We start from the raw sequence: 121,896 nt of genomic DNA on the forward strand, positions 1-121,896 counted from the left end.
GACCTCGCCAGTTCAGTCTTCAGCACTTGCTCAGGACAGCCGACACACTACATAAATCTTCAACTCCTGATCCTTCTGCCTCCATCTTCCAGCTGCTGGGGTGCCAGGCGTGTGCCATACGAATGGTCCTGTGCCTGTGGGTCACAGCCTTCCAGGGGAGCTCTGAGCACTGCCAGCTGAGCTCAGCCCCTAGTCCAGTGACAACTGCAGGGAGCTTCCAGTGTTTGAGGGTCCAGTCAGGCATGGCAGAGCCACTCAGTTCATGGCTGCCCAGAAAGGGGTGTGCAGGAAGGAGCAGAGCCACCTAGATGGTGCCACCTAGACAGAGCTTGGTGACATTACTAGAAACAAGGAGCAGGCCACTTATCACCCAGAGGCTGTGCACTTGAGGACACCTCTGATACTGAAGTTCACTAGGGCAGATTGGGAATGCAGCTTTTTACTTTTTTTTTTTTTTTTTTTTTGACTTTTAGGATTTCTCTGTGTAGACCAGGGTGGCCTTGAACTCACAGAGATCCACTTGCCTCTGCCTCCCAAGTGCTGGGATTAAAGACATATGCCACCAGGCTTACGTTAAATGCACTCTCAGCAGGAGGCAGGTGGATCACTGTGCAGTTGAGGCCAACCAGATCTGCACAGAAAACACCTGTCTCAAAAAAAAAAAATTGTTACTTTAGTGTGCTCATGTGGGGCCTGATGCTGAGCCCTGGGCCTGGGGCTATGCGCCCACTCCCCTGACTGAACTCTGCTGCTGTGGACTTACTGGCTGTGCTGTCTACATTGACCTCAAACTGATCATCCTCCTGCCTCAGCCCCCCAAGAAGCTGGATATCTATTTTCTCTTAGTCTGTGTGGTCACTGTCCAGCACCCTGCAGTGGTTGCTGCTCCAGTAACTGACCAAGTCTTCTGAAGAGATGGGGTTTCACCTGGCCAAAGACGGCAGACTTTATCTAAAGGGCCAGTGACCCTGGGCCAGATCGTGGGCGCACAGAAGAAATGGCTGCGCAGTGATAGACATGAGACCATATCCGCCTTTGTCAAACCCAGGCCTAGGGCTGGTGGGCTGAGTAGCCATCTCCTCCATAGGTCTTCCTCCCAGCAGGCTTTACCTTATCCTCTCTCTTTGGATCACTCCTTCCCCTCCGTTTGCTCCTCCCTCCCTCCACTGTCTGATTGCACACTGGAAACACCACCCGGGGCCCCAACCTGGACCCCGAGTGGACACCAGGGGGCGCGAGGCCAGGCTGACAGCTCAGGGCGCCAGGGAATGGAGGCTGCGGCCCGGGAGGGGAAGGGCCTGACAGATGCGAAGGAAGGAAAGGAAGGAAAGAGAGTAGAGGCTTGGCCATGGATGGCAAAGTGCTTTCACTGTGCCCCAGGAAGATGAGGCGGGAGGATATCGACATTAAGGCCAGCCTGGGCAACCTGGTGAGACTGTCTGAAATGGGGGCGGGGAAGCAAGAGCGGCACTTGTGGAGCGGGCGAAATGGCCCCACGGGGAAAGCGCTTCTCTCACAAGCCTGAGAACCTGAGTTCGATTCCCAGAACCCTGGTAAAAAAGATGCTCTTGAAGGCACATCTCTGTAATCCCAACACGGGGTGCGGAGGCAGGAGGATGCCCAGGCTTGCTGGTGTTCAGGTTGAGCAAGAGATCCTGTGCGCGCGCGCGCGAGGGCTTGGGGAGGCTTCCAGGGTCTCGCGTCCTTCTGTCGGGGTGTGCCTTTCCTGCTTTGCGCGTCCCCGAGGCTGCAGCGTCGCCTCCTGCCTCTCCCTTGCCCCTGCCCAGGTCTGCCAGGATGGGCGAGTGTGTGAATGCGGTCACACCTCGCCTGACAGCTGTGTGAGGCGCCAGATTTCCTGGGGTTCCCAGCCTGGCGCTAAAGGCGGAGCCCACACGGGTCATCTTCCCCGGGTCTCGCGAGAAAAGCCTCCCCAGGCGGCTTTGGAGTGGGAAGAGTTAACAGCAAGGAATGACCAATCAAAGGGGAGCTGGCGGTGGGGGACATGGCTCATTGTAGAACAGCTGCAGACCCCCTCAATCCCACCTTATCCCCAAAAACAGAATGAAAGAAAAACTGTGGGTGCTGGACGTATCCTGCAAGAGCAACCTCCCTGAGGCTGATGGGACATGTTGTGGAGATGCACAAGGACCTGGCGTTTTGGGCTCAGACCAGGGTCACCCAGGTCATTCTTTGCCAACCCTTGTAATGGGAGAGCAAAACTGCAGAGGCCAGAAAAGGGAGCTGGGGTGACCCCTTCCTCCAACTAAAGTCTCGCCTTCTAATGTGTCAGTCATCTTAAACTGGAAGTTATTGGTAGACTCACCCACTGGTGATTGCCGAATCCTCTGGCCAGCTCTGAGCACTCAGTTTTGAGTATGGGAGCACAGGCTAGCCTCTGGAGTGCTGGGATCCAGGCGGGAAGTACTCTTTTACACTGCCGCAATGTTCCTTTGGGGGAACATTCCTGTCTAGACTGATTCAGACTTAGGGCTCTACTGCAAACTATTTTATTGTGTCGAACACCCTGATACAAAGCAATGGAGGGGCTGTACTTCCTGTTACAGCCCATCGTGAAGGGAGTCAGGCCAGTAGCTCAAGCAGGAGCCTGGAGGCAGGAACTGAAGCTGTGGCAGTGGGGAGTGCCCCGGGGGTGGAATAGCCCACAGTGAGCAGTCATCAGTCAAGAAAGTGCCCACAGACACGTCCACAGGACAGCTTGGTGGACGCCTCTTCTTTGAGGTCACTTCCCAGGTTTGTGTCATGTTGACAAAAAGCTAAGCTCACACATTGGAGAGGTATGTATAAATGATTCACACACGCACACATGCATGTTCACACACATGCACACACATGCAATGCACATGGTCACATGCACACACACGCAGGTGGACACACACATGCACACGGTCACATGCGCACACGCACTCTCCCACACACGCACACATGCATGTGCACACACATGCACATGGTCACATGCACAGACAGATGTACACGTTCACAAGTTTCCTCCTGATAGAGCACACTAGGGAAACTCTCATCTGTCCTGACTTCATAGACAGGAATAAAACTGAGTCGTGTAGCAGATTCAGGCGGCTGTCAGCACACAGCTGTAATGGAGCTGCCTGGGAGTCCGAAGCACTGAATCTTGAGTCCAGGACAGCATTAGCAGCAGCACCCAGTCAGCGGCAGGTGCGATAGATCCATTGTACGTTCCACTGACTCTGATGCGTGCAGGCACACACTAATATATATATATTTTAAAACGTCTGATACTTTTGTTAGCATTCTCAAACCCCAGAAACCTGAACATGACTCAAAGACTGAATGTCACACGGGCTCGTGGGGTAGACAAAGCACCCTTGGAGCATGTGAATGTCCGTGTGGGCTCACGGGAGGAGAGCTGTTGCTAGCTCTCCAGGCACAGGCTTGATCTTTATAGTTTTAGCCAACGGCTGCGTCTCATGTGCACATGCTACAGTGCACACAAGGAGGTCAGAGGACACAGAGCTGCAGTAGATGGATCTAAGTGAGAGGTGGGGCAGTGGCAGGCTGGAACTGACCTGGCTTGACCCCCAGCCACAGGAAAATGCTCAAACTGGCCATGTCTGAGGTCCGAGGCTGCAGGGTTACGCACTGGGGATGAAGGGGCACTTAGCTTTCCAGGTGTCCCCTGGCCGATGGGATAGGAGAAACTGGTGGCTCAGTAGTCCTGGGACTAGTCAGGCAGACTGTCCCTGAATGGAAGGTTGAAACGGAGTCCAGGCTAGGGAGTCGCAAGTCTCTAAAAACTATCTTATGGGGGCGGGGTAGCTCTTGTGTAGTGCTGGATTCCGTCACTAGAACATCCTGAATAAGTTAATGAATGACGTGTGGTATGAATGGATGGACCAGAGTGGCTGTGTGACCTCCAAAGCAACTCCAACCCTCTCAGTGCCATTGTTTGTAAAATGAGGCTCAATATTAAATATTACCTCACGGCCTTGGAAGGGCTCTGCAATGAGCCCTGCACACAGCAGGTAGTCAATAAATGCTGCTCCTTCCTTTCATCTCTCCCTCCCTCCTTCCCTCCTTCCCTCCTTCCCTCCTTCCCTCCTTCCCTCCTTCCCTCCTTCCCTCCCTCCCTCCCTCCCTCCCTCCCTCCCTCCCTCCCTCCCTCCCTCCCTCCCTCCCTCCCTCCCTCCCTCCCTCCCTCCCTCCCTCCCTCCCTCCCTCCCTCCCTCCCTCCCTCCCTCCCTCCCTCCCAAGGAGCCTGCAGGTGCAGAGAAGTAGGAGCCGCTCCTGTCACTTTAAACAGTGTGTTAGCCGGCGGGTGAGTGGCGCGGCTCAGCCAACCAGCGCAGGGCTTGTGAAGCTCCACGGGGCGGGGCTCCTCCAGACCACACCTATGGGCGGGGCCAGAGGCGCGCTCCGCAGCGCGAGGGGAGGGCGGGCCGCGGGTCTGGAGCGCGCAGGTGGCGGCGGCTCGGGGTGAGTGTCCCCCGGGCGCGGGGCGCGGGACGCGGGCGCAGCCTTAATCCTGATCTGACCCCAAAGCAGATGCCCTCTGTAGAAGGCGGGGCGCCGCTCCATTGGTGTCCTCCTCAATCCAGAATTGGGAAGCGGGGACCCCGAGGACCCCCAGATCCCTCCTCTGGGTCTTTATCCCTCAGCTCCCAGACCCTGAGGTGGGGGCCACCTCCCTCCCTGCCCATGTGGTCCCCATTCTCACCTCCCTCCCATTGCACCCGCCTGGAGCTTGGCAGATAGGTGGGGGCTCTGCAGGGCCAGTGCGTGGGGCCGCGGGGAAACTGGGGTCCGCTCCCTGACGAGCGGGGCCTGGAGAGGCCTGGAGCCCGCACCGGGGACTCCCGCGCTCTGAGAGAGGCGGCCTGCATCTGCTCCCAGGAACAGAACTATTCGAGGTGACTGAGGATGGGGTGCGGAGGAGGTTGGGGGCGGTAGCCCCTCTGCTTGTCTGCTGGCAACATCGCGGGACTTGTTTCATGGTGACCTTGGGCAAGTGACAGCACCTTCTTGACCCTCAGTCTCCTCTTTGGAATGTAGAGGTTGAAGAGACTGTCTCAGATTCCCAATACGTACACCCCATTTTCGCCAGATGGGGATCCCAGTCTTTGGCCGAAGGTTGGGAGAGACTCGGTTTTCGGCCCTTTAAAATGGGTTGAGCCTGGCAGGGTCTTTCCTGTCCTGGGGAGACTGAGCCAGAAGGAAGATCTGCAGCTTGTGGCCAGCCTGGGCTACATAGCCAGATTCTGTCTCATAAAAAAAAAAGCATAAACGAAAACAAACCATGACATTGATTGATGGGTACAGTTTGGCCTTCCCAGAGGAAGCTAGGGCCAGGAGAGGATAGTTCCCACATGATCATAAGACAGGACCCGCCTGCAATCAAGACCTGGCCTCCATCACCCCAGTCCCACCGGTGTGGCTGCCTGAGTCACACTTGACCCACATACCATCACCTACACCAGGGCCCAGCCGGTTCCTGGGTCAGGTCCCAGGTGGGAGGCCAGGCACTTAACCCCAGTCCCTTGCAGGACAGTGAGGTGAGCCCTAGACAGGAAGCCTGACACCCCCAAATTGGTGTACTCCAACTGGTTGAGCCTTCTGTGAAATGAGCTGAAACCCCGTGGGAAGATCAGAGGTGCCAGTAGGAGGGAGCGCGCTGTAAACACCCTCTCCTGGTGATATTAATTATGATATTGCACTCACTAAATGGGGTCACAGCTGATGAGAAAATGGATGTCTTTGAAGGGTGTGACCAGAATCACTGGCAGTATGGACTGGAGTACACAGTGGTGCTCAATGTGTGTTCATTGGATGAAATGACAGCCAAAGGCTGGTATGGGGCCCTCAGCTCCACATGGAGTGCTGGCTGAAGTCTGGGGACACAGAGGGGGCAAGGGCTGTGGGCCCTGCCAGCCCACATCCAAAATCCAGAGTGCCAGCTCTGACCCAACCATGCCTGCCCTCTGTACCCAGGCTGCTGTTCGCACACCCAGGCCCCGGGTTTTGGGGAATTGGTGGGTGGGGGATGGGGACTGCTGTGTGATGCTGAGCAAATGTCTGTCAATCTCTGGGCCTCCTTCTGATGTTGCAGAGGCCAGGCAGCCCTGGGTTACATTAGGAAAACTGTCTTAGGTTCACAATATTTTTAGGAGTTTTGGAAGTGGTTTAGCTTCTTTTCAAATCACATTGGTAAAAAACAAAACTACCCCAAGAACATGGGGATGGGGGCACTGTATTCAGAATTTACGTTTTGAAGCCAGGCGTGGGGAGAGGAGAATCAGGAATTGTCTTCCATCTTCATCTGCTACATAGTGAATTTAAGGCCAGCCTGGGCTACATGAGACCTTGTCTAAAACAAACTTTATCTGTTGATCCTGAAGTCATTATAGAGAATGCTTGAGTTTCCTTGTCTGAGGGAGAGGCTTCATACATCTTCAAGTCTCAGTTTCCCCTCTTGGTTACCCTGACCTCCTTGGGCCAAGGTAGGGGCTCTAATTAGTGTGTCTCTGGGAATAATCATGTCGCCCCCACCTGCTCTCCCAGCCCCACCCTCCCGCGCTGCTGTGGCTGTGGGGAGGTCCCAGGGGTGCTGGGCGGGGAAGTGACGGTTGGGTGGCAAGCAGGGCGGGCCAGGCTTCCTGTCCTCCTCCAGACACAGGGGCCTCCACGCAGGGCTGGCGGAAGTGTCGGGGCCTGTAGCCTCCTGGTGTTTACCCTCTGCCCCAGGGGCCCTGGCCTTACCCCCCCCCCCCACGGTGCCCATCGGTGAGTTTGACTGTGCCGCCCATCTTTGTCACCTCAGAACAGGACAGGAAGGTGTCCCACATGTGGGCTCAGGTCTGGGGGCAGCAATAGCTGTCACTTCTAGGCCAGGTGGCAGCATCAGGGCCCATCCTGGGTACCGCCTCCTGCCACCCAGGTCAGCCTTTCAAGGGTTACTGGGTGGAGTTCTGGGCAGCCAGGTGGGCAGTTGTGGCCATGAGAGGTGGTGTCTGACATGGGTTGGGATGGCTGGTGGCGTGAGTCGATGTGTGTGGAGTTCGGGACAGCAGGTGTGACTCCTCAGGGGCTTGCATGTGGCGGAGGGGAGATGGGGGAACTCTGGTGACATTGATGACTTCCGGGACCAGAACCCATTACCCAAGAGCCTCTTCAACCTGACAAGTTTATCTAGCCTAACGCAGATGGCCACCACCTCCCCTGTGGCTCCCAGGCTTGTACGGGTGAGGGCCTGGCCGCAGGGGTGGCCGTGTTGCCACGCAGGTGGCAGGTGTAGGGAACTGGGTCCCCGTCGTTCAGCACATTTTAGGGATTCAGATAGGCTGGCTGGATCCCACAGGCACCAGGACACAGGAGGAAGGTGGTGTGGAGGCTCCAGGCTGTTGCTGCAGTGCTTGGGAGACCGAGGCAGGAGGATAGACATGAGCTCAAGGGCAGCCAGGGTTATAAAGTGAGATCCTGCTTCAAGAGTCCAGTGAAACAAAAGACAAGCCACAGTCTGGCCGTCTGGGGCTTTCCTCCCTGCAAAGGGCCTTCTGGAAGCCTTGCCCAAGCAGGGGTGGGAGGGCAGACGCCTGTCCCTGGAAAACTCCTATGCGTGCTCTAGGGCCTCAGGAGGAATATGCTGCCATGTCCCTCCCAGTGTTCCATCTTTCACGCTGCGCTGGGGGAACCTGCCATGTACAGTGACATGCAGCTTGAGTCCCTGAACTCTAGAGGCTGAGTCAGGAGGATCCATAGTTCCAGGCCAGGTTGGGCTACGGAACAAAAAACAAAGCACAGCTAACTTTTAGTGTTAGGTAAACTGAGGCTCAGGACTGAGTGGGTCCTCTCCCAGTGGGGCTAGGCCAGTGGGGCTAGGGCAGTCTGATCCTGTGGTCAGCTGGCCCCGTCTAGTCTTGCTGGGCCTCCTGGGCCTGGGCTGTCACCAAGCAGCTCATCAACTATGGATGAGAGCACCAGCTCCCGTGACAGCCCAGCCTTGCTGTGCCAAGGACTCTGCACACCCCTCTGTGCCGTGACCTGAAGTCTCCAACAAAGCCGTTCCTGGCTTTTCTGTCTCCTACAGATGGAGAAACTGAGGCACAGAGCTGAGTGACTTGGAGCCAGGTGAATGGTGGCTTCCGAGGGGTGGTTGAGACCCATGGAGCTCCTGACCTGGGTGGGGGAAACTGTCCACGACACTCTGGGGACCCAGTACATCATGCTGACTCCCCACTGCTCCAGACATGAAACCCACTGTCCCTTCCTGTCGTTTGACCTTGGCAAGTAACTTCCCCTCTTGGGAAGTGACTCAGTTTCCCTACATCTGAAACGAACTAGACCAGTTCTGTCTAGAATTCAGCTCATTCACTACCACTCTGGTCCTTGCTCACAAACGTCTACCCATCTTTAAAACCCCTCCCACCACAGCCCCTCCATCCTAGCCCCATACGACTGAGACCTAAGTGTCCTGTTACCCTGGGCCACAGGGCCCAGGCTGGGGCATCTCTGGCGGCCTGACCTGCTCCTGCCTTCGGCTTCACTTCCTTAGTCCTCCCTGCAACAGGGAGGGAGGGTGGAATTTCCCTGTTCAAGCCCTTGTTAGCTATGACTCAGACCCTCAAACTCACCTCTCTTTTCAGACAGATACTAGACGGAGGCCAGCAGGATGTCATATTTTGGGGAGCATTTTTGGGTAAGACCTGCTGCTACTTCTGCTTCCTTCTCATTTTCAGTGCTCTTATTTTGGCAAAGGCTCCCAAAGGGCTGTAGGGACTTTTATGGTCAAGGTGGAACTGGACAGCTGGAAGTAGAATTTAAACATGCAGACAAAGGTGCCTTGACCTCAGCGAGGAACACAAACTGTAACACTGAGCATCAAGTCTGAGAACAATGCAAAGCTGGGTGTGGAGTACATACCTGAGATTGCAGACCTAGGGAGGCTGAGGCAGGAGAATGGCCAGTCTGGGCTACACAGTAACGTGTTTCCACAAATGGCATGTTCCAAAGCCTGCCTCACTAGCTCCTGGGACCAAACTGAACTTCCCAGATCTGGGCAAGCCATCCAGGGAAATTCCAAATTCCATGCCTTTTTTTTTTTTAATCTTGGAATTTTTTTTGGGGGGGGGGAGATTGACCCCCCCCCAATTTCTGCCCTCTTCGCCACCTAGGCCTGCTGCAAATGGGGTCTAGGCTGTCACAGAGCCAGATCGTGCGGCTCAGCCCATCTCAGGGCTCCCCATAACCCTGTTTGCAGTAGCCCTGAAGGCCGGTTTCTAGGATGTGCAAAATCTATTACAACCACAAGAAACACCCTGAGTCCATTTCAAAGGTGTGACACTTGGTGGCACTCAAGGACCAACGTCCCTTCCGGGTTGGTTGGGTAGGGAACTGGGGAGCCACCGAGGATGCAGGAGCAGCCCCAGAATGGGAGCCTGGAGTCTAGGAGGCATCAGGCTGAAAGGTCCCTTCCTCCCCAGTAGGCCCACAGCTTGCAAAGTGGTAGCTGGTTGCTAAGCAACCGGTTGCCCCTAGCAACAAGCCCCATTCCCTCCCATTCTCCCTCCCCAGCTGGGACTCCTCTTACTAGACTCTGCTTTCTTAAAGGGCCGGCTGTCCCTTGCCACCTGCAAGTCTCTCCCATGGCCTCTGAATGGCTGTGTGACCCCCCCCCCCCCGAGGTGTTGCTCTCTGGGCTGTCATTAGAACCCCTGGACTACAGCGGCAGTCCAGAAGACACCCACATTTGGGAGCAGTGGCAGTAACTCCTACGGGATTGCCAGTGTTTCATATTCCATGTGGTGTGAAAATGGGGGAAGAAGTCAATGAGCGAGGAGAGAATAGAAGCCACCCCAACCTCCCTCCCATACACACCCCAAGATAGAACAGCTGCGAGGGCTCAGCCCTGAGTCAGGGTCCTACTGGCTCAGAGGTTCTCCTTGGGAAGGGGCTGGTAAACCAGCCTCCATTTTCTCAGGAGGTTTTGCAAATGAATGAGAATTTTGTCTTCTGGGACACGGATGTGTGGCTGAGATATCAGACTCCTTTTCTTCTAATTCCCTGCTAGGGATGAAGCCCAGTGCTTCAAATATAATAGGCAAAGGCTCCACTCCTGAGCCACGCCCCCATCCCTTCACTCGGGAGTCTAGGCAGGGGCTCCCTCCTGAACCACGCCCCAATGCTTGGGGGTGCCCAGTTCCTTTGAGACCAGTTAGGGTCACAAGCCTAGAGAGCACTGGGAAGCCATGGCAGATGCATGGGCACTAGAGGGGTATGAAGCGGTGAAGTGTTCTTTGGCTGTCACCCAGAGGTTCTGATCAGAGACACAGGCTCTGGACATCTCTCCTCAGACCCTCGGCTGTCTGCCCACTTTGCTAAGGCAGACAGTGCTGAGGGCTTGCCAGGTCTGGGAAAATGGCCAGTGGTTGACTCTGTGTTAGCCCCAGATAATGGCCTAGGCGGCAGTGCCTGGTGCAGCCTCACCCGAGGATCCCAGCAGCAGCAGGTGGGCTCAGTGGGAGCTGTGTGGAGACCTCGCTATTACCCAGAAGGCCTTTGTGTCCAGCAGAGTACCAGACACATCTTGCCCATAAAGTCGTTGTGTGGCAGTTGCTGCCCATTGCCACCATTTGTCGTATCAGAGAGCTAGGGCTCAGCATGGTGCAGCCACCACCCGAAGTAGCCGGCGCACTTCAGTTGGAAGAGATAATATAATCTTCTGGTGGGGTGGAGGCCGGAGCTCTGAGCAGCCATGGGGCTGTGGAATGTGGGGAAGCTGCTGGGGCCAGGAGGAAGCTGAGCTGAGGTGAGGAAGCAGGAACATATTAAGGACTGTTGTGGTGTTGGCCGCTGAGAACCATGGGTCTGGGTGGGGCATGGAGGCGGTGGCAGGGACATTCGGATGTAAGGCTTACCTGGGTTTGTCCTGCTGACTTGGTTGGAAAAGTACTTGCATCACAAATAGCAGGATCTGAGTTCAAGGCCCCAGCAGCCATGTAAAAAGCTGGCACGGCAGGACAGGTAACAGTGCAGGGAGGCAGAGGCAGGCAGAGGGCTATAGAGGAAGACCCATGATGTCGACCTCTGGGCACATAAAGGGACACTCAGAAGGAGATGATGGAGCCCTAAAAATGCAGTGAAAGTCCCAGGCTTCCCTCTGGCCAGGGGAGAAGTGCATCCCGCCTATCCAGTTAGGTCTCACCTCCCCGCCCTCCGCAAAAGATCTGTCTCTGTTGCTAGGCAACCTGGATGCCCCTTTCTGCCTTCTACATCTCTTTCATCCCTTACAGGGTGACAAAAACCATGGCTTTGAGGTCCTCTACCATTGTGTGAAGCAGGGCCCTGTGGCCACCAAGGAACTGGCTGATTTCATTAGGGAAAGGTGAGGCGCAGGACATGCCCACCCCAGGGCTCCGCCTACCCCAGGGCTCGTCCACCCTGGGATATGCCTACCAGGGCTCTGGTTCACAAGGTTTTTACTGGGATTCAAGGAAGGATCCAGGGTGCAGATTTCCTGGGTCTCCAGGAATCAGATGACCTAGACACCTCAAGGTCTCCAATCCATTGGAACCATTTCTGCCTCAAGCCACTTTGTTTATTTTTATTTTATTTTCTATTTTGAATTTACCCGTGTGGAGGGGTTGGTGCTCATTCCATGACACATGTGACGGCAGAGGACAGCTTGGTGAAGCTGGTTCTCTCCTTTCACCACGTGGGATTTGGAGACTGAACTCAGGTAGATCTTAGACTTGGCTGCAAGCCCTGTACCCACTGGGCCGTCTCACTGGCCAGCATGCACCTTTTAAACCGTGTTCCAGGGGTCTGATACCCCCTCTACTGAAAATAAGATCACTTACTCTTGGGAGGGGGTTAAAATCCTGAGTCCTGGCATCAGAAGTGGAAACATGCGTGATGCAGTCATGATGGTGTACCCGCATAACCAGCACTAGGGCGAGCTGAGGCAAAGCTACCACGAGTTTGAGGCCCGCCTAGGCCACATATACAGACCATTAAAAAAAAAAAAACCTAAAATTAAAAAGATTACTTAAGGAAAAACAAAATTATCCAATCAGTTTTCAAAACTTTGTTTTGAGAGCAAGGTGTAGGGATGGAGGGAAACTGAGGCAGAGAAAGGCCTGTCTCAGGGTACTTGAATCTGCCTGTCTTTTCCCTTTCTCCGATCCAGGGCCAGCATCGAAGAGACATACTCGAAGGCCATGGCCAAGCTGTCCAAGCTCGCCAGCAATGGTACCCCGATGGGGTGAGTGCAGCTGGGTGTGTTTGGGGGAACCCTGGTTAAGGCAACCCGGGACCTGAAGGACTCAACTTCTGCCGAGTTCCATATCAGCAATGACAGCTGTGTTGTGTGAGGGCCCCGGGGGTATTAGATACTCTGGACTCTTTCTGTCCCCAGGACCTTCGCCCCGCTCTGGGAGGTCTTCCGTGTGTCCTCGGACAAGCTGGCACTGTGCCACCTGGAGCTGACACGGAAACTTCACGACCTCCTCAAGGACGTGCTGCGCTATGGCGAGGAGCAGCTCAAGGCCCACAAGAAGGTAGAAGCTGCCTTGGCAGGCATGCAGGGGCCCTGGGGCACTCAGGACCCGAGATGGGCCTGTCCACCCACTTGCAGCTTAAGGGTGTGTGTGGATGAAACTGGGAAAGCATGCGTAGGCACCCTGCCCCCGCCCCTCATTGGGGGAGCCTAGGCAGAAGCTCCACCCCTGAGCCACGCCCCCGCCCCTCCCTGGGGGAGCCTGGGCAGAGGCTCCACCCCATAGCCACGCCCCAGCCCCTCACTGGGGGATTCTAGGCTGTCACTCCACCCCCTGAGCCACGCCCCCAGCCCCTCACTGGGGATCCCAGGCTGTCACTCCACCCCTGAGCCAAAGCCCTTCCCTGCTTTTCCCTACCTACAGTGCAAGGAGGAAGTTCTGGGCACTGTGGATGCAGTGCAGGTGTTGGCCAGCGTAGGTCAGCTCTTGCCAAAGTCTCGGGAGAATTACCTGAGCCGCTGCATGGATGTGGAGCGACTGCGCAGAGAGAACACCAGCCAGAAGGAGATGGACAAGGTTTGTTGGCCTCCTGACCAGAGAGAGACAGCATGTCCCAAAGCGCTGGGCACTAAACTGAGGCCATCTCCCCTTGATTTCAGAAGATGGCTTGGCAGGGTGGTAAAGCCGCCTGATGGTCCTCATGGCGACTCACACGGTCCTCTTTATGACTCCCAGGCAGAAACCAAAAGCAAGAAGGCAGCCGACAGCCTGCGACGCTCTGTGGATAAGTACAACTCTGCCCGGGCTGACTTTGAGACCAAGATGCTAGACTCGGCCTTGGTGAGATCCTCGCCCTGTGACCCTGTGGTGGCTGGTCCCCACACTCCCTGCAGGGGTGCCCTGTCCTCAATCCCAGGGACCCGAGGCAGGAGGATCAGGAATTCAAAGTCATTCTGGGCTATATATCAAATATATCACCAGCTTTGGCATTCTGAGAAAAAGAAGAAATTTTCAGTTAAACAGATTTACTTATGGATTTGTTGTTGGAATTGAAGTTAAAGTATCCTCAAAATATATAGGTTGGTTTAATTTAGCAATTTTTTCTATGATGCAGTGTCTGTCAGCAGTGTTTGCCCTTCCTTTGCTCATCAGCATTCAAAGAATTCAAAGTCAACCAAACACCATGCACGATCCAGACACCCGAGTATTTTCCCCTTGTATAATGTGTATTCTTTTTGTATTACTTTATTCTCTCTTTAAAGACTATTATTTTTAAACTATTTATTTTTGAAAATTTGCATCTAAGCTTGTTCGGAGGTCTTTTTCAGTCTGGGCCTGGCTTTTTGTGTGGGTATCTGGCTGCATGAGCTCCGTCGGCTCCCTGTCTAGGCGTTCCCCGTAGCACATGCGCTGCGGGCTACCTCTGCCCCCTTACGATGGGTTCTGGGCAGAGGCTGTTTGCCTTTCCAGAGGGCAATGGCCCCTGAGAGCAGGGTCAGTGCTCCAGCACTGGGAAGCTGGTGGTCCGTGCTTTGGCAGGCGTTTCTATCTAGTCTCTCATCAGGTAGACCGTCAGCTGCTCTACCCATGAATATATGTGTTGGGTGTCAAATATAGCGGGTCTTTCTTGTAAGACGTTCTTTGGACCACCAGTCCCCAAATAATGACATGGAGACTTATTAATTATGAAGGCTTGGCCTTGGCTTAGGTATCGGCGAATCAGGTCAACCCGTGTCTATTAATCTATGTCCATCATGTGGCTTTTTACCTCTCCTCTCTTCTGTATGTGCTACTTTCTCCATGTCTCGCTGATAAATCCTGCCTTTCTTCACCCAAAGTTCCTCTCTCTGCTCAGAAGTCCCGCCTGTCCTCTCCTGCCTAGCTATTGGCCATTCAGCTTTTTATTAAGCCAATCAGGTGCCCGATAGACATATCTTTATCAGTGCAAACAAATATCCTGCAACATGGGTTTGCTACTGCCGGGGCATCAGGCATGGCTGAATCCAGGCGGTCCAATGGCGTTAATAGGATGTCGTCTCTGCGGTTGGTCTTTGGTTCTAGGGACCTCACTTCTAGGCTGGCAGAGGACACACTGGGGTGTTTGTGTGTATACAAAGAGTAGCTGCGTCTCTGATCCAGCGGAACCATTTTTTTTTTTTTTTTGAGACAGGTCTCACTATGTAGACTAGCTAGTCTCGAACTCAGAGATCCTCCTGTCTCTTCCAGTGCTGGGATCAAAGGCAGGCACATAGGGGCGGGGAGGTTGGGGGCAGCGGTGCGCTTTAAACTTACCCCAAAAATCCGAATGCAGAGTCTCACGCTTCCCTAAGCCTATCAGAGCTGGAAGCGGGACTGATCTGATTGGTCAGCCTGGGTCACATGCCCTTCCCATCTCAGCGCTTTCAGGCCATGGAGGAGGCCCACCTGCAGCACATGAAGGCCTTGCTGGGCTCCTATGCACACTCCGTGGAGGACACCCACGTGCAGATCGGGCAGGTGAGGATAGGCCTCGCCCTCCCGTCCCGCCCACCGAGGGCCCACTCCTCATGCCCTGCCCCCTACCAGGTGCACGAAGAATTTAAGCAGAACGTGGAAAATGTGACAGTGGACATGCTTCTCAGGAAGTTTGCAGAGAGCAAGGGCACCGGCCACGAGAAGCCTGGTGAGTGACAGCGGGGCCTCCCTGACCATTGGTTTCTTCTTTGGAAATGGACTGGTGGCAGTTCTATGTCCCCTAGCCCACATAGAGAAGGCATCTGATCTCACATAGTCCCAAAGGCGTCATGAGAGCGCTGCTGGAAAGCTCGGCGGTTTCTCCAGGATGAGAGCCCAAGGGATAGGCGGGCTTGGGTCCTTTGCTCACTGTTGGCACTGAGACTATAGTTGCATGTCTCTGAGCGCTTCCTCATCACTGAAGTGGAAATCACAATCCCCTAAATGGTGGCAGGCTGTGTCCCCAGACCCAGGTGACCAGGAAAGCCTTCCTCCTTGCCGGCTTGCCGTCCAGCCTGCCCGCATCTGCCACGCCTAGGTTCCCCTCACACCATCCATGGCCCCCATTGTGGAGCCCGGTGTCCTGGTATCCCTGCCACGTTGCTTCTGCCTCTCAGATGCCTTTTTTAATTTTTTTTTGCCCCAGGGCCTCTGGACTTTGATGCCTACAGCACAGCTGCCCTGCAGGAAGGCAAGTACGTCTGGGCCTGGATGCCCAGGCTAGATCAGGGGTATGGGAAGGGGCTCTGAATAGAAAGGGGGAGAACCTTCCAGAGGTTAGCATGTCCACCCTGTGTCTACAGCAATGAAACGCCTCCGAGGAGCCAAGGCCTTCCGTCTTCCAGGACTGAGCCGGAGGGAGCCGCGTGCCTCTGTGTGAGAAAGTGCTCCACCTTGGTCCAGGCTAGACCAAAATTCTGCCTCTTGCTCCAGCTAGCATAGAAGTTCCCTATGGCACTCTCCCTATGGCAGACCAGCCCAGGATCACTTCAGCCTGGGCTAGCCCAGAAAGACCTCTGTCCCAGGCTAGTCCAACAGAGCCACTCCCCAACCCCAAACTAGTCTGGAATTCTTCCTTTCACCCAGGTGGGCCAGAAGCTGCTTGGCCCATTGTAACGTAGGTTGGACATGATCCCTTCCTTTACCAAGGCTAGCTCCTCATCTGCTCTGTTGTTAGAGGCTGTCTCTGACAACTCCCTCTAGATACCCCCACATATTCTCTCTCTCTCTCTCTCTCTTATTTTCTGAGACAAGGTTTCTCAGTGGCTATAGAGCCTGTCCTGGAACTCTCTTTGTAGACCAGGTTGGCTTCGAACTCACAGGGATCTGCCTGTCTCTGCCTCCCGAGTGCTGGGATTAAAGGCATGCACCACCGCTGCCCGGCTTCACAAACTCAAAGAAGCCCCAGGGTCCCAGCCTGTGGGCTAGCTTGGGGCAATATGGTGGGCATCGCTTCTGCTGGCACCAGCCACTCACCCCTGTTCCTTTGTTCCCAGTGACTTCCTGGAGTCTGATTCCGGGGTAAGTTCTGTGGAGGAGGGGCAGAGGGTGGGCAGGGCTTGATCTTCAAGGCCTGAGGAGGCCAGAGGGGCCCAGGGTGGGGCTCAGAGTCCGGTCTGGTCTCTGTGATCCCCACCGTGAGGGACTGAAAGCTCTACCGTGGCTCAGTTTCCCTTGGGATTTACCTACATCCTGGAATATATTCTGGTGGGAGTTGAGGGATCAAGACAAAGGGTCTTAAGGGACCTGACTCTGCCTCCCCAGGTGCCTCCAGAGGTAGACGAGGAAGGCTTCACTGTGCGCCCTGATGTCTCTCACAACAATATCCTGTCTGTGACTGTGTCCCCCTGGGGAGAGCCAGGCCCAGGCCCTTGTCCTGTGTTAGGGGGGTGAGAGTCGGGCAGTGGGGATGTGTCTCTTTAACTCAGCACGGGAGGCAGAAACTGCTGAATCTTGGAGTGTGAGCCCAGTCAGTAAGTTCCAGGCCAGCCTGGGCTATGTAGAGAGATCCTGTTTCAGAATAAAGATGGACAGACAAGACAAGGTGGGCTTTTATGGTGGAATACCCAGGAGGGCTTCCTGGAGGAAGGGCATTAGTGTTGGACTGTAGTGGCTGTCTAGAAGCTCCCCGGGTAGTTTCCTGATCATAGGCCTCTGGGTGGAAAGTGTGGTCAGATTCAAGACTGGCTCCTTGACAGAGGCTCACCCACGGCCGAGCCCCCGCGATTTTCCTCTAGTGACTCTGATTTTGATGACGAGGAGCCTAGAAAGTTCTATGTTCACATCAAGCCTGCCCCACCCCGCACGGCGGCCTGCAGCTCTGAGGCTGCAGCTGCCCAGCTCAGGGCCACAGCCGGCAGCCTCATCCTTCCGCCAGGACCAGGGGTGAGTTGGGCAACTGGGACGGTGAGGGGCACTGGAGCCAGCAGGCTGCAGCTGGGCCTCAAGTTAGTTGGTTTCTCCCTTTTTCCTCAGGGCACCATGAAACGTCACTCTTCAAGTGAGTAGCCCAGCCTGTCTGGGGTTAGAAGGTGCCCTTGGAGGGGAAGCAGGCCTGGATGCCTGGGAATGGGATTGCTCACCCTCGGGCTCCTCCTCCACCAAACAGCTTCACTGTGGGACTAACCACAAGGTGCATGGGCAGCTGGGGGCAGAACTAGAACCCCAAGCTGCTGTCCCCTCTGTCCATGCTTGCCACCTTGGGCCTCTGTCTGACAAATGCCAGCAGTGGTCCTGGTGTGACAGAAGCTCAAGGCCCTGTCTGTCCTAGGGGACACTTCTGGGAAGCCACAGAGACCTCAGTCAGCCCCACGGACCGGCAGGTGGGTCTCGCGGGGACATGACTGTGCAGGCAGATGGGCCCCCCCTCCCGCTTCCTCACTATGAGGCTATTGGACACTTATGAGGCACCTGCTGTCTGCTTGTGTTGTGTTGGGCCTGGGAGGCCTGTGGACACTCTAGGGGCTTTAATTGTGGATGAAGCTGGCATGTCACCCAGCGCTCAGGAGCCTGGGCAGAGTAAGACCCTGCCTCACCAAACATGGGGTCAAAATGCTTCAAAGTCTGGTCTTAGCATGGTGATGCAGGCTGCGCTGGGTGGGTGATGCAGGCTGGGTGAGCTGAAAGACTGGGAAGGCCTCAGGTGCCAGACTCGGCCCTGCCCCTGTCGCTGTCCCCAGCTGTGCTGAGAGGCCGCTGGCCTCGGAGGAGCCACTGACCAAGAGCCTCTTTGGGCCGCCGCTGGAGTCAGCCTTTGACCACGAGGACTTCACGGGTAGAGGGAGAGCTGGACAGGGCCCCACAGTGGGTGGGCCATTGGTTGGAGGGGCATGGCTATGGGCTTGTGGACGGTATACTAATGTGGGAGGTGACATCTGGATGTGGGCGTGGACTATGCTGACCACGCCCTTGACCCTGCCCCTTCCTAGGCTCCAGCAGCCTGGGCTTCACATCCAGCCCATCCCCTTTCTCTTCCTCGTCCCCTGAGAATGTGGAGGACTCAGGCCTGGACTCTCCATCGCATGCTGCCCCCGACCCATCCCCTGAGTCCTGGGTCCCCCGGCCGGGCACCCCGCAGAGCCCACCCACCTGCAGGATGCAACACCCAGAGGGCAGGGGCCCGATTCCCCGTGCACCCTCGCCAGGCCCGTGGGGGCCAGAGGCAGGCACAGGTGAGCCCAGCGGGTGTCCCTGGAAGACTGGGTGCCAGGTGGAGGCCTTTCTAGGTGGGACCATCTGATGGTCAAGCAAAGGCCCTGTGTCAGGAAGGTGGGTGTCGACTTGGCCATGTGTGGTGCTGGAGTCTCCTCTCGGCCACGAGGCTGGGGGTGTGCTGCAGGAGTCAGCGGCTGGAAGGATGGGTGGACCTAAGACATCTGTGAACTCGAGTTTGAAGGGGGCGTGGCTGAACCCTGTGTCCACTGCTGAATGCAGATGTCATCAAAATGGGCATCTAGCCCACTCAGGCAGGCTACAGGGAAAACACCCAACCTAGAGCCTAAGTAGCTGGAGGGTGGGACGGGGAGAGAGCAGTGAGGCTCTCATAACTGCCACCTGAGGTGGTCACACTGGCGGGCAGCTGGTATCCACGGGGAAGAATCTGGTTCTTGGCGGAGCTAAGCGGATGTGACACCAGAGTGACGGAGGCCTAGGTGTGGTTTACCCACCTCTTGAGTCGCCAGCAACGACACACTCCTGTCCTTCTGCAGCCTGGGCTCTTCTTACCCAGAAGTCCTCAGCTCATTGTTTCTTAAGGGCTAACGCCCCCAGCTCCGGCTGGAGACAGCCCTGCACTGTCCTCATCCTAGACTCCACGCTGCCTGCTGACTCCGCCCCCAGGGAGGGCCTGGCTGCACCACCCAGGAGACCTCGGTCCCGAAAAGTGTCCTGCCCGCTCACTAGGAGCAACGGTGACCTGGTGGGTGGCATGGTGAGGCGGTTTCTGTCGGGAAGGGGCCGCCCCTGTAGGCAGCTCTGGGCAGCTCACAGCCCTGATCCTCTCGTTCCCTGCAGTGCCGATCCCTGAGCCCCTCCCCTCTGGGATCTTCTGCCCCCAGCATCGCCCATGATCGGCCTGGCTTCTCCACTCAGATGGCGCATGGTTTGTAGGGACAGCTCCCCTTAGGGCCTTGGGGCCTCTTTTCTGGGATGCTGGTTAAGTGGGTGAGGCTTGTCCTGCTGACCCCCATCTTCCCGCAGGTATCTCCCGTGGCCCCAGCCCAGTGGTCCTGGGGTCCCAGGACACCCTGCCTGTGGCTACAGCCTTCACTGAGTATGTCCATGCCTATTTCCGTGGCCACAGCCCCAGGTACACTGTCACGGGGTTAACCTGAGGGCATTTGATTGAGGCTAGGGAACCCTGAGGTTCCTCTAAGGAGGCCATGAATATTGAGCTGAAGGGCATTGGGGGTGAACTAGGGACTTTGAAGCAGGCTTGCCATTCCTGTGGTTGACAAAAGGAGACCTTAATTAAACCACAGAGAAGAGGGACTATTAGACCCTAAACCCAAGCTAGGGTTGCTCAAAACACGAGTTATTCTTGTTTGAGATTTCTGGTGGTCCAGGAGAAAAAGGACCTAGGGGAGATACTTTTCTTAGTCCAGACTGTGTGTGGTGATGGTGGGGGGTTCACCCTGCCAGGCGGGGATGGGAGAGAAAGAAATTGGGGAGAGGGTGCTGGGAACAATTAGAGCTTCATTGGAGATTTGGGTGCCAGGGGAACCAAGAGAGTGGGAAACGCAGAGCCCGGATCCCACATCCCGTGTTTCCTCGGCTCCCCAGCTGCCTGGCTCGAATCACTGGGGAATTGACCATGACCTTTCCAGCGGGCATTGTGCGAGTGTTCAGTGGGACCCCACCCCCACCCGTCCTCAGCTTCAGGCTCGTGCACACGGCGCCGGTGGAACACTTTCAGCCCAACGCTGACTTGATCTTCAGGTGCCCTGCATGGGTGGTGGGAGAAGTTGCCAGGGGCTCAGGGTCTTAAAATGCCTACAGTGCCTCCTGCCCTTTGCTCTGTGATGTGAGGCGGGTGACTTTCCCTCTCCCACCCACGGCAGCTCAGACTGGAGTAGGAGAGCATTTATTGAAGAATGAGGATGTTCTGTCCCCATTTCTGCAGTGACCCCTCCCAGAGTGACCCAGAGACGAAAGACTTCTGGCTGAACATGACGGCGCTGACAGAGGCCCTGCAACACCAGGCGGAGCAGAACCCCACCGCCTCCTACTACAACCTGGTGCTGCTGCGTTACCAGGTGGGGTGCTGGGGCGGGGCGGGACGGGATGCATGAATTCTGCAAGTGAGCGAGGGGTTTCTGGTGTCTGTGCGCTCTTCTGTTCCCTGCTGGCCGCACGGAATACTGCATGTGGTCCTAGTGGTTGCATATTGCTTGCACTGGACTAGGTGGAATCCTTGTGTGTGTGTGGGGGGGGGCGGGACGTGGCAATGTCGCCCAGCCACCTCTGTCTTATCTTTAAGTTCTCTCGGCCTGGGCCTGAGTCAGTGCCCCTGCAAATGAGCGCCCACTGGCAGTGCGGGCCCACGCTCACGCGGGTCACGGTGGAGTACAGCTACCGTGCGGGCGCCACCACGGTGTCCACGCCGCTAACAAATGTCCAAATCCTGCTACCTGTGGGAGAGCCGGTGACCAGCGTGCGTCTGCAGCCTGCTGCCAGCTGGTGAGCCACCCAGTCCCGCTGTGAAAACAGGCCAACAAACAAAGGATTTCAGAGCCCTGGGGTAGCTGTGCCACTGTAGCTCATGGACGGGTGGGGAAACGGAGGCTCCGCTGGACAGTAAGTAGGTTAACAGGTCCCACACAGGTGACTCGGCTGCTCACCCATCTTCCCTTGCTACCAGGAGCACAGAGGAAAAGAGGTTCACGTGGAAGCTTCCAGATGTGTGTGAGGCAGGAGGTGAGTCACAGCTACGATGAGGGCTGCTGCGTGGGAGAAATCATGGGTAGGCAGCACTTGTTAAAATTGGGGATACTCTGGCACATGGGACCTGAAGAATCCCTGAGCAGGGTTCTCGGGACAGGGTGGGCAGTGCTAAGGGCCTGTGGCAGGAGCGCTTCCTGACCCCAGGCCCCGCAGGCTCCGGCCGCCTGTCCGCTAGCTGGCAGCCGCAGTCAGGGCCCAGTACCCCCAGCCCCGTGGCCGCGCAGTTCACCAGTGAGGGTGCCACGCTGTCCGGTCTGGACCTGGAGTTGCTGGGCGGCGGCTATCGCATGTCCCTGGTGAAGCGGAGATTCGCCACAGGTAGCTGCAGGGCAGGGCTGGGCTCCCAGGCCAAGTGCAGAGGAGCCCACGCAAGGAACCCACGCCAGGCCCCTGCTCTGTCCCCACAGGGATGTACCTCACCAGTTGCTAAGGTGCTCCGGGACCTCCTGCCCTCCCGCCTACTTCTGCTCCCCCAGCTCAGGCTGGGCTCCAGACTGAGTCAAGACTCCTCCCTCCTCCATTCCAAGCAGGCCCGGACCTTTTAGTATTCTTTAAATAAACACTTTTCTAACAAAATAAAAAGGAATCCATGTTCCTGTTCTGTCTTCCAAAGCCAGACCAGGAAGGGAAGGTAATGGTACCCATAATGCATTTCATCTCCAGGGCAACGTGCTCTGACTCCCCACACTAAAGGGAGGGAGAAGTAGGTGAACCCCTAGAGCAGCGGTTCTCAATCTTCCTGTCGCTGCGACTCTTATATACAGTTCCTCATGCTGTGGTGACCCCAACCATAAAAGCATTTTTGTTGTTACTTCATAACTATACTTTTGCTTATTGTAAATCTTAATGTAAATTATCTGATACGTGACCCCCGTGAAAGGGTCATTCAACACCCTCCACCCCCCAAAGAATTTGTGGTCCACTAGTTCAGAGTCACTGCTCTAGAGAGTTCTGTGGGATACATAGGAGTTCACAAGCTAGAGAAGGGCTGGCACACCGGGAGATGCGGGCTTGGTGAGGAATCCACCAATCAATCCAGGCTACCACAGGGCTGGAAGCTTGGGCTGCAGAGAAGGCTCTCCAACTAAAAGGTCCAGACTGTGTTCCCAGCACCCCTGCGCCCTCTTCTGGCCTCTAAGCGCATCGCACTCACATGGATGTAGGCACACTGATACAGGAATTAAATAGAATTAATTAATCTTAACAAAGAAAGCAGCTCTTGGAAGCTCAAGTGTAGTGATAGTTCATTTGTATTTTAATAAATAAAGCTTACCTGAGGATCAGAGAGTAAAACAGCTGCGCTGGTCAGCCTTACAGACCAGGCAATGGAGACACACACCTTTAATCCCAGTAGCCACAATAGTTGCCATAGAAACCGCATGGTGCATGCCTTTAATCTCAGTGCTGCACGCCTTTAATCCCAAAACTAGAGAGGATTGTAAAATTGGAGAGACAGTTCTCAATCATTCTCATTCTGAGATTCCTGAAGGCAGGATTGCCGTTTCGGACTGAGGTACAGTAAGAGTCAGTGACTGGCTATTTTGCTTTTCTGACCTTCAAGTTGAACCCCAATTTCTAGCTCTGGTTTTTATTAATCATGCTACATTTGGCACCTAACGTTTGGGATACAAATTCACGAAAAAAAGCCATTTGCCTAAGGCTTTTTAGCCACCTGCCCAGGCCAGAGCCACTTGCACCTGGGTTCAGGAGAACTCCCATTCTCGTGCCCACCTGCCTGTTTGCAGCTTTCTGTGGCATCCACGACTTGCTGCCATCAGGAATCTCTCACTTGCTGCCAGCCCCGCATTCAGCTCGCACACAGCTTACCCTGGCTTCCCTTGCCTCAGGCGGCCTGTGAACACACACTGCAGGGCTACATTGACCAGCATCTCTTTAACAAAAATCCGTCCAGAGGCCAGGCGGTGGTGGAGCACGCCTTTAATCCCAGTACTCGGGAGGCAGAAGCAGGCGAATCTCTGTCAATCCGAGGTCATCCTGGACTACAAGAGCTAGTTCCAGACTAGTTATGAGCCCTCTCTTGTGTAGGCAGCATTGGTTTGGGGGTATTTTTTCTTCCAGGTTGGTGTTATTGCAGTTCAAATGCAATTCGAAAGTTATTTTTTTAAGGTGACCTAGCAGTGGGCGTGGCCACGTGCCCACACTATGGTGGCTGACTCAATGTAGACCCCTAACTTAATAAATAATGAGGAACCATTAAAAAAAGAGAGAGAGAGCGAGTTCCAGGACAGACTCCAACGCTACAGAGAAAGCCTGTCTTAAAAAACCAAAAATAAAATAAAATAAAACAAAAAATTCATTCAGTTTGGTTTTGAGTTCTGCTTAGAAAACCCACAGGTTATTCACATTGGAATAAGTAAGCCCAGAGTGTCAGCGTCTCTGGACTGTTTTAGTGGTATAACTGCGACACCTGCTGGCCCACATAATTGTTACACCTTAAAGTTCTCGTCTGAACCAGGATTTTAACAGAGGTAAGTCATCTGATAATGGCAGATAATATCATCCAGGAATTTAATAACCTTTGCATTTCTAATATGAAGAGAACTCTAAAAGAAGTACATGGCCTACCTAGGATGTGTACATTCTTAGCCATAACTCCTATTAGTTTGATAATTCATATTATATTCTTAAAGAAATGGTTTGATAACAGCATCAAGAATGAGAAGCTTTTAAAAATAATTTATTTTAACTTTATTTTATGTGCATTGGTGTAAAGGTGTCAGCTTCCAGGGAGCTGAAGCTACAGGCAGTTGTGAGCTGCCATGTGCGTGCTGGGAATTGAACCCGGGTCCTCTGGAAGAGCAGCCAGTGCTCTTAACCATTGAGTCATCTCTCCAGCCCAAGAATGAGAAACTTTTAGAAATGATAAAGACTTTACAGACTAGTAATGAGAAGTTGGCTGAAAGGTTTCATACCATTGAAAATGGTAACTATAATGTGTCAGGCAAAAGTCACTCCATGGCAACCTTACAGAATTGTACTGAGAGATTATCTGAAAGGATTCATACTGTTGAAATTGGCCATTAAATCTGTTAAAAAGTTATGACACACCAGCAGATAGAACATTTCTTCTGGAAGACAATCTACTTGCCATCCAAACAATTTCCAAGGATGAGAAGATATCATTAATGGAAAGACTGAAAGACTTGGAATCACATGTACATGATGAGAACCAGAAATTAATTGATTTGATGAAATCATTAGAACTATTCACAGGTGAAGGACTTCAGAATAAAAGACAGTGATACATAGATTTGAAACCATTGAAGAACTTCTCAGACCTGATAAACAGGGAGAAGAGATACAGACAAAAGACAAGAGTAAAGACTCAACATCCCCAGTTCCTCTCAGAGTCAGAGATGACTTACCAAGAGTTTTTGATACTTATCCTTATGATTATGAAAAGCCAACAAATAGTAAATACCCAAATGATATAGAGAATGTAATGGGAACCTTTATGTGTGAAAGATCTAAAAGATATCAAGGAAGCAGGAGCACCTTACGGCATGCAGTCACCACATGTGAGGGGGATGGTGAAGACATGGGCTCCCAGCAGTAAGGTTACTCCACATGATTGGCTTCAATTAATCCCAACAGTTCTTGCAGATGGTCTGCAGTTACAGTGGAAGTGCTATTGGAGAGGAAGCTAAAGTCTTAGAACAGCAAGGAAGGATCAAAGGATCAGAGGGTTCACAAGTTCAAGTTCTTGCAAGGGCTGTTATGTTAATCCACAGAGTCAAACTATTTACAATGAACACACCCTGTCCCTATGTCATACAGCATCCTTAAATGCTTGGGACAGGGTTCAGGAACCAGGAAGAAGAGTAGAATCATATACTAAGGTTAAACAAGGCCCAAGAGAAACCTTTAGTGACCTTCTACAAAGATTAACTAACGCTGTACAAATAGGGGTAATGGATCCAGAAGCTAGATGAGTACTTATTGAATCTCTGACTTTTTGAAAATGCCAACTTAGAATGCAAAAAGATACCTGGGCCTTTAAAGGTCAGATCAGCACCAATGGATGAATGGATCCTGCATACAATGAATATTGAGATATTTGACTATAATACTGAGACTTGGGTAGGGGAAGCAATTTCCAATGGTGTGAGGAGACATCAAAATGCCAAATGTTTTAATTGTGGTAGAATAGGACATCTGAGAAGGGATTGTAGGCAAGACATTCCTAGAAATAGTGTTTCCTCTGGAAATGACAAAAATAGAAGTTTTTAATCTTCTGGATTATGTAGGAGGTGTGGCAAAGACCAACACTGGACCAATGAATGATCAACAAGAGACAAACAAGGCAACCCATTACCATTGGGAAACCCCTCGAGGGACCTCTCACAAGTTCTCAGGACAAAAGGGGTCCAATTATTCATAGTCACTGTGGAGAACATGTCTCACCAGAAAAATTAGAAAATTCATTGCCTATTGTAAAAAATCATACTGCTCTTGATGATAGAATAACCATGGAGGATAAATAAAAAATTCCAGTAGAAAATAGAAAATATACACTTTTGCAGACTTCTATTAATAATCAAAGTCCAAAGCTGAGAGTATGAGTAAATAACATTATAATTGAAGAATTATTAGACACAGGTGCAGATGTGACTATCATTACTCCAGAATCTTGGCATCCAGATTGGCCTCTTCAGCAGGCAGGTGTTCGGTTCCTAGGAACTGGAGCCCTATCTCAAGTGAAACAAAACACAAGATGGGCTGAATGCACAGGGCCAGACGGACAGAGAGGAAGGCTGAGGACACACACATGTGGCTAACATAACAGTGAATCTATGGGTTCATGGTCTATTGCAGCAATGGAATACCCATCTGCAGTCTCAGAAATAGAACACAAACCAATTCATGTTTCTGGGAATGATATTATAAGATACTATATAAAACAATCACTGACTGTGAAAAAACAGAGAATAACAACTAGCGACCTCTCAGAGGTACCAAAAATCCTAGCTTTAAAATGGTTGACAGACAGACCTGTCTGGATTAAGCAATGTCCTTTAACAGAAGACAAACTGCAGGCTTCAGAACAGCTGGTACAGGAGCCACTAGACCTCACCATATTGAAAAATCAACCAGCCCTTGGAATTCTCGTGTATTTGTTGTTAAAAAGAAATCTGGAAAATGGAGAATTGTAACAGATCTAAGAGCTGTCAACAAGGTTATCCAACCTTTGGTCCTTCTACAATATGTAATTCCTCTGCCTTCCCTATTGCCTAAATGATGGCCTCCTATAGGTATTGATTTAAAAGATTGTTTCTTCACTATACCTTTACAAGAAAAGGACAGAGAAAAATTTGCCTTCACAGTGCCTACTAATAATAATTCTTAACCTAATAAAAGATATCAATAGATGATTCTTCCAAGGTAATGTTAAATAGCCCTACCCCGTACCAATATTTTGTATGTCAACCATTGGAAGTGATACACAAGCAATTTCCTGAATCTATAATTTGCCATTACGAGGATGATATTTTGCTATCTGATTCAAATGTAGATACTTTTGAAAGAATGTTTGAATAAGTAAAGAAAGCTTAGCCTTATTGGGGATTACAAATTGCTCATGAAAAAATACAAAGGAAATTCTATCAATTATTTAGGTTATAAAACAGATTTACAGAAAGTTAGACCACAAAACATGCAAATCATGAGAGAGAGATTGGTTGCAGAAACTTAATTGACTTCCACAGACTGCTAGGGGGCATTTCCAACCTGTGACCACTATAGGAATAAAACCTGAGGGCTGATTAATTTAAACAAAACATTAGATGATGACAGGAACTTAAATAGTTCCAGGGAATTATCAGCTGAAGCTAAGAGAGAATTGGTTTGATTGAAGAGAAATTACAGGAGGCATGTGTGGATCATGTGGATCCAAATCTTAACCTCATTCTGGTCATATTACTCTCTACATATTTCCTTACAGGAATTTTAATGAGGGGGAAATATTATCTTAAATGGATCTTTCTTTACCACATATGTCATGTAAAAAATTGAAAACTTATGTGGAAAAAGTCTCTGAGTTAATTATAAAAGGAAAATCGAGACTTTGTCAGTTTTCAGGTATAGACCCAACAGAAGTTGTAGCACTTTTAAATATGATAAAATTGACCAATTATGGGAAGAAAGTGAACCCTGGCAAAGAGTTTGTGGTAATGCTTTGGGAGCAACAATTATTCCAAAAGCGAGAGAATTTGACTTATAAAGAGAACTAGCCGAATCCTTCACTGCATTGTATGGGTCACACCAATAACTGGAGCCCCTACATTCTCTATTGAAGCAAATAAGTCAGGAAAGGCAGGTTACAAATCAGAAAATTTAAGTAAAGTGGATCAAAACCTTAAGGTTCTGTCCAAAAATCAGTATTTTATGTTGTTCTCATGGTGCTAAGGAATATTTTTGGTTTTTGGTTTTTGGTTTTTCGAGACAGGGCTTTTTTTTTTCTGTGGCTTTGGAGCCTGGCCTGGAACTAGCTCTTGTAGACCAGGCTGGCCTGGAACTCATAAAGATCCGCCTGCCTCTGCCTCCCGAGTGCTGGGATTAAAGGTGTGCACCACCACCACCCAGCTGGTGCTAAGGGATTTTAAAGATAATCTCAATATAGTCACTGATTCCCAATATGCAGAAAGAGTTGTCTTACTTATTGAAACCACTGAATTTATACCAGATAACACAGAATTGACTTCATTATTTATTCAGGTTCAAGACATAATCAGGAATAGGCTTCGTCCCATATACATAACACACATCCAATCCCATATGGGTCTGCCAGGCCCTCTAGAATAAGGTAATGCAGAGATTGATTGATTATTGATTGGAAGTGTGCTGAAGGCCTCAGAATTTCATAAAAACATATTTTCAATAGCAAAGGTTTTTTAAAAAGATGTTTCCCTTATGTGACAACAAGTCAAGGAAATTATAAGGAAATCTCCTACTTGTTCTTTGTACAACTAAACTCTATTACCTGAAGGAAGTAACCCAAAGGGTACTCAGAGATAAGAAATCTGGCAGATGAATGTGTTCCAGTTTGTAGAATTTGGAAAATTAAAATATATACACCACACCATTGACAACTACTCAGGTGGGCACCTGCTTTGAGTTTAGAAAGGCTGATTCAATAATGCCCCAGCATATGTCTCTAAGAAAATGAAAGTTTTTCATTTACTATAATATAACGCATTTACAGGTATTCCAAACAATCCTACAGGTCAGGCTGTTATAGAAAGATCAAATTGAACTATAAAGAATATGTTAAATAAACAAAAAAGAATGACAAATACCCCCAAAATAGATTGTATAATGCTTTATTAACCTTGAATTTTTAACCTTAATGAGAAAGGAGCAACAACTGCAGAGAGACATTGGATAGTAGAAGAAATTTCTGAATTAAATCAGCCAGTGTACTTCAGGCATATGTTGACCTCAGAATGAAAACCAGGAGATGTTCTATGTTGGGTAAGGGGTTTCCCTTTTGTCTCACAGGAGAAGAAAAACTATGGATACCATCACAATTAATAAAGATTAAGTTTGAAAAGGAGAAACCTCTTGATAAAGAGAAATGTCAGCTCACCCACAGAAGTAACAATCTTTCAGGTTATAAGGAAACCTCACAAGGGTTGGGGCAAGGTTCTGCTCTTGTCTTTGCAGGAAAACAGAAAATATTCATCTTCAAGAAGTCAAGAGATCTTGGACATCTAGATGCGCAAAGAAGAAAAAATAGTTATCCAGAAATAATCACCAAGCCAAAAAAAATCTGACTTATGATACCAATATTCTCTGCAGGGTAAAATTTCATTACCTAAGCATATATGTTTCCTCATTTCTCAATATAATGGTAGGTTCAACTCACTTAAAAATCAAAACTGAATGGGAAGTACACTTGAACGTATTGGCACTGGAGACCACTTCCTAAATAGAACTCCAGCAGCAGAGACTCTGAGAGAAACAATTAATAAATGGGACTTCCTGAAACTGAAAAGCTTCTGTAAAGCAAAGGATATGGTCAACAAGACAAAATGAAAGCCTACAGAATGGGAAAAGATCTTCACCAACCCCACATCAGACAGAGATCTGATCTTCAAAATATACAAAGAACTCAAGAAATTGGACACCAAAAGACCACATAATCCAATAAAAAAAATGGAGTACAGACCTAAACAGAGAACTCTCAACAGAGGAATCTAAAATGGCTGAAGGACACTTAAGGAAATGTTCAACATCCTTAGTTGTCAGAGAAATTCAAATCAAAACAACTCTGAGATTCCACCTTACACCTGTAAGAATGGCCAAGATCAAAAACACTGATGACAATTTATGCTGGAGAGGTTGTGGGGAAAAGGGAACACTTCTGCATTGCTGGTGGGAATGCAAGCTGGTACAGCCCCTTTGGAAGTCAAACTTTCCATTTTGATATGAATAATGTTTAAGTTTTCCACAATAAACAGTAAATTTTCCTACAGTAATCTCTGAAGTCTCCAGGAAGAAGATGGGGCCCCCAAGCAACGATTCCACCTGGATAGTAAGATGCAATTCAGCTGATAGCACTACTTTAAGATCAACTTTGTACTGCAAACTGTTCAGAATAATTTCCAGGTGGATAGCTGAGAAGATCCAGCCCATGTAGCCAGGGCTTGAGACAAGCCCTGCACTTTCTCATTACGCATAGATGGGACAAAAATGATATACTACCTCTCCCAGGACTTGACAATTAATCCAAAAATTTTTTTAGTATCCCTTAAAGGTACTGCCACACCCAGACATCAGAAAGTAATTTTTTAGAGGTTTATTTATTTATTTATTTAGGTTTATTTATTTACTATGTACACAACATTCTGCCTCCATGTATGCCTACAAACCAGAAGAGGGCACCAGATCTTATTACAGATGGTTGTGAGCCACCATGTGGTTGCTGGGAATTGAATTCAGGACCTTTGGAGTTGCTGCCAGTGCTCTTCTGAGCCATCTCTCCAGCCCCAGAAAGTAAATTTAAGAATATGACACCTGAGGAGCAAATCCAGTCCCGGAAGCCAACCCAGTCCTGGGACACTGGCGGATCAGGACTGAGCTAGTGACCAGATCCAGAGTCAGTGATCTCCACTGAACAGGTACAGGGGAGTAACTGCTGAGTGAGTGAACCCGAGCCAGAGACTGCTGAGAGTCTGGACATGAATCTGGGACCTTCAAGGGAGTAGACCTAAGCCAGGATCCCAGTGGGTGTGAGCATGAGTCTAGGATCTCTGAGGAACTCGGCCTGAGCCAGGACCTCTGTGTGTCTGGGCATTGGTCTGGGACATCAAAGGGAATAGACAGGAACCTGGAACCTCTGCGGGTTGAGCATGAATCTGGGATCTCTGAGGGACTAAGCAGGAGCACCCAAGCCTGAGACCACAGAGGCAATAGACCAGAGCCAGAAACCTTTCCAGGGCCAACTCCAACCCAGGAACTTCTGCAGGAGGGAATCCAGACCAGGATTTACAGATACAGGTCAAAGCCATAAATGTAAGCCACATTTGCCCCGAGGCAAGGAACTCCACCTCAGCAACAAATTCCACAGGAGTGACTCAAAAGGACCTGAGGAAATAAACTTCCCGGGGAGCAGAAGCCAGGAGCAAATCCAGTTCTGGGAGCCAACCCAATCCCAGGACACTGGAGGATTGGGATTGAGCCACTGACCTAACCCTGAGTCAGGGATCTACACCAGAACAGGTCCAACTCCAAGCCAGGAACTTCTGCAGGAGGGGATCCAGATCAGGATTTACAGAAACAGGGTAAAGCTGGCAACCTAGGCCAAAGTAAACCTGAGACAGCAAACTCCAAGGGAGCAGAGCAAGGCACAGGAGCACTGAGCTATCTCCAGGAACAGGAATAACCAACGGGGTAACTAGAACTGTGACACTGTTCCACGAGGAACAACCATCTGAGCTTTAGATTCACTGGCACCTAGAAGATTATTCAATAGAATCTCAGACAGCACCAACCACACCTATTAGAGGAAAAGATAAGTAGAAAAGGTAAGATCACATGCAACACCACAAAGAGCAACACAATACCAGTAAAACCTAAAGACCCTACAACAGCAAGACCTGAACAACCAAATACGGATGAACCAGAAGAAAATGACCTAAAAAATACCTTCAAGAGAATGTTTGAAATTCTTAAAGATGAAATGAGAAATTTCCTTAAAGAAATTGAGGAAAAGACAAACAAAAAATTGGAAGATATCAGCAAATCACTTAAAGAAAACCAAGAGAAAGATCAAACATATAAAAGAAACTATTCAGGACTTAAAAAAAGAAATAGAAACAATAAAGAAAACACATATCGAAGAAATTATACAAACAGAAATCATGAGAAAAAGATCAGGAACCACAAACGCAAGCATGAACAGCAGAATACAAGAGATGAAAGAGAGAATCTCAAGCACTGAAGATACAATAGAGGAAATAGACTCATCAGTTAAAGAAAATATTAAATCTAACAAAAGCTTAACCCAAAATATCCAGGAAAAATGGGACACCATGAAAAGGCCAAATCTTAGAATAATAGATATAGAAGAGGAGAAGAAGTTCAACTCAAAGGCACAGAAAATTTATTTAACCAAATCATAGAAGAAAACTTTCCCTGCCTAAAGAAAGATATGCCTATGAAGATACAAAAAGCTTACAGAATACCAAATAGACTGGATCCAAAAAAAGTCCTCTTACCACATAATAATCAAAACACTAAATATACAGAGTAAAGAAAGACTATTAAGAGCTTCAAAGGAAAAAGGCCAAGAAACATAAAGGTAGACCTATCAGAATTACACCTGACTTCTCATTGGAGACAATGAAAGCCAGAAGGTCATGGTCAAGCATTATGCAGACATTAAGAGACCATGGATGCCTGGTCAGACTACTATACCCAGGAAAACTATCAATCACCATAGAAGGACAAAACAAGATATTCCATGACAAATCTAGATTTCACCAATATCTAGCAACAAACCCAGCCCTACACAAAATACTAGAAGGAAAACTCCAACCCAAGGAAGATGGCTACACCAACAAAAACATAGACAATTGATAATCTCATAACAGCAAATCCTAAAGAACAAAAATGCACAAATTAGTATCACCAGCGATGAAAACTAAATTAACAGGAGATATTAACTGCTGGTCATTAATCACCCTTAATGTAAATGGATTCAACTCACCTATAAAAGGGTACAGGCTAACAGACTGGATATAAAAACAGAATCCATCCTTCTTCTGCATACAAGAAACACATCTCAATCTCAAAGACAGACATCGTCTCAGAATAAAGGGTTGGGAGGAAAAAATATACCAATCAAATGGACCTAAAAAACAACAAGCGAGTGTAGCTATCCTAATATCTAACAAAATAGACTTCAAGCTAAAATCAGTCAAAAGAGACAAAGAAGGTCATTTCATATTAGTCACAGGAAAACTCCATCAGGAGGAAATCTCAATACTGAACATCTATGCCCCAAATACAAGGGTACCCTCATATGTCAAAGAAACACTTCTAAAGCTTAAATCATACATTAAACCCCACACACTAATAGTGGGAGACTTCAACACTCCACTTTCACCACTGAACAGGTCAATCAGACAAAAAATGAACAGAGAAATAAGAGAACTAACAGATGTTATGACTCAACTTAACAGACATCTATAAAATATCCATACAAACAGAAAAGAATATGCCTTTTTCTCAGCTCCTCAAGAACCTTCTCAAAAATTGACCACATACTTGGTAACAAAACAAAACAAACCTCAAGAAATACAAAAAAATTGGAATAAACCAATGTACCTTATCAGATCACCATGGTTTAAAACTAGAAGTCAACAGCAATACTAATTCCAGAAAGCCCACAAACACATGGAAATTAAATAGTGCTCACCTGAATCATCAATGGGTCAAGGAAGAAATAAAGGGAGAAATTAAAGACTTCCTAAATTTCAATGAAAATGAGAACACAACATATCCAAATTTATGGGACACAATGAAAGCAGTGTTAAGAGGAAAGTTAATAGCACTAAACGCCTACATACCCACACATGAGGGCCTGCTTGTTGGGTTTTCTGTCCTGTACAGTTCCCACAGTCATTAGGTCCCAAAGAAAATCACACAGAAGTCACAATAAGTTATAACTGATTGGCATATTAGCTCAAGCTTCTTGTTAACTCTTATAACTTATGTTAACCCTATATTCTTATATATGTTAACCACATGGCTCAGTATCTTTTTCAGCGGGACAGGTCACATCTTCCTTCTTCAGTATCTGGGCAGGACTGGGGAGTAATGGGCTTCCTCCTTCCCAGAATTCTCCTGTTTTCATTGACTCGCCTCTACTTTCTGCCTAGTGGTCCCGTCAATACTTCCTGCCTGGCTACTGGCCAATCAGCATTTATTTAAAGCATAATTGACAGAATACAGAATTGTCCGCCATCACGACACTAGTGAATTAACAGAACATTTGAAAACTTTAGAACAAAAAGAAGCAAACTCACCCAAGAGAACTAGATGGTAGGAAATAATCAAAGTGAGAGCTGAAATAAACAAAATAGAAACAAAGAAAACAATATAAAGAATCAATGAGACAAAGAACTTGTTCTTTGAGAAAATCAACAAAATAGACAAACCTTTATTCAAACTAACCAAAAGACAGAGAGAATATCCAAATTAACAAAATCAGAAATGAAAAGGGGAACATAACAACAGACATGGAGAAAATACAGAGAATCATCAAGTCATATTTCAAAAACCTGTACTCCACAAAATTGGAAAACTTAAAGGAAAGGGACAACAATCTGGATAAATAGCACTTACCAAAATTAAATCAAGACCAGATAAGCAAATTAAACAGACCTATAACTGCTGAAGATATAGAAACAGTCATCAAAAGTCTCCCAACCAAAAAAAGCCCAGGACCAGATGGTTTCAGCTCAGAATTCTACAAGACTTTCAAAGAACTAATACCAATACTCCTCAAATTATTCCACACAATAGAAACAGAAGGAACACTGCCAAACTCTTTTTATGAGGCTACAATTACCCTGATACCCAAACCACAGAAAGACATTACAAGAAAGAGAATTACAGACCAATCTTACTCATGAACATTGATACAAAAATACTAAATAAAATACTGGCAAATTGAAGTCGAGAACACATCAGGACCATCATCCAAAATGATCAAGTCGGCTTCATCCCACAGATGCAGAGATGGTTCAACATACAAAAATCTGTCAAAATAATCCACCATATAAACAAGCTGAAAAATAAAAACCACATAATCATCTCATTAGATGCCGAAAAACCTTTGACAAAATACAATATCCCTTCATGATAAAGGTCTTGGAGAGGGCAGGGATACAAGGAACATACCTAAACATAATTAAGGCAATATGCAGTAAGCCAACAGCCAACATCAAACTAAATGGAGAGAAACTCCCAGCGATTCCACTGAAATCAGGAACAAGACAAGGTTGTTCACTCTCTCCATATCTATTCAATATAATTCTTGAGGTCCTAGCTAGAGCAATAAGACACAAAAAGGAGATCAAGGGGATACAAATTGGAAAAGAAGAAGTCAAACTCTAACTGTTTGCTGATGATATGATAGTTTACATAAGTGATCCCAAAAATTTTACCAAGGAACTTCTGCAACTCATAAACACTTTCAGCAATGTAGCAGGATACAAGATTAACTCAAAAAAATCAGCAGCCCTCCTGTACACAGAGGATAAAAGGGCTGGAGAAGAAATCAGAGATCCAACACCCTTCACAACAGCCACAAGTAGCATCAAATATCTCGGAGTAACTCTAACCAAACAATTGGAAGACTTGTATGACAAGAACTTTAAATCTTTGAAGAGAGAAATTGAAAAAGACACCAGAAAGTGGAAAGATCTCTCATGCTCTTGGGTAGGCAGAATTAACATAGAAAAAAATGGCAATCTTAACAAAAGCAATTTACAGAGTCAATTGAATGCCCATCAAAATCCCAGCCAAATTCTTCAAAGAACTCGAAAGAACAGCAGCAAATGTCATATGGAAAAGCAAAAAACCCAGGATAGCCCAAACAATCCTGTACAATAAAAGAACTTCTGGAGGCATCACAGTCCCTGACTTCAAACTCTACTACAGAGCTACAGTACTGAAAACAACCTGGTATTGGCATAAGGACAGACAGGAGGACCAATGGAACCGAATAGAAGACCCGGACATCAATCCTGGCATCTTCAAACACCTGATTTTTGACAAGGAAGCAGAAAATATGAAATGGAAAAAAGAAAGATTTAGCTAGCATAACTGGATATCAACATGTAGAAGAATGAAAATAGACTCATATCTATGACCATGCACAAAACTTAAGTCCAAATGGATCAAAGTCCTCAACATAAAGCCAGCCACACTGAACCTTATAGAAGACAAAGTAGGAAGTACACCTGTGCGTTGGCACAGGGAGCCACAGACACTGAGAGAAACAATGGGACCTCATGGAACTGAAAAGCTCTGTAAAGCAAAGGACACGGTCAACAAGACAAAACAACAACCTACAGAATGGGAAAAGATCTTCACTAACCCCACATCAGACAGAGGTCTGATTTCCAAATTATACAAAGAACTCAAGAAATTGGACACCAAAAGAACACATAATCCAATTAAAAATGTAGTACAGACCTAAACAGAGAACTCTCAACAGAGGAATCTAAAATGACTGAAAGACACTTAAGGAAATGTTCAACATCCTTAGTTATCAGAGAAATGCAAATCAAAACAACTCTGAGATTCCATCTTACACCTACAAGAATGACCAAGATCAAAAACACTGATGATAACTTATGCTGGAGAAGTTGTGGGGAAAAGGGAACATTTCTGCATTGCTGGTGGGAATGCAAGCTGGTACAACCCCTTTGGATGTCAGTGTGACGATTTCTCAGAAAATTAGGAAACAACCTTCCTCAAGACCCAATAATACCACTTTTGGGTATATCCAAAGGATGCTCAATTGTGCCACAAGGACGTGAGCTCAACTATGCAGCTTTGTTTGTCATAGCCAGAACCTGGAAACAGCCTAAATGTCCCTTGATCGAAGAATGAATAAGAAAAATGTGGTATATTTACACAATGGAGTACTACACAACAGAAGAAAATAACGACAGCTTGAATTTTGCAGGAAAATGGATGGAGCTAGAAAATACCATTTTGAGTGAGGTAACCCAGACCCAGAAAGACAATTATCACAAGTACTCACTCATAGGTGGTTTTTAAACATAAGGCAAAGAAAGCCAGCCTACAAACCACAATCTCAGAGAACTTAGACAACAATGCAGACACTAAGAGAGATTTACATAGATCTAATCTACATGGGAAGTAGAAAGTAGAAAAAGACAAGATCTCCTGAGTAAATTGGGAGCATGGGGACCTTGGGGGAGGGTTGAATGGGGGGAGGGGAGAGGCAGGGAGGGGATCAGAGAAAATTGTAGAGCTCAATAAATATCAGTAAAAAAAAGAAAAAAAGAATATGACACCTACATTACCAAGAGTTGGGGTGGGTGGTTTTTGTTTGTTCAATGGATTATGGGCTATTTGTCCTTTTTTAGGTGAGTAGTTACAAGTTATTATTGATAATGGTCAGGTAAAAACTAATTAAAGGAAATTAAGATTCAAGGTCCTTATTTTAAAAAGAAAAGAAAGAGTATAGATATGATAAGATTAATTTTTTAGAGTATGCTGCATATATATTTCTACTCTTGTTCAAAGTATTGTACCCATACAACTCATTTAACAATGTAATGCCAATTTTTATTCCTTGAAAGTTATTATTACCAACTGTTTAGGGTAATAAAGAAATACAGGCTAGTAATTAGTCACCTATCATAATTGAGCTTGCAATATATTAGGTATGTTTTCAAGGTCAAACAAAGATAGATTTTTAGAAAGACAGATCATCTTCAAACACTTCAGAGATCTACAGAATATGGCATTTAAGATGTTTTAATAACATTGGCTCCTTTTTATTACAATGAGGCATGTCTGGCAGCATCGATCTACTTCAAAGAAAAAATGCCACATAGAGTTTTGCTTTCTTTGTGGCAAAAGGGAGCCACTGAGCAAGAAAATGTCCTTACCTCAACGGCTAGCAGTAAGCTGTCCTAACTGGACAAGCAGGACACAAAACAAAGTGACTGCCAGACATTGTCAAGACAAGGAGGGACAGTCCTTAGAATATCCTGCTTCACAGAAAAGTCTGTCAGATATGCTAGGCCTGTGGGCCTAAGATGTGTGCCCCAGCACTGCCGAGGAACTTTGGGTGACTGTCTAGGCAGTCAGCTATTTTTGTCATTTCTCACATTTTTTTGGAAGTTGCTTGCTTGTACTTCCTGCTTACTAAATTAATATTATTTCCTTATTGGGTCTCTGAGGGAGGTGAAGATTTGTTATAGCTATAGTTTGCCAGACACAGAAATCAAGTTATGATAGAAAGTAAATTAGATATAAGTCTTTGGATTCACCCAGATAAGATAAATATGGAGTATTTTCTCTGAATTTATCAGAGAATAATTTATTTTAACTGACTAGACATTGTTAATGTATTTATTGCCTGTATAGATTGTATACAGTCATTGTATTTATTGTATATACTTTTCTTTTATTAGTTATAGCTTTCTTTTTTATTTTAGGCAAAAAGGGGAAATGTAGTGATATTTAATTTGTATTTTAATAAGTAAACCTTGCCTAAAGATCAGAGAATCAGCCTTACAGACAGGGCAGTGGTGACACACACCTTTAATCCCAGTTGCCAAGCTAGTTTGCCATAGAAACCAGGCAGTAGTGGTGCACGCCTTTAATCTCAGCCCTAGAGAGGAATATAAAATGGGAGGAGACAGCTCTCACACACAGTCTCATTCTGAGGATTCCTGGAGGCAGGATGGCCATTTCGGACTGAGGTTGAGGTAAGAGCCAGTGGCTGGTTGTTTTGTTTTTCTGACCTTCAGGTTGAACCCCAATTTCTGTCTCTGGGTTTTTATTAATCACGCTACACCTAAAGGCCAGGAGATTGGCTGTCTGCCACAGGTTGGTCAGGATCTGTGGGAAGGCTGTGCATGTGACAAACGCGGAAGGGAAGAGTGCATGGGATCCAAGTCAGGAGTGTCTCTGAGGATCCTTGACCAAGCCTGGACCTCAGATCCAGAACCTAGAAGCTGGGAGTGTGGCTCAGAGGTGAAGTTACAGCCTAGAATCCTCCAATGAGGGGTTGGGGCACGAGTCAGGGGTGGATCCCCAGCTTAGAATCCCCAGTGTGGGACTGGGGGAGTGGCTTAGGTTGAAGACCCTGCCTAGAATCCCCAGTGAGGGCCTGGGGGCGTGGCTTAGGGTGGATCTTGGCGTAGAATCCTCCAGTGAGGAGCTGGGGGTGTGGCTCAGAGGTGGAGCCTCTATCTAGACTTCTCCAGTGAGGAGCTGGGAGCAGGACTGAGGGTTGGAGTCCCTGCCTAGTTGGTGTGGGAAGTCCTTCTGTCTATGTGTTGCTTTTGTTGGTTAATGAATGAAATCTGTTTCCGCCAGCTGCTTAGCAGAATGGGGCAAGGTGGGAGTTCCAAGCAGGTAAAGGAGGAGAGAGTAGGCAGAGTCAAGGAGAAGTCATGTAGCCCCATTGGAGACAGTCTCCTGATGGAACTTTACCCACACAGCAACGTGACTATACACGGATCAATAGAAATGGGTTGATTTAAGGTATAAGAGTTAGGGGCTGGAGAGATGGCTCAGTGGTTAAGAGCACTGGCTGCTCTTCCAGAGGTCCTGAGTTCAATTCTCAGCAACCACGTGGTGGCTCACAGCCATCTATAGTGAGGTCTGGTGCCCTCTTCTGGCCTGCAGGCACACATGGAAGGAATATTATGTACATAATAAATAAATAAATCTTTTTTTTTAAAGATATGAGTTAGCCAGAAATACTCTTAAGCTATTGGTCAAACAGTGCTGCAAATAATATAGTTTCTGTGTGATTATTTCATGGTCTGGGCAGCCAGGAACAAACAAGTGGCCTCCACCTAGTGTTATAAACAAGAAAAGGTAGGCTTTGGTCTGAAACCCTTTGGTTCTCTGACCTTCCCTTCCCATTGTTGTCTGCTGAGAGGGTCTGGGTTTCTGAGTTCTGTCCTGTAAACTGTTCATACCTCAGAAGTCTGTTTGTTGCACCTCCTCCCCTGCCCCTGGAAAGTGGGATCCAGCAGGTGCCACAAGACTGGTCTGTTCTCCCTTCTCACGTGTGCATGTAGATTGGTGGCTGGTCCCTGTTTTCGACCTCTGCAGGTGCTACGTGGCAGTTACCGTCAGCATCCCAGCATATGGTTGATCTGCCCTTGCCTCCCTGCCCATCTGATAAGTGCTGAGAACACGGCACCTCCTGGTAGCTTGAATTTGCTTTCCTTGGGGTACAGGAAGGTAGGGCACCTTTAAAAACACAAGAGGCCTTTTTCTCAGACCTGACTTCCTTCACCCGGCCTCCCAGAGCCCTGGGGAGACAGGTACTTATCTTAGGAGGGTGCGTCTAGGGAGCAGGGCAGGGCCCTGGGTGGGGCGTCATTACCTGTTTATGGTGTCGTGGTCACTTGCACCTGAGTGATTCCAAAACCTCAACTATGCAGAGAGTGACCATTTGAAAGGGAGTGGGTGGCTGAGCCACTGGCATTCCGTCAGGTGCCAGGGGACGGGTTCTCAAGTGCATGGAACTGAAGGGCAGAAAATAAACCTTTCCCAGGGCAATGGTGCAGCAGCGCTTGGCACTGCTGGCCCCTGGCAGCTCCACCTCGTGTATTTCTAGAGCATTACTTCCCCACCAAAACCACCCCCTGGCAGCCCCTGATCAGCTCCTTGTCTGTGGATTTCCCCGCCTGTGAATTTCTTGTGAGCCCTTTACACACAGTTGGAACATCTATGTTGGCTGCTGTCACTCAGCAACATGTCTCCTTACGAGGCTTTATTCCCTCCACTCAGGGAGGGGTCACTGTGTCATGCGACCCTTGATGCTGTAACTGTCTTCTGCATACTGGTCCAGGAGGATTCAGGTTTTAAGTTTATGGACTTAATTCCTCTCCCTCAGCAGGCTCCTAGGACCCCAAACTCAAGAGTTAGGACCTGGGGCTGGAGAGATGGCTCAGAGGTTAAGAGCACTGACTGCTCTTCCAGAGGTCCTGAGTTCAATTCCCAGCAACCAAATGGTGGCTCACAACCGTCTGTAATGAGATCCGGCACCCTCTTCTGGCATGCGGGCATATATGCAGGCAGAATGTTGTATACATAATAAATAAATAAATCGTTTTTTTTTTTTTTTTTAAAAAAAAAAAGAGTTAGGACCTACAGGTTTTGTGGGTAACTCCGGAGGAGGGGAATAGGTTACATGATTCTAGTATTTAAGAGTCAGAGGGGGCCGGGCCATACTGGCGCACTCCTTTAATCCCAGCACTAGGGAGGTGCAGGCAGATCTCTGCCGAGTTCAAGGTCAGCCTGGTCTGCAAGAACTAGTTTCAGGACAGGCTCCAAAGCTACAGAGAAACCCTGTCTCGAGGGGGGAAAAAAAGAGTCAGAGGGCCTATCAACAGGTTTTAGGGTTCTGGGGTCTCTCTTTCCAGTGGAATGTCTTCATGCAGCGGTGGCTGAGCTGTGGATGGGGGCTGCAGATGGAGAGTGCAAGCCAGATGTGACTTTTACAGCGCAGCGCTGGGGAGCCCTTGCTCCCTCACAGTGGGGTGAGTGAAGGGAAAGGGAGGCCCTAAGCGAAGGAGGAGCGGTACCACAGAACCGGTGGGAGGATGGATGAGGACGGGAAAGGTCACCGCGGAGTACAGGACCGGGAGGGGAGGGTCAAGGAGTCCGGAGGGGGCCGCGGAAACGGCGCGAGGGGAACTTCCCCCTTGGTCAGTAGGCAGCTGGTGAGACTGGAGAAAGGAGCCCACACGGAGGGCGGGAAGGAGGCGGAAGGAGGAGAGAAGCCAAGAGCCAGGGCGGGGCGGTCGGTCAGGTGAAAACCATTCTTCCTCCCCGGGCTGTCCCGAGCTGGCTCCCACGGTGAGTGCGGCGGGAGTCCTGGGGGCCGCGGGGGATTGGGGTCTCCGGCGGCCCCGACAAGACTTTCTGCGCGCCCTTGACCGCGAGCTACTGACCGCTCCGGCCCAGGGGCCCCGGGGATGAGCCATATTCCAGGGTCAGGAGCCAGCGCTTCTCGCCAATTCGTGTCCGCATAGCCCAGCGGCTCTGACCCTGACTCGGTTTCCCGTTTGTGTTTGTGATGTTTCCAGGTGTTCGGAATCTTTGTCCTCACGCCGACACCGGGGAAGCTCGGATGAGGAGCCTTAGATCTCCAAGCCTCAGTTTCCCCCTATTGGCATGAAGCTTGCGGTGAAGGTGATCTGCGATGCGCGGTGGCCACTAAGTGGGTAGTCGTCTATCACCATAGTTAAAGTAAGAGAGTTCGTGCTAGCCAAGCTTCGGAGGCTTTGAGGGTAATTTACCTTCTTTTCTCTTCCTTTATTCCTTTCCTTTCTGAGACTGGCTTTGAACGTTCAACCTTCCTTTCTGGACCCCCAGTTTCACTTCTTCACCTTGACCTGTTGTTGTCAGGAGAGGAAGGTGTGGCTGCAGGAAGACACTAGTTGGTCTCCACCTGGCTCCAGTGTTTGTGCAGCCAGGCCCAGGGCGGATCCCCTCGCTCAGGAGTGGTACTTCCCGCCTCAGGGCTTAGGCTGTGCGGACCCTGGGGGGCCTCCGGGGACTACTCTGTGTCCATAAGTCCGGAGTTTCACAGGCCCCACTCTCGGCTGGGAGTCCAGCTCAGTGCCTCCTCTGGCGGGAAACTAACTCGGTCGATTCCAGTGGTGACCGACCCCCTCTGAGCTCGGCCCATGTATTTGCTTGACTCTTGATTACTTGGCTCTTTTGTCTGTGACATTTATCTCTGAGAAAATCAAAGTGATTATTGTAATCCTGATGTAAATGTCACCGGAGGAAGTCTATCGCCTGGATGGGACCCACCTGGAGGGGTGGGGACTCAGGGAGACCCTACATGGGACCCCAGATGGGAGCTGTGAGGCTGCTGTGAGGCCGAGCCCTGCTTCCTGAAAGGGGCGAGGATCCCTCTCCTCCCCAGCCTCAGTTTCCCCGTCTGGACTGATGGTCTGGGATCCTGGCTCATTTCCTTCCCTGGCCCGGAAGAGGGAAGCAGCGCCCTTCCGTGAATCATGCGGGTGGCTCGCGGAAGCTGGGATGCGACGTGCAGCGCTGGGGCAACCTGGTCATCATGTGGACCTGGGGCGAGGCTTTCCATAGCTTTATCTTTATAGAAATTCTCTTTTTGTTTATAAAAGTTAGACCCCGCTCCTTGTAAAGAGAAGCTTACCAACGTTAAGGGAAGGCAAATTGGTACAATCCCGAGAGGAACCTCACTGGGGTCAGGGCTGGTACAGCCCGCCCTGCCCAGCCTGGTGCGGGGTGGCCGCGGGCAAATGTCTGTCAGCTGGAAACCCAGGCTGACCACTGGACCCAGATGGGGGCCTTCCCGAAGCTCCAACGTACTCTACAGCCCGCAGTCTGTGGGAGCATATCCAAGAGCTTTCTGAGAGTATCCGCAGAGGTCCAGACATTCATCCCAAAGAAGTTCTCAGATCCTCCGTGTGTCACCCTCTGCAGCTCCACGGCCTCATACATAGTGACATAGTGATATTTTATTTGGGCTTTAGTAAAAATAGTTTGCCTAAAGATTAGAGTGCAGAGCTAAGCCGCTAGAATTCCTGGACTCAAGGGCACCCTTGACTACCAGAGAGTGTCAGGGTAAGGAGAGAAACAGTTCACATCTTTGATTCCAGTACTTGAAAAGACACTCCTTTGACCCCAGCACTAATTGGAACCTGAGGCCGGAGTTCAGTGCAGTCTCAGGGGCACTCTGAGGTTTGGTGGGGAGCACTGCGGTCTACAGTCACATCTACAGATTGATCGCCCTGTGTTGTCTGAGCTCTCTATTGGCTGATGCTTTGCTTGTCTGATTTTCAACTTGAACCCCAATATCTGTCTCTGGGTTTTTATTATTCATGCTACACTCATAGGCTTCTCTGTGTAGCCCTGGCTGTCCTGGCACTCGCTCTGTGGACCAGGCTGGCCTTGAAATCCACCTATCTCTGCCTCCCCCTAGGACTGAAGGTGCTGAGATTAAAGGTTTGCTCCTCCAATGCAGTAGGGGAAGGGCAGAGAGTGAATCCTGTGCCTCAGTAGCAAATGCTACTGAGGGGTCCCACCCCTAAGCCCCGCCCCAGCCCCTCACTGGGGATCCTAGGCAGGGGCCCCAGCCCCTCACTGGGGGATCCTAGGCGTTCTCTGCAGCCTGCTCCTTCTTTTCCCTCCTGGCCTCTCTGGCCCCTCCTCTCCTGCTGCTACTTGATGCTGTTTCTGTTTCAATTTCCGCATAGATGCGGCAGTCACTACAGGGAACGCTGGTTCCTCAGTGCCCCCACCCCCACCCCTCACCTCTGTTGGTGGGAACAGAACTCAACACTGCTCTGGGCTCCAGGCCTGGGGACGGAGGGTGTTTCGGACTCGGGAGTCCCCACAGTCACCCCTGGGAGAGGCTCCTGGGCCCTGACCAGTGAAATAAGTAACTCTGCTGCGAGGGGAAGAAAGGGACCAGAACCGCCGGAATTCCTGCGACTTTCTGTGACCTCAGGCTTCTGATACTCTGTCCCACTTCAGCGCCTTGCTGGTGGTGGGCAACAGCATGCGCGCACAGTGCTTCACCCAGGCACCCAGATCCCTTACTGGGGTTTGTGTCCCACAGGGTCCTTCAAGCCCCAGATGCCACCTCAAGGCTCCCTTGCCTTGAGCCCGCCCGCCCCCCTCCCACCCCTCCACGTGCAGGTCGGTTTCCTTCTAGGTCCTCAGATTTGGTGACAAGCCCCTTTGCCCGCTGAGTTCTCTCCAAGCCACTCTCTCTCCTCACAGGTTTAACCTCAGGCCAGGGTGGGAGGATCTCTCTGTAAGTTCAAGGCTAGCCTGGGCTACACTGTGAGCTGCTGTCAATGCAGATGTGTCCTCAGGGCCTTTGGGGGTGACAGGTGACCCTGGTTCTGTTCCCAGTGCACTCACACAGAGCTGCTAAATCACTCTCTCCCACCCCCAACTTTTTTCCTCACCCTAAAGGAGGGCCCAGCCAAGCTCTGTCACCCTCACCTCCCTCTGTGTCCTCTGGGCTGTGTCTGCCTCACCTCTGTGTGACCCCACATCATCCTGTGCCCTCAGCTCAGTGTCCCTGCTGCCCCAACCCTTGGCTCTGCGGGACCCCACATTCAGGCAGTAGGATCACCACACTTTGCTGCTGTCAGGGACTCTGAGACTGAACCAGGTTGTGTCCCTTTGTGGTTTGTCTGTGGTCTGCCCTGTTGAACTCTTGTGCATCTTTCAAAGCCTCAGCCTCGATGTCTCAGTCCCATTTACTAGGTCGCTGCCTTCTCTCTGTGGGACCCTGGATGTCAGGGTCTTGTCCAGGATTGAGGTGTATCAGGCTTCCGGGCTGTCCTGGAAGTCATCATGTAGACCAGGCTCACCTTGAACTCATGGAGATCCTCCTGCCCCTGCCTCTCTAGTGCTAGGATTAAAGGTGTGCACCACCATGCACTCCTGGCATGTTTGAGTTTTTAACAGGAGTTTGGGTGGCTTGGCAAAAATCTGAAGATCTCGTTCATGTTAACCGAGGTCTAGCTTAGGCGCTGATGGAAGTTTATCCTGGGCAGGAGGAATCTCTTTCCTGACTCTGACTGAAGCTGCTCAAATTTCAGGAGAAGCCTGAGAGCCCCATGTGTATCCATTAGGCGAATGAATGAATGAACTAATGACGGACTTCAAACCCACAGGAGTCCTAGGGCAGGGTCTGGCTGCTGTGCAGGAACCTGTCCCTCAAGATCAGCGGAATGGCAGCTAACAAAACCTCCCTGTGCAAATCAATAGCAGTCGCGCAGGTTACAGTCCTGAGGCCTATGGCACTTTTTCTGGGGTCCATCTTGTTTGACTTGGAGGTTCAGAGAGGTCAAACCACTGTGTCAAAATCACACAGCAGAACCCATGGCACAGAGCCAGAAGCCAGCCTGGTCCAGGCAGTAGCAGGTGGGGTTGCTTGAAACCTACAATCTCAAGGACATTTGTCAAACCCTACATTGTTCAACAGTCATTCAACAAAGGCTTGTTGCTGGAAATGCTTTGTGCAGGTGTCCCCTCTAAATGTGCAGGCACCAAGGTCTGGGCACAAAGCCAGGGTGTGTGGGCCTGTTCAGTGAAGGAGGAAGTCCCGCAGTGAGTCTTCTCTGCTCATGAAAGACAACCGTGCTCTGGGTTCCCAGGCGAGGGGCTTGTAGGCTGAGCCCTGCGGTCTGTCAACCCAGCACTCAGGACGCAAGGGTAGGTGGACAGCTCAAGGCCATCCTCAGCTACACAGCCAGTTTGAGGACAGCCTGGGCTACACAACTCTGTGTCAGTGGGGAATAAAGTTTCCTGAAATCAAGACCATGTGAGCTGGGGTTCTGATGGATTTGCAAGAGTTTACCACAAACATCAAATGCTTTCTGCCTTGGCTTCTTGCCCATCTCATGCTGGGCAGGGCCAGGGCCCAATGCACAAAGGGACAGGGACCGGCAGTGCCAGGGGACAGAAGGGGCAATGAAGAATGCCTGGGACACGAATCATTCAAAATGGGGATGAAGGCTCCGTGAGGACCTGGTCTGAGTCCAATGACAATCAATATTGGTGGGGGAGGGCGAGGAGGACTGAGCGTTCGTGTCTGTCCAACCTGGGTACACAGCTCCCATGACCTTGCTCTAGGCCTACCGACGCCATGCGGACGCCCCGGCCGCGCCTCGACGTGATCCTCGTCCTGGCCATGGCTTCCATCTCACTGCTGCTCCTGTCTCACGTGTCACCGCCCGGCTGCCCCGCACTGGAGAGGCCCGCGGAGCCCCAGGAGTTCGCCACGTGGGCCCCGAACCCTCCGCGCGCGGCCTCCGCCCCGTGCCTGGCCAACCTGTCGATGGCGGAGCACCCGGACTTCAGCGCGCTGCCCGCGCACGTGCGCGACTTCCTGCTGTACCGACACTGCCGCGACTTTGCGCTGCTGCGGGAGCCGCCGGCCGCCAAGTGCGCGCGGCCAGTGTTCCTGCTGCTCGCCATTAAGTCGTCACCCGCCAACTATGGTCGCCGCCAGGTGCTGCGCCGCACGTGGGCGCAGGAGCGGCAGGTACACGGGGCGCCGCTGCGCCGCCTCTTCCTCGTGGGCAGCGATCGCGACCCTCGAGAGGCCCGTAAGTTCAGCCGGCTGCTGGAGCTGGAGGCGCGGGCGTACGGTGACATCGTGCAGTGGGACTTCCACGACTCCTTCTTCAACCTCACGCTTAAGCAGGTGGGCGAAGGAAGTGGGGTTCTGCAGTATGCACAAGAGGCCCACGCAGGGAAGGGGGAAGGCCTGAGCGACGGGGCCTGGGAAACCCCGCTAGCCCGCGTGTCCCCCACTCCACCCGCAGGTCCTCTTCCTGGAGTGGCAGCGGACTCGCTGCCCCGACGCCAGCTTTGTTCTCAATGGGGACGATGACGTCTTTGCGAACACGGACAACATGGTCACCTACCTGCAGGGCCGTGACCCGGACCGCCACCTCTTCGTGGGTCACCTGATCCAGAACGTGGGCCCTATTCGCTCGCCCTGGAGCAAGTACTTCGTGCCCAAGCTGGTGACCGCTGACGAGAGCTACCCGCCGTACTGCGGCGGCGGCGGCTTCCTGCTGTCGCGCTTCACCGCGGCCGCGCTGTTTCGCGCCGCGCGCGACCTCCCCATCTTCCCCATCGACGATGTGTTCCTGGGCATGTGTCTGCAGCAGCAGGGCCTGGCGCCCGCTTCGCACGACGGGGTGCGCACGGCGGGGGTGCACGCCCCTAGTCCCCGCCTGTCCTCCTTCGACCCCTGCTTCTACCGGGGGCTGCTCCTCGTGCATCGCTTCCTGCCCTTCGAGACGCTGCTGATGTGGGACGCGCTGAGCCAGCCCCAGCTCTCCTGCGGCAAGCAGAGCGCGGTCTCCTGAGACACTGGGGTGGTCAGCATTCCCCCCACCCCGCCCCGGTTCCTGTCCCCACCCTCGAGCGGTGTCAGGGCAGGTCTGAGGAGCCGGTAAGCTTCAAAACCCTCTCGGTACTGCTCACCGTGACAGGCTCTGGGTTGAACAAGTGTGAACTAAGGAGAATTGCTGCGGCCACGGCCCAACTCGGAGCTCCTGGTGTCAGGTTCCGGCCTTGCCCCGAGCCTCTGCCTCCGCAGGTCCCCAACGAAGTGAGGCAGGGGAGCGAGAAGGATTTTGACTTGGCCGCAGTGGTGTTCCCCAAGGATTCGGGGAATAGGGATAAGAGTGGTCCTGTGTCCCACAGACGGGTGACGGGAAATAAAGTCTGTGGAAGGCTGAAGGTGATGCTTTACAGTGCGGGGCACAGAACACGGGGCTTGACCCCTTTTCGTTTTATCAATTCAGAATTATTGTTTCATTGAGTATGCCACGCCGTGGGTGGACAAAGGGTCTACCCCTGGGGCTTGAACTCAGATCTTCAGGCTTGGTGGCAAGCGCCTCTACTCTCACCAGTCCCCGTTTTAATCTTTTTTAAAGCACTATTCACGTTCTAATGCTATCTGCTATACGCTCTCTTTTACCTTTAATATTTTATTAACCTACAAAATCGAGCGTTCATTGTGACATCTTCACTTCTCAAGTCCCCCTTGGTCCCCTGCTCCCCTTCCCCATCCATTCTTGTTTTGTTTTGTTTTGTTTTCCCCAAAAGTGGGTTTTCCCGGTGTGAGTTGTTGCTGCAACAGTGGAGTCCTAGTCAACGGAGGACACCGAACTCTGCACACACAGCCCGGGGTGGGCTGGTGGGCGGGGCAAACCCGCCTAACTTCCCCATGCAGCAAGCCTGTTTCCCCAGTGTGTCCTGGTGTCACCTCAGGTCTTTGTGTGACTGCAGCGCAGCCACAACCCACCGCTGCCCCCCACCCCCGTGTGGCTTTTCCCAGACAAAATGTGTGAAGTTGCTTTTTTATTTAGATTATCGGGGACACAAGGGGTAGTGGGGGACGACACAGGGCGTGTTGGAGGCTCCTCCTGGGGCAGGACGTGTGACCCTCCTTTTTCGGGATCTAATAATAACTGGTACTCCTCCGAGGCAAACCCGGGCTCTTGCATTCACTCGGGCCCTGGAGGTATGGAGCATCCTGACGGAGGTGGGGGGCAATCAAGGACCCATCGCCTGAGTCCAGGACCCCCTCAGGTGGGACAGAGGTGCCCCAGGTCTTGCTGTGTGCAGCCAGTGAGACAGCAGCGGTGCGCAGGGTTCGTGGCCGTACTGCGGCGGTGGCGCTGAGGAGCCTGGGGAGGAAGCTGCGGGCCGGGGTCGAGCCTGGGGTCCTGCGCGTCAGCCTCAAGCACATGCAGGAGCTGCCGCTGCTCCAGCCACCGTAGCAACTCCCCTGCAGTCCGAACAGGAGTCGGTTTAAGTCACTCCAGACACCCAGCACGCGTTTATTATGTGTCCAGTGAAAAGGGAGCGCATACAGAGCGCCTGCTGAACACTCCGTACTCGCAGCTGCTGCCCACACTCACCTCCCAACTGTGTGTCCCAATAAACCTCCTGTGAGCCTCAGTTTCTGGGCCTGGAAGGCTGGGGTCCCTAGAGATGCTTTCAGGACTGGGATCCCCCGTAGCTCACTGGGGAGTACCCCCAGCGTCTGAAAGGAGCCACTGAGAGCTATGCACAGGAACCAAGGGGTGTCTCTCCTCTGGGGCTGGAGGAGTCCTCCTCAAATCCCCCAGGGAGGGCCATAGGCCAGTGATTCTTGCGCTGGGAACGCCAAGGCAAGAAGATTCTTGTGAGTTCGAGGTCACTTTATGTTGTGTAGTGAGCATCTGTCTTTAAAAAGCATTTAGTCAGCCTTTAATCCCAGCACTTGGGAGGCAGAGGCAGGTGGATCTCTGTGAGTTCGAGGTCAGCCTAGTCTACAAGAACAAGTTCCAGGACAGGCTCCAAAGCCACAGAGAAACCCTGTCTCGGAAAAAAAAAAGAAAGAAAGAAAGAAAGAAAAAAAAAAGCAATTAGTCAGGTGGTGATGACTTAAGCCACACACCCAAGCAGGCAAGCCTAAGGTGAGGAGTTCAAGGTCATCCTCGAGTACTTCGTGAGTTTGAATCCCGCCTGGACTATATGAGACCCCCGTCCCGAAAACTCCAAAAATGGAACAGTTAAATTTAAAAAAAATGAATTAACTTCAGTCCCCTGTTATGGGGGCGACACCGTGAGGGATCTTCCCCTCCCGGTTATCTGTGCATGTCGGCCCCGCCCCGCCCAGCCCCCCACTCACGGTCGCGGGCGTCTACTGGCTGAGTAACTTCGGGGGACCAGCGCGGGCTCCCACACACCCGCACCAGTGCTCGCACCAGGTTGTGGCCGCAGAGTTTGGCGCGCACCTCGTGGGGCTGTGGGGCTCGCAGTGCGAGCTCCAGAGCCGGGAACGGCAGCAGCAGCAGCAGCAGCAGCGGCAGTGTGCACATGATGGCTGGAGGCGGCTCGCGTGGACGCCCCTTATAGTGACTTCGCGCCGCCCACGGGCCTTGGTGGGAACACCGCGTACAGCACGGAGAAGGTCGAGGCTCTTATTTCATGGCCAGGGGCCGTGTGTCCAGCCAGGGACCCTGAAGTCTCTCTCCCAAGTGCCAGGACCTCCCATTATTTTTAAACAAGCCAATGCCCCTCTTGCTGTAAGGGTAGTGCCCACGTATCTTGCTGGCACTGGGAAAGCTGAAGCAGGAGAATTACTATGAATTAGAAGAAGTTTGGGCTGTGAAGGAGATGTGAGGAAGTATTTATGATTTGGTTTTGTCAAGGAGGGAAACTGAGGCTGGGAGAGGGGAGCCTAGAACCCTAACGACCCTCCCCCCTGTTTCCCTACCACGGGAGCTCTTGTGGGGGACTGCGGGCACGGTTCTGGGGTGCGCAGTTCTGGCCCCGCCCTTCTCGGGCCTTGGCCTCTACCGGTCCCTTGCCAGAACCAGTCAGCCAAGGACCGCAGCTGGGCAGAAGGGGAGAAGGTGTCCTTGGGTCTAGCCAAGGCCTCTCCTCCAGCTGTTCCTCCCCTCAGAACCCCACAGTTGGCCCCCAAGTCTGAACCACACGCCATAAGTCAGCTCTCCAACACTCCTAATTCCAGTTATAAACCATTTTTTTTCTACTGAATTCATTTATTCATTCACCAAACAGTTCCGGAGCCCAACCTGTAAGGAGTCTCACTGAACCCACAGGGCAGGGGAGATCGATACAGGCACTTCTGCAGACTGCAGGCGGAAGGGGCGGGTGAGTTTCTGGCCCAGGTGGAGCAGTACTAGGATCTGGTGTATGGAGTTCTGTAGGAGGCGGCTGTGCCAGGAAAGTATTTCCAGAGGTGACAATTGCGCAGAGCCCGGGCTCACATAATTTAACATCTCTATTCTGAAAGGAAAGGTTGGAAGAGGGTAGGAGCAGGGAAGAGCAACCCTTAAAGGGTGGGGCCCAGGGGCGGACAGCTCCCTGCTGATGCTCACCCCGGCTGCTACCCGGGGTTTCCACGCCAGAGCGTGTCCAGCTGTGGACTCAGGATGCTGAAGGTCGGCCGGTCCTGCGGGCTGGGCGCCCAGCACAGCTGCATGAGCTCCTGAACCTGCGGGTGCAGAGGGAGGAAGGGGCTGGAGCTGATGCCCCACAACTCTCCATGGCTCCCTGTGGATCTGGGACAGAAACTAAGTCTTCTGTCTGAAGACAGGGTCTCAGTAACCTTGACTGGCCTCAGACTCGTGGCAATTCTCCTGCCTCAGCCTCCAGACTGCTGGGGTGACAGGCACGGCCACAGCTTGCCCACCTTTGCTTCTGTTTACCACGTAAAGGCACCACGCCCACCTCATGGCCATGTCTCTTACTGGGAATGACTTCTCCCACCTTCTCCAATGGTCACGGTTCACGCTTGGGAGAGACCTTGAATCATCTTTTAAGGCGCCTTAGAACACTGTAGTTCAGTAGTGGGGCACTTGCCTAGAGCATGTGAGGCCCTGGCTTCAATTTTCAACATTGCAAAAAAAAAAGTAAATAATGAAAGAAATAAATAAAATATGGATTTGGGAGGGGTCGTGGTGGTGCACGAATTTGGCTTCTCCGTATAGGGGAGACTGAGGCAGGGAGATGTCATCAAGTTCTGGGCCACAGAGGCTGCACAGCGAGATCTTGTCTCAACCAAGGTAAAACGGAAGCCTCGCAGCAGAGCCTCCCTCATCCTGTTAAGCAGGGGCATTCCCATTCTGCATATGGGTAAACTGAGGATCTGCAAAGCACCTGTCACTAACCACACAGGGACAGGGAGGACAACTTGGGGCCAGGATCCCCGCTGTTAATCAAGAATGGAAACAGGGGTCAGGCAGTGGTGGCACACGCTTTTAACCCCAGCACTTGGGAGGCAGAAACGGCCGATCTCTGCGAGTTCGAGGCCAGCCTGGACTACAGAGCAAGTTCCAGAACACTCAAGGCCGTTACACTGTTACACAGAGAAACCCTGTCTTGACAAATAAAAAAAGAAAGAAAGAAAAGAAAGAAAGGAAGGAAGAAAGAAAGAAGGGAAACTAGGAAACCAAGTCTGCCTCCCTCACCTCAGTGGGGCAGGCAGGAGGCCGTGGGAGGCGGCGGCCCTCTGCCAGCAGCTCTAGGAGACGGCACAGCGCAAGCCCATCGCGATCTGGCCCCATCATGCGCAAGAATTCCTGTAGGAAGAAGGGCTGGGCGTCAGGGGAAGGGGCTGGGGGTCAGGGGGAGGGGCTGGGGTTAGGAGGAAGGGCTGGGAGTCAGGGGAAGGGGCTGGGAGTCAGGAGGAAGGCTGGAGTCAAGGGGAGGGTTGAGTGTCAAGCGGAGGGCTGTACTAACGGGTGGACTGGGGGTCAGGAAGAGGGCTGAGGGTCAGGAGGGAGGGGCTGGGAGTCAGGAGGGAGGGCTGAGAGTCAGGGGGAGGGCTGAGCGTCAGGGGTAGGGTCTGGTGGGTCAGGAGGGAGGGACTTGTGGGTCAGGGGGAGGGGCTGTGGGTCAGGAGGAGGGCTGGGAGTCAGGAGGGAGGACTGTGGGTCAGGGGGAGGGACTGGGGGTCAGGAGAGAGGGGCTGGGGGTCAGGAAGAGGGCTGAGAGTCAGGAGGGAGGGGTTGGGGTCAGGAGGAGGGCTGGGAGTCAGGGGGAGGGCTGAGGGTCAGGAGGGAGGGGTTTGGAGTCAGGGGGAGGGGCGCGGTGGAGCGGGTGACGCACGGCCGAAGGGCTGCAGCTCTTGTCGCTAAAGGTGAAGAGCTCATACAGCACCACACCGAAGCTCCACACGTCAGACTGGCAGGAGAAGATGTTGTCAGACAAGGATTCTGGGGCGTACCTGCGTGCGGGACAGGTGCGAGGTTAGTTCACGTGTTGGGGCGTGGTCACTGAAGGAATGGGCGTGGCCTCGGTGGGGCGTGGTCAGGCGCCTCCGTAGTGGCACCGCCCGTAGGAGCCGACTCAAGAGACTCCCGGGCACTAAGGGATAAGAGGGGAGCCTGTGGGCGTGGCCTGTGGGGATAGGGCGGGGCTTGGGACTGGTGAGCTTTATATGATGGGCATCCAGGTATAAGTTGCGTGAGGGGAGGAACCAGACAAACAGAAAGGAGAGGCGGACCCGCGGAGTATGAAAAGCCGGGCCGTGGGGAGAGGCGGGGCTAGCCTAGACACGGCCGAAGGGGCGGGGCGAGGGTGGGATCGGGAACTGGAGTCAGAACGAAGAGGGGCGTGGCTACTATGGCTGCCACCCCTCTGCTGCGTGCATCTATGGGGCGGGGCTTCGTTGCTGTGGGCGGGGCCTCGGAGGACAGCACTAGCAAAAAGGAGGTGGGCTTGGGCGGAGTCTCGGTGGGCGCGGCGCCTGGGGCAGGGTCTCGCACCAGAAGATGGGGCTCTGGCCTGGTTCGCGGACCACGTAGTAGTCCTTTCCGAGCGGCAGCAGCTTAGCGAGGCCGAAATCCGCGATCTTCACATGCGCCTCGCTTTCCACCAGGATATTTCGCGCAGCCAGGTCGCGGTGCACGCAGCGCCGCGCGCCCAGGTACTCCATGCCCTGCAAGGGGCCGTGAGAGCCCATGGTCCCGGGATCCGGGACCCTTGCTAACTCTCGAACCCCAGCGCCAGGGTCTCCGACCCCAGGGCCCTCGATTCCCAACCTCCGCGCTGACCGTACCTTGCAGATCTGCCAGGCGAACAACAGCAGGCGGCCGGAGTGCAGGCGCGTGCGGTGGCGCTGCAGGAAGTCCCGCAGGCAACCGCTGGGCAGGTACTCCATCACCAACCGCAGGCTCTGGCGACCTGCGGACAGCGACAATAGCCCTCGCGCACCTTCTACCGCGTGTGTTGGTTCGTTCAAGCCTCAACTATGTAAACTGAGGTTCAGGGGAGTCGCACGACACTGCTCAACGGGGCCGGATGGGAGGGAAGAGAGGCAGGTTTCGAACCGCTCACCTGGTCCGTAGCTGACTCCCCGGTACTTGACGATGAAGTCGCTGTGCAGCGCCTTGAGGATCTGAATCTCCCGCTGGAAGTCCCTCTCCTGGTCTGGCCCGCTGTGCTGTAACTGCTTCACTGCTACCAGGGGTCCTGTATTGTCCCCCAGAGGGTCATAGCGGCACAGTTCCACGTTGCCAAAGTTGCCCTGTGAGAGGATGAGGGGTCATCTGGCTCATCTGGGGCTGAGGCCTGCATGCCCCACCCACCACACCCCGCCCACCCACGCTCGCCGCTCTGCCCATTCACCTTGCCCAACAGAGAGATGTATTTAAGGTGCCTCTCCTCAAAGATGGTGGGGTCCTGGCAGGCATAGAGCTGGGCGCCACTGCACAGCTCATCTCGGGGACTCAGGCTACCGGGTGTCGGGTCTGAGAGGAGCTCATAATCTGGGAGTCACATGTGTAAGTGTAAGCTTTCTCTGCCTTACACCGAAATGACTTGCTGTGTGAACTCCACCTGAACATTGCCCTCTCTGTGCACTATAGCCAGCCCGTGGGTACCACGTAGGGAGTGGAAACCATCACTGTCCAGACAAGGCACTCTCTGTGGGACTCTAGTGTTATAAACAAATGGGCCCCAGTGGGAACAGAGTCACGGAGTGAGGACAGCCTGTGACCCCAGATACCCTCAGATGAGAACATCGTGTCGACAAAACTTTAAGATTAATAAAATAAAACCAAATCCCAGCACCCCAGAAGGTGAGGCCGCGAGCACTCTAGTTTGAGAGGCTACCTTGTGAAACAAATGCATATCGAATCTTGAGCCAAGGGGCCTGTTTGTTGCTGCAGCAGTCTTTGATGGCGCTGACTGTTGGAGCCAGCAGCTTCCTTGTGTACAGTAGGGGACCTTTCCCGCTGCTCCCGGGACCCTCTACTCCCTGGGGACCCTTCCCTCCCCTCCCCTGGGACCTGCCCATCTCCGCCCTCCCCCCCACTCCCAGCTTCCGGGACCCTCCTCCTTCCCACCACCCGACCACCACCCCGCACCTGACGTAATGAGGCCATTGAGGTCCCTGAGGATGGCACGGAAGGAGGGCCGCTGGCCCGGGTCGTAGGCCATGCACTGCGCGATGAGTCCCGCCAGCTCCGTCCACTTGAGGGCCGGCAGCTGCCCCCGGTCTTCGTAGAATTTCAGCTTCTGGGGGACAGGGGAGGGAGACTCCCATCACGTGGCCTTATCTTGCCCTCCCTCCCCACCCAACCTCGCCCGCACCCTCCCCCCCACCCCGGCTCACAGCTCAGAGGCCGCCCCGACCTTGGCGGGCTCCAGCGAGGTGATGTGCACGGGTCCCCCACTGAACACTTCCCACGCGGTGGCGCCGAAGCCCCACTTGTCGGCCTCTAAGCCGAGAGTCCGGGTTTCCTGCAGACACTCGGGGGCCACCCAAGGGATCCTGTCGGTGAGCACTGGAGGACGAGCAATGGGTGATTACCTTCCGGACACGCCCACCTGTGCACACCCTGTGCGACTGCGCCTGTCTGCAGACTCAGGAGGCTAGCCTGCACTCACTTTCTAGGCTCAGCACTGTGGGGCTGACGCCAGGGTCACTCAGCTTGATGAAGGGAGGACTCCCATCAGCCCCCTCTCGAGCCAGGAGCACCTTCCGCGCTGAGACGTTGCCATGAGGGAGGCCTTTGTCCTCCTAAGTATTACAGACCAAGGGAAGTGTGGGTTAGAGGTTGGTGAATGAATACTGTCCGACAAACTCCTCTGCATCCTTCAAAACCTAGCTGCCGGGATAGAATAGACTCTGGCAGCTCCTGTGGGCTCCTGGCATCTTGTAGCCCTAGTCCTGTTATACTGACTTACCGTGCCCCTCCCTCCCTTTATGTTCCCGGGGCTTACTGCCCCAAGCCTGCTCAAGACCTCAAGACCTCTCTCTCTCTCTCTCTCTCTCTCTGGAAATCTGTAGACCAGCCTGGTCTCGAACTCACAGAGAGCCTCCTACCTCTGCCTACAAAGTGCTGGGATTAAAGGTGTGTGCCACCACTGCCTGCCTTCTTGATGAACTCTTACTCAACTTTCTAACCCCCCAAAAAGTCTAAGGTTCCCTGTTTTTGAAAAGACTCTCCCCAGCGTGGCCTCATCACTCTCTACTCCCCTTGACATCCGTGGGTGCACAGTTCTCACCCTTGATGCTCTCAGTCCTCTGAGCCGACCATGTCCTGGTCCCTCACCCTGAACCGTCCGCTCTTTCTTCCTTACTGAGCTCCTTCCCACACCACAGAGCCCATTTTCATTTCCCTGTCCTCGGAGGAAGCCTCCCCTATGAACACAGGGAACACTAACCAAATAGTTGAGGGCATAGGCCAACTGCTTGACCACCTGCAGCTTCCAGCTGGCCGGCACCACATGACCACGCTTGCGCAGGTACATATCAATTGCTCCTAGATAGACAAATTCCTGCACCATGATGCCTGGCAACAGGGAGAACAGGGTTGGCAGCTTGGCTAAGTACAGTGCTTAGCCGGCTCTGGCCTCTGCTCTTAGCACAGGCTCAACTGAAGGGATTATAACAGAGGTTCAGAGAGGGTGTGTCAGAGGCGCAATGTTGCACAGCGATTAGCTAGCAAGGTAGAAATGGAACCAAGTCTGTGGGTGTGGGTCTGGGGTGTGAGGTAGGTGAGTTTGGGGTGTGTAAGAGGCATCATGAAGGTCAGGAGTGGGTGGGTGAGGGGCCAGGGCTGGGGTGCAGGGTGAGGCTCACTGTCTCCAGCCATGCAGACGCCATGCAGCAGCACGAGGTGCGGGTAGGACACTTGGCTCATCAAGCTGGCGGCCTCTAGGAAGGACTGGAGGGAAAGCAGAAGATGCATGGATTCCCCCGCATCTGGTCCCAGTATGAGGCTCACCACTCTGATGAGATGCGCCTAGAGTGTGTTGGAAGTCTCTCGGGATGTGATGTGCTTGGGGAAGAGCTGAGATCTCACTCTTCCTTGGTCCTGCCCTGCAGATCTCATGCCCTATCAGTAACCCTCAGGACCTCTGCTTGGCGGAGCGTGGCTGCTCTCGGTTTTGGTTTGATGGACTCTCTATGTCCCTCTGGCCTTGGACTTCTAAGTCCCAGTGATCTTCCTGCTTCAGCGTCCCCCCAAGTGCTGGGACAACAGGACCGGCTCCATGCAACTCTGCATGCATGGCCTTCTGTTCTGGTTCCCGCCGCACCTCCATGCAGTTCCGGTGTCTGGCGTCCATGACCTTCAGGAGGACTTCCGTCTCGTGTGTCTCGCCATCCACGGCCTCCCGCCGGCGGCCGCGGTAGATCTTCGTGAAAGAGCCATGGCCCAGGTTCTCGTGCTGAGCGGAAGACGCCGAGGCGGCGACAGTTGACAGTGGCTCCCAGGTCCCCCAGAGAAAGGCCCGGTGATCCACACCCACTTCAGGCCCCAAGGATCCTCACCCACTCCAGGCTGTCCGCAGGAATCGTGTGGAAGCTCAGCTGCATCAGTGTGCAGCGGGACGGGGTGCTGCTCGGGGCTGGGGAAGGGGTGCAGCCCCTTCTTACCACGATCAAATTGGACTTTTCTAGGGGGCAGAAGCAAGAAAGCAGAGGTCAGAGGCCAAGGTTCCCAAGAGTCCCCCTCCCCTGCCTGAGGAACCCCCAGAATTCGCTCCTGAGAAGCAACCTGAAAGGGCTGGTTTGTGAGCAGAAGGGTCGAGGCCACAGTTATCCTGTGTGAACCAGGGCAGCGTTGTCGGGTGGGGAGACATGTCCCAGCAGGGGCTTTGTCTCAGCGACATCCACCCACAGAAAGAAGCGAGGGTGGCGGTAAACAGAACTGACTTTGCACAAAGTCAGATTGGGCCACACCTGAAGACTGCACCAAAAATAGATGGCAGATTCTTTCCTATCCTCCATTCCCCAATTTCAGTCCCAGCCAAGAACTGCTAGGATTGGTGGGGAGGAAGACCGGCTCACCCTTGGGTCTGGGGGTGCAGCAGGATGTGAGGTTCAGGGCGGCACCATCTACATGCAGGCCAGAATGCCAGCAGGCTGCAAGGAGCTCCCGGAGGCTTCGGTGAGGCTGGCTGAGGCCGACCAGGGAGAAGGCCCCGGTGGGGTCCCGGCGGATGAGGCAGCCCTTGTAGTCTGGGCCAAGGGGCGTCTGGGAAGGGAAACTGGACCTGATGCAGGGATGGGGAAGGAAGCAGAGCCCCCAGCCCATGCTGCCTCCAAGCCTCTGTAGACGCTCTTCTAGGTACTGTAAATTTGTGTGTTCCCTGAGTTTTTATTTTGTTTTGTTTTGTTTTCCCCTGAGCTTTTTTGAGTTTTAAAATTTACATTTATTTCTGTGAGTTTCCGTGGAGATGCATTGTGCACACATGGTGGTCAGAGGGCAATTTATGTGGGTCAGTCCTGTCCTTCCATCATGTGAGTGCCTGGGATTAAACTCGCATCTTCAGGCTTGGTGGGAAATACCTTTTCCCCTTGAGACAACTGCCCCAAGTCCATCCTCACATTTTTTTGATGCACAGTCTCTCTATGTAGCCCAGGCTGGCCTGTAAACTTGATCCTCCTGTCTCAGCCTCTTAAATTCTAGGATTATAGTTCAGTACTCTTCAAGAAAAAAATGAATATTCCTGATAGTGTCCCAACTCAGATGTCACCTCCTCCAGGAAGCCATCCTGTCACCAGCAGCGAACCAACCTGGACGCAGGCAGTGAGAAGAAAGCTGTCATAGTCCTGAGGGCTGCGGCGGAGAATGTAGGAGCCCGGGAGGGAGCCAGCGGTCTTCAGTTTGTGCACAGCAAAGTCTGACCTAGGCCAAGACAGAGGCAGGTCAGACTGGGACCATTCCCTGTCGCCCAGTCACGCCCCCAGGGGTGTCCTCACCACTGTCCAGGACCCTCCGCGACCCCACTGTGACCCCAGGCTGCCCACTCCTCACGTGATGGGTCCGTGGCACATCTCTGCCACCTCTTCCAACAGCCTTGGCGGTGCTACCTCCTTGCAGAAGAAATGCCTGGAGTCGCAGGTCAGGCGGAAGTAACCATCTACGAGGGCCACGAAGGACAGCGCCTCGGGCAGCCCCGGGAATTCTGCTTCCTGCGCGGGAGAACTCTTCAGCAACGAACTGAGCCCCCACGCCACCCGCACTGCTCCCAGGGTCAGCACCAGAGCAGCGGGTCCCAAGACCCACCAGGATGTGGCTGTCCATCCTGGTAACGGTGACCAGCCGATGCTCGCCTGCCGGACCCACGCGTGGGGCCTGCTTGATGCTGACGTCCACGATTTCGGGAAAGTCACAGAAGGTCTGGAAAAGCTGAGGAAGAAAGGACGGAGCGAGGCCGGGGGATTACATCCCTGAGCATTCAGTGCCTCAGTGAGCCTGCAGCCCTGATCCAGACCTACCATGTCTTCTTTTCTCTCCTTCCCACGCCCTGGGCCTAGAACTAGCTACCCTCCGACCCAATCCGAACTACCCCCTCTGTTTGACCCCGCCCCCGCACAGCCCCGCCCTGACGACCCTACCCAACAACCGGCCAGTGGTGATAACCAGGCCTAGGGTCCCTCCCCTAATTAGCTCCGCCCTGAAGTCCAGTCCCTGGTAGCCCTGCCCACTGAGCCGCCTCCAACTAACCCCGCCCCGTGGTGTTGCCATTCCCGCCCCCAAATTAGCCCCGCCTACTGACTAGCCCCGCTCCTTGATTGGTGCAGGCGGTCCCGCCCCAACTGTCCCCTCGCTGGATTGGTTCCCCCTGATTGGCCCTGCCCCACTCCGGTCTCTAACTGCTCCCCTGATTGGTCCCGTCCCTGGCCGGCTTCTTTACTGACCGCCCCGCCTCCTAAGGCCCTGACCGCAGCACCTCTTGGTCCCCAGGGCTCCAGGCGACGCCGCTGCCCCCAGCTATGCGCAGGAGCCCTGGTCCCTCCTGGGTTCCCGGGAGCCCCACGCGGAAGGTCTCGGCGGCGGCCGCCGGGTGCAGCCGCTCCAGGTCCAGGATGTACTTGGCCATGAGCGAGTAGCGGTCGGCCTGGCAGGCGACCACGCGGCGCAGCGCCTGGAGCACCGTCCTGCGGATGCGCCTTCGTGTCACGAAGCTCAGACCCTGGATCAGGTCGCGCAGGCCGGGTGGCAGGCAGGCCTTGTAGCTGTGGGGTGGGAGCACGCGGGGTCTCAGGGTGGGGAGAGGTGCCCGAAGGACACGAGACCGACATCGGGGACCTTTCGGCAGAAGCGGACTGAGGGAGAGTCTGCAGGAGTCAGCTTTGGAAAATGAGGTAGGTGTAGAAGTTTGGTAAGGGAAAACGATAGAACCCCAGGTCCGCAGCCAATTGAGACCAGGGAGCGATGGCCCGGGAGCTGCGTCACTGGGCAGGCCCAGGTCCTCACCTGACGGTCTTCAGCAGCTCGCCTGGCCGCTGGGCCTGCTCACTGGCCATCTGTGCCAGGTCCAGCACGGCCAGGCTCAGACACTCTCCCTGCTCCTTCAGGCTGAGACCCATTGGGAGGCGTCCACTCACCAGGTCACTGCGGTGCTGAGGTCGGACACAGGCGGACAGCCAGGTGAGGTCCTGCCCAGTCTGACCTGGGAGGTTGTTGCTTTGGGGTCCCCATCCCTGGGTTGAGCCTTCCCCACCGAAGACTACCAACCTGGGCAAAGAGGTGTTCTAAAACGTGTAAGTCGAGTATGGCGCTGGTCAGATCTTTGCGCAGCCCAAAGCGATGACATGTCTTCAGCCCAAACCAGTCAGGGAAATAAAACCTGTGAATTCAGAATGGGGTGGCACACTCAGCTCTGGCTTCACAGAGCCCAAGTTGTCATTGATGGGCTGTGTGGACTACAGCCCACCCTCTCTGGTCTTAGCCTCTACTGTGGACTGAATAGTAACACCACCCTTCCGGGGAATGGAGGGGCTCACTTCCTACCGGAGCCTGTAGACCAAGACTTGAGTGTCCACGTCCTCCACAGAGAAGATGTGGCTTGGGGGGAACCAGCGAGACAAGTCCTCGGTGGCCAGAGCGAAGAGCGGGTGATACACAGGCAGGATTCCTGAAGGGATGGGCCCACGAGCTCAGTCACCTGTGCAGCAACCCAGGCTGAGCCCATGACCCTCCCTTACCAAACTTCTCCTCAGCCCTCAGGGCCCCAGCACCCAGGCTGACCACTCCTTTTCTCAATAGATGTCTAGGAACCTACTCACCACAGACCTTGGCTGCCCGCACACACAGATCCTCTGCCAAGTAGTCCCCAAAAGAGAATGACAGTCGCTGGGGAGGCCCAGATCCCCGCGGAGGAAGGAGGACATGCAGGGATCCCGCCTCTGAGGACGAGAGGCTGCAAGAACGCTGAGGGATCAGAGGCGTCTCCTCACTTGGAGGTGCCATGAGTACAACCTGGAGATCAGAGGGGGACTGAGCACGCGGGCTGGGGACCAGGTGTCTTCTGGTTCTGTGTGAACTCACACCCCTCTGCATGTCTCTGCACCCAGAGCAGACATCTCCAACATCCTCCCTCCACATCCCATCCTAGCCAGGCAGGCCAATACCCCAGGCAGATACAGAAATAGGTCTGAGCAGAAAGCAGGAAGCAGAAGGGGTTTGGAGGGATGGGACAGCTTTCATTCCCTGTAGGTCTTCTGGTCACATGACCAGCTGAGCTGCCTCTGCTGTGATGGTCTGTGGCCTGTTGTCTCCCCAGCCCTTCCTGGTCTCTGTTCACCTCCACATCCAGCCGGCACTTTGTGGGTCTCTTAGCGCCTAACAGTGGGGGAGGTTCCTAGCCAGCCCTCAGAGTTGGTGCTAGCAAGGGGCGGGACTTGAGCCCCACAGGCCTACCACCTCAGGACTGGGAAAGGCGCTTGCCATCAAGCCTAAAGACAGATAGGAGTTCCATCTGCAAAGCCACATAGTGGAGAGGGCAGTTTGACGACAGGTCGCTCTGACCTCTGCATGTGCATCCTCCCATAAAGCAACAAAAGTAGGCATGGTGACTCACACTCACCACCACAAAAGTCCAGTGGTGGAGGCAGAACACTAGAAGGCCAAGGCCAGCCTGGGCTGCAAGAGACGGGGTTTAAACAGACAAACAACAACAGAAATATGTAAGTAAATAAATAGATTAAGAAAACAAGGCTGAGTGGCCTAGAGCACTGAGGACCTGCATTCAGTCCCCAGCAACCATGGTGGTGCTCAATCATCTCCTGCGCCGGTGGACACAGCGCCCCTTCTGGCCTTCGCAGGCATTGCACTCGTGAAGCTCATGTTCACCCGGCTGTGGGGCCCAGCACTCAGAAGGCAGAGGCAGGCGGATCTCTGTAAATTTCGAACCAGCCTAATCTACAAAGCGAGTTCCAGGACAGCTGGGGCTACACACTGAGACACCGTCTCAACAAATAAACACCCAAAACAAAACACATAAAAATAAAGTAAATAAAAATAAACAAAACTAATGCCAGGCACAGTGGTCCCATGCGAGCACTTGGGAGGCAGAGGCAGGCGGATCTCTGTGAGTTTGAGGTCAGCGCATTTTTAGCGCAGTCAGTGCTTCATAGATAGACACTGTCTCAAATAAAGAAAATAGAGAAAACCTATTACCGTTTGTGGTGCTACACTCGATGTTCCAGGTTCAAAGTCAGATTCGTCTCAAGAAACAAATAAGAGCGGGCAAGATGGCTTAGCAGGTAGAGATTTGCCCCAAGCCTGAAACCCCCAGGAGGAAGAAAAGAACCCACTACAGCAAGGTGTCCTCTGGCTTCCAAAGTGCGCCATAGCAATACACTCACACAGAATAAAATTATTAAAGATGTTATTTAAGTATATAAACATAAAATCATTGTTATTTCCCTCAACTCTTGTTGCTCCTGGGGAGGCTGCAGGAGGATTGCTACGAGTTTGGGGGCTACATAGTGACCAGGCCAATAAGGCTACAGAGGGAGAGCCAGTATCAAAATACAAAATGAAAGAAATAAAACAACAAAGCGGATACAAGTCCTAAAGGAGTATGAGCTTTTACCGAAGGAAAGTTCGGGCCCTTTTCCTCCCGCGCCGCGGACCGGAGAGTGGGGGGCAGGGAGGCCGCAGCGCATGCGCGCTGCTGCCGTCGCCCTGTGTGGTGTCCTCCGCTGCGTCCCGCTTCCGCGCCCCCAGTGCCCAGTGCCCGCTCCCCGAGCTCCTACCTGCAGCTGCGCCGAGGTGGCGGCAGCCAGGCTGTGACAGGAAAGTCCCCGCTCCTTCCTGTGAGGCCTCTGAGCTTCCTGGCCGCCTCATTTACCGAAAGTCAGGACGCCCTGGGGGCGGGGCGGGGTTGGAGCCTAGAAACCTGTGAAGCTGAGGCCACCCTACTGGGGTAGGAGCCTGGTGACAAGTAGACAAAACAGGAAGGGAGGGGGTTGCTGGGGACGTGAGTGTACAGAGGGAGCCCTTTCGAGGCTGTTGTCACGCGTGTCCTTGGAGCCACTTGGGGCCTGCCCGGGCCGGGACCTGCTGTACATTTCAGGCTTTGGTTTCCACTCCACCCCCAACCTTTAACCTCCTAAAGGACACTGAGCAATGCTCAAAAAACACAGGGGGGAAAACCCAAAACCTCTGAACCACCCAGTCCTGATGAGCTAAGAGGAGTCTTCTCTTGGGGACCCCACCCCCGTGCTGGGCGTGCACACACTTCCTCTGAAAACCTCGCCTTCTATTGATGCTCAAAACTACAGCTATGGGAGCCTGCACGGCTGAGCCACACAGCTCGAGTTCGAACCGTGGAACTCAGACTCAGCCTGGGGGTTTCTGGAAAGAAGTCCTCAGGCCACAGCAGGTGATGGTGGGAGCCCTTCCTCCATCCCTGGCTCTCCTGACAGCCTCAGGCTCCTTAGCAGGTTCCAGACTGGCTTGAGCCCGGCCTCCGTTTACCCATCTGTTGCCAGTGTGGCTGCAGCATGGGTGGAACCGCGCTGCTCTGTGCAGAGGAGTCGGTTCCCCTGAAGAACCCAAAGTTATTTTCTCAGAGGTCTCTCTCCGAGCCTCAGACCCGCGCACCCGCAGTTCCTGGAACACCATGCAGAGCGGTCCAGTAAGCCTCTTGGGCTGCCAATACCAAAATGGCCAGGAGAAGATTAAGTGAGGAAACAAACTTCAGGAATGAAAACAGGAAGAGACAGCCAGTGTGATATGCAGGATGAGGCAGAGGATCGACAGAGGAAATCAAGATGCGCCATAGCTCACTGGAGGGGCCCTACCTATAATGCCTCTGGAGGAGCTGGGGGCGTGGCTCAGGGGGTGGAGCTCTGCCTAGGATCCCCAGTGAGGGACTGGGGGCCTTGACGCAGCGGCCCCGCTTGCACAGTGTCATCCCATATCCAAACTCTCCTGACAATGCCTCAGTTCACCCACCTGCAGAAGAGAGAGTGGAACAAAGAATGGGTCTTATGGCTTTGCGACAGCTCATTTGAATTCCATCCTAGAAACCGAGAAATCCTAAGACCTCCAGTTCTTGTTTTGCTGTTGTTTTGTTTCTCCGAGACAGGGTATCTCTGGGTGTTGCCCTGACTGTCGTGGAATTTGCTGTATACCAGGCACGGCTGGCCTCAGATGCACAAAGATGCACACTCTGCATCCCGAGTGTTAGGATTAAAGATGTGCGCCACCACCCGACTTCATTTTTAAATTTTTAGATAGATATCAGTGGTAAATAAGGCCACTTCAGGCTGGAGTGTGGGGGTCCCACAGCGACTCGATTCCCAACTTGACTTTGTTGGACTAGAAGTCCAAACATCAGGGAGGAGTTGCTCCAGACACCACTCGCATAACCTCAACTGATGCAAAAGCAACAGGATTTTTATTCTGTCATGACATTGCCCTTCAGGTTCGGGATATGAAGGACATCGGATAGCTGTTACAGTCCATCTTTTAAAGCAAAAAGCCACAGACCCGAGGGGGGAAATCCAACTTATTGGACTGGCTTATTTAAAAGGTCACTAGCAGTGATTGGTCTATTCCAGGGCAGGAGAACAGCTGCGTGGTCAGGTGAGATAGGGGGAACATCTGTGGGCCATCCTGGCCTTGTTCTAGTGACTAAATCAAACATCAGGAACTGAGTCAACATCTGTGGATTGTCTTTGCCTCAATTCCCAGAATGGAGTTATGTTTGAAGATTATTCACAAGGACACAGGAGGATGAGCAGTCCAGCATGAGTGTGTGTGTGGGGGGGGTGACTGTCCCGTTTCTAAATGCTAAGAGGCTTCAGAAAATGTCTTTAGAGCTGAGAGGTCTCAGAAATGCATTTAGAGTCTTTCAACTTAAGGTCAGAGAGTTCAAACTTGTCAAGGCCAAATAACAGGATGTTTGACTGAGGCATGGTTACTAGATGTTTTGAGTATTAAGGAGGTGATTGTGCTTGTTTTTCCTTGAGCCATGGTAAAGAAGCCTTTTGCCCTTCCCTTTTACTTTGGGAATACAAGGTCTGTGAGAAATAACTTGGGGCTGCTGCGGTCTCGACAGGCTGACTGGTCCCACAGGAGTCCCCGCTGTTCCTGTGGGGTCCCCATTGCTCCCTCATTTCTCAGAAATGTTAATTCCCTTAATTTCCTTCTTCTTGCTTCTTGCAAATGCAGTTGTTTTGTATGCTTTGAACTTTTTGTAAGGAAATGCAACAGTTGCTCTTTTTCCTTTCTTAAAAAATATTTTATTTATTTTTAAGACAGTATGACTCTGTACCCTAAACTAGTCTGAAACTTACCATGTGGACCACACTTGGCTCAGAGTTGCAGCAATCCTCCTGCCTCAGTCTCCTGAGTGCTGGGATTTCACATATGTGCCACTATGCCTGCCAATGGCAGCTTAGGTGTCTTCTTCACGTCCTATATGTGTGTGTGTAGGCCAGAGGAGGATATACTCTGTCTTGCTGGGTCACTCACTGTCCACCTCCTTCTCTGGAGACAGGGTCTCTTGCTCCCTGTAGCTATGCTGGTAGCCAGCAAGACCTGTGTCCACCCACTACAGCACTGCGTTCATACAACTTTTTCACTTGGTAACCAGGATGGAATCCCAGGTACTTTCGCTTGCACAAGTGCTCGACTGTGAGCCATGCCCCGAGTCCTTCAATGGAGGATTCTAGGCAGGAGCTCCTCCCCTGGGCCACGCCCCCAGCCCCTCACTGGGGGATTCTAGGCAGGGGCCCCACTCTGAGCCACGCCCCCAGCCCCTCTGGGGATTCTAGGCAGGGGCTCCACCCCTGGGCCACTCCCCCAGCCCCTCACTGGGGGATTCTAAGCAGGGCTTCCACCCCTGAGCCACGCCCCCAGCCCTTCACTGGGGATCCTAGGCAGGGGCTCCACCCCTGAGCCACTTCCCCAGCCCCTCATGGATGCAATTCTCCAGTGCTGGTCTGACCTCAGGGAGCTGCAGAGGGAAGGGTTCCTGCGGTTCCAGTGAACCCCAGGTCTGTCAGACACTGCAACAACAGCAGTAACAAGAACAAGAAATGGATGACCTGAGTATGAAGAACAGCACCCAAGGTTGTCTTCTGGGTTTACGTGCAGAGGTATGTATATACATACTAATATACGCACACAGACACACACACTTGGGGACACACACAAGCTAACAAGCACATATACTCACTCACACATATACACATGCACACACAGACATGTAGGACACATATACACATGCACACACATATAGGACCCAGGGCAGCTTGAGCCCAAGACAGGCTCTAAATACCAACAGGAATGTAGGCCTGAATCTCGGTTTACCCTAAGGCAATACCTTGTTCCAAGGAAAACCACAAATGGAGACCATCCATGCTCCTCCCAGAAACAGACCATCCAAAGGAAATTCTTAATGTTCTAACTACTGTAAATAGAACCACTTGATGCCCCTTAGCCCAGTACACACCCACCCCCTTTTGCCAGGACACTTCTAGACAATGTCAGTCAATCAGGGTCCTGAGCCTTAAAAATTCCTCTTTTATAAAAACCCCAGCCAACTGTGCTCAGGGCTCTCTAGTCACACCAATACATTGGGCACATGGAGAGTCTGAGTTCAAAAATTGTATAATAATAAAGGACTCGGTTTCCTTGTTGTTTTTTGGGGAACTCCGTGGATCTGGGTATATCATTTGGGTGCTGGTCCTGGATCCCTCAAGCCCACTGGGACGACCACCCATAGGTCTTCAGCCTCAACTGGCCGGTAGATTTTCTGTGTTTTGTTTCATGTCTTGTTGTAGTAAGGAAGTGAGCCGCTTATTTGTCCCGGCTGCCCAGAACTGAAATAATCTCACAGAAACTGTACTAATTAAATCACTGCTTGGCCCATTAGCTCTAGCTTCTTATTGGCTAATTCTTACATCTTAATTTAACCCATTTTTATTCATCTATATATCACCATGAGGTCATGGCATACCAGCAAAGTTTCAGCACATCTATCTCTGGCGGCAGGTGGATCCATGGCGTCCCTCTGACTCTGCCTCCTTTCTCCCAGCATGCCATTTAGTTTTCCCTGCCTAGTTCTGTTCCCCTACAGCTCTGCTATAGGCCCAAATGGTGCGGGAGAATTATCTGTATTCTGTCAATCATGTATTTTAATAAAACGCTGATTGGCCAGGCAGGAAGTATAGGCGGGTCAACCAGACAGGAAGTAGAGGCGGAGTAATGAGAATAGGATAAGGCTAGGGAGGAGAAAGGTTCCTCAGCCACTCCTGCGCAAACCTCCGAAGAGGCAGCATGTAACATGTCCAGCTGAGAAAGGTACGGAGCCATTATGGCTAACATAAATGAGAATAATGGGTTAATATAAGTTATAAGAGTTAACAAGAAGCCTGACCTAATGGACCAATCAGTTTATAATCTTATGGAGTCTTGTGCGTGATTTTCTTTGGGACTTGCCGGCTGTGGAGTACTAGGTGGGACAGATACCCCAACAAGCCAGCCCCCTCATGTTACACCCAAAGAAGTTCCTTTATTAATCAATGAAAGCAACACATAGACAGAAGGACCTCCTATATCATTTCCCCTTTTCTGTTTAAACAAAAAGGAAGGCTTTAACATATCAAAACTACATATAACAAAACAGTTATCAAGCAAGAACTACAGTTACAATATTTATTATCTACTTTATCTTTTATCATAACTAAGGAAAACTATAATTATAACTATCTATTCTTCAACTCCATCAAAGACTCCAGAAGGATATAATATTACCTAAATAAACAGGAAGTACATTTTAAGAAACTTCCAAAACTCTAGAATTAACAGAGACATCTCACTGCCTGGACAGTTACCCAAAGTTTTTCTGTACTATTGGGGCATCCATCTTCAGCCTACAGGCCCATAGTATCTGGCAGACTTTTCCACAAAGCAGGAAATTTTAAAGACAGTTCCACCTATATTTTGTCACTTTGTTTGTCAGTCCCTTTCTTCTGTGTCCTGCAGAATGTCTCACAGACTCTTTCATGAAGCAGGAACCCCAAAGGATCATCTCACGTTTAGGCAAGTTCAGCAGTCATTTCTCTGTGGGTTCTGCATATTCAGTTCATAAGGAACCTCTTCTATGCCCATATTCCTCTTGAAGTAGATTGGTGCTGCCAGGAGCAGATGTGTCTCATTGTCATGAAAAGTTCTAAGTTCTTAAAACACTTTAAATGTCATATTCTGAAGGTCTCTGAAAGATTTGAAGGATACCTATCCAACTGAACTACATTTCTGTACATCTACAAAATCGAACCTACATGACTACCTTGACTACCTATTAACCTATATTTTTAAATTTTACATTACATTTTTATTATTTTATTTTATTTCTTTATAAATTCTTTCAGATAATTTTTTCTTTGTTTCTTTCTTTCTTTCTTTTTTCTTTTTTGGTTTTCTGAGACAGGGTTTCTCTAGAACTAGCTTTGGAGCCTGTCCTGGAACAAGCTCTTGTAGACCAGGCTGGCCTCAAACTCACAGAGATCCGCCTGCCTCTGCCTCTCGAGTGCTGGGATTAAAGGCGTGCGCCGCCACCACCCGGCTTACATTACATTTTTAAATGAACTATACAAACACAATATCTTAATCAAAGACATATACATATACAGTATAACAAAATTTGCCTTAAATTTGTATCAATAAACCAAGATCCATACCAAAGCAAATTATTCATCTCTATAGCATATCCCCCTTTAAATGTAATGTAAACACACAATTATAAACAATATTTGGGAATATGGGCACAGTTTTGTCCAAACTTCTTCCTGCTGTTTATTGGGTGGAGTATTTTCTTTGTGGGTGTGTTTACAGCAACCTTTCAGGGGATCTTGTTCCATCAAACCATATTGGTCTAGAAGCAATTCACAGGTTCTTATTTTCTTATTTAGTTTTTCCCGCCTCGCTCTGTTCCTACAGCTCTGCTATAGGCCCAAAGAAGTTTCTTTATTAACCAATGAAATCAGCACATAGACAGAGGGACCTCCTACACCATTCGGAGGGATGGTATAGGAGGTACAGTCTATGAGGATGTGTAGAAAGATCACAGGTTGGGTGCTTGGGGAGACGCCCCCAGGGCCCTTCTGTGTGAGAGTGGATCTCTCTGGTTTCTGTAGACAGATGTGGGTGGCTCCCAGCATCTCAGTTTCAGTTCTGCCTCTGGGATCCAGAAGGACTCTTTACTTGTTCATTGTCCTGTGTCTGTGCTTTTGTCCTGACTTAGACTATGCTGACGATATGAAACAGACTAAGAGTACCCCTACTTCCCTAACTTGGATTCTGGACCATTTTCAGGACTTCAGAAACAGGGCAAAGAAAAACCGGAAACTAAAAGGGTAAACTTATCATGTTTTGTAAGACTGAATGGCCAGCGTTTGGAACCCGGTGGCCAATAGAGGGAACCTTTGACCCATATATCATTTCTAGGGCAAAAGACTTGGGCACTGGGACCAGATTCCTTACATCCACCCTCCCCTTGGTTAAACCCTTTATCTCCGCAGGGCTGAGAGGCAGGACCATCTTTGTCTTCCAGGAAGACAAGAGGACCCTAAGCCTTCTGCCCCTGTACTACAAGGTGGTACAGAGAATGGACTCCTTTTCTGACCCCTTCCCTTACTGACCGCCTCTCCCAACTGATCAGGTGGCCAGGAGGGGGTCCCAGGGAGGCTCAAGGAATTTAGGAGACCCACCTTCACCAGGGGGCGGGCACAATCAGAATTGCCCTGTGTGGCCGGCTCAGTTGCTCTTCCTCTGAGGGCATTCAGCCCATGGGATGATGAGGGCAGTGAACAGATACAGTGTTGACCTTTAGCCAGTCATGATCTCTATAACTGGAAAAACAACAACCCCAGTTTCTCACAGACACTCCAAGGGCCCTTGTTAACCTTGTAGATTTTGTTGTTTTCACTCACCAGCCCACTTTGGAAGATTGCAAACAGACGTTACAGGTCCTGTTTACCAGGGGAGGAAGAGAGAATTCTGACAGAGACCAGAACATCAGTCCCAGGACCTGATGGTGACCAAGGCTTCCCCCTGACCCACCCTAACTGGAATTTCAACTTGGCAGAAGGTAAGGAAAGATAAGGTAAGGTATACTACCAAGTTCTGATGAGTGTTCTCTGTGCGGTCGCTTGTCAGCCTTGACAATATGGTTAAAGTCAGTATGTACTACAAAAATGACAGAATCTCCATCTGCTTTCTTAGAACAGATTATGGAGTCTTTTAGGGCATCCTCCCCTATGTATCCTGAGACCAAGGAGAATAGGCCAGCCATGGTTATGGCCTTTTTTAATTAGGTGCAAATTACAGAAGAGAGATGAGCTTGCAGTTAAGAGCATCCAGCTGTTAGCAGTCGCTTAGAAAGTGTGCAATAACGGAGAGACTCCGGAAGATAAACAGAGGAGGCCATTGCTGCAGAAAACACAAAGCAGACTTGAAACATAGCATCCAGCGCAGGAGACTCAGATGAAAAGAAGCACAACTGAGACGCCCACCCAGAGCCCAGTGAGGACCCCCACTCACGGGAGCTCTCGGCTGCAGAAGGGTCAATGTGCTTATCGCAAGGGAATGGGACACTGGGTTAGAAAATGCCTCCGAAAGTCCAAATATAAGGGCCAGGACTTGGGATACGACTCCTGCCATGTGCTGGTTGCAGAACCAGGCAACCACAGTGACTAGGGGAGGTGGGGTCCAGACCCCCTCCCCAAGCCCAGGGTAACTCTCAGAGTGGAGAAGAAACTTACAGATTTTGTGGTAGATACTGGAACTCAACATTTGATATTGACCAAACTCCAAGGGAACCTCTCTCAAAAAATATCTTAGGTGTAGGGAGCCACAGGTATGAGCCAATATTCATGGACTACCTGAAGAACAGTAGACCTCGGCATGGACTGGGTTTCCCACTCATTCCTGGTCATACCTACTGCCCCTAACTCTTATTAGGAAGAGACTTACTCACTAAGGTTGGCACTCAGATCACATTTAATAAAGATGGAGTCTCAATTACAAATCAGGAGGGACAGCTGATTGAGGGTGAATATTGACTATACCAGGAGCTGCCCCCTGTCCCTCAGGACATGGCCACATGGCTTGCCCAGTATCCAGAGGCATTTGCAGAAACGGGGGAGTGGGCTTGGTGAACTCACTGAACTCCAGCCTGGTGTTCCCGCCTGGGTGCAGCAATACCCCATGTCCTGGGAGGTGACGAAGGGAATCACCCCTCACATCAGGTGCCTCATGGAACTAGAAATTCTGGCTCCTTGCCAGTCAGCCTGGAATACTCCCTTGCTCCCCATTAAAAACCAGCCCATGCAGGACCTTAGGGAGGCCAGTCATAGGGTTATGGACGTTCATCCCTCCGTGCCAAATCCATACACACTTTCTCCCACCTGGGCCTGGTGCATGGTACTAGATTTTAAAGATGCTTTCTTGGAGAAATCCTCTAACAAGAATCAGTTACAACTCTTCCCGGGACCTCATACCCATCTCTAGAATTTGAGGTGCAGGGTTTATTTCTGGCCAACCAAGACGCCAGCTGAGAGAGATCAGTTTTTATGTCTGCCTTGCACACAAGACCGAGAAGTCCTGGCTCCGGTAATGTGGGGGAGCCAAGTCTTCTGTGCATCTTGGAAATGTGTGAGTACTGGACCTATCTGGTAAGTGATGATCTGATCACTATCTGCCGAGGTAGATGTGATGTGGGTTGTGGGTCCTATGGAAGACGGAAATGTAACCCTCTCAGGAATTTACTGATCAAGGAAAACAGATTCTGATTGAGGAATGAACTACTGGTAAAACCTGCAATATTCAAATCTATGATGGACCTTGGACCTTATCTTAGACCAGTCCCAGGGGCCCTCTTCACTATTAGATTAGAGATTCAGATAAACCCCCAGTGGCAACAGCACACAACCCAGTCCTGTTACCTCGAGAGGTTCCAGTCACCAGACCCCCGGGAGGGGGTTGGACACTAGAAGTCCACTTGGGAACTACCCCTCAGGGCCAGGATTCTTCATATAGTCTAAAACCTTCCCAATTTTCCAGAATGCTGACTTTATCTAAATGCACAACCACTTGCTATGTTGGTATTGCAATAGCTGGTGATTAAACCTCGGTCTCCCCAAAATCCTGCCCTTGGGGGGATAAAAGAAAAGATTTCACTACAGCAGCTGACAGGTACGGGTACCTGTATGGTGCCCCTTGGAAGGCGAGTCCTAGCAGGTCTATGTAACCAGACCATCACTATACAAAATGACACCCTCAGCCAGGTGGTGGTGGCACACACCTTTAATCGCAGCACTTCAATCCCAGGGAGGCAGAGGCAGGTGGATCTCTGTGAGTTCAAGGCCAACCTGGTCTACAAGAGCTAGTTCCAGGAGAGGCTCCAAAGTTACAGAGAAACCCTATCTTGAAAAATCAAAATAAATAAATAAATAAATAAATAAATAAATAAATAAATAAAATAATGACACCCTCTATTTGGTATCTGCTGGATGGTGGGCTTGCACGTCAGGGCTCACTCCCTGCATCCATGGGACAGCCCTTAACACAGGACAAGATTTTTGTGTGATGGCTCAATTGTTTCTCAACATAAAATGCTATACAGAGGTCCAAATGGAACTGGCCTTTCCCCTGTTCCTGCCAGGGAAAAGTGGACTGTAGGGGCAACAGCTGTCTTGCTCTCTTTCCTGGTAGGACTGGCCACGACGGGAGCAATGGGGGTGGGCACCTCAGCCTTAATCCTCCAGGACAGAAACCACCAGGCGCTACAGCCAGCCATCCATTCGGATCTCAAAAACATAGAACAGTCTATACTCAAGCTAGAGACTTCTTTATATTCCTTGGCTGAGGTTGCCTTACAGAATCAAGAGGTTTGGACTTCCTCTGCTGCCCTGGGGGGGGAGAATGGACCTCCTCTGCTGCCCTGGGGGAGGGAATGGACCTCCTCTGCTGCCCTGGGGGGGGGAATGGACCTCCTCTGCTGCCCTGGGGGGGGGGAGAATGGACCTCCTCTGCTGCCCTGGGGGAGGGAATGGACCTCCTCTGCTGCCCTAGGGGGGGAATGGACCTCCTCTGCTGCCCTGGGGGGGGGGGAGAATGGACCTCCTCTGCTGCCCTGGGGGGAGAATGGACCTCCTCTGCTGCCCTGGGGGAGGGAATGGACCTCCTCTGCTGCCCTAGGGGGGGAATGGACCTCCTCTGCTGCCCTGGGGGGGGGGAGAATGGACCTCCTCTGCTGCCCTGGGGGGGGGGAATGGACCTCCTCTGCTGCCCTGGGGGAGGGAATGGACCTCCTCTGCTGCCCTAGGGGGGGAATGAACCTCCTCTGCTGCCCTGGGGGAGGGAATGGACCTCCTCTGCTGCCCTAGGGGGGGAATGAACCTCCTCTGCTGCCCTGGGGGGGGAATGGACCTCCTCTGCTGCCCTGGGGGGGGATGAACCTCCTCTGCTGCCCTGGGGGGGGGAAATGGACCTCCTCTGCTGCCCTGGGGGGGGGGAAATGGACCTCCTCTGCTGCCCTGGGGGGGGGGAAATGGACCTCCTCTGCTGCCCTGGGGGGGTTGTTTCTATGTCAATCACTCCACGGTAATTAGAGATACAAATGCCCTCTGGTTAACAACCTTACCCTGAGCTCTAGCAGCCCCAAATGCTCCTGCTCCTACTACTTACTCCCAGCCCTGCCTCTCAACAGACCCATGACTGAGTTCTGTCATTGGTACTTGTGAGGGGGGAAATGTAGGACCCAGGACAGCTTGGCAGCTGCCAAGACAGGCTCTAAATACCAATAGGAATGTAGGCCTGAATCTCAGTTTATCCAGAGACAATACCTGGTTCCAAGAAAAACCACAAACTGAGACCACCCACCCTCTACCCAAAAACAGACCATCCAAAGGCAATTTCTAACATTCCAAACACTGTAAATAGGATCACTTGATGTCCCTTAGCCCAGTACACACCCATTCCCTTTTCACCAGGGCACCCCTAGACAATGTCAGTTCAATCAGGGGTCCTGAGCCTTAAAAATCCCTCTTTTATTATAAAAACTCCATCCCAAATGGTGCTCAGGGCTCTCTGGTCACAATAGCACATTGGGCACATGGAGAGTCTGAGTTCGTGAGCTTCTGTAGGATGTGTAGGAAGAAAGGCTCTTTGCTTTTATATACAGGACTCGGTCTCCTTATTGGTTTTGGGGGGATTCCATGAATCTAAGTATAACAACACACAGGCACACGCACACGCACACACACAAAGACACACTTGAGTGTGCACATATGCTCAGACTCACACATGCTCACTCACACTGACACACAGAGCACACACTCATACACAAACAGAGACAGTCACACACTTACATACACCAGCTCAGTGAGCAGAAGCACTTCCTGGAGTCCACATCCTGGAAAGAGAGAAACAGCTCTGGAATGCTGACCTCTGACCTCCACGTGTTGCGTGCTGTACTACCCGTGAGGCTCACTCCCACACACATAAATAAATGTAATTTTTTAAAATTTGGATTTATTTTATCTTATGTGCTTGAGTGTTTAGCCTGCATGTATTTCTGTTACAAAATGGGTGGAGATACTTGCAGGTGGCGGAGTACTTGCCTCACATATGGGAGGTCCTGAGTTCAAGTGTCAGCTCCAGCATAAAACAAAACCTGAAACAAATATGACAGTACTAGGAAACCAGGGACGGCTCCCTGGGGCACTGGAGACTGGGAACTGAAGAACAAATAGGAGTTCTGTAACCCAGGAGAATGTAAAACAAGAGCACAGGTTAGGTTGCTCAGAGAGGGAAATAGAAACGTGGAGACCTAGATAGGCGGCAACAGGGAAGGAGAGACTGGGCCCTGTTGGGCAGACAGGACCGGCCTGGGCCCGCCCTGCGTCCCGGCTCTTTAAGGCGTCCGGCCCGGCTCCGCCCTGTCACGCGTCTCCAGCTCCGCCCACGTCACAGCGTCTGCGCGCGTCAGGCGCTGTCCGCGCCCCCGGTGCTGAAGCGACATGGCCGGTGGCTGGGCCCCGGCTTGAGCCCCGAGCCCCGCGCTGCGCCCGCCGCGCTCTGGACGCCGGAGTCATGTCTCTGCTGTGCGTCGGAGGTAGGAGCTGCGTGGACGCGGGCAAAGTGACTGGTCCGTCCGTGTGGTCGCGCCGAGCCGGGCTGCACCGCGGCAGGGACCCCCGGTGCGCGCCGCAGGGCACGCTCGGATCAGCTCTGGGGGTCCTGCCTGCCGCACACTGGCGTGAATGCGGGGCTTGGGCGCCGGTGTAGACGCTGTGTAGACGCTGGTAGGGGCGGGGAAATCGGGCGGCTCTGGGGTGCGGGGTGTGGGGGCAGTGGGCCCGATCTGGGCGTTTGGACACCTCCTCTGGTCCCCACTGTCCACCACTCAGCGCAGCGGGATCCGCGGAAGCGCCTGGTGCCCTTTCGCCTCACTCCTATGACTGGAGGGAGGGTAGGAGACTGGGGGGGGGACAGCTATTTTGGGGCCAAAACGCCATCTGCACTGAGGCCCACGCCCAGGCCCACGCTCCATGTTTGGTGAGGGGAGGCCGGGAACCACCCGAGAGGTGTGACCCCTGCACCTCTTGAAGCCTCGGGTGGGGCCAGGAGCAGCCCCAGGGTAGCTCTGTTGCTGAAGAGCTAGGGCGGCGGAGAAGCCAGATAGGGGTGCATGCCGACACAGTTGTGAGCTCAGGGTCTTTGGGGTGAGAGTAGGTCCCCCCGCGTCGCTTCCCCTTCCCACCTCCTGGAGGCTGTGTGGAGCGGAGGGCGAATCTTCTACCGCCACAAATCTCAGGCTGCCGGAGACCTTGGGCGGCGGGAGTGCGGATTTGAGATCCGCGGCTGCGTGGCCCGGGCTGGTCCCGCCCCTCTGCCCCTCCCCCTACTTCCCAACCCCCTCCTCTCGCCTTCCATTCACAAACCCGGCCCCGCCCTCCCGCGTCCCGCGGCGCACAGCTCTAGTTGGATGGACGCGGGTGTTCTTAAAGGCGCAGGAACCCTTTTCTGTGCCCTGGTGCTGAGAAGGCCTCCTACCGCTCAGGCCTCCAGGCCTGGGAAGTAAGTGGAGCCGGATGTGAAGGGGACCCTCTGGGCAGCTCCCACAGACCCAGCCAGAAATGAAGGTGGACCCCTTTCTCGGCAACTCCCTGTATCCCGCATCCTCCCATCCTGCCTAGAGTGGGGGGGGGCATCACCCCTACTCTGACGCAAACCGGAGGTTCGGCTGCGGGGGTGGAGAGCGGGCAGCGTCAGAGAGGAGGCTTCCAGAAACACAGGCCTGGGGCGACATTTGTATGGGATTCCCCAACTCCCTGGGTGAAGGGCAGGGCTGTAGGGGGAGGTAAGCCCGCTGGGAGGTGCGGGTGGGGCCTTGAGGGGGCCTGAGTTTGGTCAAAGCTTCACAATATTGGGAACACCTTCTGGCCAGCCAGGGTCCCATGACAGTCCGTCCCCACATGTTTTTTAGCTAGGTCCCGAACCTCTTAAGACTCCTTGGGAGCTGTATGGCTAAGTCAGGCATATGGGGGCTCCAGTCTCCCCGCAATGGAAACTTCCGTGTTGCAGACACAGATCTGGACTGTCCACACATATGCTAATGAGTGTTAGGATATGCACATACACGGGCTGGAGCTGAGGCTCAGTGGGTGCAGTGCTTGCAGCATTCACAAAGGCCTGATCATCATACCCAGCACCACGTAAACCAGTCCTGATGGCACATGCCTATTAGGACTTGGGAGGCAGAGGCAGGGGGTCAGGAGTTTGAGGTCATTCTCATCTACATCTGAGGGCAGCCTGGGCTACATGAGTCCTGGCACACACGCGAGAATAAAATATAGTAAGGAAGGTCCCCTCCCATCCCAACACAGGCATATACTTGACCACACCTCCCACCTCCCAAAGCACACTTGTTCACAGGCAGATGGGCCAAGCAGTCTGTGGACCTGTGATTTCACCTGACTTTGCAAGAAGCCATATATATATATTTGTGTGTGTGTGTGTGTGTGTGTGTGTAGGTCAAAAGAAGAATTATTTTTGGAAGTCTGCTCTCTTCCATCATTCGGGTTCCAGGGTCATCAGGCTTGGCTGCAATCATCATTGCCTCCCTCTTTGTTTGTTGAAATCAGATGAATCTCTTATTGAAACTCAGCTCACTGATTGGCCCCACAGACTCCAAGGTTCACTTGAACCTGCCATCCCCGCTGGCTCTTTGCCAGGGTCCTGGGGATTGAAACTCAGGTCTTATTTAGTTCTTGCATAGCAGTCTCTTTACATGCACCCACGAGCTAGCTCCCCAGCTCCTTCCTCCAGTTTTCCTTTAAAAATGAAAAAGATACATTTTAGCCAGGCACAATGTCCCACAACTTTAATCCCAGAACTTGGGAGGCAGAGGCAAGTGATCTGTGTGAATTCAAAACCAACCTGGTCTACAGAGTGAGTTCCAGGTCCACCAGAGCTACATAGTGAGACCCTGTCTCAAAAAAACCAAAGCCAATAACAAACAAACAAGCAAAAAACAGAGAGAGAGAGAGAGAGAGAGAGAGGAAGCATTCTTAATGGCTGAACTCCCTCTAATGCACCGTGACACTACCATTTGTTCCGAAAGCTGGGCCTCCTGTAGCCCAGGCTGGCCCTCACTATGTAGCAGAGACTGTCTTTGAATTCCTGATTGTCCCGCCTTAATCTCTGAAGTTCTAGGATGACAAGTGTATATCCTAAAGTTTCCATAACTATTTCATGAATAAGGTGAGCAGAAGAGGGGGTACAGGCATGAATGTGTGGGGGTGAATTTGCCTTGAATCCTGAGTAGTACTGGAGTCGAACCTGTCTATCCATCATAGCAATCTCCCCTAGCCTCACAGATGAAGAAGACTGAGTCCCAGAGAGGTCCATTACACAGCCACACAGGAGGGAGGAGCTGAGGACTCCCTGGCTGGCTGTGAACTGGGGAGAAAGGTTGGGTCAGAGTCCTTCTGTGAGGTCCTTGACCTTCTTCCTCCTTTCCCAGAATCCTTTGCAAAATTCTGTCCCTAGCTGCCTCACCTCTGTGTGCGATAGCATCCAACAACAGGGGCCTCCCCGCAGCGACTGTCCCTGCTTGCCCCCATCTGCTTCAGGATGCAATGGGTGACAGTCCTGTGCCCAGTCAGCAGCCAGCGTCTCTACTGCTGTCGTGCACAGCTGATGGTCTTGCTTAGTAAGCCCTGTGGCCTTCCAGAAGCTTACCTAGTGGCCCTGGGTTCCCCACCCTGCCCCAGTGAACCTGGACAAGTCTCCCCAGGACAGTTGTTGCTTTTAGTCAGAACTGAGCATCTGAGGCTGCCCGCAGGAAGTAAAAATAGTGCCAGTGACAAGAGACCCGAGTGAGGGGCAGGGACCTGAATCCCCAGGGCCTGCCCAGGTCTCCCGGGTTATAAATAGCTGGGCAGCCGAGGTGCTTCGGCAGCTGACCCCAGCAGTGCTAAGATGGTGGCAGTATGTGACTCTGTGACTCCAGCCATGGGTGAGGGGGATACTGCAAATAGAGTTGTTGCTTTAGCCTGCTCCACCTTCCACTCCCCAAATCTGGGTCCTCCAGACTCCCTTTTCCTACCCCCAGACACCCACCCCTGCCCCGCAGACACCCTCCCCTTTCTCCCAGACACCCTCCCCCTCCCCAGAAACCCTCCCCCTTTCCCAGACACCCTCCTATCTCCCCCAGACACCCTCCCCCTTCCTCAGACACCCTCCCCTCTCCCCAGACACCCTCCCCCTTCCCCAGACACCCTCCCCTTCCCCAGATACCCTCCCCCTTCCCCAGACACCCTCCCTTCTCCCCAAACACCCTCTTCCCTCCCCAGACACCCTCTCCAGAAACCCTCCCTCTCCCCCCAGACACCTTCCCCCTTTTTTAGACACCCTCCCCCCTCCCCTCTCCCCAGGCACTCTCCCCCCCTCCCCAGACACCCTCCCCTCTCCCCAGACACCCTTCCTCTCCCCCCAGACACCCTTTCCATCCCTCAGACTCTATTTCCCGCCTAGGAACCCCCACAGTAGGCTCCAGACCTCACCCCTAACCACTCTCCTCCAGGCTCCTCCCCCACCCTGGCTCTCCCCCCACTTCAATCCCCTTCCCTCTTCAGACTCCCTGCCCATGTCCTGGGTCTCCTGGGTGTTGTCAGAGCCCCAAGCATTCAGCCAACACAGGTGTGGGGGGGACCCCAACAGCCTTTATCCTCCAGCCACAGAGGCCACAGTACAGGGGCCAAGGATCATGGAGGAAGAAGGGAACATGGAGCAGGAGAGAAGAGAGAGGACCAGGTAGGAGGCAGGGGAGACATCAGCTGGAGAAAGTGAGCTGAGGATAGTCTCAGGGAGCTCACTCACAGCCACTGGTCACACAGCACAGGGAGGCTATGCAGCAGCTCCTCCATCTGGCCTGAATCTCTGTTCCCTTCCCCCGTGCCCAGTCCCTCTCCATTCATGCTGCACAGTCCCAAGTGTGCTGGATACAGTATCAAATTTGTTGGTATTTACAAACTCAGTTTTTCAGCAGGTGCTTGGTGATAGCACAGGAGTTTACATGGGACCACAAGGTCTGGAATGGGAGGTGTGTGATGCTATCTTTTACGTAAAAAATGGCCATGTGAACAATATCGTCTCTCATGGAGTGTCCACAGTGCCACCAGGAACCAGCTGTGTTGATGGCTTCTGGGAACAAGGGCTGGTGGGACCTGGGAAGACGGGAGAGCTTGTCCCTGCTTTGGGTTTGCTCAGGACCTGTACATTGTCTACACACATCTCAGAAGGGAAGGAAAGGGCAGCTGGAGAGAGACAGGGAGGGATGGGTCGTCTGTTCATGGGCTCTGCCTCCACCGGGCTTTGGAGTATTGAGTGTCAAACTCAAGGTGACAACTAAGTCAGGACCTCTGACCCTGCAGGTCACAGGGAATGTTCCAGAACCCCATATGTCCATGTCATCCTGCAAGGCCTCTTAGGGAAGGTCCAGTTTTATTGGGGTTGGAGGGAAGGAGTCACAGGGAGCCTGAGGGAAGGGGAGGGTTGTGCCCATGGGCCAGACACCTCCTGCTCTATCTGATGGCCTTTTCCCTCTCTCTCTCTCTCCTCCTCTCCTTCTTCCTCTTTCACCACCTCCTCCTTCCCCCTCCTCTTCCCTTTCCTCTTTCTCTTCTCCCACCTCTCCCTCCTCCTCCACCTTTCCCACCTCTCCCTCCTCCTCTCCTTCCTCCTCTCCTTTCTCTTCTCTCACCTCTCCCTCCTCCTCCCCTTCCTCCTCTCCCACCTCTCCCTCCTTCTCTCCCTCCTCCTCTCCTTCTTCCTCTCTCTCCTCCTCTCCCCTCTCCCTCCTCCTCTCCGCCTGACACCTCTTTTTAACCTCCTGCCTACCTCTCTCTCCTATATCTCTCTTGCTTCCCTGTATCTCTCTATCCCTGTCTTCATCTCTGCATGACTCTCTCTCCCTCTCCTTCCCACACCCTCCTCCCCGCACCCTCTTGCTCACTCTTATCTCTTCACAGTCAAAAAAGCCAAGTTTGACGGTGCCCAAGGTAAGTGTCCTGTCCTGGCTGTCCTTCACTGTCCCCATCCCCTGTCTTTCTGTCTTTTCTTGTCTGGTCTCCTGGGCCTGAGGAGGGACTTTGGCACCTGTTGCCATGCAGAGGGCAGGTTCATCCCAGGCGTGAGCTTTTTCCCCAACCAGGCCAGCAATCCTCCTGGGGAGGGACGCAGGGTGAGGGAGTACCTGAGATACAAGTGGAGCCCAAGGCCTGAACACCGCCTACCCCAAACTCCAATTTGAGCTTTGTCTGTCCTTTTATATTTTAAGACAGGGTCTCACTGAGCTGGCTTGCTTAGCTTGGGACTGTAGCTGAGGCTGGCCTTCAACTGGTTATCTTCCTGCAAGGACTGTCAGTCCCTCCTGGGTCTCAGTCTCCCCAGTTGAAAACCAAACCCCTTAGACTTGGCCTCCATTTTCCCAATGTAAGAATAGATGGTATCTGGAGGTTCTGGGACCCGGACTTCCTAGTCCACCACTGGGGTGAGGTGAGCACGCGGACCCGAGAGGGGACAGCCGGCCATTGTCCCACTCTCTGCTGCAGAGAAGTTCAACACATACGTGACTCTGAAGGTGCAGAACGTGAAGAGCACTACCATCGCTGTGCGAGGCAGCCAGCCCAGCTGGGAGCAGGACTTCATGTTGTGAGTGTGAAGCCCCGCCCTCCTCCCCATCGCATGCTCCACCTGCCCTCTTCTGGGCGGTTCACCGAAGGCTCCACCCACATCTTACCCACTACAAAGCCCCGCCCACAGGCCAGTTCAGACATGGCTCCGCCCACCACACCTATTGCAGAGGCCCCAGTCCCCGTCCCTTCTCCCCACCCCCACCACTAGAGACCCCTATAACTACTGCTCCAGGCTGTGCCCACAGCAAACCCACAGGTCACATCTTAGGACGTGCCCGCAGACCTCGCCCAAAACAAACCCCACCTCAGCAGGCCCCGCCTCGCCTCAGGCCTCACCAGAGATCCTACCCCCAGACAGGCTCCCCTAACACGACTGTCCCAGCCCCCACTCAGTGTGGTCATCCCCCCTCCCCCACACTACGCTCCTCTTCCTGCATGAAGCCACGCTCATCGCTCATCGCACTACTCTCTTCCAGTCTGAGAGCCTGTCAACATCAGGCCCCGCCCACCCGCTCACTGCCACATCTTCTGTATTTCTGCTTCCTTCTGCCCTTCTGCCCCATCCCTAGTCCGGTCCCTTTGCCCTCCCTTACGCCCCCCCCCCAGTCTTTTCTCCTCCAGGCAGTGGGAAAGATTATAAACGCTGAAAGCCTCCTCAATGTCACTTACATAAAACTGTCCCTGCTCCCCACTGCCCCAGCAGCTCCCTCACTTCCTTAGATGCCCTCCTCAACTGGCCACCCCTCCAGGACCCCTTCCCTGACCCGCAGCTAAAATACTACCTCCTGGCCCTTCTCCCCACCTCACCATCTCTGCTGTAGGAGCCCATGTGACCTCCGCAGGTACAGGACAGGGGGAGGGTACTCAGCAAATACTTGTTGCTGAATTCCTGCACCCCCAGCCAGCAGGGCCACAGAATCCACTTTACAAAGTGACCTCTTGGTTGGGCTGCTTTATTTATCTTGAAGACAGGATCTCATGCAGCCCAGACTGGCCTAATTGTATGGCTAAAGATGACCCAAAACCCGATCCTCCTGCCTCATCCTCCTGATGTGCACCAATAGATGTGCACCTCCAGATGTGCACCAACACCTGTTCTTTGTCCCATCTTTCCTGATGCCTGGTGACCAGGCTGCGCCCCACTCTGAGATTTTTCATTCTTTTAAATCAACCACGTCCATCATCCTGATTAGGGTCTCTGAGGTGAGTTTCATTTTATGGACGAGGAAAGGAGACCCAGAGAAATCACTCTGGCACAGGGTTGGCCGGCGTGTGGACTCAGGCATGGCCAACCCCAAGTTACACCCTTAGAGGAACTGGCCAGGACCTGCCATGGAGGGGTGTGTCCCTTATTCGCCCAGCATTGTCGGGGCCTCATGACCCGATGAAGGCCAGTAAGACAGGATGGTCTCTGATGCCCCATTTCTTCCCTCCCAGATGCACCTCTGGCTGCCTGTGATAGTCTGAGCTAGATGCTCCTTTCAAAGGCCTCAGTTTCCCTCCGGAGAATGAAACTACTGTGTCACCTCTCTGGGCACTTGGTCTCCTCCCGACTGGCTTCCTACTGCAGTTCTCTGTGTGTGTGTCTTCAGGCCAGTGCCCTGACCTCTCTGAACCTCTCTTCTCCCCTACCCACTCCCCTTCCGTCCCCACCTCCTGTGCACACAGCGAGATCAACCGCCTGGATCTGGGCCTGACGGTGGAGGTGTGGAACAAAGGTCTCATCTGGGACACTATGGTGGGCACTGTGTGGATCCCGCTGCGGACCATTCGCCAATCCAACGAGGTGAATGACAGAAGAGGAAGGAGGGTCTGGCAGAGGCCCAGGACCTTGGGGTCTAAAGAAACTGAGACTTGCCCCCCCCAGTCTCAGTTGGGGTCTCCAGAGTTATCACTGGAGGCTCCCCTTGTGTCTGCATCCCAGCCAAGGATTTAGTCTCAGTTAAGGGTCCAACCTGCTCTTTCCTGGCCTTGAGGGTCTGGGCATCTGTGTCTAGCTTTGCGTGCCTGAACTGTTGGGCTCCTCAGGAGCCAAGCTAGTGACTAGGGCCTCCTGGGATCTCCAGCACCACCCAGGGTAGACCAGGCTTTGACAAGACACTGGAGTCTGTTTGTTTTTTAATCAGGCAATAGATAAGTGAATGAGGGGGGCTAAAGGAGCACCTCTGACATCAAGAACCAGAAACAGCATAGACAGGGACCACAGGTGTGAGAGTATCCTGGTCCCCCAGTGAAGCAGATGGTGTCCTTCACGGATGACAGTCATTGTATGAACAATAAAGAAACGGGTTCAGAGTGGACCTCAGGTGCTTACAGTGCTCATGTCCCAGAATGGTGATGGGGGTCTCGTTCCTGAGGGTGGAATGGTCCCTCACCTGTGAAGTGGCAGGGGACGGGATGAGGAGGTCACCTCAAAAGAGGCTAGTGAGTAGTCATCCCCTTCCTGGGGGTTCTGACTCTAGCCCCGTGCCTTCACTAATGACAGGAGGGTCCAGGAGAGTGGCTGACACTGGACTCTCAGGCCATCATGGCAGACAGCGAGATCTGTGGGACCAAGGACCCCACTTTCCACCGCATCCTCCTAGATGTGCACTTTGAGCTGCCCTTGGGTGAGTCCTCAGGCATGGTCTGACCAGTGTCCATTCACAGGGACTGAGATAGTGGAGGCTGTGTACTTCAGGGTCCTCCCAACCCATGCTGAGCCCCTGCCTTCCTGCCCTCCCCACCCCTGTCCATTCCTGGGGTTCCCCAGGATGCTCCCCACACCACCCAGCCAGGGCCCAAGGGAGAGAGGCCAGGTGTCCCTGGCGTCCAGGACATGGCAGCTTTGCTCGCAGACATCCCCGAGGAAGAGGCGCGATACTGGGCCAAGAAGCTGGAGCAGCTGAACGCCATGCGCGACCAGGATGAGGTGTGTCACTCAACAGCAGCTGTTACCTACTGAGCTTGCCCTGTAGCTGGGTTCCCAACGCTCCAGACCCCAGTGCACAACCTCTCTAAGGACATACAGGGATGTTCTGGAATGCCCCACCCTCCCTGCCAGTTTCAGGCTGGCTCTCGTCTGTGCTCAGTGTCCCAGTCCACAGTGACCCACACAGCGTCCTGGATGGGTGGGGGCGGGAGATGGGCCACTGCCTATTCCTACTTGGCGTCACTCTCTGTCTCCTCATCCAGCTCCATGGGTCTGGTGTAGAGGGCTTGTTGGGGTAAGCCCGTGTCCCTACTGTCCCCTGACACACCGTCCCCTCCCTAGTACTCCTTCCAGGACCAGCCGGACAAGCCGCTGCCCGTGCCCAGCAGCCAGTGTTGTGAGTGCCTCTCTCCCATGGCATGACGGTGGTGACCATCCTGTCTAGAGGTTTGCGCCCTGGGGTCAGGCCAAGGCCACACAGCCGATGGCCACCAGCTTGGCAGAGCAACCCAAGCCTGGTGTGTAGCCAGAAGCCAGAGCCGAGCCACGCATGGAGTCTAGGACTGAGGGATTCCACCACCACATCTGCCACCACTGTCTAGGGACACTTCAGCTCCCGTGTGACCCAGCCTGACCTGAATCCCCCTGCCTCAGCTTTCTGACCTGAATCCCCCTGCCTCAACTTTCTGACATTAACAGGACTATGGCTGTTAATGTCTCCTCCCTCTGGTGGTAGCCTGATCCTGCCCAGGGCTCAAGTCCCTCAGACACCCAGACACATCCAGGATGGGTCCCCATGCATAGAGGTGTCAGTTCCTGTGAGTTTTCTGAGGTCACAGGCCCAGCACCTGGGGGCATCTCATCACCCATGTCCTGGAACAGGCCGCCATGGGGGTAGCCTTATGACCCTACAACCTTTTCTGAGATGTGTAGTGCTAGGGTGTGTGACCCTGCCAATGGGAGGCTGTGTGACTTCAAGCTGCTCACTCACCCTCTCTGAGGAAAAAAAAAAAAAGAAAAAGAAAAAGAAAAGAAAAGAAAAAAGAAAAAAAGAAAAAAAGGAAAAAGAAATTATGTGTACAGAAGACCGAATGCACTAGGGCTGGGGACATGGCTCACTCAGTAGGTAAAGAGTTCGTTACAAATCACAGGACCTGAGCACAGATTCCTGACACCCCTGTCAAAACTGGGCATGGTGCCAGGACATGGAGGCAGGAGGACCCCTTGGAGCTCACCGACCTGCCTGGTTGGGGAGCCCAAGAGTCGATGAAGGACCCCACCCGTCCTCCGCAGTCCCTGTGTTCTGAAAAATCCCTGTGCTGGAGGTGATGTGGGGGCATTGGGAGGCACTGACCTGGAGTGATGATCAGAAGCCGAGGGTAGCCTGCCCCCACCTCAAGGTGCCAGGGCCAGGTGGGGCCTGGGATGCGGGAGATGGCTGGGCTTACCTGTGCCTGTTCTCTCGTAGGTAACTGGAATTACTTTGGCTGGGGAGAGCAGAGTAAGTAACTGACCCCAAGGCCCTCAGGGACCCTGAGGTTCCTTACTACACTGCACAGGGCATTGGGGGCTCTGCAGGGTCAGAGGTGGGGTTTCCAGCTGAGCAAGGCCAGCAGCAGGTGGGGGCCGTGGGAGACAGCTGGGCGCTGGGACCCCCACCTGCTCCCACGGGTAGCCTCACCCCACATCTCAGCCTCTTTCCCTTATTGCCCTGGAAGTGGCCCCATGTCAAATGTGGGAGAGCGAGGCCAGGTGTCAACAGCAGCCAGGCAGAGACCCTGGGTGTGTCTTTTGGGGAACCCCAGTTCCCTAAGCCACATGCACCCTGGGGAAGGAAAACAATCCCTGCCCTTGTTCCTAACACCAGCCCAACACGCATGAGGCCCCCGGTTCTAGCACCAGGTGTCCAAAGCACAGATACTTTTGGTTAAAAGCTAGGTCTGGCAGAATGTGTCACTAGGACACTGGGAAGCTAATGAAGCCCAAAGCAAATGATTCTCTCAAAGCCAAACAGGCTGGAAATGTGTAGGCAGATGCAGGAAATTGGATCGAAAACCATATGTTGGGGCAGGCAAGATGGCGCAGTGGGTAAAGACACTTTGCAGCCAAGGCTGACGACCAGAGTTTGATCCCTGGGACTCATGTTAGAAGGTGAGAACTGGCTCCTGTAATATTCCTCTGGCCTCCACACAGGTGCTGTGTTACCTGTGCCCACAATGAACAGATGCAGTATAATAATTTAATAAAAAACTGGCAAGCAAGCACAGACTCCAACTGAGATGGCTTTCCTGTCCAAAATAGCGTTGTCTATAATAATAATAATAATAATAATAATAATAATAATAATAATAATAATAATAATAATTACTTGGAGGACTTACACAGTTTGAGCTGAGAATATACAACTGGTCTATGAGAGTTTAGGTCAGAGAATGCCCCTTTAGTCAAAGACACAAGCCAGATAACTCGGTGAAGAAAATGGTTGGGCAGCAGGGTAAGTGTGGCCGACTGTCCTGTCGGGGGATGTGTGTCAAAGGGCCACTAGAGGGCGCCCTGCACTAGGAAGTGAGCCTGAGGGGTCCATGTCCAGGCTCTCTGAGATGACACATTTGGGTCCCCAATCCTCCCAGATGGCACAGTTGGGTGTCCGTCCTCCCTGCTCTGCAGCCCTCGCACGGGGTGGGGTAGCAGAGGATGAAGACGCCCAGCCTGGAGGTTGGTTTAGCCCCACTGTGCCCCCTCCTTCCTCCTGCAGATGAGGACCCCGACAGTGCGGTGGATGACCGGGACAGCGACTATCGGAGTGAGACGAGCAACAGCATCCCGCCACCCTACTACACGACATCTCAGCCCAACGCCTCTGTGCACCAGTACTCCGTGCGGCCGCCCCCTCTGGGGTCCCGGGAGTCCTACAGCGACTCCATGCACAGTTATGAGGAGTTCTCAGAGCCTCGGGCTCTCAGGTGGCTGGGGGCTGGGAGTGCACCCGGGGCCTGCCTGGGTCAAGTTGGACCCATCTCACAGAATGTTTTTATTTATATTTGTTTCTTTTGTTTAGTGGTGGGACATGTATTATGGGGTGTGTATATGGGGTGTCAGACAACAACTTTTTGACTCTCTCCTGCTACTTTGTGGGTCCCGGGTCTTGAACTCAGGTTGCCAGACTTTGTGGCAAGCACCTGTACTCACTGAGCCATCTTACTGGTGGTCCCTGGTGCTTTGTTTAACACCAGAGCCTTTATTAAGATGGGGAGGCAGGAGGATCAGGAGTTCACAGCTATTCTAATTACATTGGGAGTTGGAGGCTAGCCTGTCTCATAAAGCCCTGTCTCAAAAAACAAAACAAGCTGGACAGTGGTGGTACACGCCTTTAATCCTAGCATTTAGGCGGCAGGGGAAGGGATCTCTGAGTTCCATGACAGCCAGGGTTACATAGAGAAATCCTGTCTTGAAAAACGAAACAAGGACTAGGTGCCACTTCTTATCCTGTGTGCATGCCCCCTTTTAAAACACTGGCTACGTGAGCTCCTGGCCTTTGCCTCCAAATGCTGCAATAACAGGCTTGTACCACTTGCGGTTTACACTAGGGATGGAAGCCAAGGCCTTGCGCATGTTAACTATGCATGCTAACCAGGCACTACAGGTACTCCACTGCGCATGCTAACCAGGCACTACAGGTACTCCTCTGCGCATGCTAACCAGGCACTACAGGTACTCCACTGCGCATGCTAACCAGGCACTACAGGTACTCCACTGCGCATGCTAACCAGGCATTTCACCAGTCAATCAGCAAGTACCCTATCAGCTCCCTCACATCTCTGGGGGTTGGACGGTGGAACAGGGTGTGCGAACCCCCTAAGCTTGGCTGCGGACAGGCTACGGAGGTTTAAATGGTTTTCTAGAAGCAGGAACGGACAGAATCCATCTGTCTCCTGAGACCAGCCTCCGCCCAGGCCACGCTGCCTGGTGTGGTCAGTGATTGCTGGTGCAGGTGCAGAAGTGGACTGGGTCCTGCTGTGGGGTCAGCGCTCAGTTGGGTCAGGGACATCGGGGAGGGCTTTCTGGAGGACAGCTGGAGTCTCCCTTAAAGTCCAAGTAAAGTTTCCACCAGGGACAAAGAGCAGTGTGACTGGGGGCTGTCGGGTGGGCGGCTCCAGCAGAGAGACCCTGGGTGAATGGACGGAGACAAGGGCCCAAGGGTGGAATGGATCCAGACTCAGACTAGGGGAGGCAGTGGTGAAAAATCTTGGTGCTGCGAAGTCCCACCCTTAGTGCAAGCAGGGGGAGCAAGCCTGAGGTGGACTCCAGCTGGGGGCAGGTCCCCTCTCTGCCTATACCCCCTCCCTGCAGGGCAGTTTGGAACCTCACCCCTAGGGAGAGTGTGCTATCTCCCCTGGGTGATGTCCTGTCCAGTTCTCTCTAGTTTCCAGTTCCGGATGTGTAGCTAACACACCTAAATGACAAACAAGGGTTTCAGGGGTTCCCATATTACAATGCCAGCGCCACTCCTGAGGATAGCAATAGGTTTGTTGAATGACTGAATGAGTGTTAGAAGATTCAGTGATTGGCCATAAGCAGGGACAGGTTATGTCTGGGAGGATCTAGGGCAAACTTAGGAGCTTATAATGGAAGACTGGACATGGCCAGAGTGTCCGGGGCTTTGGGGAAGGGAGTGCACACCGAGGCTGGGACTGTAGAAATGACTGAGTCTGTGCCCAGAAAGTAAAGGTCCATATGTTCTAGTCAAGCCAGCATGCGTACAATAGGTGTTCAGCGTGTGCCAAGCAGGTGTAACACACATACACTCACTAGATGTTTAATACCTGCTAAATGCATGTGTAGGTCAAAAGGGGGGGTGTCTGTGTTCCTGGGGCAGAAAAGAATGAGCCCACAGTAGGTGTTCAGTCCCTGATGAGTGGGTGTGTGGTCCGTGTTCCAGCAGCAAGGCATAGGCATTCAATCAATGCTGACCACAGAGCTGCTGTGGGGCCCACAGATCTTGAGCGGGAGTGAACACGCAGTAAGAACTTGAGCTGTGTTGAGCACACCCTGGGTGAATGGTGTGTGTGCGGGGTTGGCGGTGTGGCCGAGGTCTGACTGCTTTTCCTCAGCCCCACAGGCAGCAGCCGCTATGCATCCTCTGGGGAGCTGAGCCAGGGCAGTTCACAGCTGAGTGAGGACTTCGACCCCGATGAGCGCAGCCTACAAGGCTCGGAGCTGGATGACGAAAGGGACCGCGATTCCTATCACTCCTGCCACAGCTCCGTTAGTTACCACAAGGACTCGCCCCACTGGGACCAGGGTGACGAGGATTTGGAAGATGAGGAGCTGCCCGAGGAGGAGGAGGAGGAGGAGGAAGAAGAAGAAGAGGAGGAGGAGGAGTTAGAGGAGGAGTTAGAGGAGGAGGAGGAGGTGCCCGATGACCTGGCTAGCTATGCCCAGCAGGAAGACACTACTATGACTGAACCCAAAGAATTCAAGCGCATCAGCTTCCCACAATCTGCACCTCAGAAGGATAAAGTCCCAGCTGTGCCCACAGAAGCCGCTGATGTGGCCAAGGGCATCCCCAAGCCGGCCACCCCTGACGAGATGGCAGCTGCAGAACGCACACAGGAAGCTGAGCCCCCCAAGGTTGAAGAGAGGTATCTGGAGGTCTGAGGTACAGGGCACTTGCCAGGCCAGGATGCAGAGAGCTCTGTGGGCCCTGCAGGGCTGCCCAGTGGGTGGGCAGAGTGTGAACAGGAGGTCAAGGTTCCATAGAGCCATTCTGAGCCCCTGTCTGCCTTCCCTGGCTTAGTTTCAGGTCTCGAGAGGATGAAGAGGGCCAGGAAGGGCAAGACGCCATGTCCAGGGCCAAATCTAACTGGCTGCGAGCTTTCAACAAAGTGCGGATGCAGCTGCAGGAGGTGAGTGGCAGGCGCAGCCCATGGATCACCTGTCCATGTCTGCCATGGAGGCCACGCCCACCAAGACCCTCATCACCACACACTAGCATGTCTGTGCTCAACAATATCATGCTCAACAATATCTTGACAGCAGACTTTTGGGAAGGTCACTGCCTGGACTCTCCCGGCCCTGGCCCTGTCTGATCCCCTGGCTCCACACCCTTCTAAACTGGGCTGGAGCATCAGGAAGCCAGATGCTTAGATCCTACGTCATAGTGCAGATATTCCAAACCAGGTTTCTTCTCCATTTAAGAAGAGAATGTAGCTGGGTGGTGGTGGCTCATGCCTTTAATCCCAGCACTTGGGAGGCAGAGGCAGGAGGATCTCTGTGAGTTTGAGGCTAGCCTGATTTACAAAGCAACTTCCAGGATAGTTAGGGCTTTTACCCAGAGAAACCCTGTCTTGAAAAATGAGAGAGAGGGGGGAGAGTGGGAGAGAGAGAGAGAGAGAGAGAGAGAGAGAGAGAGAGAGAGAGAGAGAGAATGTAAAAAATAGATCTGGAGAAATGGCTCAGCAGTTAAGAGCACTGACTGCAGAGGGCCTGGGCACAAGTCTCAGCACCACGTGAAAGCTCACATCTGTCTATGGCTCCAGTTATAAGGGACCCAATGTCCTCTTCTGGCCTCTGTGGACACTAGACACATGTGGTGCACAGACATCCATACACATAAAAATAAACATAATTTTAAGAAGATTAGAGATGTTTAGCTGGATGTGATAGCATAGGACTGTCATCCCAGCATTTGAGGGGCTGAGGCAGGGGGATTGCAGTTCAAGGTCGGGGGGGCTACCTAGTAAAACTCAATCAAAAAATAAAATAAAAAAGAGCCCAACGAGCCTCTATGGGAAAATGACGTCACAAGTTCAGGACTGAGAGGTGATGTTTGATTGACAGGTGCTCTGTATCTTGCAGCCTGCTTTACAGGCTGGAGCCCGGAAAGTCCGGAGGTACAGAGGAGGTGCAGGACTGGCTTTCCTGACTCCTCACCCACGTGACCTGGGAGTAGAGGGGCAACCACATTGACCACTGTCTGTCTGTCTTTCCTGCAGGCACGAGGAGAAGGAGAGATGTCCAAGTCCCTATGGTTCAAAGGCGGGTGAGTAGGGAGAGAGCATCCTGAATATGGGGAAATTTTTGTTTCTTTGGTTTTGGTGTTTGCAAGACAGGGTTTCTCTGTGTAACAGCACTGGATGTTCTTGAACTCACTCTGTAAACCAGGCTAGCCTCAAATTTACAGAGACCTGCCTGCCTCAGCCTGCTGGGTGCTGGGATTAAAGACGTGAGTCACTACACCTAGCTAACTATTATTATTTGAATGGGGTCTCTCTGTGCCTCCTAGGCAGTCCTCCTGCCTCAGCCTTTTGAGTTACTGACTGTTTAATCTTTTTGTGGAAGGGCCTGCCAGTCTATGCCAGCCTACCCTTATGAAAACCGGCAGTCCAAATAATCACCCCCCTAGATGTGGCCTTGAGTACTTCTTCATTTGCCTGGCAACTGAACTCTCAGCCCAGGGGAAGGTCAAGGGTCCTGCCTGCACTCCCCAGCAATAGGCCTGGCTGCTCACTCTCCCTGTGTGTTTTGCAGCCCAGGTGGTGGCCTCATCATCATTGACAGTATGCCGGACATCCGGAAACGGAAGCCCATTCCCCTCGTGAGCGATCTGGTGAGCAGCTCCGTGCTCCTACCCAGTGTGGGACCGTTGAGGCCAGGGACTGCCCAGGCAGTCCTTGGGACTAATGTAGCCTGATTTCCATCCCCATGCTTCCGGGACCCCAGGCTATGGTGAGTGATGGTGAGCTGGGGGTCTCTCCCCAGACAGCGCCCCTCCCCTAGTCCCACGACTCACGGGCGGGAGAGCAGGTGTTTTCATGCTCCAGCTGAGAGTTTTGCTCAATGCTTGGCTGGTGTCTCCCAAGTCCCGCATTCTGGGTGTGTGAAGTTCACTTCCCAGGATTCCCTCTGACACCCGGCCCCTCACTGCGACCTCGCTTGTGCTACTCACATTGCATTCACACACTCACTGGTGACCTTCCCGCCACAGTCACTGGTCCAGTCGCGGAAGGCAGGCATCACCTCCGCCTTGGCTTCCAGCACGTTGAACAACGAGGAGCTGGTGAGTTGGGGGTGGGGTGGGCCCTAGGAGTGCCCCTGTGGCGATAGAGGAGCGGGGCGTGGGACTGGCGTGGGATACCCTAGCCCCACGCGGCCCTCGTTCCCTGCAGAAAAACCACGTTTACAAGAAGACCCTACAAGCCTTAATCTACCCCATCTCCTGCACCACGCCGCACAACTTCGAGGTGTGGACGGCTACCACGCCCACCTACTGCTACGAGTGCGAAGGGCTGCTGTGGGGCATCGCGCGGCAGGGCATGCGCTGCACCGAGTGTGGCGTTAAGTGCCATGAGAAGTGCCAGGACCTGCTCAACGCCGACTGCCTGCAGCGTGAGGGGCGGGGCCGCGTGGGGCGGGCGGGCGGGGCCGGGCTCCACCAGACTACTGCTTGAGCGGCAGGTAGGGGTACTGGAGGTAGGGGGCCAGGCCGGGGTGAGCTGACGGGGAGTGGATAGGCTGCAGCGGGCGACTCGTGAGCGTGGCAAGGCCAGGCAGTTTAGAGGCCTGCAGACAGTGAAACAGGGATGCTACTGGTGTGAGGAGCCAGCGTCAGAGGGCGTGGTTTGGTGGGCGGGACTTAAGCTAGGAGAGGGGCTCCAAGGGCTTATGCGAAGCGGTTCTCAACCTGTGGCTTTAGACCCTTTTTGGGGGTTGCGTATCAGATATCAGATATTTACATTACGACTCATAACAGCAACAAAATAATTTTATGGTTGGTGTCACCACAACATGAGAAACTATTAAAGGGTGTCACAGCTTTAGGAAGATTGAGAACCACTGGGACACAAGAAGAGGGTTTAGGCTTAAGGCTGCAGGAGTGAAGAGGAGCTGAGGCAGTAGAGGGTGCTGGTCTGCGCAGGGGCTTTTGGGTGAGAAAGGCACATCTGCCCTACAACTGTGTCTTAGAGGTGAGGGAATTGAAGGCTGGTCAGCAATGTGTGCACAATCTAACAGGCGGGGCGTTGAGAGGAAGTCTACCCCCCTGACAGGAAGGCTATGCGTGAGTGTGCTCAGGTGGTGACGGGTCAGTGACAGTAGAGGGAGGGAGGACTTGGAGGGAGCGCGACTTGGGTAGGGTGTGGCTTGGAGGGGTGCATCTTAGAGGGGTGTGCCCTCAGTTGGACTCAGACACGGGCAGAGACTTTGTGTAGGTGTGGCGCACTGTGAAGTCAGGGCCCCGGACTCAGTGGATAGGGAATATAGAATATATCATGGGGCGATGCCTTGGGCGAGGCGTAGAGGTGGGCGGAGACTCAAGGGAATTGGCTCTGGGATGGCAGGAGACTTGGGGTAAGTGGCCAGGTCAGAGTAGCCTCAGAGGGCGTGGTTTAGCCAGAAGGAGGGCCTGTGGGGACTGACCTGGATGGAGGGTTGGAGGCGAATAGGTGCATCTGCGTCCTGTCCGCAGGGGCGGCGGAGAAGAGCTCCAAGCACGGTGCGGAAGACCGCACGCAGAACATCATCATGGTGCTGAAGGACCGCATGAAGATCCGCGAGCGAAACAAGCCCGAGATCTTCGAGCTGATCCAGGAGGTCTTCGCCGTCACCAAAAGCGCCCACACACAGCAGATGAAGGCTGTCAAGCAGAGTGTGCTGGACGGCACGTCCAAATGGTCCGCCAAAATCAGCATCACAGGTGCGCATGCACAGACAGCCCCCGGAGAGGTAACCAAGGGTTGCATGGAAGCAGAATACAGAGGGAAGACTCCAGCTTGAGAACCTCAGGGAAGTGTCTTCTAATATTCATACGAAAGTGTCCCCACCTACGGCTCATAAATGGGTGCGTGGGTGGGTAGGGGTGCATGCTTGCCTGGATGTATCTATCTATCAATGGATGGGTAGGTGGATGAGAGGAAGAGGGGTGATAGATGGATGAGCAGGTGAGTGAGTAGGTTGATGCTGGGTGGGTGGTGGAGAGAAGGCTGGGTAGCTGCAGAACTGAACGTGTGGATGAATGACAGAAGAGAGGATGGGTGGGTTGATAGGTGCACACATCAGCTTGTGGGTCTGTGGACCTCTCTAGCAAGACTAGCTGGGCTGTCTCTGTGGCTGGCCCATGTCACAGGTCTCCTGGGCATGTGCTAGTGACTGTTCTTGGCAAGTTCCCCTCTTGAAAGCACATTTGTGTGCTGTGTCTTTCAGTGGTCTGTGCCCAGGGTTTGCAGGCCAAGGACAAGACAGGATCCAGTGATCCCTATGTCACTGTCCAGGTTGGGAAGACCAAGAAAAGGACAAAAACCATCTATGGGAACCTCAACCCGGTGTGGGAAGAGAATTTCCACTTGTGAGTGACTGGCTGGGTCCCCAGCTCCAAACTAGGCTCGCTTCTGGGCCAAGTCATAGGGGCCTCTGAAGTGGGACACAGGGACCTGCCTGACGCCAGCCCTTCAATCTGACTCCCCACACAGCGAGTGCCACAACTCCTCTGACCGGATCAAAGTGCGGGTCTGGGATGAAGACGATGACATCAAATCCCGCGTGAAGCAGAGGTTTAAGAGGGAGTCGGATGACTTCCTAGGGCAGACGATCATTGAGGTGCGGACACTTAGTGGCGAGATGGACGTGTGGTACAATCTGGGTGAGTGAGGGCAGGCTCAGGGGACCTCAGCAGTCAGGGAGGCTGCAGACCAGGTTGCCCTGAAACCTTCTCATGTCCCCCCATACCCACAGACAAGAGAACAGACAAGTCGGCCGTGTCAGGGGCCATTCGACTTCACATCAGTGTGGAAATCAAAGGGGAGGAGAAGGTGGCACCCTACCATGTCCAGTACACCTGTCTGCATGAGGTAAGCCCCCATCTTCCAGTGCCAAGAGACATACAGCTGGCTCCTTCATCACCATGCCTACCACCCTTCCTCCCAGACACACTGTAGTTATTATGCACGTCAGAGGTAGTGCCTCACACGGTTCCCTTCACCTGAGAATCTTCTATGTAAGCATCAAGCCCCATCCAGGGATCCCCGCCTGGCCGCTTGGTTGACTCTCCCCTGGCTTCTGGAGAGCACTCTGTCCCCAGGTGGAGCTGCTCAATAAGTGCTGCCTAATGACTGGAATGAAGAATGAGATCAGTGGACTCGGGGAATGATTGGGGTGTGGCTGAGGATATGGGTAGATTCGAATGGGTAGATGTGGGTGGAGTTGGATGGTCTTTAGAAATAAGGTGGGTGTTTGGGAGGATTTGGGAGTAGCTGGATACATGGAAAAGTGAATGATGTGGAGAGAGATTGGGTGGGTGGGTAAATGGGTGGATGAATGGGTGGGCAGGTGGATAGGTGGGGTATGGATGGGTGGGTGGGTGGATGGATGGGTGGGTGGGTGGATGGATGGGTGGGTGGATGGATGGGTAGATGTGTGGATAGGTGGGGTATGGATGGGTGTGTGGGCAGATGGGTGTAAATGTGAACCCTGGTGATGAGGAGAATGGTGGGTGCCAGCACATGGTTGAGTGACTGGAAGGATGGGTTAAGTGAATTTGTCCTCTGGGCTCCTCCTCATTCCTGATACCCTGTCTCTCTGATGCAGAACCTGTTCCACTTTGTGACGGATGTGCAGAACAATGGTGTGGTGAAGATCCCTGACGCCAAGGGTGATGACGCCTGGAAGGTTTACTATGATGAGACGGCCCAGGAGATCGTAGATGAGTTTGCCATGCGCTATGGCGTGGAGTCCATCTACCAAGCCATGACGTGAGGGCACAGTGGGTGGGCGGGTGTCTGGGGCGACACTGGAGACCTGGGGGGGGGTGTCTCATATCTCTGGCACTTATCAAGATGCCACTATTGGAAGGTATGGTCAGGGAGTCGGTGAGAGATGTGGTACCCCAGGCAAACCAAGGGAGAAGGGTCAGGAACTCAGGGTCATCCATGGCTACCTATTGAGTTTTAAACCAGCCTGGGATATATGAGACCCTGTCTCAAAAGTTAAATTAAAAAACATGGAAGAAAGGGTACAGATATTACCTGGACTCTAAGGGCAGAGCCAGACCAAGGGGAAGCTGTGGAAAGAGGGGCTGACTCCCAGGTGGTGTCTTGGAGTTCTAGGGACCCCACAGTCTTGGTCCCCAGACCCAGTGCATCCCGCTTTAACCTGCCAGCCACTTTGCCTGCCTCTCCTCCAAGTACATGTGCCCTGGGGTACCCGCTGTCATGAGCACCCTGCTTGCCAACATCAATGCCTACTACGCACACACCACCGCCTCCACCAACGTGTCTGCCTCCGACCGCTTCGCCGCCTCCAACTTTGGGGTCAGTCTCAGGGGCAGGGCTGGACACACTTCGTGTGTGCCTCTGCCCCAGTGCTTATATGCCTTAGAATCTCCGTTTGTTCGCCTGTGAGAATGGAATCAGACGTTTGGAGTGGGTGGAGTACTTGTGCGCAGTGGGAAGAGCGCCAGGAGCTCAGTGGATACAGTGCTTGCCTAGGGTGGATGAGGCTCTGGTCTGCATCCCCAGCACCAGGCGAAGCAAGCATGGTGACATACCTGTTTGTCATTTCAGCTCTCAGGAGGCTGAGGCAGGAGAATCTCCAAGTCCAAGTCAGCCTGAGATACAGGGACCCTGTGCCAAAAAACTAGAAATAGGGGCTGGAGAGATGATTCAGCAGTTCAGAGCACTGGCTGTTCTTCTAGAGGCACGAGTTCACTTCCCAGCACCCGCGTGGTGACTCACAACCAAATATGACAGGAGCTGATGCCCTCTTCTGTTATGCAGGCATACATGTAGATAGAGCACTCATGCACAAAATGAATCTTTAAAGAACAACTTAGAAATGGGGTTTGGCTGGGTGGTGATGCACTCAGATTCTCAACCAATGTTCAGTGAGACCCCCAGCCCCAACTCCACCCTCCTTCATCTTCCACTTAGAAAGAGCGCTTTGTGAAGCTTCTGGATCAGCTACACAACTCCCTGAGGATTGACCTGTCCATGTACCGGGTGAGAGGCTCTTGTGCCCCTATGTGGACATCCCCTGCCCCAGTGTGCTGACACTTGGGGCTGTCACCGTGTTCCACTGTCCCTGGTCTCTTATCACACACCTAATGCCAACAGAACAACTTTCCAGCCAGCAGCCCCGAGCGGCTGCAGGACCTCAAGTCCACGGTGGACCTCCTCACCAGCATCACGTTCTTCCGGATGAAGGTGGGTGTCCCACAGGCATGCCCTGCCTGTCCTCACACAGCCTTGTGAAGAATCCTAGTGGTTTGTGTAGGGGAGTATGTTACAGCTCTGGAGCTCCGAAGATTTATCCTGACCTCTCGAAGTCAAGCTATACTTAGAGCCACAATAGGACAGCTCAGCCCTGGAGGGAAAAGTGTCCTGACTTGTCCGAAAGCCAGATTACCTGAAGTTGAGGTGTGGTGGGGAATGGACTCCCCACAGAATATAGCAATCCTGCTCCTCTGTTGGAGAGCTGCTACACAGCTGAGTTCTGCTCTGCTAGCTTTAGAGAATGTCCTAGCTGAGCGATCTGCTTCTTCAGCCTAAGATGTTACTTCTTTTGCTAACACCCTGATAAAGGGGAAGCCCCTGAAGAAATGTAGCAATCTCCTCTGGCTCCAGTGAGAACTTGTTACTTTTCCTGCTCAGCCTTGCTGAACCACCCTAAGGGAGCATCCCCACAAAAGGGAGCATCTCAGCATGGAGAATGAAGAATCTCTTGAGAAAGATTTATTTGGGAAGGAGTCCAGGAGAGCTACTGCCTCTGTCAGGGTGGTCAAAGACAACCTCCTACTGAACAGGCAGAGGGACTTATATAGGGCTTCTTAGGGGTGGAGTTTTCCCAAGGAGAAGAGGCATTGATTAGTTTTCTTGTTCAGGGATTGGTTAGTTTAGTTGGTCAGGGGCAGAGATGGCTCTGATTTTAGGGCCAAACTGTGTTTATTTCACTGATCCCTTTTAGCCTATTGGCTCTAATCTAGGGCATATTTCTTTCACTGGCTCTAATTCTAGGGACAAAGTGTGTGTCTTTTTTGTTTGTTTGTTTGGTTTTTCAAGATAGGGTTTTGCTGTAGTTTTAGAGCCTGTCCTGGAACTAGCTCTTGTAGACCAGGCTGTCCTCAAACTCACAGAGATCTACCTGCCTCTGCCTCCCGAGTACTGGGATTAAAGGCGTGTGCCACCACTGCCTGACTTCAAAGTGTGTTTCTTTGGCACTGGTTTCAGATTCAGGACTAAAGTTCTGGGTTCAGGGATAAAGATGTTTCTTTCCCTGACTCAGGTCTCAGATCCAGGGTGTGTTTCTTTCACTGGCTCTGGGTTCAGAGTTAGGGTGCTCAGAGATTGGTTGGTTTTCCTGCCCCAATTGACCCTTTTATCTATGGTTTGACTGTGGCCACTGCTACAGTCTGCCCTTAAACACACAGTGGGGGCCAGCAGCATGGTGAATGGATGCTTGCCACCCAGGCTGAGGACGTGAGTTCAGTTTCCTGGTCCACAGGTGAAGGGTGAGAACTGACTCTCACAGGTTGTCCTCTGACCTGAACATGTACGTGCACACACACCACACACACACCACACACCACAAACACACCACACACACATACACACACCACAAACACCACACACACACACCACAAACACACACCACACATACTCACACATACAACACACACACAACACACACTACACACACACTACACACATACCACGCCCACACACCACACACACCACGCACACCATGCATACCACACACACACCACTCACACACACACCACACACTACAAACACCACACCACACACACACACCGCACATACACGACACACATCACATATACCACACACACCACAAACACACATACCACACACATACACACACACCACACACCACAAACACACCATACACACACCATACACACATAACACACACCGCACACACCACACGCTACATGTACACGACACACACCACGCACACCACACACACACACGACATACACCACACATACACACCACACACATGCACACACACCACACACACCACACCTACACATACTACACATACACACACACACCACACACACACCACACACATACCACACAACACACACACCACACATACCATACTACACATACACACACACCACACACACAACACACACACACACACTACACACACCACACATACACACACACACCTTTAGTCCCAGCACTCGAGAAGCAGAGGCAGGGGATCTCTGGCAGGTGGAGGCCAGCCTGTCTGCAGATCAAGACAAATAAATTATAAACAGCGAGAACACTATGGGAAAACCCACCAGGCAGTCAACACATAGCAACTCAGACCCCAGTCCCGTCAGGGTGTCGCTAGCGAGAACACTATGGGAAAACCCACCAGGCAGTCAACACATAGCAACTCAGACCCCAGTCCCGTCAGGGTGTCGCTGTCCTGGCTGTCCTCACCGGGCCTGCCTCTGCCTTCAGGTTCAGGAGCTGCAGAGCCCCCCGCGTGCCAGCCAGGTGGTGAAGGACTGTGTGAAGGCCTGCCTCAACTCTACCTACGAGTACATCTTCAACAACTGCCACGAGCTGTACGGCCGCGAGTACCAGACAGACCCGGTGAGGCCCGGTGTGGGGGGGTGCCCCGAGGGGGGGGTGTGCCGAGGGGGGGGTGTCCCGAGGGGGGGGTGTCCCGAGGGAAGCAGTGTCCCGAGGGGGGGTGCCCCGAGGGGGGGTGCCCCGAGGGGAGCGGTGTCCCGAGGGGGGGTGCCCCAAGGGGGGGGTGTCCCGAGGGGGGGGTGCCCCGAGGGGGGCCGGGACCACACTGCTCTTCGGCCCTCGGGATTTTCTTCTGAGATTTGGGGTTAGGAGTCACATATTAGGACCATGGAGTGGTCTGAATAAGAAAAAAGGCATTTGGTGCCCTCCAATTGAGGGCTTAGCACCGAGCACACAGTAGGCCCTCAAGAACGTGCTTGGTGAGTTTGGGTTAAAGCTTCAAGACTAGGAGAGTCCCCATTTGTGCAAGATTCAGTGAATCAGGGTCTGGAGAGATGGCTTAGGGGTTAAGAGCGCTCACTGCTCTTCCAGAGGACACAGCAGCCGCCCTCCCAGCGCCTTCCTTTCACCTCCAACTCTACTTCTGGTCCCCTTGGGCACCCTACTGCAAATGTGCACATACAGACAAGCAGACATCCACATAAAATAAAATATCTTTAAAAGAAAAGAGAACTGTGAGGGTGGGTAAGAGGGCTCTGAGGACGTAGGGCTTGCCACCAAGCCTGGTTGTCCCTGGGGCCCATGTGGTAGAAGACGCTGTCCTCTGACCTAGCATGCTGTAGGGCACATGCCCACCCTGACACATACCAAAATAAATAAGACATAAACGAGAATGCTGACAGTCAGGTGTGGTGCTGCCTCCTCAGGCCCGGCCCTCAGGATGCTGAGACACGAGATGGACAATTCCAGGCCAGCCTGGGTTACATCTTGAGTCTCTATCTCAGGAAAGAAAAGGAAACACCGGCTTAGGTTGAATTTCTTTTAGTTTTGCTTTGTTTTTTAGTTTATTTATTTGTTTGTTTGCAATGAGGGTCTTATGTAGCCCAGGTTGGCTTCAGCTGTAGCAGAGGATGACGGCCACAGCCTCGATGTCCAGCGTGCACCAGCTTGCCCGCACTGTTGCTTGCTTTTTTTGCAGCCTGAGGCAGCAGTCTGCCCTGGTCTCTCCCACTCCTGCCCACATCAGCTTCTCAGTAGCATCTCCTTTGCCCATTTCAGGCCAAGAAGGGGGAGGTCCCCCCTGAGGAGCAGGGCCCCAGCATCAAGAACCTGGACTTCTGGTCCAAGCTGATCACACTCATTGTGTCCATCATCGAGGAGGATAAGAATTCCTACACGCCATGCCTCAACCAGTGAGCGCAAGCCTAGGCCATGTGTGGCCCTTCAGCAGTGTGTGACTGGGTCCTTGGTCCCAGAGTGACATTGGTCCCATTCTGACAGCTTAGAATGGGTGTGTGTGTGTGTGTGTGTGTGTATGTGAGAGAGGGGCCCCATATGTTGGCTTTCTTTTTACATTTTAACACAGGGCTTTCTTTTTATTTAAAATGATTTATTTATTTTTATTTTATGTGCATTGGTGTTTTGGCTGGATGAATATCAGTGTGAGAGTGTTAGATCCCCATGGAACTGGAGTTACAGACAATTGTGAGCTCCATGTGGGTGTTGGGAATTGAACTTAGGTCCTCTGGAAGAGCAGTCAGTGCTCTTAACCACTGAGCCATCTCTCCAGTCCTCTTTTTGCTCTTTTATTTTGAGGTATGGTCTCCATAAAGCTGGCCTCACACTCACTGTGTAGCCCAGGTTGATCCCCGCCTGGGTCTCCTGAGAAGCTGGGAGGACAGGCCTGAGATGCAGGTCTTATGGAGTTTAGCGTCTGATCACACAAGCTTAACTGTATATGTGTTTACAGCTGGGATGTGAACTTCAACATTTTTTTTTAGTGAAAATTTTATTTGGGGCAGTGGTAGCACACACGGTAAATCCCAGCTCTCGGGAAGCAGAGGCAGCATCTGGGAGTTCCAGGTCAGCCGGGTCTATAGAAATAGTTCTAGGACATCCTGGACTGTTATACAGTGAAACCTTTTCTCAAAAAAGCAAAAAAAATATTTTCTTAAATTTTACTTTGTCTTTAAAAATATTGCCCTTACATATGTTTGGGTGTTATGCCTGCGTGTTTGTGCCTGTGTCTCTGGAGGCCAGAAGAGGGCGTCAGATCTCCAGGAACTGAAGTTAGAGATGATTGTGAGCTACTGTGTGGCTGGTGGGAATTGAACCTGGGTCCTGTGTGCATGTCGGTTTTCTCCCTCCACCATGAGGACTCTGGGGACTGAACCCAGGTCTTCAGGTTTAGTGACAAGTCCCTTTACCCATGGGCTGTCCCACTGACCTAGAAATGAGTTTTAATTTGGAATGTTGTAGCTACACGCCCAGCAGTGTGGCCCAGCTATTCGTGAGGCTAACAGGAAGATCAGTTGAGTTCGAGTCTGAGGGTGGCCTTGGCAATGTGGAGGGACCAGAAACAGCAGACAAGTCAAACACAGTTTTATACACACAGTGTGCAATGCACAGTGTTGTGTACCGAGCAACTGTGTGGGAATGTGGGTACCGCTTGGAATGGTGTGGCCTGTGTGAAATATTTATCAAATGGCTAAAGGAGGTATCAAATCTGTTTCTTCCAAACTGAGCACTGGAGTGGGGTGGGGAAAGGGTGGGTGGGTAGGTGAGTGGGGGTGGGCAGGCGAGTGGGGGTGGATAGGTGAGTGGGGGTGGGCAGGTGAGTGGGGGTGGATAGGCGAGTGGGGGCGGGCAGGCGAGTGGGGGTGGGCAGGCGAGTGGGGGTGGGTAGGTGAGTGGGGGTAGGAATGATGGGTAGGCGAGTGGGGGTGGGTAGGCGAGTGGGAGTGGGTAGGCGAGTGGGGGTGGGTAGGCGAGTGGGGGTAGGAATGATGGGTAGGCGAGTGGGGGTGGGTAGGCGAGTGGGGGTGGGTAGGTGAGTGGGGCTGGGTAGGTGAGTGGGTAGGTGGATGGATCGTGAGCAGACAGATGGCTGACCCGGGAAGTCCAGGCGTCCCCTACCTGCTAGCCGCAGGTTCCGATGCCCTTTCCCAGGTTTCCGCAGGAACTGAACGTGGGGAAGATCAGCGCCGAGGTGATGTGGAGCCTGTTTGCTCAAGATATGAAGTACGCCATGGACGGTGAGTCCGTGGCCCCAGGCTGGACCCTGGAGCCCCAGCTGGAGCCCGGGCATCCGGGCTGAGCCTCTGTCCCTCCCTCAGAACATGACAAGCACCGGCTGTGCAAGAGCGCAGACTACATGAACCTGCACTTCAAGGTCAAGTGGCTGTACAACGAGTACGTGGCTGAGCTGCCCGCCTTCAAAGACCGCGTGCCCGAGTACCCTGCGTAAGTGCCTAGGCGGGCCGCACCCCAGCTCCGTGATACTCAGGACACTGGTGGTGGGGAAGCAGCTGCATGGTGTGGTTCACGGATCAGGGCAAGAAGGAAGCCACCATATTGAAATAAACCATGACTAAAATATTTTTACTCTGCAAAGGCTGAAAATTCCCTCCTTCCCCGCCCCCTCTTCCCTCCTCCTCTTTCCCATATTCCTCCCCCTTCAGAGTCATCCTTACATATATAGTAAGGTACATTTAAGGGTAGCCTGGGCTACATCAACCCCCTATTTAAATAACTGTATTAAAAAGCTTTAACCAAACTGAAATTACTGAAACCCAGTGTGGGTGGGGGTGGAAACTGGGACAGAATCCAGGTCACCACAAGCCTGCACCCCGTTACCACTTCAGAAGCAGGCCCATCAGCCAGCAGGTGGGGCAGGGATGGCCATAGTGTCCTGAGGGGTGTTCTCTTTCAGGTGGTTTGAACCTTTTGTCATCCAGTGGTTAGACGAGAATGAGGAGGTGTCCCGGGATTTCCTACATGGTGCGCTGGAGCGAGACAAGAAGGACGGGGTAAAGAGGCACTGGGTGGTGCCTGTGGTTGATGGTGTCCACTGTCCATGTCTTGCTTGTGGGTGCCCTCCTCCGTGCATCCTCCTGCCAAGGCCTCCACCGTCCTGGGGCCCAGACTGCCCCGGAGCTGATGCGGTGGTCCAACCTGTCCCCTTCCTGCCCTCCCTGGGCCCACACTGCCCCAGAGCTGATGCGGTGGTCCAACCTGTCCCCTTCCTGCCCTCCCTGGGCCCACACTGCTCCAGAGCTGATGCGGTGGTCCAGCCTGTCCCCTTCCTGCAGTTCCAGCAGACATCGGAGCATGCCCTCTTCTCCTGCTCCGTGGTGGATGTCTTCTCCCAGCTTAACCAGAGCTTCGAGATCATCAAAAAGCTGGAGTGTCCTGACCCTCAGATCGTGGGCCACTACATGAGGCGCTTCGCTAAGGTGGGCAGGATTGGTGGGGTTCCGGGTAGGGACTGGGCTGGGGGTGGAATCCAGCAGGAGTGATGTGGAGGTGAGCCATGTCTAAAGTTAGACATGTGGGAGAGCCAGAGGTGGGGCAGGAGAGGGAGGTTATGTGTGAGGCCCAGGGCTCTAATTCCCAGCACTACTCAAAGAAAAGTTAAATAAAACAAAACAAAAATAACCTAATGTAAAAAAATTTTTAAAAAATCAAAGCAATTATCAACTCCAAGGAAATCAGAAAGTTGGGGAGGTGAGTATTCCATTTTGGGCTAATGGACTTGGGCTGCAGGCCAGGTTCTGAGTTGCTGTGGGGATCTCCAATGTCAGGGTCCACATATGCAGAGCTGGCTTTGGGTGACTGACTGGATGGTCACTTAGTTGGGGATTAAAGGTTGGTATCTGGATTCCACATGACATCAGGTCACGCTGGTGATCTCATTTGGTTCCTTCGAAGCAGAGCAGGGCTCATGGGCAGTGATGGGGCTTGTATTTAATACATATCAGGGCAGCAAGGTCAGGAGTTTGAGGCCAACCTCAGTCACACAGACAGACCTTGTCTCAAAAAAACAAAAAACAAGCAAGCAAACAAACAAAAACAAACACCCAGGAGTTATTGCAGAGCAAACAAGTCTCTCGGGGAGGGGCTGTCCGCTGTGTCCTAGTGGCCGGACAACCGTCCAGCCCGACGTCACCATGTCTGCAGTAGATGTTGTTGGTGCCTGGTGACCAGGGTCCCCGAGACCACAGTCCCTCTCACCCGTGTCTGTGTCCTCAGACCATCAGCAACGTGCTTCTGCAGTACGCCGACATTGTCTCCAAGGACTTCGCCTCCTACTGCTCCAAGGAGAAAGAGAAAGTGGTGACCGGGGACTCCTGCCCCATCCCGTCCCGCCCCAGCCCCCCAGCCCCACTCAGCTTCCCTCAGGGTTCAAGGGTCCCTTCCTACCCCAAGATACGACACAAGGTTTAGGGCACCAAATTCTGCTGAGGGACACAGACAAATGTGCTTGAGTATGTTCGTGTGAACCTGCACAGTCTGTCTGGGCCTGATTGATGGTGTGCGGCTTGGTGGTGGTGGTTTGGTGGTTGATAGTGTGCAGTTTGGTGGTGGTGATTTGGGTGGTTGGTAGTGTGCTGTTTGGTGGTGGTGATTTGGTGGTTGACAGTGTGCAGTTTGGTGGTGGTGATTTGGTGGTTGGTAGTGTGCGGTTTGATGGTAGTGATTTGGTGGTGGTAGTGTGCGGTTTGGTGGTGATGATTTGGTGGTTGATAGTGTGCAGTTTGGTGGTGGTGATTTGGTGGTTGATAGTGTGTGGTTTGGTGGTTGATAGTGTGCGGTTTGGTGGTTGATATGTGTGGTTTGGTGGTGGTGGTTTGTTTGTTGGATTTTTAAGACAAGCTCTCAAAATGGAGTCCAGGCTGGACTTGAGCTTCCCACATACTCCAGGTTAGCCTCAGTCTTGCTATATAGGCCAAGGTGGCCTCCAATTCACTGTGTAGCCCAGGCTGGCCTGGTCCTCTGTCTCCACCTTGAGTGCTGGGATGACAACTGTGTCCCTCTGTTCCCAACCGTTTAACTGTGCTGAGGATTGGGTCATGAATGCGCTCATGTCTGTGTGAGCCTGTGAGTCTGGGGGAGTCCTGTGTGTGCCCATGAGAGAGAGGACATGCTCCCCCATGTGTCACTGAGTGTTTCTAGTGGAGCCTTTAGGGTGTAGATTAGCAGTGTCAGCAGAGGCAGGAGGGCCCTGAGGACTTCCCACTCCTCTGTGGTACCCACATGTGTCCCAAGGTGATGTTCCTGTAGGCCTCTCCCATCTGACCCAAGGGACCATCCCCCAGCTCAGGCATGTCCAGGGACCCCGGTTTCCCGATTCCCCAGGAGGTGGGGGGGTCGCCAGCCTGATTCTCACTCTTCCCAGCCCTGCATCCTCATGAACAACACACAACAGCTGCGGGTCCAGCTGGAGAAGATGTTTGAGGCAATGGGTGGAAAAGAGGTGAGTGTCGGGGTGGACTAGGGAGGGGCTTGGGTGCCTGTGCCTCAGTTTCCTTCCCAGCCCCTCAGACAACTTCCCAGGGATATGAGAAAGCAGGGATGCATTAAGGCTCTTGCTCCCCTCAGCTGGACGCTGAGGCCAGTGGCACCCTGAAGGACCTGCAGGTGAAACTCAACAGCGTCCTGGATGAACTCAGCCACGTGTTCGCCACTAGGTGAGGGGCATCTCTGGGGTGGGGACCCGTGAGCAGGGACAACCCCGAGCCTTGGGCGTCTTGTACTCATACCAGGGACAGAGTCAAGGCTCAGTCAGGTGAATTGGGAGCTCAGATCCAGCTTTCCCACAGCCTGGCTGTGTGGCTTGGGTGAGTCACTTACCAATTTGGCCTTAGCGGAGCAGCAGTGATGACATCGCCAGCAGCTGGAAAGAACTCTGACTCTGGAACGTCCACACACAGGCGTTGCAGGCGGGACAGTTTTATTGTGTGCCGTCACTCGGGTGCTGGGGACAGGGACCCTGGCCACAGAGCCAGGCCGAGCACCTCTCTTCTGTGCCCACAGCTTCCAGCCGCACATCGAGGAGTGTGTCAAACAGATGGGTGACATCCTGAGCCAGGTAAAAGGCACAGGCAACGTGCCCGCCAGTGCCTGCAGCAGTGTGGCCCAGGATGCTGACAACGTGCTGCAGCCCATTATGGACCTGCTGGACAGCAAGTGAGGATGGAGCCAGGAGGGCTGGGGGGACAGACATGTGCCTTTGTGAATAGCTGAGGCCTGCGGCCACTCCGTGGCTGGCAGAAGACTGGTGACAGGAGGCGGGGCTGTCACAGAGCGCTTTCCAGGGTCGGGGAAGGAGATGCTTAAAAATATAGAGGACAGGTTATTTGGGTAGTGGGACAGGTGAGAAGTGTGTGTGTGGGTAGAGGGACGGGTGAGAGGTGTGTGTGTGGGTAGAGGGATGGGTGAGAGGTGTGTGTGTGGGTAGAGGGACGGGTGAGAGGTGTGTGTGGGGGTAGAGGGACGGGTGAGAGGTGTGTGTGGGGGTAGAGGGACGGGTGAGAGGTGTGTGTGGGGGTAGAGGGACGGGTGAGATGTGGGGGGGGGTAGAGGGACGGGTGAGATGTGGGGGGGGGGTAGAGGGACGGGTGAGAGGTGTGTGGGTAGAGGGACGGGTGAGAGGTGTGTGGGTAGAGGGACGGGTGAGAGGTGTGTGGGTAGAGGGACGGGTGAGAGGTGTGTGGGTAGAGGGACAGGTGAGATGTGTGTGGGGGGGTAGAGGGACGGGTGAGAGGTGTGTGGGTAGAGGGACGGGTGAGAGGTGTGTGGGTAGAGGGACAGGTGAGATGTGTGTGGGGGGGTAGAGGGACGGGTGAGAGGTGTGTGGGTAGAGGGACGGGTGAGAGGTGTGTGGGTAGAGGGACGGGTGAGAGGTGTGTGGGTAGAGGGACGGGTGAGAGGTGTGTGGGTAGAGGGACAGGTGAGATATGTGTGTGTGGGTAGAGACGGGTGAGAGGTGTGTGGGTAGAGACGGGTGAGATGTGGGTGTGTGGGTAGAGGGACGGGTGAGAGGTGTGTGTGTGGGTAGAGGGACGGGTGAGAGGTGTGTGGGTAGAGGGACAGGTGAGATGTGTGTGTGGGGGTAGAGGGACGGGTGAGAGGTGTGTGGGTAGAGGGACGGGTGAGAGGTGTGTGGGTAGAGGGACAGGTGAGATATGTGTGTGTGGGTAGAGGGATGGGTGAGAGGTGTGTGGGTAGAGGGACGGGTGAGAGGTGTGTGGGTAGAGGGACAGGTGAGATGTGTGTGTGTGTGGGTAGAGGGACGGGTGAGAGGTGTGTGTGTGGGTAGAGGGACAGGTGAGATGTGGGTGTGTGGGTAGCGGGACGGGTGAGAGGTGTGTGGGTAGAGACGGGTGAGAGGTGTGTGGGTAGAGACGGGTGAGATGTGGGTGTGTGAGTAGAGGGACGGGTAAGAGGTGTGTGGGTAGCGGGACGGGTGAGAGGTGTGTGGGTAGCGGGACAGGTGAGAGGTGTGTGGGTAGAGACGGGTGAGAGGTGTGTGTGTGGGTAGAGATGGGTGAGAGGTGTGTGTGTGGGTTGAGGGACGGGTGAGATGTGGGTGTGTGGGTAGAGACGGGTGAGAGGTGGGTGTGGTGCACTGACAATTGGGTGGGCTGTGAGTAGTGTTGGTGAATTTGGGGCTGAGATAGGTAGATCCACTGGGAAATGCATGCTGGACATGGTCCCCTTCCTTCAGCCCGCTGAAGTCACGTCATGAATTGTCTGGGCTTCACTCTCTCATTTGCCCTCTTGCCCATCCTGTCTCTGTGCTTGGCCATGACCCAAGCCCTTGTGTTCTCTGGTCTCCGGTCTCCCTGGAGAAGAGACTTTGATTGCCCAGTGTTTTTCCATATTTGGACATCCTGGTGTGTCTGCCTTGAACACTGCATAGCCACCCCCTTCACCCGGAAATCCCCAAACCCCTTCTGTCTCCCCCTCCCACATACACCATGCATGGGCCCCCTGCCAGGTCATGCCTGTGTGTGGAGGGAAGGGGCCTGGCTGGTCCCTCTCACTGACCTCAGCCTCACCCCCAGCCTCACCCTGTTTGCTAAAATCTGTGAGAAGACAGTTCTGAAGCGCGTGCTGAAGGAGCTGTGGAAGCTGGTGATGAACACCATGGAGAAGACCATTGTTCTGCCGCCGCTCACAGACCAGACGGTGAGGCCGGTGTCCTGGTTCAATGCACCTCCAAGGTGGGGGGACGAGGGTAATGACACCAGGGATCAGCAAGGTCACTCAGGTGTGTCCAGGGGTGATGATAAGGTGAAGGGCCCTGGGCTGGTTGCAGGATACCCCTGGGTGGGTTTACAGGGGTGGAGGGTGGAGAGGCGTCAGCCAGTTGCCTGTAGCTGGGAGCTGAGGACCCTCTGGGCAGGGCCAGGGCTGTGGGGCATCAGTGCCTCAGTGTCCTCCCAACTGCGCTGGGCCCTCCCAGGGCCACTCACAGTGACTTATTCCCCTCTCCCCACCCTGCCCCCATTCCGGCTGGCAGATGATTGTAAGTAGAGACCCGTTTGTCCATCTGTCTGTTCATCCTCGTTCTTTCGCTGTGTGTCTGGACTGGGGCCACCCCCACCCTTCCAGTGCCCCCTCCTCCCCTCATCCTGACTTTGTATCTGTGTGCTGGTGGGTGGGCATTGAGAGGGGTGGGGCTGGGCGACCACGCCCCTCCCAGACTTCAAAGCACTGTCAGCCCACTCTGTCATGTCCAACCCTGTCCCTGTCCCGTAGATGGAAGCCACCCAGTCTCAGAAGCAGACAGAGGCAGGGGTGGGGTCTTCCCTTCTGCATGCAAGTGTGTGCTCTCATGACTCCCCTAGTGCGCACACCATTAGTGCACACACATGCACAGCAGGGGGACCAGCTGGAGATGCAGCTGTCAGGCAGTCCAGATGTCACTGCTTTGCCCAGACCGGGGCCTGAAAGAATTGTCTTCCTGGCCTGGGAAGTGGAGCTTCTTACCAGGAGCTGTCAGAGTGGCAGGGAGAGATGGAGGCCTCCAAATGCTTACCCAGTGACCTGTGCACCCCAGAAAACCCATCTTCCACATCCTTTGTGGGTCAGGCTAGGCCACCGTGACATTTACTTTGTCTCAAGCTCACCTTGCCAGTGGGCACAGCTTGGTCTCTATAGCCACCTTGTAGCATCATGCCAGTGCCCAGGTTATAAATGTAGAAAGAGTATAAAGGAATACATGATACTGATGGCTTGTGGCAGGTCACCTTCATGACAACCCTCTGAGGGAGGAGGTCTCAATCCAATCAATTTGATGAGGAAAACCAAGGCTGGGAGAGAGGCCACCTGGCTCAGGCCACAAGCATGTGCCCAATATTTCTCGGATTTGGAGCTGTCTCAGTGTGGAATGGGGTGCTTCTGCTAACCAGGGATCCAGTGGGCTCCTTTGTACACCAAATGTAAATGGCTTATATTTTAACAGTGGCTTTTACCTTGGGCTTTCTCTGGTTCTGGCTCTCTTTTCTCCTCCTCTTTCTCTTCCCTCTCCTCCCCTTCCTTCATCTCTTTCCCCACTTCCCCTCCTTTCTCTCCCTCCTCTTCCCTGCTTTCCACCCTCCTCCAACCTCCTCCCTCCTTTTTTCTTTCTTCTTCCCTCTTCCCTCTTCCTTGTCTTCTGGCTTCCTCCTCCCCCTTCCTTTTTAGTCCTCCCCTCCCCTCCTCCCTTCTTCCTCCCTCAGGATCATACACTTTCTCTTCTTCTTCCTCCCCTCCTTCCCCTCTCTTAAGAGTGAGCTCCCATAGGTCCCTACTTTCCCCACTCCCTAGCCAGTGCAGCCCCTAGTCCCCACATGGGTGAGTGTGATGTGCCTGGGTCCTGACCTCGCTGTGACATTGTCTCTGCAGGGCACCCTCTTGAGAAAACATGGCAAGGGCCTAGAAAAGGTAATGAGGGCCTCGGCTTGCTGGGGTCCCGGGTGTCCGGGTGAGAGTGCTCCTGTCATTCATTCTTGCAAAGGTCAGCTGAGGCCATGGCGGGAAGTGGCTCTTGATCTCGTCCTTAGGACCTGGAAGCCAGAGCTCAGATCATTCCCCAGAGTCGGGTGTGTGTGCCCAACTCCAGGCTCAGCTGGGTTCTTGTTGTCTTAATGGATGTTTACTGTACTGAGGTGGGACTGTGGGCAGCTGCTTGATTCCACACTCATACAGGATATGCCAGGCCTCTCTGTGCACTAAATGGGTGTTTTGTTATGACTGGAGCATAGGGCATTCCTACACCCCAGGCAGTTTTCTAGGGGTGCTGTACCCATGTAGCATCCATGTGGGGTGAAAGATGTGTGGATCTGAATGTGATCATGCAAATCATGTGTGTTCTGGCCTGTGAGCCTCCTATATATGTGATTTGATAATTCTTGATGAGTTTGAGTATCTACAGAAGCTATTTGCAGATTTAGAAAGTGTTGGTGTGTGCACGCAAGTGCTTGACTCTGTGTGTGTGTGTGTGTGTATGCGAGCGTGTGTGCCTGTGAATGTGAGCATGTCTGTGTCTGTGTGTGCATGCATGTGTTTGACTGTGTGTGCATGTGTGTGAGCATGTGTGCCTGTGTGCATGTGTATGTGAGCGTGTGTGTGTGTACATGCAAGTGCTTGACTGTATGTGTGTGTGTGTGCCTGTGTGCATGTGTATGTGAGCAAGTGCCTGTGTCTATGTGTGTGCATGCATGTGCTTGACTGTGTGTGTGCCTGTGTGCATGTGTATGTGAGCATGTGTGTGTGTGTGTGCATGCAAGTGCTTGACTGTATGTGTGTGTGTGTGTGCCTGTGTGCATGTGTATGTGAACAAGTGCCTGTGTCTCTGTGTGTGCATGCATGTGCTTGGCTGTGTGTGTGCGTGTGTGAGCATATGTGTCTGTGTGTGCATATTTGAACATGTATGTGTGAGTATATATGTGTTTGTGTGCATGCTTGTGTTTGTGTGCATGTATGTGAGCGTGTCTGTCTGTGTGAGCCTGTGTATATGTGTGTTTGTCTGTGTGAGTATGTGTGTCTGTGTGTGCATGTACAATGAAGGAGCTTGTAGTTTTTATTATGACATTTTTCTGTGGTTAGGCCTCCCCAGAAAAGGCTTGGTGCATGCGGGGTGTGTGCAGAGACCCGGAGCCCTCTCTCTCCTTGACTCCTCATCAAGTGCCACAGCACCCGAGGCTGGGGTTGCAGCCTTCTAGGCCCCCTGTGTGCTGTGGTCAAGGAGCAAGTGCCTTAGCTGGGGAGAACTAGTATCTGCTTCAGTAACTGGGAGGGAGCTCGTGATGTGACTCTAGGGGGCAGGGAAGTCCCACTAAGTATCCTCCCAGCAGCCAGCAGAACTCTGACCTCCGCCTGGTTCTCTCCACAGGGCAGGGTGAAACTGCCAAGCCACTCAGACGTAAGCCCGGCCTCTCACTGTCTGTCTGGCTCCTACCCCATCCTTCTCCCTCCCTGCCCCTTCCACTCTGTGGTTCGTGCCGTCGGGGGCGTCCTGTGGCCCTGTCTGTTATTCTTCTTCCTCTGTCTGTCTGGCTTGCTTGTGGGTGGGTAGGGAAGGGCAGTAGGAGGCATGGAGGATGCTCAAGAGGGTCCCTGCTTCGCAGCGGAGCGCAGGTGGGTGCAACAGGGGAAATGAGGTAACTCCGGCTCACGATCTCGGGGAGTCCTGAGGCCATGGGGCTGAGGGTGTGTGGCGCAGTGGAAGAGTCTTGAGCTCACAGGCCCAGAGTCTGGCTTCCATCTTGACGTGTGTGTGAGGTCTTGTCTTCCATCCTGGAAGGACAGAATAGCACACAGCATGAGGCAGCAAAAAATCAAAGCAGTCTCCAAATGTCTGGCCAACCTTAAACAGCCCAACCAGAATGCCCTGGGTCAAGCCTCATTCCAACAAATCCCTAATCAGCCAGGGAGAGATCAGGCCCAGAGGGCAAGGCCCTCCAGCTCAACACTGGCTCTCAGGCTGGAACCCAGTCTGCCATGCATTCGTTGCCTGTGAGGAGACCAAGACAGCAAATAAATCACCAAAGACATCACACCCCTTCAAGGCCACTGGTGGCCGTGATTCCCCCATGTGTGGGGGACACAGGCTCAGAGGGGTTAAATCACCTGTCTGGCTGCCCAGCTTGGATTTTCACCTAGACCTGCCTGGCATTATTACAACCACAATTGCCATCTGGTGGGTGTCTCTGAGAGACGTGGTATATACAGCCATCAGTGTGTGAGGGATCTTCTGGATCCGGGTGCCTCCCCTCACCACACACAGCCTGCCCATGCCTACCTGTTTCTCTTGTGTCTTCCAACTGTGGGACCGTAGTGGATGTGAGAGGAACCAGGCTTCTCCAGGGACAAGGTGGCCACATGCTCTGTGATCTCATCGAGGGGCTCCTGACCCCTCTGTCCATCGGTCGCCAGGAATCTTTGTATAGGAACCAAATGGCAGACAGACCAGGGGGTTGCTCGGGGTGGGAGACCATTTAGAAAATTCACACCGGTCACCCATGCTGTCTGCTGTTTCCCACAGGGAACACAAATGATCTTCAATGCCGCCAAGGAGCTGGGCCAGCTGTCTAAACTTAAGGTGAGGATGCAGAGGATCCCGGGGACAGCTGGGGACAGACCAAGACACAAAATCCCTGCTTTCGGCCTGGACACCCCTTCAAATGTTGGAAAGAGCTTGAGTGATCAAAGGAACAGATCATTTGATCCCCACCGTGGAAACTCAAGACTCACAGTCTCAAAACTGCTGTCAGCTTTGCCAACCTGACTTCTCCCTGACACTACACAGGATCACATGGTACGCGAGGAAGCCAAGAGCTTGACCCCGAAGCAGTGCGCCGTGGTAGAACTGGCTCTGGATACCATCAAGGTGAGAGAGGGGCCACAGAAGGCTTTAGGAGAGGGAACGAGGAGGCAGGTTTTGGGGAATGCGTGAGAGGACAAGATAAAATAAACGGGTCGCGGGCAGGGAGGGCCTTTCCATCTGAGGGCGCAGAAAATACCAAGGTCCTGGGGCAGCTGTGGCCTGGTGACGACCGGGAGGGTGAGAGTCATGGGTGTTAATGGAGGTGCTGAAAGTCATCAGCAGCTTCATCCTGTCCATCCTCAGCAATACTTCCACGCGGGGGGCGTGGGCCTCAAGAAGACCTTCCTGGAGAAGAGCCCTGACCTCCAGTCCCTGCGCTACGCCCTGTCGCTCTACACGCAGGCCACCGACCTGCTCATCAAAACCTTCGTGCAGACGCAGTCTGCGCAGGGTAAGGGCACCTTGCACTCGCTCCCGAGCCAGCGGGAGTCGCCCCGCCCAGCTGCGGGCTCCGCCCCTGGGTGATTGATTGATTGTAATGGGGGCGGGGCATCCGAGCTCAAAGCGCCAAAGGCGGTTCTTTCAAAACAAGGGGTGATTGACAGCTGTGGGACGGGACCACACAAACTCCAGGGGCCAGGCATTGATGATAGACAGCTGCTAGGGCAACCAAGGGACTGTTCTTGAGGGGTGGGACTTCTAATGTTCTGGAGCCGTTGAGTGATTGGTGGCACCTGGTTGTCGGCTCTGGTACCAGACTTCTGAGATGCCTCTAAAGTAAGGAATGATTGACAGCTCTAGGTGAACCCTCTGATGTCAGGGATCCAAGGCTTGGCAGCCTCCTTATGGGCGGGTCCTCTGCGCTGGGTCGATGTGGGAAATCCTAGAGGCTAAAGTACCTGGACCTGGGCAATGTGGGGACCTGGGAGGTGCTGAGCCTCAGATCTCCCCACCCCTGCCCTTCTCTCTGTCTGTGTCTCGCTTCTGTCCCTCGTCGCTCTGAGCTCTCGTGCAGCAGCTAAAGTCACAGAGCAGGGCTCCAGGGTCCTAGCACTTCTCCCTGTCCCCACCTCATCCAGAAATATTCCAAAGTGACAATTTGGTAGAAGTTGGCGGCCTCAGGTTCTGTCCTCGAGCTGGAGCGGGGAAGGTCGTCATCCACACACCGCCAGACACAGTGGGTGGAACACAAGCCACAGTTTCCCCTCCTGTTCTTGCTGCTTTTGGTGTCCCTGATGTTCCCAGAGTGGGAGGCTGTCTGTCTGTCCGTCCGTCTGCACTGACGTTTCTTTCTCTCTTTCTCTCCCCCTTGTCTCTCTTTCTTTCTCTCTCTTTTTCTTTCTTGTTCTCTTCCCTGTCACTCGCTGTCCCCTTTCTGCGCCTCCCTTTGCCCCCGCCACGCACACTCCTCCCTCCCTGTCCACCCTGGTCAGTCCATGGTGGAAAGGGGACTAGGTTTACCCTTAGTGAAGACGTTTGTCCTGAGATGGGTACGTGCCTGCGCCGCCCGCCACCCGCACGCGGTGCCCGGTGCCTGCGTCTCCCTTCCCCCGCCCGGCTAGTAAGACACCGGCCTGCCTTGGCCGGCGCCAAGTCCTCGCACAGGGCGAAGGGCAACTTGCTGGCTCCACACGGGGAAGGAGTCCCATCCCTTCTCCCAAGCCACATGCACCCTAGGCTGGATGGGGCAGCTTCCATTTCCAGCAACGCACAAAATACTAAACAATGAACAGCTCTGAGATCCTGGGTCAGTCATTCTGCAGCCTCCTCCTCCCCGACTGCTCTGTCAGTTGGAAAACGGACAGTCACAAGGACCATGCCTCGGGCACAGACCTGTGGTCCCTGTGTTTGGGATGTTGCAAGTTCCAGTCAACCTTCACGCATCTACCCACACCCAGAAAAGAACAAGTGGCCTCTTCAGCTTTCCCAAAGCTGAGGGTCGGATAAGCCACCTTCCCCTGCCAAGGGATCCGGGTTCTAGGGATGAGGGTGGGGCCTGCGACAGCCCTTCCTGGTGGAGCCAGCAAACCTGGGGTGGGTTTGGCACTGCCTCTCCTCCTTCTTACTAGCCTGGGCTGTGGTCTGACATCTTACATAACCCATCATGTCTAACTCCCCAGCACCCCACTTCTGGCCCGGATTGAGCTTGCTGAAGCATCAGCCTGGGGGGAGGGGGCTGAGCATGTGACTGGGAGGTATATGAGATGATATGGGTGACCGCCTGGGCTGGACAGTGCTGGGGCCATGTGCCCCTCTTCAGGGGCTGCAGGAGTACACCCTTCCCCCTCCCCCACTCCCAGTTCCCTGACCCTCCTCACTTCCCGTCCAGCACAGGTAACCTGATGGGTCTTTGACTGTCCTGATCCCCTTGCCTCCCACATTCTCCTCCTTGCCATGCCCGTGCATGGGGTGCCCCAGGAGTGGGGAGCTGCCTGGGGATGGGGTAGTTTGGGGTGCTGGCGGTCACAAGGCCCACAGGCCCTGTGGATATGCTTCTGAGTTACAGGTAGGGGGTGTCAGTGCGGTGGTTTTTAAGCCGACCACTCATGGTGGCCATTGTAGCCCCCAGGACACTTGATGATGGTTGGGAAGAGCCGTGTGCAAGGCTATCACACAGCAGACACACTTGTTGGCTAGGAAACTAAGATTAGGGGGTTGTTGGCATCAGGAATAGCTGGATTTAGGCCCCAATGTCATTGGTCAGTTGGTCTCCTTGGAGATCCCTGGGCCAGTTTCAATCAAAGACCATCTCTGAGCCTTCCCAGTGGGAACTGAAGCTTGCCTGTTAAACCCAGAACCAGGATGGGGTGGAGGCATGGAAGTTGTCATTTCAGAGGGGCAGAGCACTCTTGGGAGTTCAGAAGGCTGGGGAGGAACCTGTAGGGGGCACTGGACTGAGGTGAAGTGGACAAAGGGGCCTTTAGGATGGGACCCTTCAAGAGGTCAGAAGGACTCTGTGACAAAGTCAGAGGGGAGTCACGGGAGGCTTGTGAGTGAGGGGGGGCTTGCTAGATTATTTCTGGCTATTTTGTTGAGTGCAGCTGAGACGGACGAGAGCCAAAGCAGGGAAGGGCACACTGCTGTAGCCCAGGAGAGCGAGGCAGAGGGGTCAGCACTTGTATGGGTCCCAGCATCCCAGACTACAGTGAATTGAATGGACACACAGAGAGGGAGAAAAAGCAGGCTCGGGAGGCAGGAGAATGGGGGAGGAAGTAAGGCAGGTGCACTGCCTCAGAGAGGTTAGAGACCTGCCTCAAGGCTCACAGTGACTCAAGGAAATACCACAATCTAGCACTCTTGGCTTTGCAGTGGCATCTGCCACCCTGGTGCCCTCAGGGCCTCAGGGACCTGGTGCCGCCAGCACGTGGTGGGGAGGTGGCTGAGGTCCCTCCAGGTGTGTGGGGAAGAGCGGAGCTCATATCAGGTATCTTCCCCTGACCCACCCAGGCTCGGGTGTGGAAGACCCTGTAGGTGAAGTGTCTGTCCACGTGGAGCTGTTCACGCATCCGGGAACTGGGGAACAGAAAGTCACAGTGAAGGGTGAGTGGCGTGGTGAGAGAGGGGACCAGACACAGACTCACTTAAGCCAAGGGGGCTGGGAATTTTTTTCTTTAATGGTCTAGAGAATGGGAAAATCATGGGGCGGTGGTGGCGCACATCTTTAATCCCAGCACCCTGGAGGCAGAGACAGCCAGATCTCTTGTGAATTTGAGGCCAGTGTGGTCTACAGAGTCTGTTCAGGACAGGCTCCAAAGCTACAGAGAAACCCTGTCTCGAAAAACCAAAAATAAATAAATAATAAATAAATAAATAGGAAAATCCCAAGATAAACCTGTTTCAGGCACGGCTGCACTAGGAATTTCAACCGTGTCCCAGGACCTTGTAGCTTTCTGCCTTGGCCTGGCTTCCTTTCTGACAGAGACTTGCTGGGACATGGAGTCTATTTCTCCCTCCTGGAAAGCAGAGTATGGTTCTGTCACACTGGGGAACCTTACCAGACTTTCCCACTACCCTCCAACAGTGGTGGCTGCCAACGACCTCAAGTGGCAGACTTCTGGCATCTTCCGCCCCTTCATCGAGGTCAACATTGTTGGACCTCAGCTCAGTGACAAGAAACGCAAGTTCGCCACCAAATCCAAAAACAACAGCTGGGCACCCAAGTACAACGAGAGCTTCCAATTGTGAGTTGGACGCTAGTGGAGTGGGGGGAGCGTCCTTGGACAACCGAGGCGCAGGGGCTGGAAGGCACCACTTGGTGCAGAGGGAATTTTAGGGTTAAGGTCCCTGTCTGAGACCCAGGTCCCTGGGGGAGGTCATAGGCTTGGGGTTGGGGCAGAAAGGACGAGGGGAAGGTGGACAAGAGGGTTTGGGGCACAAGAGCGCGGGTCACAAGGGTTCGGAGACTGAGAACACAGCCTACTCCGGCCATTGGTTTTGTCATTTAAAGCAGTGGACTCTGGGGATTGTGTGACTGGCCATCACATGCTGCAGAGGTGGTGACTGGGGGTGGTAGAGTAGTGGGGTTACTGGAGGCTGACAAGTGGGGCCGGAGAGAACTGAGCAAAAGGCAGAGTGCAGCAGGGTCAGGAAAGGGGCGTTGCCAGGAAGGAGAGGAGCCAGAAAGCCGAGGGGCAGGAGGGAGGAGCTCAGCTAGGCAGTGTGGTTCTCGCAGCAGCCCGCCCCACGTGATGCACTGGGGAGATCCAGTCTGAGCAATAGGTTCCTTAGAGAGCTGGACCAGTTGTCAGGCTCCCAGTAGGTGTGGCCCGGCGAGGGTGCCAGCTTCTGGGGCACTAACTGCGAACGTGCGTGGTGGTGTGGTGTGAGTGGCTCGCTAGTGGCTCCCGTGGAGAGGCAGTGTGGCGTGAGTGGCTCAATGATTGACCTTCCCGGGAGTGGTGGCGCGGGGACCCGGCTCGCTGGTTACCCCCACCCCCCACTGAGCCGGTCCTTTCCTCCAGTTCGCTCAGCGCAGATGCAGGCCCCGAGTGCTACGAGCTGCAGGTGTGTGTGAAGGACTACTGCTTCGCGCGCGAGGACCGCACGGTGGGGCTAGCGGTGCTGCAGCTGCGGGAACTGGTCCAGCGCGGGAGCGCCGCGTGCTGGCTTCCACTCGGCCGCCGCATCCACATGGACGACACGGGGCTCACAGTGCTGCGCATCCTGTCGCAGCGCAGCAACGACGAGGTGGCCAAGGAGTTCGTCAAGCTCAAGTCAGACACGCGCTCGGCCGAGGAGGGCGGTGCCGCGCCTGCACCCTAGCGCGAGTTAGGGTGGGGTGGGGCTTGGGAGCGAACGAGGCCCCGCCCCGTAGACCCCGCCCTTTCTAGAGGCCACACCCCTCCACCTCAGTGGCCTTGGCTGGGGAGGCCCTGCCTCCTGCCCCTAGAAAAGCCATAGAGGGTCCGGTGCCCAGGGCATGGACTGGCAGGGCTGCCTGGAGGCCGGGACGCAGCCTTTGGTTTTTGTGCAAAAAACAGTGTGGGATGGGCTCTCAAAAGCACACGCGCCCTCGGGTGCACACCTGGGGCTGAGGGCGCCCCTCCATGTGGACCCCGCCCTCAGCACAGCGTGCCCACTGGCAGCTGGCGACCCTCTGATCGTGCCACGCACGGTGGGCTGAGCACCGACGGATGTCCCAGCCCCCATCGCTGCTAAATATCCTCCCCAATTCTTCCCCGGCCCCCCTCCCCTCGGGGCCAGGATCCCCCATAAACCCTCAGGCTGCCAAACAAGATCCCTATCCGAGCCCTTCCTCCTGGGACTTTATTCTGAACTGACATACAACCTAGAGTTCCATCAAGAAGAGGGGTTTGGGGTTTCCCCGGAGCCAGGCGCCCCCACTCACTTTGTTCTTTCTCCAAATCCAGGCAGGACAGAACAGAAAGAGATCAGAAACTAGGAGGTTGGGAGGGAGAATGTGAAGTGCACTTTGAGTGTTCTGTGCTGTGATGACAGATGAATGACCCTTTTCTGATTGGCTCGGAACTCCGGATATCTCCTGGATTCCAGCAAGGCATTCAGAACCGAAGGGTTGGATGCAGGTTCCATGCAGGGACAGGGGAGCTCAGATGGCCCATGTACTGTGGGAAGACCAGCAGCCCTGACTCAGTTTAGGACATCAGTCATGGATGGATGGCTAAAGGGGAGGCCAGAGAGCGACCATAGACTGTTTCTAAATTGCTGGTAAGAATGTGAAGTGTGTGTGTGTGGGGGGGGGGGGGGAGAGGTGACTGACAGAACCAAGATAGTTATGGCAAAGTCTCTCTCTCTCTCTCTCTCTCTCTCTCTCTCTCTTCCTGTCTCCCCGTCCCCCACTTCCCTCTAAATGTGTATGTGTGTGTGCTGGCCCAGAATGTTGAGGGAACAGCCTGGGCACGTTTGTTGAGTGAGTTCTGAATACCAGGCTAGGACTGTTTGAAATGTTCTTTTGTTTACCCAGAGACCTCCTATTCATCTTTCAATACCCTTCACAAAAAGTCCCCTCCTTAAAAACAATTCTGACTTCCCCAACTTCGTGCCCTTCTCTGACTTGGCCCTGGTGTCACAAGACTGGAGTGTATGTACCTGGCTCTAAAACTCCTAAACTTCATCCAGGCTAAGGCATCATGGGAACCCAAGCTTCCCCAGGAGCATTGAAGGTCATGCTGCCTTGAATTGTGTTGAGAGTGGCTGTGAGGTCTGCACTGTGGGGGGTGCATGCCTGTCTTTACAATTTCTCCTACCCTGACAGATTCCCCCACATAGCAGGTGACCAGGCTGAACCTCAGGACAATAGATGAAGACAGTAGAGGGGTGGGCTCTGAGCTCAGGACAGTCCCTTCCAGAGAGGAAGCTACTCCAGGGCTGCTGGTCTGAGTTACCACCTGTACAGACCTGGGCTCTCGCATTAGGACACATGGGGATGCAGGTCCGATTGGAGAAGGGCTAGCCTGGCCTGCTACAGGGAGATTATGAGGCTGGAAAGAGCCACATCCCGCCCACAGGAGGGGCAGGACTGGCTGGGTGAGGCAGATAAGGGGAGCGAGGAAGAGCAGTGGAAAGATGTGGGGTCCAGGCTCATCTATGCCCAACCTAGAATCCCCCCTCCCCGTGAGGGGCGGTCAGTCATGCACTGTTCTAGGTTCCATCCCCAACCCAATCTGGAAGGGTCCTCGGCCCCTATGGGGTCCCAAGGGCAGCCCTGCTGGGGGTGGAGTCATGGTGTCCGGGCTGGCCCAGCCCACCTCCAGCATCTTTCAGGACCAAAGCTGGCTCTGGGGACCCAATTCCTCTCCTCTTTGCCTTTTGTTTTAAAAAGTGAATTGGGTTGACACTGTTGGTGGTGCAGGTGACAGGGAGGGTCCCCTGTACCCCAGAAGGTTCCAGACCCCAATCCCTGCCGTGCAGCCCAGGGAACCCCTCCATTAGCCTTTCTTTGCATGTGACTGCAGATATGGAATCCGAGAGGTGTTTGGTTTTGGTTTTTTCCTTTCCTTTTTTTTTTTTTGGCGGGGAGGGTTTTTTAGGTCCACCCCCATTAGTCCAGCATCTTCCAAAAACCCTCATTTCTCAGTCAATCCATGACTTAGGACGTGTGTTCAAAACACCCGGGGAGTGTTCATGAGTGCATGGCGTTGAGATGTTTTGCACTATTCTGACTTTTTGGTCTCTGTAAAAAAATATTTTATTAACATTAAAAAAAGAAAGAAAAAGCACACAGTGCCTCAGTGCCTCAGGGTCTGGCTGACTTGCGCTTCTTTTGACAAAACCTCTGTGGGCCCAGAAGAAGGCGCAATGCGCTTGCTGCCAAGCCTGAGGACCCACACGGTGGAGACTGGGAAACTGGCCTTTGACCCCCCCACTGTATCACAGCACACACTAAAAACAAAACAAAAGTTGGGGACCAACACCTTCAGGAGACCAGGCTGCGGCTGAACTGAGGACACTTTTCTTGTCCACTCGGCCAGCAAGCATACCAATAGCACCTCAAAGAAATCAAGGTTCAG

General features: G+C 53.0%; 5 protein-coding genes and 1 long non-coding RNA gene across 28 annotated transcripts; 4 read left to right on the forward strand and 2 right to left on the reverse strand.

The window, feature by feature from the left end:
* Nucleotides 1–4,408: 4,408 nt before the first annotated feature.
* Fcho1 (FCH and mu domain containing endocytic adaptor 1) lies at nt 4,409–22,001 on the forward strand. 12 transcript variants are annotated; one of them, XM_087901144.1, is made up of 28 exons: nt 4,412–4,470; nt 8,078–8,118; nt 8,634–8,686; nt 11,280–11,371; nt 12,176–12,250; nt 12,404–12,545; nt 12,909–13,061; nt 13,221–13,325; nt 14,883–14,981; nt 15,051–15,147; nt 15,625–15,669; nt 15,782–15,854; nt 16,475–16,499; nt 16,743–16,800; nt 17,185–17,363; nt 17,454–17,478; nt 17,749–17,800; nt 18,158–18,252; nt 18,407–18,649; nt 19,187–19,395; nt 19,491–19,578; nt 19,677–19,785; nt 20,259–20,414; nt 20,599–20,731; nt 20,956–21,155; nt 21,337–21,392; nt 21,573–21,737; nt 21,827–22,001. In XM_087901144.1, exons 3-28 carry the CDS (start codon nt 8,660–8,662, stop codon nt 21,847–21,849), a joined length of 2,724 nt encoding a protein of 907 aa, XP_087757270.1. In that variant the 5' UTR covers nt 4,412–4,470; nt 8,078–8,118; nt 8,634–8,659; the 3' UTR covers nt 21,850–22,001. The 12 variants fall into 12 exon arrangements, with proteins under 12 accessions (XP_087757274.1, XP_087757270.1, XP_087757278.1 ...); XM_087901152.1 differs by having other exon boundaries at nt 19,286–19,395; XM_087901150.1 differs by having other exon boundaries at nt 4,442–4,470; nt 8,638–8,686.
* Nucleotides 22,002–40,916: 18,915 nt separating this feature from the next.
* Nucleotides 40,917–47,948, forward strand: B3gnt3 (UDP-GlcNAc:betaGal beta-1,3-N-acetylglucosaminyltransferase 3). Of its 4 annotated transcripts, none has more exons than XM_085680423.2 (4): nt 40,917–41,218; nt 41,768–41,971; nt 46,326–46,899; nt 47,021–47,948. In XM_085680423.2, the coding sequence occupies exons 3-4, from the start codon at nt 46,339–46,341 to the stop codon at nt 47,570–47,572; spliced, it is 1,113 nt and encodes a 370-aa protein (XP_085536549.1). In that variant the 5' UTR covers nt 40,917–41,218; nt 41,768–41,971; nt 46,326–46,338; the 3' UTR covers nt 47,573–47,948. The 4 variants fall into 4 exon arrangements, with proteins under 4 accessions (XP_085536549.1, XP_048283108.2, XP_048283109.2 ...); XM_048427151.3 differs by lacking the exon at nt 40,917–41,218 and adding an exon at nt 41,398–41,537; XM_048427152.3 differs by lacking the exon at nt 40,917–41,218 and adding an exon at nt 41,398–41,537 and having other exon boundaries at nt 41,768–41,930.
* Nucleotides 47,949–48,557: 609 nt separating this feature from the next.
* Insl3 (insulin like 3) lies at nt 48,558–50,629 on the reverse strand. The gene is made up of 2 exons (XM_048427153.3): nt 49,891–50,629; nt 48,558–49,002 (listed from the first exon to the last, which is right to left on the reverse strand). Exons 1-2 carry the CDS (start codon nt 50,078–50,080, stop codon nt 48,800–48,802), a joined length of 393 nt encoding a protein of 130 aa, XP_048283110.2. The 5' UTR covers nt 50,081–50,629; the 3' UTR covers nt 48,558–48,799.
* A 101-nt stretch (nt 50,630–50,730) lies between these two features.
* Jak3 (Janus kinase 3) lies at nt 50,731–63,667 on the reverse strand. 2 transcript variants are annotated; one of them, XM_048427147.3, is made up of 26 exons: nt 63,235–63,667; nt 62,061–62,116; nt 61,261–61,453; nt 60,986–61,109; nt 60,710–60,821; nt 60,449–60,594; nt 59,922–60,207; nt 59,255–59,377; nt 59,003–59,175; nt 58,762–58,873; nt 58,033–58,219; nt 57,514–57,638; nt 57,279–57,410; nt 56,821–56,905; nt 56,403–56,530; nt 55,623–55,755; nt 55,368–55,519; nt 55,100–55,250; nt 54,360–54,499; nt 54,069–54,258; nt 53,791–53,915; nt 53,498–53,670; nt 52,839–52,956; nt 52,199–52,309; nt 51,107–51,222; nt 50,731–51,014 (listed from the first exon to the last, which is right to left on the reverse strand). In XM_048427147.3, exons 1-25 carry the CDS (start codon nt 63,323–63,325, stop codon nt 51,115–51,117), a joined length of 3,474 nt encoding a protein of 1,157 aa, XP_048283104.2. In that variant the 5' UTR covers nt 63,326–63,667; the 3' UTR covers nt 50,731–51,014; nt 51,107–51,114. The 2 variants fall into 2 exon arrangements, with proteins under 2 accessions (XP_048283104.2, XP_048283105.2); XM_048427148.3 differs by having other exon boundaries at nt 59,003–59,160; nt 63,235–63,666.
* Nucleotides 60,198–62,649, forward strand: LOC125395628 (uncharacterized). Of its 2 annotated transcripts, none has more exons than XR_014998580.2 (3): nt 60,198–60,336; nt 60,550–60,622; nt 60,924–62,649. It is a non-coding gene; the product is annotated as an uncharacterized LOC125395628 (long non-coding RNA). The 2 variants fall into 2 exon arrangements; XR_007230610.3 differs by having other exon boundaries at nt 61,241–62,649.
* An 11,815-nt stretch (nt 63,668–75,482) lies between the features above and the next one.
* On the forward strand, nt 75,483–121,605 carry Unc13a (unc-13 homolog A). Of its 7 annotated transcripts, none has more exons than XM_087900714.1 (43): nt 75,483–75,611; nt 81,034–81,063; nt 81,616–81,715; nt 83,368–83,485; nt 84,185–84,308; nt 84,537–84,610; nt 84,953–85,007; nt 86,079–86,111; nt 87,366–87,573; nt 89,722–90,252; nt 90,408–90,516; nt 91,606–91,652; nt 92,141–92,219; nt 92,598–92,669; nt 92,779–92,998; nt 94,077–94,304; nt 94,811–94,952; nt 95,077–95,246; nt 95,339–95,454; nt 96,191–96,354; nt 96,762–96,912; nt 97,531–97,599; nt 97,714–97,803; nt 100,078–100,212; nt 101,371–101,504; nt 103,261–103,346; nt 103,428–103,554; nt 104,024–104,120; nt 104,403–104,546; nt 105,343–105,426; nt 106,490–106,567; nt 106,693–106,781; nt 107,128–107,280; nt 109,161–109,284; nt 110,986–111,024; nt 112,475–112,504; nt 113,627–113,683; nt 113,891–113,971; nt 114,212–114,359; nt 115,342–115,398; nt 117,356–117,448; nt 117,930–118,089; nt 118,870–121,605. In XM_087900714.1, the coding sequence occupies exons 1-43, from the start codon at nt 75,590–75,592 to the stop codon at nt 119,168–119,170; spliced, it is 5,169 nt and encodes a 1,722-aa protein (XP_087756840.1). In that variant the 5' UTR covers nt 75,483–75,589; the 3' UTR covers nt 119,171–121,605. The 7 variants fall into 7 exon arrangements, with proteins under 7 accessions (XP_087756840.1, XP_087756841.1, XP_087756843.1 ...); XM_087900715.1 differs by having other exon boundaries at nt 105,343–105,423; XM_087900717.1 differs by lacking the exon at nt 115,342–115,398.
* Nucleotides 121,606–121,896: the final 291 nt, after the last annotated feature.

The sequence above is a fragment of the Myodes glareolus genome, chromosome 23 (assembly GCF_982192425.1).
Source record: "Myodes glareolus chromosome 23, mMyoGla1.1, whole genome shotgun sequence".
NCBI classification, from domain to species: domain Eukaryota; kingdom Metazoa; phylum Chordata; class Mammalia; order Rodentia; family Cricetidae; genus Myodes; species Myodes glareolus.

Coding starts and splice junctions, on each gene's coding strand:
- Fcho1 (XM_087901148.1), top strand. CDS start 8,660: ATGTCATATTTTGGGGAGCATTTTTGG. Junction 12,251..12,403: donor AGCAATGGTACCCCGATGGG/GTGAGTGCAGCT, acceptor TTCTGTCCCCAG/GACCTTCGCCCCGCTCTGGG. Junction 15,148..15,624: donor CACCGGCCACGAGAAGCCTG/GTGAGTGACAGC, acceptor TTTTTGCCCCAG/GGCCTCTGGACTTTGATGCC.
- B3gnt3 (XM_085680423.2), top strand. CDS start 46,339: ATGCGGACGCCCCGGCCGCGCCTCGACGTGATCCTCGTCCTGGCCATG. Junction 46,900..47,020: donor TCAACCTCACGCTTAAGCAG/GTGGGCGAAGGA, acceptor CTCCACCCGCAG/GTCCTCTTCCTGGAGTGGCA.
- Insl3 (XM_048427153.3), bottom strand. CDS start 50,080: ATGTGCACACTGCCGCTGCTGCTGCTGCTGCTGCTGCCGTTCCCGGCT. Junction 49,003..49,890: donor GCCAGTAGACGCCCGCGACC/GTGAGTGGGGGG, acceptor TTCGGACTGCAG/GGGAGTTGCTACGGTGGCTG.
- Jak3 (XM_048427147.3), bottom strand. CDS start 63,325: ATGAGGCGGCCAGGAAGCTCAGAGGCCTCACAGGAAGGAGCGGGGACT. Junction 57,639..58,032: donor CTGCACCCCCAGACCCAAGG/GTGAGCCGGTCT, acceptor TCTGCCCCCTAG/AAAAGTCCAATTTGATCGTG. Junction 51,223..52,198: donor CTCCTGCCTGCCCCACTGAG/GTGAGGGAGGCA, acceptor CTGCACCCGCAG/GTTCAGGAGCTCATGCAGCT.
- Unc13a (XM_087900714.1), top strand. CDS start 75,590: ATGTCTCTGCTGTGCGTCGGAG. Junction 111,025..112,474: donor ATGGCAAGGGCCTAGAAAAG/GTAATGAGGGCC, acceptor TTCTCTCCACAG/GGCAGGGTGAAACTGCCAAG. Junction 115,399..117,355: donor AGACGTTTGTCCTGAGATGG/GTACGTGCCTGC, acceptor TGACCCACCCAG/GCTCGGGTGTGGAAGACCCT.